The following is a 105,447-nucleotide window of genomic DNA, read 5'->3' as shown; positions in this document are numbered from 1 at the left end:
TCTGGTCTGAGCACCAAAGAATCATAAAATTTATGGTATGTTATTGCCTTCTCTTTTTTTAATTGAAAATTTTATTGAGATAATTGTAGATTCACAGGCAACTATAAGAAATAACACAGAGAGATTCCACTTGCCCTTTATGCAGTTTCTCCCAGTGGTAACATCTTATAAAATATAGTACAACATTGCAATCAGGATATTGACATTGATACAGCCCATCTACTTTATTCAGGTTTTCCCAGTTTCACTTGTACTCATTTGTCTGTGTTTGGTCACTCAGCTGTATTGTATTAGGTTGTATAAGATGTGTAAGTATTATGAATTGATATATTGATTGATATATTGATATAATTAATTGCATTAATTATATTCTGTATAATTTTATAAGTTGTGTAGGTTTTTGTGTGCATTACAGTTTTTTCCTAAAAGTTTTATTTTTTAAATTTTTTTTAAGCTTTGATTATAATGTAATTTATTTAATTATTACCTTCTATAATTTAATTTTTTATACCAAAGTCTGTGATACATTTTGATTCAATTTTTGTCTAATGTGTGAGGATTAGGTCAAGGTTTAGTTTTTTCCCCTATAGATGTCCATTTGCTCCACTGAATTGCTTCATCTTCAAAAAATCCTTTAAAAAATCTGTTTGGCATATTTGTGTGGTCCTATTCTCTGTTCTGTTTCAATTATTTATATATTTATTCCTCTGGCAATAACATACTATTGTAATTACTGTAACTATTTAATTAACCTTAATATTGGGTAAAGGAATTCTTTATCCAATATAAACATTGATAGGAATTACATTAAACCTGTAGGTAAATTTGGGAAGGGTTGCTGTCTTTACCATTTGAGTCTTTCTATCCATGAACATGGTATGTCTCCATTTATTCTGGTCTTTGATTTCTTTCATCAAATTGTTATATCAAATGTGTTATATGTAAATATAAAAATGGCATATACTAATAAATGATATATAAAAATATAATTTCGTGGTAAAATTATAGTCATGTGCTGCATAACGACAGACTAAAACAGCAGACTACATATATGACATACTGAGGTAAGTTCCATAAGGTTATAGTACCATATTTAAACTCTACCTTTTCTATGTTCAGATATGTTTAGAAACACAAATACTTAAATTATGTTACAATTACCTACAGTATTCCATACAGTCACATGCTGTACATGTTTGTAGCCTAGAAGCAACAGGCTGTAACATACAGCCTAGATGTGTGGTAGGCTCCACCTTCTAGTTCTGTGTAAGTGCGCTCTAGGATCTTCACACAATAAGGAGGTTGCCTAATGACAGATTTCTCAGAATGGATTCCTATTGTTCAGCGATGTGCAATTGTTCAGCAAGTTCTCACTTAGCATCATCGATAGGTTCTTGGAAACTGTGGCTTTAAGTAGAACAACATGTAACAAAACTAATTTTACCATAGGCTAATTGATATAAATAAAAGTTAAGTTTTGATGGCATATTTCTGGTCACAAAAACATCACCAAACGTCTAAATAAAGACCCCAAACCCTTATAATATTAAACATTGAAATAAATGTGAGCTGTACATGCTTTGAAGAAAGATGAATAAAGACAAGCAAGATAATTATTTACCCAATTATTTAAGTTCAGGGTTTTAGGAGGTCAGATTCCATCCCAGCAGCTCAGTGTGCAAGGCAGGAACCAGCTTTGGACAGGATGCCATTCCATCACAGTGCACACTCACACACACCGACACTCACCCAGACTGGGACCATTTAGACATGCCAAGGAACCTAACCTACACAGCTATGGGATGTGGGGGGAAGCTGGAATACGTGAAAACCCATGCAGACGTGGAAAGAACATGCAAACTCCACAAGGACAGTGGCCCCAGCCAGGCATCAATTTTTTTTTTTTCTCATCAATATTACAATGAAATGTCATTGAATAAAATGACATTATTTGTGGACCAGTGTAGTTTGAGAAATAGTGGGTTAAACAAAGCTCAGTAAACTTCTTTGCTGTTGAACTTACCAGAGCTTTTAATGTGCTGTGTTGAGTGATTTCTGTGTCTACAAAATGGGAATAAAATGTGTAGAATTTCCTACTCCTGTTCATCCACATAATGAACATTTTCCAAGATGTCAGTGGCAATTGGAGGGTGCACTTTGGGAATCATTGCCTTAGGGAGTCAGTTGGTTAATTTACATTTCTGACTCAAGGGGTATCTTCAAAGGAATCACTTACCCACAGAACTGTAGCTGACTTCCTAACTGCTGTGATGCTCATTTTATTATGTGTTGAGTGGGGGGAAGATAACTCCCATGGGTGGGCTGTGGGGTGTTGAGGTTAAAAGCGTGGGTCTAGTCAGATATCTGGGTTGAAATCCTCGCTTTGCTACCTAGAGGGTGAGGGAGGACATTGGGAAAATTACTTAACCACTCGGTGCCTCAGTTTCCTCAAATGTAGCATGAAAATAGCAATTCCTCCTCTCTAATATTTTAAAAACAGTTAAATGAATGAAACGTATAAAGCATTAGAGGGTGTCAGACACATAGCAACCATCCAACAGTCACAACCTGGCGTGTGAATCATCAGAGCATTAAGCATCAATACTGTTATTCTGAAAGCATTCTTTCAGAAGGTGGACCTGAGGGAAAGCTGTTGTAGGATGAGTTAGGAGAAGGTGAATCTCTGGCTCCATAATGGATTCTTTGGGAGCTGGGAATGGTGAGAATGGAGGTGGAGAGGCAGAGGTCACTCTTACAAATATTTTCATGGAGACTCTTCAGGACTTGGTGGTTGAAGATGAAGCGTAAAAAGGACAAGCCAAAGATGGCATCAAGGTGGAGCCTCTGTGCTGGGGGAGTGGCTTCCATGAATGATATGTGTCCTGGATATCAATGTGTAAGACAAGATTTTAGTTTTCTAGTTAAAAATGATAGATATTTCAATTTCTGGTTTTAATAAATGCAGGAAAATTAAGAGTTTCAGCTCATTTATGCGCACGTCTGAAACCTGATCAATGTTGGTGAAGGAACGATCTGATTACACAGATGGACTACAAGGAAAATTATGCCCGTGATGCAACTTTGAACTTTGAGGACATCGCAGCTTTTTATTGAGGGCACTGAAGTGGAGGAATGGCTCCTGTGAGAGGAAATTAAGCAAGAAAAAGGCATGCTGGTGCTCAGAATGAAGAAGAGAAATAATACGAGAAGGAAGAATTGAAAAGGTCCCTAGAGAAATCAATATGCATAAATTAAAGAATGGGAGAAGAAGAAATGTGATCGCAATAGCAGAGAAAATTTAAGTAAATGGGATCTTGGTAAAATGACTTAAAATAAGTCAAAGGTATAAAATATAACTCACTCTGCATACGTAATCATGGACTTTAACCCAACTTTGTTTTCATCTTATTTCTCATTTTCTTGTATAGTGCCTGTGGATCCTAACATTTGGAAACCCATGGAAGCCCAGAATACCATTATTAGAAAGGAAAAAGTCCAAAGGCATTTGAATAAAAAATATTTTAATGAATTGGTATCTTTAGTTGATAACATACTAAATGTGTGTATATTGTTTAACTTTACTTGAATATTTTTTCTTCTATCTTTATTTTTCATGATCTTTTCCTTCAAAGTGTCTTTCCAGCAGTCCTCAAACCACAGCAGTGAACACCTTGAATAAGTGGATTTTCCCAGATAATTCTGCTTATTTCTGTGCCAAGCGCTAGGGCTTTGAATAAGTCTGAGTCAGTGCTTTGGGGAAGAAGAAAGGAAATTAATTTGTATCTGGCTGGTGTGGTAGGCAGAATAATGACCCTCCCAAGAATATCCATATCCTAATCCCTGGAACCTGTAAATATATGACTTTTCATGACAAAAAGAACTTTGCACATGTGACTAAGGTTAAGGACCTTGAGGTGGAGAGATTAGTTTAGCCTGGATTATTCCAGTTTGCCTAGTGTAATCCCAGAGTCTTTAAAGTGGATGAGAGAGGCAGAGTGGAGTCAGCAGGAGATCTGAAGAGGGAAGAAGGTTCAGGCCAGTGCCATGCTGTGGACTTAGAGATGGAGTGGGGCCACGAGCCAAGGAAAGCAGCTGCTTCCAGAAGCTGGCAGAGGCACGGAGCAGGTTCCCTCTCGCCTGGAGCCTTCAGAAGGGCACAGAGCCCTGCTGCTACTTCCATTTGAGCTCTGTGAGACCCACACTGGACTCCTGACCTGACTTTTTTTTAATTTAAGCTACTAAACTTATGGTAATACAGCAGCTCTTAATACCTAAATTATGCCAGACAGAGAGAGAGAGAGGGAACACAGAAAACAGGAGAGAGGAGAGAAACCCAGGAACTGCTAGATAAGACAGAGACAGAGAAAGAGATAAGAGCAGCAGAGATAAGAAAAAGATAAGAACTGCCCAGATAGCTGCCCTGCAGAATTATGAACCGCTTTTGTTTAAGCCAGTGGTCCCCAGCCCCCACACAGTTGGCTGATACCAGTCTGTGGCCTGTTAGGAACCAGGCCGCATAGCAGGATGTGAGCGGCAGGGGAGCAAGTGAAGCTGCGTCTGTATTTACAGCTGCTTGCTGTTGCTCACATCACCACCTGAGCTCAGCCTCCTGTCAGATCAGCAGCAGCATTAGATTCTCATAGGAGCACGAACCCTGTTGTGAACTATGCATGTGAGGAATCTAGGCTGCAGGCTCCTTATGAGAATCTAATGCCTGATGATCGGTCACTGTCTCCCGTCACCCACAGATGGGATTATCTGGTTGCAGGAAAACAAGCTCAGGGCTCCCACTGATTCTACATGATTGTGAGTTGTATAATTATTTCATTATATATTACAATGTAATAATAATAGAAATAAAGTGCACAATAAAGGTAATATGTTTGAATCATCCCAAAACCATCCCCTGTCCCTGGTCCGTGGAAAAATCGTCTTCCACGAAATCGGTCCCTGGTGCCAAAAAGGTTGGGGACCACTAGGAGGCTACTAAACTTTGGAGTAGTTTGTGATTTTGTGATAGGTAAAATAGATATAAATGAGCTCAGTTCTGGCCAAGGAGGCATGAAAGCATCTGCAGTGAAAGGTTTTCCTTGCTGGTGAAGGAGCCTCACAGGAAGGAGCGGGTAGTGCTTTTCTGCCTCTGGACCTTTCCCAGGATGCTGTCAGAGCCGTGGCACCGTCCTGGAGGGGCAGGGAAAGAGGATATGCTGTACTGTGTGCCTGCAGTGGGCAGAGGAGCTGTGGGCGGGAACCCCAGGCAGTGGCCGCATTCACCTTGGTTTCCCTTTCAACAAGGCTGACTGACATTTCCCTCACTAGCAATGTATTAGACCCGAGGTAGCAGTTAAAGGCTAGTCAGGAAGAGGGAAAAAAATCTAGACATTTATGCAGAATAGCAATTAAAACAGAGGGTGAGGGAGTTGCGAATCCTGAAGTCCTGCATGCACAGGCTTGAAGGAGCCTCCTGAGTTCAGACTGACTTGGAGGTTTCAACAAGTCAGAAGTGCCAGCACTGGAAGAATCCACTGGCCCATCTACAGCTGTCTCCAGCTCGGGTGCAGGGTGTAGGGAGTTTCTGGGAAGATCCCAGAAAGGAGGCTGCTTCAAGTCTCCTCTGTGCAAAGCCCTCACATCTACTCACCACAGCTAAAGAAGAACAACAAGCATACATTTCCACAAGTGGAATTGTGACAATTGTGACTGTCAGTTTGACAGAAATGAAATCCTACTTCTCTTCTGATTTCCAGACCTCATGCCAGTGCCTTTGGTTGACAGAATCTCATTTGGAATCTGGCTGCCAGGGATTCTGGCAGGTGCGGCATCCAGTCTTCCAGCCCCTCGATACAGGGCTCTTAGGGTGGCCATGGAATTTGTCATCCAAATCAAGACACTTTTGAAAATGAAATGCAAGCTTGGTAATCAATACAACAAGGTGAATATTGGACTGGTTTCAGGGAGCCCAAGCGAAGTGATGCAGAAAGCATAGAGAGGATGGTGCTGCTTGGCAGGAGGCAGGCTGGTGCATCTGGTCAACCATGTCATCCTGTCTCCTTGTGGGATGGAGTGAGGGCCCAGCGGGAGAAAGCTTTTTAAGTTCTCCCTTTGAGCTAGCACTTGTATTTATTAAGATCCTAATGGGCATTTTGGCACTTCCTTCCCATCTTCAAATTCTAAGAACAAAACTGCAAGATAACAATCAAGATCATAGCCGGGCAGCAATTGTTTCGTGAACTCTTACTATCTACTGGGCACTGCTCTTGGCACTGGGGATGCAGCTAGGATGATCAGCTGTCTGGGTTTGCCTGGGGCTGTCCTGGAGTCAGCACGTCAAAGTCTTGAGAAACTACCTGGTACCAGGCAAACACAGACACTTGGTCGGTTTGCTACAGCAGTGAACAAGGCAGTCTTCACACCAACGAACACACATTCAAGTTGGAGGGTCCAGAGACCAACACAAAACACAAACATAAGACAAAGGGCACAACTTTATGTGGAGTGTGCCAGCAGGTTAGAAAGAATTTAAAGTATTTATTTGTATATTGGTGCATCTGTTTATTTTATAAGATGAGCTGTCTTCTCTCTCCAGTGGATGAAAGAGCTGGTTCCCTCAGCACACTGTTTGCTTTTCGGAACCACCGTTGACCACCTCAAGCAGGAGCCGGTAAGGGTGAATAAACGCCCTTGCCTGGGGTAGGGCTATGGAAGGACCTTTTCCGGCTGATGCAGCCTGCCCTTCCTGAAGCCGTGTAGTCTTCAGGGACAAGGAGGCAACTTTTCAAATAGGCCACATGTCCTAGGAAGAGGAGGGTGAGACTCTGGCCCTGCCCCCTTTGATAGCCAGAATTGTTAGACGCTTTCTGATGGCTGAGGGCAATCCTAACTGAGACCTGGGTAGAAGACATACCCCAGCCCCTCAAGCGAGCTGGCCATGAGGGAAGGTGGGCTGGACACAGGGGGTCCTGGTCCCTGCTATATCAAGGATGACTCACTGTCCTGGTTTTCCTGGAACCGAGGGGTTTCCTTCAAACCCACAGCCCCGTTCGTGGCTCTTAGGGTGACCATAGAGTTTGTCACCCAAATCAAGACACTTGGAGAGTGAAATGCAAGGTTGTTAATAAATTCAACAAGGTGTATATTGGACTGGATTCAGGGAGCCTGAGAGATATGATCTCAACCACGTTAGATAACATCGTAGCAGATTCAGATTCCAAGGAGGGGCGGCCCAAGGTGTGGCTGAGACTGGAGACCCTCCCTCATTCAGGCACCTTGCTAAGGTGGTGGGTTTTGGGGACAGTGACTGTTCTGTAGATGCTAACTAAGCAGTTCAGATATAAGCTACATTGTCCAATTGCAGATGAAAATGTTATCAGTAAAAAATTCTTGAAAGAATATATCTTAATTTAAGCAATATGGGTTTTCTGCCATTTTGGAAAATGAAATTTTCTTTAAATAATCTGAGACACAGCAGTATTGAGAGTTCAGGAGGCAAAACAACCTTTTTAACATGGAGAGTGTCAAAACGCCCTCAGTGGACCCTGACAAGAGTGGAGCCCACTGGGCCATGGGTAACATGAGGTGGGGGCTGCCTTCCTGGGTGACCGGCCATGGCCTAGCCGGGATCTGTGCTGCCATCAGTGCGCTGAGGACTGGAGGTCCCACAGCTAGCCAGGCATGGAACAGGATTTGAACCCAAGTCTCTCTGCAAAGCTCACACTCTTACTTACAGGATGGCAACTCTCACCCACTTTACTAAGTAGCCATAATGCAGTGTGCAATGTTATCAAATAGTTGCAGCAGAAAGGGATGTGGAATGCAGAGGAGAAAGGCATGAGCTTTGTCAGGGGACTGGAACTGGGGGAAAGAGATAGTGGGTATCTGCAAGTCCTGTTTGTCCACATAGCTGTGCTGGCTGCTGCTTCCTGGTGTCATTTAGAAAAATTCCCAAAGAAGAACTTAGCACGTACCCGGGCCTGATACTTGAGGTCTGGAGTGCTTAAGATGTTTGGGTAAGTACTTATTTCCTTGAAACCTTGAGACCCTCAAGAGAGGGGGACTAAAAACAGTGGAGGAAGAAAAGAACAGTGGCCGAAGGAGTCGTAGGTGAAGTTTGCTGGGCCCTTGGCAATGCTAAAACCAGGTAAGAACCAGGGTATGGATTTCTGCTCCTGGGAGCACTTTTCACAGCAGTTCATCCATTGCTTACTTTTATTGGGATGTGTGTGTTGCAAAAGGTCTTCAGTGATTGATTGTGCAAACATATAACATTTCTGCAATATACTAAGTGAAGACCTTTTTACAGAGTGCTGTCAATAAGTGCCTCATGAATAGCTGTTCATAGCCTGACCTGCTTAATAATGTAAAAGAGTATAAAATTCCAGGTAACTAAAAAAAATATTTTGGATGCATTCTCAACATTGTGTCTTGCCATAGAGAAGCATAGGGCATGCCTACATTTATTCAAGACTTCTTTTATTTCCTTTGATAAATTAGCAAATTTCTTTGTTTAAATCCTATAAATTATTGAGATACATTCAAATCTATTCACACGGGCACACATTTATGCCTGCATATACATATGCATGTGTAAATTTTGCTGTTCTTTTGGTATGATATACAATAAAGCAACTAAGTCTTATAAAATCATTTTGCTAGGCAGCTTATTAAATTCTTTTATGTTTTATTTGACCGTGTTCTCTAGGTGGATCACCTACAAATCATACATTTTAAAAAATGTTCAAGGTTTACAGCTCCTATTCCTTTTTAAAATCTATTACATTGGCCGGGCGCGGTGGCTCAAGCCTGTAATCCTAGCACTTTGGGAGGCCGAGATGGGCGGTTCACGAGGTCAGGAGATCGAGACCATCCTGGCTAAGACGGTGAAACCCCGTCTCTACTAAAAAACACAAAAAACTAGCTGGGCGAGGTGGTGGGCGCCTGTAGTCCCAGCTACTGGGGAGGCTGAGGCAGGAGAATGGTGTGAACTCGGGAGGCGGAGCTTGCAGTGAGCTGAGATCCAGCCACTGCACTCCAGCCTGGGCGACAGAGCAAGACTCCGTCTCAAAAAAAAAAAAAAAAGAAAAAGAAAAATCTATTACATTTAGTTAAAACCTCTGGAATATGTTAAATATTGACAGTGATTGTGACCATTCTTGTCTTATTTCAAAATTGAATTGAGATTTCTCTAGTGTCTATCAAGGTTGCTGTTAGTTTCTCATAAATTTTCTTTATCATGCTGATGAAATTACAAAATTGCTATGAGTCTTTCCCAGGAAAGGATATTTAAAATTATCAAGTATCTGGCCAGGCACAGTGGCTCATGCCTGTAATTCGAGCACTTTGGGAGGCTGAGGCAGGAGGATCACCAGAGGTCAGGAATTCTAGACCAGCCTGGCCAACAAGGCGAAACCCTGTTCTACTAAAATTACAAAAATTAGCCATGCGTGTTGGTGCATGCCTGTAATCCCAGCTACTGGGGAGGCTAAGGCAGGAGAATCACTTGAACCCAGATAGTGGAGGTTGCAGTGAGCCAAGATCGTTTCACTGCACTCCAGCCTGGGCAATAGAGCAAGACTCCGTTTCCAAAAAAAAAAAAAAAGTCAAGTATCTTTTTGGCATTTACTGGTTGTGTTCATCATAATTGCCTTTTGTTGCCGGAGGAAACTGGGACGTTTGTTCTGCAGTAGCTTCTGCTTTCTATGTTCAGTTTGTTGCTTCCTTGTGGTCTCTTAGTGTCTTTTAACTCAGTCTTTTATTGCCTGTATTTTCTTTTTCTTTTCTTCTTTTTTTAGATGGAGTCTCGCTCTGTCACCCAGATTGGAGTGCAGTGGCGCGATCTTGGCTCACTACAACCACTGCTTCCCAGGTTCAAGTGATTCTTGTGCCTCAGCCTCCCAGTAGCTGGGATTACAGATGTGCACCACCACAACCGGCTAATTTTTGTATTTTTAGTAGAGACGGGGTTTCACCATATTGGCTAGGCTGGTCTCAGACTCCAGAGTGATCCGCCTGCCTCAGTCTCCCAAAGTGCTGGGATTACAGGTGTGAACCACCGCGCCCAGCTATTGCCTGTATTTTCTATGCACTGCCGGTTACTTCTAGAGGCTTGGCTGCATTCAGGCTCAGCTACTTAGGGAAGAGGACTTCCTAGGTGGCGCTGCTTTCTTCCTGCTGCATCTTGTCCGGAGCCCCCTCATGCCTGACTGTGCCATATTTAGCGAGATTATGGTTCATCCGAGGGCTCAGGTATTGTCAATCAGCAGCACCTTTCATTATAAGGTTCCCCATTAACCTTCCACCTCATGGTTTTAGCATCTATTAACAATTGTCTCCATCTGTTATTTTAATAGGGTTGCAAAATGGTGACGAAAAATAACTATGATTGTTTTTTCCACTCAGTAGCTGAATTTTTCTATAAAGAGAAACTCGGGTCACCTTGAATTATAAATTGTACGGGAAAGGCAGGGTAAATGCTTGGTTCTTTCTTTCCTTACCCTTTGTTAGAACAGCGAGTTAGTGCCTTGGTAACCTTAGAAAAAAAGAGGAAGGAGGGAGCTGATGCGATGCTGCAACTAGGGATGTGATGGCTTCTGCTGTTTCCTGCTTCTGTCAACAACTGGTAAGGTTAAAGAGTACTTTTGCTTAAATTGTTCAAAAAGCCTTTTGTAAGGGTCATGAAAAAATGTTGGAGAAAGGGCTCTGTTCATCTCTGAGTGGTAATCTTCATTCTATCTCACTACTTTCCCTCTTTACGCCCATTTGTTCCGCTGGTTAGAACATTTAGGACATCTGTTCTCTGGAGGGATAGGGCAATTTCATTTGTCTCAGGTTATTTTTATTGTTTGTTTTGTAATTTATTATTGATCATGTGATGTTTCAACATTTCCCCTATTTGCCAAGTAAAATTTTGTAGTTCCATGTTGGGGGATCAATGTTGCATCCTTGGGGCCAAGATCTTGGGATGCTTGTATTTCTCTGGAAATGATTCAAAGCTAAGTCTTGGGTTCTTTGTATTTATTACAAGATTTCGAGAGCCTCCAAGAAGAAGCTAAATAAACCAGAGAGGATAGACCTCTACAGAAAAACAACAAAAGATATCTCCATTGTCCTTCCCTTAAAAATAGCAATAGCTAAATAATAAAAAATAAAAATAAAAAACAAAATAGCAGTAGCTTATTTATGGGATGTGGGTGATAAGAAGGAGAAGGATGTGTGTGTGTGTGTGTGTGTGTATTTGCCTGTGAACACTGAATTAGGGAGTGACCATGAAAAAGTAATTTGGGAAAACCCCCTAGCCTCTAGCGATCTGGATTTTGTGAGTCAGGGAGTAAGCAAAAGATTAAAAGATACTTTCAAGCCAGTTCCCTGTAGGTATAAGCAGTCATGATAGATAGGATTTGCATTCACCCTATTGTGAACCACGTGGGTAGACGGTGACTGTTTCAGATGATGTGTGAGGTTCACTTCAGGGCCCATTGAATAATTTTGAAGAAGAGTTTTGACTCAAAAGAAAACTTGTCTTGGGGTCTGTCCTGCAAAAATCAGTGGGTGTTTTGGGTCAAGGCTGTTTTTGTCTTTTTCCTTGAGAAAAATCGAAAGTTGAGGCAAAAAAAAAAAAAAAAAAAAAAAAAAAAAAAAAAACCCAGCCCCAACGATGGCAGATTGGAAAGAAGATGGAATTGGGATTGTGACCACAATATGGAAGCCATACAGATGGAAGTGATTGCATGGCTTCGTCCTCATTCTACGAGTGCTGATTGAGCACCTGGTGTGGGCAAGGGCCCTGTGCAAGGATGTGATAGAGCAGGGATGAGATTTTACCTGGGCCTGGAAGTGTCTATAAGACTCTAGTAAAAAATGCAGAGGGTGAATAGGCATCACAATAGGATGTGGTAAGAGTTTCAGTGAGGACGTATTTGGGGTTCTCAGGAAACTCACTGGACAGATGCAGGTCCCAGGGAGAGTATCTTATAAGATACATTTGAGCTGAGACTTGCTGGATGGGAGAGGGATAAGAGAAGGTGAGGAAACTGCATGTGAGAACACCCTGCCCCATCAGCGCTTTGTCCTCAAATTACACAATGTAAGGTGGATGAGCAGTAAAGACTAGGGGTGAGCAGAAGAATTATAAGAAGAACTATAAGACATAACACCGGGAAAATGGCAGCGATCAATGACACAGGCCTTGCAAGTCAGTAAGACATTTGGATATTCTCTTGAGGACAGTGAGGCACTGAAGGGAGTGACGAGAGTCAGGCAGGTGTTTGAGAAGGCTACCTCTGGCTACCTTTGGCCCACGATAAGGCTCAGTAAACACTTGTGTCATTACAGGCAGTATTGCACTTTCTTCTCCCTTGCTTTCGGACATGCAGTGGTCCAGCAGAAGAGACCAGTCCTGCACCTGTGAGGCGTAATTAAATGTGCAGGGTAGGGCAGCCCCATGAGTGCCTTCTCACCTGTCAAATGTGGTCCTTCCTAGTCTTTCTGTGAATTTTACACACTAAAGCCTCAGCCACAATCCTTCACGGTGGTTTAACCAGGAGGGAACCTCCATAACCTAATAAATCAAAGGAATCAATAAAACTAAGTTTGCCATGACCTGGTGCTGCTAAAAAGCTAGCTAAACATGCACGGTTAGTTCTCAGGAAACACCAACTTGTGTACTTTTTCTGTCGGAGCATGGGAGGCAAAGAAAAAAAAAAGAGAGTATCTAGAAAGTAAGACTGAAACATACTTAGATATGGGCAGAGATAAGAAAGCTTCTTTACTTAAAGAGACAGCTGAATCTAACGTGCTTTGATTGGCAGAAAAAGAAAACGGGGAAGAAAAGGCAAAGAAACAAACTCTGATTTCGGCGGGGAGTGTAGTTTCTATTTAGAGCTAGAACAAAGGAGAAGTGCGTCCTTTCAAATTGTAGATTCTTTGGGGAAAAGAGGGACAGAACTTTATCTGAGTTTGAAATGAGTCTGGGTAGCTGCAATGGTAAAGCTGCTTCCAGAAACAGGTAAACCTGACTTCAAAAAACCCCGCTTCATGAAATATTAGTGCTTCACTTCAGTTGCTATCTGAAGAAGTTCTGGTAGAGAGAAGAGCTCAGGGGCACAGGCAGAGTCAGCTCCCCAGTGGGCTGAAAGCTCCCTGCGGCTCCTGCAGTGCTAATTAAGGGAGGGAGCAGCAGGGAGCTTGCAGTGACCAAGAGGGGGTTGAGGCTAAGAGGCCGCGATAAACAGGATGATAAACAGGATACGATAAAAGCCCTTAACCAAGACACAGATGGGAAGAAGAGTTAGAGCGAGCAGCACTCACATCTCAAGGTTAGTAACCTTCTCAGAAAAAAGATTGGATGTGTCTGAGCTCAACTTTTTAAATCAATTGTGTGCGAAAGGGTGGGGGCTGCCAGTGAAACCATGACAAGTTGATGCAGCAGGAAAAGAGCTGCCAGAAAAAGCTGGAGTAAGTTAAGTGCTCGGTGTTGTGTAAACTGTTAGTTTAATGAGGGGTGCAGTTTGTAGTAAAAGGGTGCCATTTAAGTACTTTTTGTCAGTCTGTCTCTAGAATTGTGTTTATAATAGATCTGATAGTAAAGTTCTCGAGAATAAGAAAACTGAGCTAATTTTACCAGCATCTGGTCTATCAAGCTAAATCTTCCTTCTCTCCAGCAAGACTGAAAAAGGATGAACTTAAATAATAAATGTCCATGATCCAAAGATTTATTATCCTACTCAAGGGTTGGGAAGCTTTTTTTGTAAAGGGCCAGATAGTTAATATTTACAGCTTTGTAGGCCACGTGGTGTCTGTCAGTTGTCACCTAACACCTCTTGGTTCCAGCATCGTAGCACAAAAACAGTGGTAGATGGTATGTAACCAAATGAGCATGACTGTCTCCGACCAAACTGTTTATGGAAATCAGACAGTGGGCTGCATGCAGCCCTCAGGCCATAGTTTCAGAGCCCTGTCCTAGAGGATCCCTGCTGAACCCCAGCGGGAGTCTGCGTTGACTGGAAGTGGGGTTCTACTGGTCACTCAGTAGTAGCCTCACTCCTGGGGACATGTGTACGACTTGCCAAGGTTCTAAGGGCATCATGGTCTAGAGTAGACCATGCGGCCCACATTGAAAAGATTCTCTTAATGGGATTATTTGAGGAAGGGAGCAGAAACCCAGGCTATTGTGTTCCTATGGAAATCTTACTGGAAGCAGGAGTGTCTTAACAGCTGGGGCATCCCAGCAGAAGGCAGGCAGACAAACCCTCACATCTGAGAAAGAGCGGAGGGAGCAAAGGACCTCACACTGTTATCTTCCCAGCCCCAGTCACTTGTTCTGAGTTGAGCTAGATTTTCTGTTAGCAGTCCTCTGCTTTGCAGCATGTGAATTGTTTTCCAAGCAAGTGTCGAAAGATATCAGAGCACATTCTCCATCACACACATCAGGTGTCTTTGCATCAACTGGGGAAGGTGGGGTCATTGAGTAGACACCAGGAGACTCCTCCCAATGCCCAGAAACCGAAGAGACATCTGGGGAAGCAGGACATATTGTAAGTAGCAGAAACAACGAAACTGAGGTGACAGGGAAGGTTCTGCCTGCGTGGACAGCCTACGGGAAGATGAACAGTGTGGCCGAAGAGTGTTCCCTGTCCCCACCCTGCCAGGACACCTAGGAGTCTGCATTCAGAGGCAAGCTTGTGAGATGAATTCATGCTCTTGTGGTTAGCTGAGATATTTTTAATAGTAGAGAAATCCAGTAATATTTTGATTAATGACTTCCTTGAGGACAAAGCTCTTTTATACAGATAGCTCTATTAGAAAAAAACCTCAAGCCAAAATCCCTTCATAAATCATGCAAAAAATGGCTGCTGACGCAACAAAAATAGCTCAAGTGCCATCTCTATTTGTCTTTGGTTAGATGTTGATAAATCGGGCTCATCTCTAGCAAAGTCGTAACAGCTGAACTTTGTCTTCAGCTGCAAGTCTTTCTGCCCCTTTCATTCGAATCCGTGACTTCTAGGGCCCTCGATTCCAGGGTGCAAATACACTTAAGTTTTCTTTGTCTCTTGACTAGTTGGCTTTAGATGCCTTGGGAATAAGGAGTTCCTACAAGTTATTACCAGTTAGTACCCTTTTCCAGTCCTCCTCCCACGCACCTCGTTTCTTCATCCTGAGTGAGGAAGTTCGCTTTGGGCTTGATCGTAGAAGCCACCGAGAGTGGATGATGCTATGTTTTATCTCATTTGTCTGAGGATGCAAGGCAGCACAGTGTTGCAAATGCCTGCTTGGCCCTCCACCCTTCTACCTCTCTACCTGCCCCTCTACCCCGCTTTACCCAACCCTGACCCCTCCCTCAGAAAATATATATGTTTTGGCATTTGTTGAATAAGCACATAATGATTTTTAAAAATATATCATTTATCTGGCAACCTCGACTATCATGATTCTTTGCATTATTTACTTCCAGCTGTTATCACAAAGTTGTGACACAGAGTGTGTCCATGGACTCTATGCTTAGACTATACTATGATAATGTACTGTGTTCTTAGAATGTACTTGGCATCTTTGGACCGGGGTGGTCGGAGGATCAACTGAAATAGATAAATACGTGGCCAACAGCAAGATGGGGTGGCGTCATCCATTGGTAAGACCTGGGGTGAATGTGAACTCTTGTTATTCACTAGCAATAATTTTTAAAAATTGAGGTGAAATTCATGTGACATTGTTCTCCTAAGATTTATTCAACATAACATTAAACTTTTTTTTTTTTTTTTTGAAATGGAGTCTTGCTCTGTTGACCAGGCTGGAGTGCAGTGGCACGATCTCGGCTCACTGCAACCTATGCCTCCTGGGTTCAAGCGATTCTCCTGTCTCAGCCTCCCAAGTAGCGGGGATTACAGTTGCACACCACCATGCACAGCTAATTTTTGTAGTTTTGGTAGAGATGCGGTTTCACCATGTTGGCCAGGCTGATCTTGAACTCCTGACCTAAAGTGATTCACCTGCCTTGGCCTCCCAAAGTACTGGGATTACAGGTGTGAGCCACCACACCCGGCCAAGATTAAACATTTTAAAGTGTACAGTTCGGTGGCATTTAGTACATCTACAATGTTCTGCGACTACCACTTTTATCAGATTCCAAAACATTTTCATCATTTTCAAAGAAAACCCCATACCTTAAACAGTCCCTCCCTATTCCCTCCTTCCAACAGTCCCTGGCAGTCACCAATCTGCTCTCCATCTCCATGGATTTAACTATCTGGATATTTCATATAAATGGATTCTTACAAAATGTGGCCTTTTGTTTCTGCATTGTTTGACTTAGCATAATGTTGTCAAGGCTTATTCATGTTGTAGCATGCATCAGCCCTTCATTCCTTTTCATGGCTGAGTAATATTCCATTGTATGGATTTGATCACAATTTGTTCATTCATTCGCCCATTGACAGACCTTTGGGTTGTTACCACCTTCTGGCTTTTGTGAATAATGCTGCTATAAACATTGGTCTGCAAGTATTGGTTTGAGTATATTCTTTTGAGTATATACCTAGGAGTAAAACTGCTGCATCATATAGTAATCCTGTTGAACTTTTTGAAGAATCTCTAAACTGTTTTTCACAGCAGCTGCATTATTTTACATTTCTTTACAACCTTTGTGCAGCAGTACACAAGGGTTCCAATTTCTCCACATTTTCCCTAACATACTTATTTTTCTCTTTTTGGTTATAGCCATCCTAGTGGATATAAAGTGAGTTCTCATTGTGGTTTGTATTTGTGTTTCCTTGCTGACTGATAATGTTGAGCATGTTTTGGAGAAAATGTCTATTCAAGTACTTTGTCCATTTGAAAATTGGGTTGTTTCTTTTATGTTAAAGTGTGAGAGTTCCTTCTATGTTATGGATCTTAGACCATCGTCAGATAGATTATTTGCAAATATGTGCCTGCATTCTGTAGGGTGACTTTTCACTTTCTTGAAAATGTCCTTTGATGCGCAAAAGTTTTTAATTTTGGTAAGCCCAATTTATTTTTTGTCTTTTGTTGCCCATAGGTTTGGTGTCATATCTAGGAATCCATTGCCAACTTCCAGGTCTTGAAAATTTACCCCTGTGCTTTATTCTAAGATTTCTACAGTCTAAGGTCTTATATTTAGGTCAACCCATTTTGAGTTAGTTTTTGTGTTTCATGGGAGGTGGGGATCCAGTTTCGTGCTTTGGCATGTGGCTATCCAGTTGCCCCAGGATCATCTATTGAAGAAGCTGTTCTTTCCCCATTCAGTGGGGTTGGCACCTTGTTGAATATCAATTGTTCATAGATGTATGGGCTTATTATTATTTTTATTTGTATAAATTCAAGGGGTACAAGGGCAGTTTTGTACAAGGGCAGTTTTATGTAGTGGTGAAGTCTGGACTTTTAATATAACCATCACCTGAATAATATATATTGTACGCATTAAGTAATTTCTATCCCTCACCCCTTCCTACTCTCCCATTCTTTCAAGTCTCTGATGTCCATTATTGCATACTATATGTCCATGGGTACACATTATTTTGCTCCCATTTATGAGTGAGAACATGTGGTATTTGAGTTTCTGTGTCTGAGCTGTTTCGTTTAATATAATGGCTTCCCAGTCTATCTATGTTGCTGCAAAAGACTTCCTTCTTTTTATGGCTGTGTAGTACTCCACTGTGTGTATGTACCACAGTTTCTTTATCCTTCACTGATAGACACTCAGGTTGATTCCATATCTTGGTTATTGTGAATAGTGCTGCAATAAACATACAAGGACAGGTATATTTTTGATATATTGATTTCCTTTGGGTAGACACCCTGTAGTGGGACTGCTGGATCTAATGGTAATTCTATTTTTAGTTCTTTGAGGAATCGCCAAACTATTTTCCATAGGCGTTGTACTAATTTACCTTCTCACAAACAGTGTATAAATGTTCTCTTTTCTCCGCATCCTGCCTAACGTCTGTTTTGATCATTTCAGTTTCCTTGGTCTATTTGTCTATGTATATGCCAATAGTCACACTGTTTTGATTACTGTAGCTGTGTACTACAGTTTTGAAATTGGGAAATATTAGTCTTTCAGCATTTTCTTCTTTTTCAATACCATTCTGGCTATTCAGGGCCCCTTGTAATTCTATATAATATGTTCAGACTTCAGAGTTGGTGGATTCAGTAGCTCAGTAACGCCATCTGAGCCCCATGTTCGTTCTGTCTCTCTCTACCACCCTGTTTGTCCTTCGATGTGGCTGCCGGTGGTAAACAGGACAGCATTCTTGTTCATGCATAATGAGAGGAGATAAAAATAGAAACAGGGATGGAGAGAAGAGAAACTGTTCATATTCTGTGCTGTTTTTCTGGTATGGAATGTGAATAACTTCCTTCACTCTGATGGGCCAACTTAGGCCATAGTTGGCTTCTCTGACCCCTCAAATCAATCATAGTTTTCGGGCTGGGCGTGGTAGATCATGCCTGTACTCCTAACCCACAAAGTCTCTGACTTTGTGCACCTGCTCTCCTATCCACCTGGACTACTCGTCCTCACACCTGGCCACACCCTGCATGTGGCTACAGCCTCCTGCTTCTGCAGATTCCAGAACACACTTCACTGCCCGAGAGCCTTTCCTGACCACCAACCTGACACAGCCTCTGCTGGGCTGCAGCCCCAGCCGTTCTCTCCCATGCCTGTGTGTGTTGCTTCCTTTTCATAACGTGACATGCGCTTCATAACTGTGCATTTATTTGTATGTTCGTCTGATGTCTGTCTTTCCAACTAGACCGGGGGTATGAAAAACTTTTTCTGTGAAAGAGCAGGTAGTACTTTCGACTTTGGCCATACACTCTGTTTTGAGATCACTCCAGGTGCAGTGTGTGTGTGTGTGTGTGTGTGTGTGAGAGCGAGACACAGAATGTGTGAGTGTGTGCAAATGTGTGTGAGCATGTGTAAGTGCATGCATGTGCGTGTGTGTGCGTGTGAGTATATGCATGTATGAGTGTGTTTGAGAGTATGTGTGCACATGCATGTGATTGTGTGAGATTGTGCGTCAGTGTGCATATGTGAGCATGTGTGAGGACATGTATAAGTGCATGCCTGTGAGTGCATGTGTGTGAGTGCATGCATATGTGAGTGTTTGAGTATGTGTGCACATGCATGTGATTGTGAGATTGTGAGAAAGTGTGAGTGTGCACATGTGAGTGTGACAGCATGTGTAAGTGCGTGTATGGATGTGTAAGAGTATGTGTGCACATGCATGTGATTGTGTGAGACAGTGTGCATATGTGAGTGTGATAATATGTAAGTGCATGGATGTGTGTGAGTGTGCGTGAATGTGAGAGTATGTATGTACATGCATGTGATTGAGACTGAGCGTGTGTGTGAGTGTATATGTATATGCGTGCATGCTGTGTGTGTGACTGTGGTAGAGCTTGTGTGAGTGCATGCGTGAGACTGCATGTGTGTGTGTGAGTGCGTGCATGTGTGGGAGAGAGCATGTGTGGGTTCATGCGTTTGAGTGTGTGAGTGTGTCAATGTGTGCGTGTATCGATGTGTGTGTTCGTGTGCGAAGGGACGCAGTTCTGAGGCAGAAGATATGAATGCTGGAGGGGTACTTAGGGGGACCCTGTCCTGAGGACCTCAGGAATTCTCTGGACTTGGTTTAGCCCGGGATTTGTAGTTTTATTTTTGCCTGTGCCTGTCAGGAGAAAATCTTGTCATTAGGACATAATAGATGAAATTAATTTTTCCAACTCTGATGGAAGTCTTCCATGTCCTTGCCACTCCTGTTTGTTCTGTACAGTGACCAAGATTATCTTTCCAAAACACGAAGTTGTGTGCACCCCTTCCTCCATCAGCTCCTGGGCGGCTCCATGTTCCTCTCAGGGATGTGTTGACATCACAGGCGTTACTGTGAGCCTGCTTTGCCTGGGGAATTGTGCTGGGTGCTGGAGTTACAGACATCAGCATGACGCCACGGTTTCTGATTGCCACGTTTCAGTTCCTTTATGTGTGTCACTCACGTCACCTTTCAATCCAGACTCAGTCTCACTTTCGGTCCCTTCCCCACCCGCAAGACTGTAGTCACACCATTTCCTGAAATATCCCCATTGTCACGCCTCTGTCTTTCTCCCACTTTTTCTATAAAGCCTTTTCCACAATCTATTAGAATGATTTGTCCTCTCTCTGGCTGTCATAAAACTTAGCAGATGACTTTGTGTAGAGATGATCACGTTTTGCTGTGATAAATTGCCTTTAAAATTGATATGAGCCACTATCTTATGCATAACCTGAGAGCAGAGATGTGTCCTCTTTATGATTGTATTTCCAAGGGACTAAGCAGGGGACTCAGTAAAATTTGGAGGAATTGTTGGATTGACTTATTTGCAAAACAGAGATAACAGATACCTCTTTTGACTACATCACAAAACAACTAGAGGCACAAATAATATCACAGATGTGAAAGCTTTTAGAAAATATGCCATATAAATACAAAGTAACACCATGCTTGATTATATGCACACATTACAATTTGTTCTGATTATCATTACATTGTTGATTTTCTATTCCCTGAGAAAGTTCCCACATTAGATACTCATGCTGAGTAGTGGACACTTGCTGATACATTTTGAGACTGAGTCACAAAGTTCAGGGTTGGCCTTAGATAAAATTGTCTTCAGTGGTTTCTGCTCCTACTTTTCCCAATTTTTACTCATCTCCTATTTTGACACTCTTACCAGGGTCAAATGCATTTATACAATTCCTCTTTTTATAGGGGTATACTTTTTACACTGACGTGCTAATATATTCCTAACAAGTTCTTAAGAATTAGAACTTTAGGCCGGGCTTGGTGGCTCACACCTGTAATTCCAGCACTTTGGGAGGCCAAGGCGGGCGGATCACGAGGTCAGGAGATCGAGACCATCCTGGCTAACACGGTGAAACCCCGTCTCTACTAAAAAATACAAAAAAACTAGCCGGGCGAGGTGGCGGGCGCCTGTAGTCCCAACTACTCGGGAGGCTGAGGCAGGAGAATGGCGTGAACCCGGGAGGCAGAGCTTGCAGTGAGCCGAGTTCACGCCACTGCACTCCAGCCTGGGCGGCAGAGCGAGACCCCATCTCAAAAAAAAAAAAAAAAAAAAAAAAAAAAAAAAATTGGAACTTGTATTTTATAAAAGAAGAGAGCAATGATGACCCTGAAAAATGAATCCTGTTTTGATATTGTACTATAATTATGTAAGATATGGCCCTGGAAGAACCTGGGAGCAGGGACCTCTCTGTACTCTGTACTCTGTACTCTGTACTCTCTTTGTGACTTCTTCTGACTCCTATTATTTCAAAATCAAAAGTTAAATCTTGCATAATGGTAGATCTGCATGTGCTCTGGGCCACCATACTTTTGTATCTGATGAACTTTTGATTTGTTTTTTGGTCCTCACCAACGCAAATGCCTGAGATCAGGAAGGAGGAAGAGGTGAAAGGAAGGCCACAGGATGGGCTGTCAGTACTGGGCATTGGCTCCCTCCACCCACTCCAGCCTCTGCCTCATTTTATGCTCTCACTGAGGACTTCCCTGCTCCATGCATGCACCACCTTTCACTTATTATTTATATTTTTACATCTTTATTTTAGTGTCTGCCTCTTCCCCATAGAATGTAAGTTCTAATAGTTTTTTTTTTGTATTAGGCAGGCAGAGTTAAGCACAGAGAATGCATGCAGCACATGTTTGTTGAATGAATGACTCCTTGTAGAACATGAAAGCTTGAAAATAAGCCGACTGGTTCCCCGAGAGAGAAGTAACTCAAATCTGCCCATCCTCATACGAAAGCAAACCTGTGTCTTTTAAGCTAAGGCCTTTTTCCTGTGTTCTTACTCTAGAAAAAGAAGACACGACTGATAACATCTGAGAGGAAGGAAACTGCATTGTGCTGGGATCTGCATGTCACATTATAAAAAACAATTTTTAAAAATAGACCAGTCTTTTAAACAGCTTCCAGAGATGGATTATCTTACTTTACTTTTGGCTCTTCTTCATGTATACAGAGGTAAAGATGATCTTTATATCTTCATTTAAAATTTTTGCTCCTGTTTTTGTTCTTACAGGGTGGCATATTCAGAATTTACAATGCTCTTTAGTTGGCTAGGATAATTTCTCACTTGTTCAGAAAACCTAAAAGTTACATTTTCCAATTATCAGTAGGACACCTTTTTAGATGAAGGCAGAAACTGTCATCCTTTACTGTGATCTCAATGCACTGTCCTGCTAGGGCTTCAAAAGTGTAAGATATTGATTTGGTGTTTTCATCATCAAGGCTAACAGAATTAATGTGATGTTGTATATTTCAGCTCTATGTGAAGAGGTGCTTTGGCATACATCAGTTCCCTTTGCTGAGAATATGTCTCTAGAATGTGTATATCCATCAGTGGGCATCTTAACACAGGTGGAGTGGTTCAAGATCGGGACCGAGAAGGATTCCATAGCCATTTTCAGCCCTACTCATGGCATGGTCATAAGGAAGCCCTATGCTGAGAGGGTTTACTTTTTGAATTCAACGATGGCTTCCAACAACATGACTCTTTTCTTTCGGAATGCCTCTGAAGATGATGTTGGCTACTATTCCTGCTCTCTTTACATTTACCCACAGGGAACTTGGCAGAAGGTGATACAGGTGGTACAGTCAGGTAAGGGCAAGTTTTTTTTTTAATCCTTTTTTATCCACCTACAACATTTGTTTCTATAAAGCCCAAGTAGAAGCTATAGAATGCTTTCTCGTATTTCTGTGGCATTCTCCAATTCCGTTTCTAGATGCTTTGATGTTACGACTTTGAAGGAGCAATCTTGGGAGTCTGTTTCATTTTTCTGACTGTGCTGTTTTGTCCGAGTAGAAATGCCTTTCAAATTTGAATGTAGTAGGAGAAAGTGCAGGTTTTATGTTGTCTTAATGATAACCTAAGCCTTGATTAAACTGATGCTGGCAACACATGGGTTCAGGATCCTGATGCCTTCCTTTCAGGGCTTTTATCACAGCGACGTAGCACCATTGCCTTCTGCTGGACACTCAGCACTCACTTCAACCTCTGGATGTTCAAGGTTCTTCCTGCAGTACCAAATCTAAGTTAGTTAGTTTGTTTCTTTCTTTCTCTCTCTCTCTTTCCCCTTCCTTCCTTCCTTCCTTCCTTCCTTCCTTCCTTCCTTCCTTCCTTCCTTCCTTCCTTCCTTCCTTCCTTCCTTATTTTTTCTTTTCTTTTTTTTGAGAAAGTCTCACTTTGTCACCCAGGCTAGAGTACAGTAGCATGATCTTGGCTCACTGCAACCTCCAGCTTCTGGGCTCAAGTGATTCTCCTACCTCAGCCCCGCAAGTAGCTGGGGCTGCAGGTGTGCATTACCACGTGATATGGTTTGGCTGTGTCCCCACCCAAATCTCATCTTGAATTCCCATGTGTTGTGGGAAGGACGGGGTGGGAGGTAATTGAATCATGGGGGCAAGTCTTTCCCATGCTGTTCTCATGATAGTGAATAAGTCTCACGAGATTTGATGGTTTAAAAAAGAGGAGTTCCCCTGCACAAGCTCTCTCTGTGCCTGCTGCCATCCATGTAAGACGAGACTTGCTCCTCCTTGCCTTCCACCTGGAGTGTGAGGCTTCCCCAGCCATGTGGAGCTGTAAGTCCAGTTAAACCTCTTTCTCTTGTAAATTGCCCAATCTTGGGAATATCTTCATCAGCAGCGTGAAAATGGACTAATACATCACGCCAGGCTAATTGTTGTTTTTATTTTATTATTTTTTGTAGAGATGAGGTTTCAACATGTTGCCCAGGCTGGTCTTGGACTCCTGAGCTCAAGGGATCCAACTGCCTTGGCCTCCCAAAGTGCCAGGGTTACAGGCATGAGCCACCATGCTTGGCCCTGGCTCCATCTTTCACCTCCTCCAGGTTTAGCTAGAGAGGACACATTCTTCATAAATTTGAGCTGTGGTGGCAGAAAGAACCCAATGATCCCTTGGAGTGTTTTTTGCTTTACTTACCAGAGATTGTGATTTTGTCTTTCTAGTGATGACCACATGAACTGGTTGTAGTATATTGGAAACACTTGAGTTTATAGTCATCACTTTCCATCAACCTTGTGTTAGTTGCTCCATTCCTCTAAATCTCAGGTTCCTGAACAGGAAATTGGGTTGGTAGTACCATTCTATTTGTTGAATGGCTGAGGGATGATATATTTAAAGAACTTGGCCCATGGTAGTCAGAGAATGATACATCTTATAATTATTTCCTATGCTTGTGATCCAAAAGGACGAATAATGAAATTTTCAGATATTAGTGACAATCTAAAGAAGGGAATATTTTTGGAGCTGTGTGTTTCTTGTGTGGTGTCTCTCAAATTATACCCCATGGCTGTATAGAGAAGAACATTATATGACATCTGACATAATAGTGCTTTATTTTTAAGGGGTCTATGTGCTAAAAGAACAATTACAGAATTATATGAGGAATATCAAATAGTCAGGAGGTAAGAAACATCTTCATGTATTTAGTTTTCCCTTTCTCTTTAGGTGTGGCTAGGGTGAAGACTAATTTTGTGTATATAGGTGAGGCTTATAGAGTGTCAATCTGCAATGTTTCTTTAGTTAAATGTTTATTAAAGACTCCATTTCACCATACAAGTCCTCATTTGCTGTTGTATGTAGACACCTGTTAAATTCTGCTTGGAAGTTTTTACTGTGTAGTAAATCAGGCAGGTGAAGTAGCAGATTGGCAAAGCTTTTAACATAGAGTGAGCCATTGGAAACAAGGCCTGAGCCACCAAAACTAGAACAGGATGCACTCCCCACTGCTGCCTTGTGTGGTGTGACTTTAAAGTTTGGGTTCCAAATTAGCTGTTTTGGTTTCTGTCACAGGACAACCAACTGAAAATAGCTCGACCTTTCAGGATAGAGGATGGGGCTAACCTGTAAAGAACTAAATGATGGTTATTATGCAAAGGTAGGATTTTTAGCATCACATATGAATGGTCTTAGGAATATTTCCTGTTGTTTTCATCCAGATTTGTCATTACTGCTATTTTTTGAGGCTAGGAAAAGAGAGCTCTCCCCTTCATGGGGCTTAAAAAAATACAATGTGGAGATTTTCAGTCAGTTATCAGTCAGAGGAAGGGGTACCAGCTGTCCATCTAGTTTGAATTCTTCATGATGGTATCCTTAGCCATGATCCATTGCTCTTGTTTTGATCATTTATATTTTAAAGAGCAGATTGATGCAATGGGCTAGTGAAGGCATTCTACCCAATTTTGAGAGTTTGAGAGCTTCACTTTTTTAAACTAAGAATGATAGTGAGTTTAAAAAATACTACTTGTATTTCAAAATTAACCTTAGGTGTGCTTACAATTTTCTTATGTACTTTAGTAACAACATACTGGGATTGCAAATACTGTAAAGGGGGAGTTGAAAATACATTAAATAGTAAAAAGAAATCAGACTTGGAATCTAGAAATCCTAGTTTATATAATAGATTTGTAAGAACTTCAGAAGGATGAAGGAGTTGGGCCTTATGCTCTGTAAATATGTTGATTTTTGCTATTTACTGATAACTTATTATGTGTGGAATTTTACATAGTCTGGATCTTCATAGACTTCCTCCTTGAATCTCCTGTGTGCACTTGAACGTTTGTATTGCCTGATCTTACAGGTGATGACATTGAAGTGCAGTGAAGTCTAGTGGTCTTTCCAAGGCCCCAAGTTTCGCATATGTCCCAGCAGATAAAGTTGCAAACTGATGCAACTGTCAGCCTGGGGGACATGGGAACCCACCAGGGCCCTCAAAGAAGGAGACCTTGGCCATTGTACCTCCTATCAATGCTACTCCCCTCCAGCTTTCAGCCTAGAGTTTAAGAGCAAATGGGACATCTTATTCTGAATAAATGGTACTACTAATATGAAGTTATTTGAAAATATGTGTTCTTTCCAGAACAGGCATTTCTTTATTAACAGTTGATTTAGAGACTCTAATGGTAAGAATAAATGCATTTGTTTTTACCTAGTTTGTGAGAAAATATGCAGAGATGACTTGGGGGACAACATTTTCAAGGTAGCCCTTTCTGGCAGAGTTTGTGGGGTCATGGAGAAAATTACTGTCACCTACGTGTCTCTGGCTTTATTAGCCAGTTAAAGCAAATATAGTTGCATTTACAGAAATACCCCCCAAATGAGTGACCCACTCAGAATGTTCTGCCACCTAGTGTTTACCGGGTGCCTGCTCTGTAGGATGCAACTGAGTGTCAGTTCATTTAATCCTTATGAAGTACCATGGGGAGGTAATGTGTTCCTGTGATACAACACTGAGGTTCAGGGTGGTAAACTCACTTGTCCAAGGTTCTCAAGCTGCTAAATGACACCACCAGAGTGATCCCAGTTGATTTTTCTGAAGAGTCAGAGACCTTAACTCCAGCAGAATGAACCATGGAGGGTCACAGTAGAGAAAAGTCATGCTGGACTTTGAAGAATTGGAAGGAATATTTTAATTACAGAGGCTGGGGTCTGGGGAAGAGAGAAGACAGAGAGGGAAGGGTGTCCTGGGGGTACTGATGGCTTAAAGAAGGGCACAGTGGAAGTGTAAAGTTCATGCAGGAGGCAGAGCCTGGCCCTCTCTGACTAGGGCACTGGGTGTGTATAAGATGTGGTTTTTACCCTGGGCTCTGAGGCCATCTATACCCGTAGAGGTGGCCTGAGAGGCAGCCTTACAGGAAAGGAAGACACTGTGAGGGTGAGACTCTCTCCCTGCCTGCACCAGCAAAGAGGCTCAGCTTATGATACTTTAGAGTCTCAGGAAAAGCTTTAGTACAGTAGATTCTATGATTAAAAAAGGAGTTGCAGCTCACCAGGGCAGCAGAATGTCAGAAATAAATCTGAAAAGTTATTGATGTGCCTAATGGAATTTTGACTTCCATCTGTAATGCAGACCAGGGGACATATCTGAATAGTTTTTAGAGAGAGACACAACATAAAACCAGATTTTTCTTTCACCACCTGGAAGATTACACTAGCTGCAGCCTTGTAGGAGAGTAAGACTTGCAGGCAAGGTAAGCAAATAGGCATCTATAGATTGGAACCCTTACATACTGCTAGCAGGAGGGTTAATTAGTATACCTATTGTTTTAGTCAGGCTTCTCCAGAGAAAGAGAACCAATGTGTAATACATGGAGGTTTATTATAAGAAATTGGCTTACATGATGTATTAGTCTATTCTCACACTGCTAGGAAGAAATACTTAAGACTAGGTAATTTATAAGGGAAAGAGGTTTAATTGACTCACAGTTCAGTATGGCTGGGGAGGCCTCAGGAAACTTACCATCATGGTGAAAAGGGAAGCAAGCATGTCCTTCTTCACATGGTGGCAGGAAGGAGAAGTGCAGATTGAGCTGGGGGGAAAGCCCCTTACAAAACCATGAGATTTCACCCCAACAGCATGAGGGTAACTGGCCCCATGATTCAACTACCTCCCACTGGGTTCCTCCCACAATACATGGGGATTATGGGAACTACAATTCAAGATGAGATTGGGATGGGGAAACAGACAAACTATATCATTTTGCCCTGGCCCCTCCCAAATCTTACATCCTCACATTTCAAAATACAACCATACCCTTCCAACAGTCCCCTAAAGTCTTAACTCATTCCAGCATTAACTCAAAGTCCACAGTCCAAAGTCTCATCTGAGACAAGGCAAGTACCTTCCACCTATGAGCCTGTAAAATCAAAAGCAAGTTAGTTACTTCCTAGATACAAGGGGGCTACAGGCATTTGATAAATACACCCATTCCAAATGAGGGAAATTGGCCAAAACAAAGGGGCTACTAGCTCCATGCAAGTCTGAAATCCTGTAGGGCAGTCATTAAAACTTCAAGTTCCAAAATGATCTCCTTTGATTCCATGTCCCACATCCTGGGCATGCTGATGCAAGAGGTGGACACCCATGGTCTTGGGCAGCTCCACCCCTCTGGCTTTCCAGGGTACAGCCTCCCCTCTTGGCTGCTTTCATAGGCTGGTGTTGAGTGTCTGTGGCTTCTCCAGGTGCATGGTACAAGCTGTCTGTGGATCAGATTCAGATTGTGGGATCTGAAGGATGGTGGCCCTCTTCTCACAGCTCTACTAGGCAGTGCCCCAGTGGGGATTCTGTGTGGGGGCTCCAATCCTACATTTCCCTGCTGCAGTGCCCTAGCAGAGGTCTTCCATGAGGGCTCTGCCCTTGCAGCAGCTTCTGAATGGACATCCAGGTGTTGCCATACATCTTCTGAAATCTAGGCGGAGGGTCTCAAACCACAGTTCTTGACTTCTGTGCACCCGCAGGCCCAACACCACATGTAAGCTGTCAAGACTTGGAGCTTGCACTCTCTGGAGCAACAGCCTGAGCTGTATGTTGTCCCCTTTTAGCCATGGCTGGGATATATGGCACCATATGCAGTCCTGAGGCTGCATAGAGCAGGGGGTCTTAGGCTTGGCCCAGAAAATCACATTTCCCTTCTAGGCCTCTGGGCCTATGATGGAAGGGGCTGCCATGAAGGTCTTTGACATGCCTTGGAGACATTTTCCCCATTGTCTTGGTGATTTACATTTGGCTCCTCATTACTTATGCAAATTTCTGCAGCTGGCTGGAATTTCTTACCAGAAAATGAGGTTTTCTTTTCTGTCGCATGGTCAGGCTGCAAATTTTCCAAACTTTTATGCTCTGCTTCCTCTTGAACCCTTTGCCTCTTAGAAGTTTCTTCTGCCAGATGCCCTAAATCATCTCTCTCAAGTTCAAAGTTCCACAGATCTCTGCGGCAGGGGCAAAATGCCACCAAACTCTTCGCATAGCAAGAGTAACCTTTACTCCACTTCCCAACAAGTTCTTTATCTCCATCTGAGACCACCTCAGCTTGGATTTCATTGTTTATATCACTATCAGCATTTTGGTCAATGTTGTTCAACAAATTTCTAGGAAGTTCCCAAATTTCCTACATTTTCCTGTCTTCTTCTGAGCCATCAAAACTGTTCCAACCTCTACCTGTTACCCAGTTCCAAAGTTGCTTTCACATTTGTGGGTATCTTTACAGCAACCCTCCATTCTCTGCTGTACTAATTTACTGTATTACTCAATTTTCATACCACTAATAAAGACATACCTGAGACTGGGTAATTTATAAAGGAAAGGGGTTTAATTGATTCACATTTCAGCATGAGTGGAGAGGCCTCAGGAAACTTACAATCATGGTGGAAGGGGAAACAAATATGTCCTTCACATGGCAGCAGGGAGAAGAATGAGTGCCCAGAGAAGGGGGAAGCCCCTTATAAAACTATCAGATCTCATGATAACTAACTCACTGTCATGAGAACGGGATGGGGGAAACCACACCCATGATTCCATTATCTCCACCTGGTTCCTCCCACTACACGTGAGGGTTACGGGGAACTACAACTCAAGATGAGATTTGGGTGGGCACACAACCAAATTATATCATATGATTATGGAGACTGATAAACCCAAATTTGCAGCATGGGCTTGCAGGCTGCAGCCCCAGGAGAGCTGATGGTACAGATGAAACCCAGGTCATCTGCTGCAGAATCCCTCTTGCTTGGGGAGGCTGGTCTTTTTGTTGAATGAGGCCCACCTACATTATGGAGAGCAAACTGCTTACTCAAAATTCACCAATTTAAATGTTAATCTCATCCCAGAGCACCCTTCAAATGACACATAAAATTAACCATCATACCTGTTTTAGAAAATGATATGGCATTAGCTAGTTAAAAACCCCAAATCCTATGATCCAATAATTCTACTCTGTTTGGTATCTCTCTTTTCTCTTCTCTTCTCTTCTCTTCTCTTCTCTTCTCTTCTCTTCTCTTCTCTTCTCTTCTCTTCTTTTCTTTTCTTCTTGACAGAGTCTTACTCTGTTGCCCAGGCTGGAGTGCAGTGGCACGATCTCGGCTCATTGCAACCTCCGCCTGCTAGGTTCAAGGTGATTCTTCTGCCTCAGCCTCCTGAGTAACTGGGATTACAGGTCCATATCACCACACCCAGCTAATTTTTGTAGAGACGGGGGTTTTGCCATGTTGGCCAGGCTGATCTCAAACTCTTGACCTCAGGTGATCCACCCCACCTTGGCCTCCCAAAGTGCTGGGATTACGGGCGTGGGCCACCTCGCCTGGCCAAATCTACTGATTTCTAATGATGAAAAGAGATGCAATTGTAATTTTTAGAGCAGTTCAAAGGTCTAAGGTAAGGATGAAATCTTCATTCTGATATGGTCTAGGGGTCAGGTAGAAGTAAGTTTCAGCAATGATTTCAATTTTTATGATCCAAGGACTAAAAGATGATGATTTTAGTGAAAAAGATGTGAAATGAAGAGATCAACTTGGCTAGGAAGAGTGGAAATAAGTCTGTTTCAGATGTATTAAATTGTAAAGTAGCCTTTGACTAGCTGACAATTGAAATTATGGAGCAACAAACCAGGATTGAAAATACCCAATTTGAAGTCATCTGAATGATCATCCAGCACATGTGAACAAGAGGGTTAACTAAGAAAGTACCAAAGGATGGGGGCAGAAGTCTAAGGTCATAGTTTGTGGCTTGGAGGATGGTCACATTGTAGTGTGTTAAAGAAGGTATTCATGGTAAAGAATGTAGAGGGCATAGAGAAAAGACGGGGAGAGTCAGGAGAGGGAGACGAAAGCGAACAGGTGAATTATTGCTGAGAGAGCAGAAGACACATAGAACTCACATTTATAGTAGAGGGTTAGATTTTCTTGCTCCAGACATGTAGGTACTTTGTGTTGGCTGTATCGTACGTTTTGCTGAGTCTATGATCTCCCATATTCCAGTCCATTTATCTCAAAGTGGGCACAGAGATGTTCCTCCCTGTTTCCCTTTAAGAGTCTCATTCTCTCCCAGGTTGGATGAGGCTCCTTATATACCATCCATGCTCTTTCTTAGAAGGCTCTCATCTCTACACCCTTCAAGGCCAAGTGTTCTCTGTTCAGATTCCTAGCAGCTGACATAGCAGCCAAAGTTTTCATTCATTCTTGTGTGTATCAGTTGGTTAGTGGCACTGAAGAGATTCCTTTAATATTAAGGGCCCCAGGATTGATGACAGTTCTGAGGAATCCTATGATGAAAGGGATTCTAAAGATCATGCTGGCCTATATATTAGTTGAGGCCAGCATGGCCAGCATTTTTCTAATGCTGGGGTATAATCTCAGCCTTTAAATTTGATTTAAAGCTGGGGAGAGGGAAGTCTCATATCTGGCTTTTACAAATGGGTGTGCTGATTTGCAGCAGTTGAACCCACTTACCCATTAATTCACTTATCAAGTCTTTCCTGAGAATCTACAATGTGCAATGTAATTTTCGGTGGTTTGGAAGATAGAAAGACATGGATCTTAGCTCTAAATAGGATGCAGAATACTGGGGGAGAGAAAAGTTGTATATCACAAATGATTATTTGAGGCAAAAAAATAAGTCCTATTGTAGTCTAGAGTATAGAATTTTATTTTACCTTGGAAATTCAGGGCAGAGTGGAAGAGTGGAATTTGAACTTAACCTTGAAGGAGGCAAGTCAGAAAATTTGGAGGTTGAGATTAGTGAGCACTATTCCAGGAGAATTGTTTTAGAAAATTATCTAGAAATTAGATAGCTCTGGCTCCAGTGTAACCAACTTTGGAAGATAATTTTCATTGTTCAAAAAAGACTCCAACAACAAAACAACAAAAACCTCTAAAATTGAACCAACACATAGAATTGATCAACAAATTAATGCAATTTATTCTGGTTTACAATTCATGGCTTGGTTGACATGTTGACTTGCTGCTTCAAAAGGCAAGGGAAGCCAGAGGCATTATACAATTGTATTTTACAGTCTATATTAAGCTATTTGCACACTTTCATTTTGGCCTTTTTTTGGCCTATCCCAAATTCAGAAGGAAAGAAGAAAACATATGAAAATGACACCATATTTATTGATGACAAGTGAAAGTGATGGAGGAGGAGACTTGGTATGAAAGGCTATTGCCTGTCAAAGGAAATTCCAAACAAGGTTAAGAAGGCTACAGAGAAAGTCTTTCTGATTCTCCTGTTATAAGGGTCACCAATTCCTTTTAGCTTGTTTAGTCCTTGTGTAGACTTTTTTTCAGTTTTGTCTATCATATGTATCTCTATCACTTTTAATTTTCTTAAGATGGAGAAATAAGAAAAAAAGTCATTTCAAGTCAACTGATTAGAGAATGAAGCCATAAGCTCTCTTTTTAGGCCCATTCTGGCGAGCTTATAAATAAGTAATAAAGGTTTTAAATGTCCGTGTGTGTATATGCATGTACACACACAAGACTAAAAAGTGTTACATTTTAGCAGTTTTTGGTTTAAAGAAAAAATATTAAATGGTATCTATAAGGAATCCACAAGGGATGAAGCAAACATTTTAAAGGCCTAGAAATCTCCATAATGAAATAAAATAGTGTATAAAGAAGGCAGATGATAAAAAGCATTTTAAGAGTCACGGAAAGCAAGGTTATGGTCACTGCATTTCTCAAGGGTGAAGCAAATGGGAAACTGAAAGTGGATAGTTACCAGAACGTGTGCCAAGGTTGTTTTTATCGACATGCTTTCCCTGTGCCAAGCCCAGGAAGGAGCAGGCGCAAGAATGCACGTCTCTGTGGGAATCAACCCTCAGGCTTTCGGGTAAAGCTCTGTAATCAAAAATCAAAAAAAAAAGAGAAAGTTTAAGAACTCTCTAGAGCAAGATAATACTAAATTTATATACACAATTGAATTCAATAATCGAATGGCCAATACAGTGGAATTCACATACAGGCACGGGCACGTGCTTGGGTTTTTGGAGAGTAATATTGTCTGTCTGTCTGTCTCGATGCTTGGGATTCTGTCTACTTCCTTCACCTCCTTTATGCCCCATGAGACACCCCAGTCTTTGACACGTCTAAGTTGTAGTAAAATCCAGAGGAAACTTTTACTTTGCGCTTGTTGTCAAATGCACTCAAGAAAGCCACAGCAGGGAGTGGAATTGGCTGCCATCTTTGCGTGTAGCCATTTTGCTTACTTATACTACCAATGTAAACATGAAACTGTACCCTTCTTATCGTAGATATTTATATTTTCAAGATGGTTGTGGAGTAGGGGTATGCTTGGCTGAATTGACAGAGAATGGGCTACAGCTGAAGCTTTGGACGGTGATTCTCCTGTTACCTCTGAACATTCTGTGAGTATAGCTGGAAACCACAGAGTTCTTGGTTTTTCCTCCTTCAACTCTCAGTGATTAAGACAACTCACACCTTTACCACAGCAGCTCTTTACCCAGCACTGAAAGCGGCTGCCAACCACAACATGAGGAATATATTTCCTCTTTAGAATGGGTATTGGTGGTGTGTGGGTGCCAGTGCAGCGTGGGGACTGTGGTCTCATGCATGAGTAAGAGCTGGTGTCCTATAGTCTTCAGTGCCTGTCAAATAACTGTGGAACATGTGCAGCCCACACACATTGAGACTCCTCCTCGGACCATCTCTGCTTCTGTGATCTTGTAAAAAATTCCTCACTTCAAAGGTTGAGAGCTGCAGGTAGTGGGCATTGTTCTCCAGCACGTGATCTGGGAAACTTCCTTATAGGATTAGCGAGTAGGTGTGAGTGACCTTCAAAAAGGCCTTATAGGAATTTACCCATTGACAGATCACATTATTAACTGAAAGTAAGACTATAAATTGCATTTTATAAAATAAAAAATGTGAGATTTGAGATATTCAAAAGCAAACAAAAAGAAAATAAGTAACCGAAGAAAGTCCGAAAGCTCTTGGCTTGTAAAGCTCTCAGTTTTTACTGATGCTTGGAGCTCCTCTGTGACTTTCTCTTTGAGTTAATGCTGTCCTCTGATGGTTTAGGTAGCATCGATAAAAAGATCTGGTTTCTAAGTTATGGTTTTTGTTGCTAGTTTTTGTTCTTGTTTGATTTTATAGGGAGAGGAGGTTGCAGGCAGAATGGCTTTTTCTTTCCTTGGAGAAAATGGTAGGAGACTATTCTGAAGACATTTAAGATTTTGAAACTGTTAAGAATTTCAAGACCATCAAGTCAATCCTTCAGGGATCAGTGTGAAATTATTCCCTCAGGCAACATCTCCTCTACTTACTCCTGAGCAGTTTTAATTAAATAACTCAGTTGATAGGGCTTCTGGCACTTCCCTTGAGAGATTATTCACAATCCAATAACTCTCAATGTGAGAAAATTTTTCCTGACTTCAGCTATTTAATCAACTTACACTTTTAAAAAAGTCTTCTCTGTAATCTGCCTTAAGAGAAAGAGCTATGTTTCATAGAATACTGATAGAAGACTTCCAAGGATGGAGGTATAATACACGATATTCTTACTTACTAGTATTGTAAATAGCTATGTGCATCATATCTGCACACAGTGGTGACTGTGGCAAAACAGAATGAAATCTGGGCATTAATTCTGGGAGCATTTAGGTGCAGCATTTAATGAGCAGAAACCTAAGAAACTTAGCATTCTCATTTTAGCAGATAGGCTCTTAAGAACACGTTTGTTCCAATTCTTGGCCAGCTACATAAAATTCTATATGCTACCAACACTGGTATTTCCAGAATTGCTTCATGAAGGGGTGTGTGTGTGTGTGTGTGTGTGTCCGTGTCCTCTGTGTGGAGAGGATCATTTCCTTCATGATATATAAAGAACCCGAGACTATAGCAAATTTTAGGTCATTTACCTAATTCATTTCACTAATAGAATACATTTATTTCTCTTTGCAAACTGGAAGCTATAGTTAAATGTATACCATTTTCGTCTGAGAAACAGCCAAATAATTCAATTGTTGTATTGGTAATGTTAGTATATGTCCCCAAAAGAGACCCTTTGTAAAGTCCCATTAACTCCTGACGTCAGATTTCTCAAAATATCTCATTATTTTTTAAGAAACATAGTTGCTCATTTAAGTGAAATAAAGAATACTTAACATGGGGCTTGTACCTTCTTCCTTTTATTCTCTTTAAATCCTACAAATGTTTCTGGAAAGAACAAACATTTAATAAGATGAAAAGGCCAGGCGCGGTGGCTCAAGCCTGTAATCCCAGCACTTTGGGAGGCCGAGACGGGCAGATCACAAGTTCAGGAGATCGAGACCATCCTGGCTAACACGGTGAAACCCCGTCTCTACTAAAAAATGCAAAAAACTAGCCAGGCGAGTTGGCGGGCGCCTGTAGTCCCAGCTACTTGGGAGGTTGAGGCAGGAGAATGGCGTAAACCCGGGAGGCGGAGCTTACAGTGAGCTGAGATTCGGCCACTGCACTCCAGCCTGGGCGACAGAGCGAGACTCCGTCTCAAAAAAAAAAAAAAAAAAAAAAAAAAAAAGATGATGAAAATATTTTATTTTCAACTATTCGCATTGTATTTCTTTGTGCTGACACAGTGTTTGAATTTTCATTCTTAATGTGGTCCGATTATTCTGTTTTCAGTGAAAATAGCAGAATTGAACCAAAGGGAAAATGGCTAAACCTTGTTGCTGAAATGACACAGAGGTATTTGAATCCTCTTTATTGGATGAAGGATGATAACAATAATGAAAAAATCTGCGTAAATCTCATCTAAATCTGTTGATAGATATTATTGTTTGCTGTGAGGAAAAGAAAGAATGTATGCCTATATGTCATGTAAACATGTGGGCCATGTAAATGTGTGGGCCAAGTGACAGTAATACAGGGTGGAATTTGGAAAGTAGCTTAAAGCAAGGTTTGGAGAGTTGGGAGGTGACAGAGGTTACTTCTGGTTTGGGGAAACCATGGCCTGGAAATCTAGGTGTAATTTGGATGAGTGGAGACAAGGGCTGGCAGGAAGAGGGAGGAAGTTCAAACAGGAAAGTGCATCACAAGAAACATCACATACCATGGAGATGCTCTTTGTGCTTGAGGCACATGAAAAACGAATTTGGCCAGAGGCTCAGGGGAAGGCCGGAGGGTGGAAGGTCCAGATTTTGGACTTCATTTGGTTGTTAGTAAAGTTTTCAAATAGTGAAAGTCTCATGTTGGCCATGATTTGGAGCCATGACCCTACCAACGGCATGGAGGATGATGTAGAGGTAGGAAGGCAGAAAGATAGGAGGCACAAAAGCAGGCAAGAAAACGGGAGGCCTGAGGCCCTGCAGTGAGGGAGGACACCGCCCCCACAGTGCAGCCCACCAGAGCAGTCTTCCCAAATTACACACCAAGAAAGCTCCCGTGCTGCAAGTTTCTCCTTCCCATTTCCTCCCCTCTTGAATTCTATAAATGTTTATTGAATATCTGTCATATGCTGGGCCTGTGTGAGGTTGGAGGCACGTAGGAGAAATGTCCCAGTCCCTCATCTCAAGCTCAAGGCTCTGTGCGACTTGATGCTTGCATTGTTTGGATGCAGAGGACGGGAACTGGTGGAGCTAGAAGTGGGTAGTGACAGTAAATGTGTGTGCATGTGGGAAGGAGGGTTGTGGAGTGAGGGAAGGGGTCGTTCAAAGAGCTTCAGAGATCAGAAGACACTAGAGCTTACTGATGAGGGAAGAAGAGAATGGATTGAAGAGTGGTCGTGCTGTTAGCCGGATGGCATTCCTGCTGGAGTGAAATCATGCTAATGGTGCAAAAGCAAAATAAGGCTGGTGTGCTTGGGAATTGCGGGATGGATCATAAAGCCTGAGTAAAGGCTAATTTAAGTGGGTAGTGGTGCCAGGTGGTGAAATTGGAGGAGTGGAGAGTGGTGATAAAGAAATTGGATGTGTGATCAGCAGGAGCTCCAGATTTTTGCTTAGAAGAGGGGCCTTCAGAACCCTTGATTTGGAACTGCATTTCACAGCAAACCCACATGCTTACTCAGATGCATTTTCTTTGCAGTGGGATGGGAGTCGAGCTTCACTTCCCTCCAGTTACATTGTTGTGTCACAAATGTAAACTATTCTAAGATATTTGGACTTTAGGTTTCAGGCAAGGGATTTCGATTAGTCTGCAGTTTAGAAAGAGCACGCAGACAGGGTTTAGAAGAGAGATTGGAAGCAAGAGAGAATAGATGAAAGACAAGTCAGAAGAATTTTGTCCCCCGGTTTATTTGCTGAAGTCATAACTCCTAATATCTCAGAAGGTGACTGTATTTGGAAATGGGGTTTTTACAGAGGTAATTACGTTAAAGTGAGGTCATTAGGGTGGGATCTGATCCAATACGACTGGTTTCCAAATAAGAAGAGGAGATTAGGACACAGAGGGTCATCTGGAAACCAAGGAGAGGGGCCTCAAAAGGAATCAACCCTGCTGGCACCTGAATTTTGGGTTTCTAGCCTCCAGAATTGTGATAAAATAAGTTTCTGTTGTTTAAGCCATCCAATCTGTGGTACTTTTTTATGGCAGCCCTAGCAAACTAATGCAGAGGTGATGAGAATAAGTCAGACAAGAGATGAAAAAGAATTAAACTAAGGCAGCTTAAGTGGGGATAAAGCAGATGGGGCATATTCAGGATGAATTTTCTGCCGAGTGCATTCTTCATTATTCTGATTTCTTCCCCTCTTGAAGATTCAGGACTTACATTTTAAAAAACTACTACAACTGCCAGAGCTTTGGTTCAGAAATTGCTGGAACACTGCTCCCCACCTACTTGCTTTGTCAAAGTTTCACTCCTGGTTCTCTGTCTCTCTACCTTAATTTGTGTTTCACAGCGCACACACCTCCATCTTTCCTGGAATTGGTACACTTAGTTCTTTTGTAATCTATGTCTGACGGTGTAATATTACAGTAGTTCTGTCTCTACTGTCTTTTTTTTTTCTTTTTTACTCAGTTTTTTTTTCTTCCTGTCATTGCTTTATTTTCTTATGTTCGTGGTTATTTTTCACTGTGTGCTGCCCATAGTCCTTCATAAAGCCTGCTGGGGATTCTCTGAAGTCTAAAATGAAGGGGCCTTTATTCTCAGAGGAGTCAAAAGGATTGCTTTCAGCCTGAGCTTTACAGAGCACCCATGCCATGGGAATTTAGGCTATAAATCCATATGAGGACTGATTTGTGCTTAGAAATACTTAAGGATTTTCTTTCTTTCCCTTATTCACCTGGGGGTGCAGGTGAGGGCATGCTTATTTCCAGGTCATTGTTACCATGAAGGAATATCCCTCAGAGGTCCCGACAAGAGGAAGGTCTTCTTTTTACTTCTCACTTCAGGTAGGTCCTGGGTTTTGACACCTATTTCATTTGTGTTGTATGAGGTTCAAAAATCAGAATTCACGTTTGCTTAGACTGGTCAGGTGTGCTCAGGGCAGAAGTGGCCTCCATGTCCCTATGTCTCCAGTTTTTCACTTCTACCTGGATTTTTCCGGTGGTCCCTGTGTTGTCAGAGATTTGATGATTTATTTTTTTTTTAAAATGAATCCTGCATATTTAGTTGTTTTTAATAGGAATTTTGGTGATAATCATGGAGCCTGATATTTCATGGGAAATAGAAATATCCCTATTTCTAAAACATACATTTGCTCCTTTCACAAATCTGTCCTGCTCCCAGTCTTTCTCATTTGAGTCAATATTCCCACATCTTAAAAACATAGAAGTCATCTTTTATGCTTCGTTTTGCCTCATTTTTCACATCTAAGTGTCTAGACTCGCAAAATATACACCTCATATCCATTTAGCTCAAACTAGATTGCAACAGCCTTCATTCAAAGCACTCATCTTTTACCTCTTTGTATTTTTTAAAAAGTATTTGTCATCTAGATGGTTTTACCTGAAAGTCTGATCTGAATAATGCAGCCCATCATCTTCCCAGAAACGATGTATCCAATACCCCAGCTTTTGGGCTCTTCATCTTCTCAGAAACGATGTATCCAATACCCCAGCTTTTGGGCTCTTCATCTTCTCAGAAACGATGTATCCAATACCCCAGCTTTTGGGCTCTTCTCCAGTCCCGGTAGGATTTTGTTTCTAGTTGCCTATGCTCATGGTGCAGAGGAGAGATGCCCGACCTCCTTCGTTCTCAATCACCTCCAGAGATGGCATGCGGCCTGTGGAATTTCTGTATTTGTGGGAATGAGCTCAGACAATAGGCTAGAGAGAGAGAGAAATTGAGAAATGACAGATTTCATAATATAGTCAGTGTTGGGTGTGAAATAGAAAAGGGATTCAAGAGTGGCACCAGGTTTTACTTGGGATCCTGAAGAGATGGTGTTGTCATTGACTGCATCAAGGAGAATGAGATGAGAAGCTTCAGAGTGGGGTTGAATGGTTTAGGTTTAGACACCCAAGTGAAGCTCTCTAGTAGGCAGGAGGATTTTTAAATCAGAACCCAAGAGAGAACTTGGGTTGGAGATGCAAATGTGGTAAAGTCACGGGTGTGTACAAGTGTGCACAGACAGCTTTGGCTAGTCTTCCTTCACATTCATAACCACCGTTCACTGAATGTTTATTATGTCGCAACCCTGGGCAGGGCTCTAAAGGATTTACATTGATTATTTCATTTAATCCTCACACTGTCCCTATGAGGGAGATAGTAATATTAATACATAATTTAAAAGTCGAAATTTAAAAAGTGAAGATAGACTATGGAGCGTGTAGGGATGAAAAGGACCTAGCATGTGAGAATGACTTGATAAAATGATGTTACAAGTACATGAAGAAATCAAGATGGAAGGGATGTTACTAGATCCAGAGTGTCCTCACGATCCACAGCAGAGTTTGCGAACAAGTGGCCTGTAACACCCATTTCATTTGACCAACACATTTTTGGAAGATCAGAAACGCTCATATACACATCTGGATGGACTGTTAATACTGCCATAAGTGTTCTGCTTGGCAGCATTTTCTAGGCTGGGTAGCAGCAACTTTTTTGTAAATAATATATTCCTGAGTCACCCACAATCCCCACTCTTCCCTATTGTAATACCTTTGGCTCCGGTCATTTCCATGATCTTCTTGGACCCTCTGGGAATTTGTCTTTGCAACCCTCACCTATGTGGTTATTCTTTATTCTTAAAAGTGCTGTTCAAGGTCTTCTAAGGCTTGGTCCCTGCATACCTTCCAAAGTCACCTTTGGGTGCCTTTTTTTTCAGCCGAACATGGTTAAGTGCAAATTCCCTAGGCATCCTCTGCATTTCTGAACTGTAGACGTTTTTGCTTCTGCCTTTTCTTTCCCTGAAATACTCTTTCACTCTGTATACTACAGACCGAATATCCCATATCAAAACATCTGAAATCCGAAATGCTCCAAAATCCGAAACTCCTTGAATGCTAACATGATGCTCAAAGGAAATGCTCATTGGCGCATTTTAGATTTCAGATTTTTGGATTTGGGATGTTCAGCTGCTATGATGTAAACATTCCAAATCTAAAATAATCCCAAATCTGAAACACGTATGGTCCCAAGTATTTTGGATAAGGAATACTCAACCTGTACTCATCCTTCAGCTAAGGAAACATTGTCCCACCCCTAAAACGGGAATCCATGTTTTCTGCATTCCTCGGATGTTGTTTGTGGCCACCTTTTTATTGAAGGTATTTTCTTTTCCTTGCATTCCATTTAGTGATTACCATTCCCATCTCCCTCACTGCCTCCTCTCCTGAATGAGGGCAGGCCACATCCCATTTCCCTCTTTGTGAGCCCAGTGATGTTGGCGACAGAGCTTTGCCCTTAGGAGACATGCTCAATAAAACAGCAAAAGAGTTGGGGTGAAGCGGGGGGAGTGATAGAAAATCACCAGCACCAATGGCTGATCTGTACGTAGGAAAGGTATCAATTCCATATGTAATTAAGTAGAATAGAACAACTGCCTGTGGGTACTTTCCGGGAATTGAAAAGTATTCCCCTGGGTGGTAACAAAGGTTTATAGCTCATCATATGTGAAACATGGTTTGAAGTGTATTTGGATGTGAATTTCTCTTTCTAGATGGTTTGAAACTTATCTACCGCTTTTCTGCATATTTCATAACTTAAGGAGATTCTTCAGTAATTCACCCACTAGTTTGTTATTTTACTGCTCAGAATGGTTTAGTGTCATTTGCAAGTTTTTGATAGGGATATTTATTAGCACATTATTTGTAAACATACTATGTGAACTTAGTACACTCATGTTCATAACAGCATTATTCACAACAGCTAAAAAGAAGCAGCAACCCAAATGTCTATGGAGGAATAAATGACCAAACAAAATGCAGAGTATCTACAGTGTATGTCTATTATGTATAGATGTATATAAAATGTATGTAACATGCGGAATATGTACGGTGGAGTATTCTTCATTCTTAAAAATGAAGCATATTTCAACACATGCTACAACATGGATGAACCCTGAGGACATTATTCCAAATGAACAAAGTCAGTCACAAGACAACAAATACTTTATGATTCCACTTATATGAGGTACACAGAGTAGTCAAATTCATTGATTCAGAAAGTGGAATGGTAGTTGTCTGGGGTGGGGAATGGGAGAACAGGGAGCTGTTTAACGGGTAGTGTTTCGATTCTGCAAGATAAAAGAGTTATGGAAATTGGGTTTACAACAATATGAATATACTTAACACTACTGAACTGTACATTTTAAAAGGGCCAAGTTGGTAAACGTGTGTGTGTGTATAGTGTCTTAGTCTGTTCAGGCTGCTAGAGCAAAATACCTTAGATGAGTAATTTATAAATAATTGAGTTGTATTTCTCACCATTCTAGAGGTCAGAAAGTCCAAGACCAAGGCATGAGCAAATTTATTACCACTTGCCAGGCATTCCATCAGGAGCTAGAAATATTAGGATGAGTGAGATATTATAGCTCCTGCCCTCCTCCCTATCATATGTAAGTAGACCTTACATGACGATATGAAAAATGCTCTTATGGGGATAATGCCATAAAGGGGACTCTCAGAGTCCTTAAGATGACTGTTGTCATTCCTCATTGTTCAACTTGGATGGAAATCACGTCTGACAGCTAAAGAAGTAGGAGTTAGCCAAAGAAAGGGCAGGGTGTCCTCTGCAGTAGGAACAGCAAGTGCAAAGGTCCAGAGAATAAAGACAAAACAGGAGATATAAGAAGCTGGAAAAGCAGCCCATCATCCTGAAACATAATGTATGAGGTGGGAACAGGATAGATACAAGCAGAGAGGACCTGATACTAAGTGGTTCTTTTTTGTTGTTGTGGTGGTGGTTTTTTTTGAGATGGAGTCTCGCTCTCTTGCCCAGTCTGGAGTGCAGTGGCACGATCTTGGCTCACTACAACTGCCACCTCCCGGGTTCCAGTGATTCTCCTTCCTCAGCCTCCCAAGTAGCTGGGACTGCAGTTGTGTGCCCCTACACCTAACCACTTTTTGTATTTTTGGTAGAGACAGGGTATCATCATGTTGGCCAGGCTGGTCTTGAACTCCTGACTTCAGGTGGTCTGCCCGCCTTGGCCTCCCAAAGTTCTGGGATTACAGGCGTGATCCATTGTGCCCCGCCTGCTAAGTGATTCTATGTGCTGTGGTGAGAAATGCATACTCGCCACAAGGGGACTGAGAGTTTATTGAAGGGTTTTAATGTCTTGAGACAGAAATCAGATTGATCGTATGGTGGACAGTCATTCATATTGGAGCAAGACTGGAGTGAAGGAGGCTGGGCAGGGGTCTATTTTAGTAATATAGTAGGGATGGACCAGGATAGGGCAATTTGGATAGAGAGCGTAGGGCCCATGTTTGAGAGATGTTTAAAAGGTAGAGTTGACGGGATCCAGCAACTGATTGGATGAGTGAGAAAGGGAAGAGGTGTTAAGAAGGATACCCAGTTTCTGAACAGTGGGGAGAGTAAAAAGGAGCTAGTTTGGAAAGGGGAATATGGTTTTGGAATATCTGTGAATAGAAAGTGGAAAAAAAATGTGAAAATCTAAATGAGTTTTTTTAGATTTTAGATCATTTAGTGAAAATCTAAATGCGTTTTTTCTTTTGTTTCTCCTTTGACTCGTGATTTATCTACTCAGGAAATTCTCGGAGATGAATCTGCATTCTTTTTCTTTGCAGGGATCATTCTGCATTTCTGATCCTAGTTTGTATTTGGTTATGCACCAAGTGCTTGTCCCAGCACATTCTCCCAGTTTTCTAGATGTAGCAGTGAGACTCGCTGGCTTTAATTTCATGACCTACCTAGAGTTCCCCTTTTGGATGGCACCCATTGAAAACACTCATTCTGAAGCATGGTGGCCATTTGCAAGTATCAGAAGTGCATTTTGTCCAACAGGTTGTCTTGTAGTACCTGCAAAGCAAGCTGAGTGGAGGATTTTATACCTGGTGAGAACATTTTGTTCAGTTCATGAGTTAGGTCAAAGGTTTATCATTTATTTAAAGTAATATATGTTGCCTATCTGTTCTAATGGAAAATTCAGGAATTCTCTAATAATTTTTTCCATAAAGATGAAACTGAATAATCCCTTTAGTGTCCTTGTTACTCTCTCTTTATTCACTGAAAAACTTTTGCTGTGTATGCTGTTTTCAAATGCCATGCAATTTCTTTCCTTTTCTTTCTCTTTTTGATGTGCTGAAAAACTTTTCAACATTTACTTTGGAGTCTTATGTGAGATAGTTTTCAAATACTCTTCCAGCCTCGCTACTTATATGTACCTCTGGGCTTCGCAATTCTCCCCAGTTGAATGGTGGTTTTTTTTTTTTTTTTTTTTTTTTTTTTGTTAATACCTTCATCCTACTGTTGCCCTTTGACTTTGTCAGTTTAGCCATAAGGGGTTTTATCTGAAGCACTTGGCCTTTTAGATCTGTGGGCATATATATTCCCTGGACTTTCAAAAACACTTTTTTTTTTTTTTTTTTTAGTGAGTCTAGGGATTTCTCTGGGATTTTTACCTTTTCAAGTATACTTTTTTTTAAACCAGAATATTTGCGTTTTATTGTAGTTTTCATTTGTAATTGTGCAAAAATTTCCAATGATCTTTTGACTTTGCCTTTCTAGTCAGAATTACCTTTTGTCATTTGATCATGACTGATGCTTCAAAGTGCACATTGCACGTATCTATTTCATTCCACAATGCGATATAAATTTCCATATGTTTTTATTTCTATAAATTCAGGAACCAGTTATGTGCAATACAAATGTAGTGGGTCTATAGCTTTTTCAGAGGTGGAATTCAAGATATGATGCAGATAATGGAAGTAGTCCATCAGTCCTTCCTAACTGAATTTTTCTGTCTGTCTCATTTTGCATAATATTTTCTTATGTGTTGTTGGCTCAATGGTCTATAGTATAATTCAAGAAGCTCATTTCTCCCATGTAAAGTTTTGAGGTTTCTGTTGGCGGGTGCTATTTAGATATGAGTTTTGTGGAAGCCATCCTCGATACATGATGCTGCATCTGTTTTTATTTTGAAGTCTGAAGGCACAATACTCCATTGATTTTTATTGATTAATCTTTTTCCATCCTAAATCAGATGTGTCATTTCTATCGAGGTTGTCACTTTCTTGCAAGTTTCCCATTAATCCTCTTAACTTTTTTAGGCCTCCAGGATTTCTGGAGATAACGTTATGAATTTCCATTGGTCAGTTCTCAGATAAAGAAGGTGATAGAGGCTTCACTAGAGAACAACAAATGTTTTTTAAAAGGCCAGGGCTGATGGGGCAGGGCAGGGATAAAAAGAGAACACTTTCGAAGTTGGTGTTGAGGAGGGGGCAGGATTCTGATCAGTGAGAACTTCAGCCCCGCATCGATCCCACTCCTGGCCCCCAATCTTGTCTTCCTGTAACATGACACTTGCCCTCCAATATTATGATGCCATGTTTTGCTATTTTGTTATCAGATTTCCTTCCTTCCCTCCCTCCCTCCCTCCCTCCCTCCCTCCCTCCCTCCCTCCCTCCCTCCCTCCCTCCTTCCTTCCTTCCTTCCTTCCTTCCTTCCTTCCTTCCTTCCTTCCTTCCTTTCTTCCTTTCTTCCCTTCCTTCCTTCCTTCCTTCCTTCCTTCCTTCCTTCCTTCCTTCCTTCCTTCCTTCCTTCCTTCCTTCCTTCCTTTCTTTCTTTCTTTTCTTTCTTTTCTTTCTTTCTGACTCTTTTGAGACAGAGTCTCACTGTTGCCCAGGCTGGAGTGTAGTGGTGCAATCTCGGCTCACTGCAACCTCTGCCTCTTGGGTTCAAGTCATTCTCCTGCCTCAGCCTCCTGAGTAGCGGGGATTACAGGTGCCCGCCACCATGCCTGGCGAATTTTTGTATTTTTAGTAGAGACGGGGTTTCACCATGTTGGCCAGGCTGGTCTTGAAATCCTGACCTCAGGTGATCTGCCTGCCTTGGCCTTCCAAAGTGCTGGGATTACAAGGCATGAGCTACCAGGCCTGGCCAGTTATGAGATTTTCTTTTCAAAACTGCTCCCATCCCAGTGTTTATCAGCTCTCACCACTTGAAAGCTGTGTGAGGGTGGAATTGGGTTGACTGCGAAAGGCTCCATTCCCAGGGGTTCGTTTTCGGCACTGTGCATCCTCACAATGGCCTGGTCTATTTTTTGACTAGATAAGATTTTTGGAGAGATGAGTCCTCATTTCTCAAGTTCAGCATTTCCAGATCAGGCCTTGGGCTCTTCAACTTAATTGTTCCATTACAGAAGTCTGTTTTTAGTGTAACACATTATATAAAGCTGGGCACAATGGCTCACGCTTGTAATCACAGAATTTTGGGAAGCTGAGGCAGGAGGATTGCTTGAGCCTAGGAGTTTGAAACCAGCCTGAGTAACATAGTGAGAGTCTGTGTCTATTGAAAATAAAAAATTATCCAGTTGTGGTGGCATGCACCTGTGGTCCCAGCTACTTGGGAGGCTGAGGCAGGAGGGCTGCCTGTGCCCAGGTGGTTGAAGCTGCAGTGAGCTATGATCGCACCACTGGACTCCAGGCTCGGTGCCAGAGCGAGACCCTATCTCAAAAAATAAACAAAAATTATAGACATTCAACAAATACTCAAGGCCTTACTTCTTGACAATGAAATCATTTGCCATTCCTTATATTAGGCCTATATTAATATTTTTAAATAACATTTATGCTTTTTAGATACAACAAATAAAAACATTTGCAATACATTTGCCACATTTCTGATGCTGTTAGAAAAACCTCCTGCATGTTTCTTTTTCCAGCCTTTTGTACACTTTAGTGCTCCATTTAGTAAGTGTCCTTTATCATGGAAATTTCTTATGCTTGGTGTGACTGGTAATAACGAGGTCCCTAAAACAGTGAAGATTCTTGGTACTTCCTCAAGTGGAGTTTTCCAGAGACAAAAATGGAAGCTTGTTTTTAATTTCTACCAAAAGAAACAAACAAAAATTCAAATTAAAAAAAAAATACCTAAAATCCCCAAACAAAGCCCAAACTAAATCAAAACAAAAAACCCAGAGGAAATAAGTCAGTAGAGTAATAAGACTAAGAATAAAGAATATCATGAGGCAAATTATGCCAAAGAGCATTGGATAAAACTTGGAGTGTGTAGATTTGCATCTTTCCTTTTGACTTATAGTTACTTAAATTGACTAACAAGGAGACAAGTGATTTAAGGTAATATTCAAAAGATAAGGCCAGTCCGAGAAGGGCCTCATGAGTCTTCCCACAAGGCAAGTGTGATGTTCTGCCTTGTGGCTCAGCCTGGAGGGAGGACAGTCACCTTAGGAAAGAGATTGGGTAGGGAGGTTAAAAGATGTGGTGCCCTCTTATATGACTAAGAAGTCATTCCTTCTGTGGAGATGCCTACAATCCAATGGCCCAATAAGATGTGTTAACTTCTCACAGAGATGGCCAGAGTGCAGATATGATAGGATGGAAACTGCACCCTCAAAGCTGGTGAAGCTTCCCAGAGGATCCCATGTGAGGAGGCCTTCAGGGTTTGAGGATCTCAGCAGACAGAACAGCCTGCACAAGGGCAAGGAGGCGTGGACAAGAGAGTTGAACACATGAGGGCCTGGAGTGGTGATGATTAATGGTGGTGATTATGGGGGCATAGACAGATGTGGTGAGAGGTGAGGGTAGAGAGAAAGAGGCTTAGAGAGAGGTTATATTTGCATGAGTCTAGGAAGCTTCAGGTATTGAAACTGTGGTTTGCAAACAGAGAGGTCCATGATCAGATTTACATTTGGGAAGAAATGCTCTCCCAGAGGAAAGATCGGGTGTAAGTTTTCTTTGCCTCAGCATGAAAAACTGAGCAATTGCATCCTATGACAGCAGTGACCTGCAGATGGGAGAAAGACAAATACACAGGGCTGAGTTGCGCTGTGTAAGCGAGACGACTTTTTTGTATAAAGGACTCCAGAATTAATAGTTTGTAGTTATCAGTTAAGGGACCATGTTGTGCCAGATGATATACATCTACTATTTGGGTCTTTAGTTTTGTTCTAGTTAAGAGTCTATTATTGTTCATAATGAGTCTTTAGTTTTGTTCTATTAAGAAACTCAGTCAAATTTCTGTGTTCAAATACTGACTCTCCCTTCGCTAGCCATAACCCTTGTTACAATATCTTTAAAATGAGAGTCATAGTAACAGTGCCTCAAATGTAAGGTGAGATTCAATAAACATCCCCTGGAACGTGTTTTTCACACCTCATGCCTCATTATAAATACTTAGTATATATTAAATTTATTATTACGATTAATTGGCCAAAATAACAACATAAAGAAGAATGAAGCAAAGTTGTTGTTCTTTTGAGGAGTAATTATAAGTACTACTGGGTATAAAGAAAAATACAGAGGAACACATTTTCACGTAAGTAAAAAGGAGAAGTGTCAAATTTTCTTAAATAATATAAAAATGAAGAAAGGAATGCATTGGTGAGGCAATAAGTGATTATATATTATAAACTCCATGTAGTGTTGTTTTTATGTTGTATATAAATGGACATCTCGAGGCAGTAGGGGATGGATTTTCTATGGAAAATTCCTGTTTCATAGTGTGAAGAACAAAGAGAACTCTGGTCTTCTTTTTATCAAAACAAACGGAAGTAGAGAAGTAAGTTCATTTATAATATCTTCCCCAGGAAAGCAAACCAGTTTTAAAAATATCTTCAGTTTTGCCTGTTTCTATTTTTGGGTTTGAGCCTGTGTGGAGAGTGACAAGGCCAGGTGTGGTGGCTCACGCCTGTAATCCTGGCACTTTGGGAGGCTGAGGCAGGCAGATCCCTTGATCCTAGAGTTCGAGGTCAGCCTTGGCAACATGGCAAAACCCTGTTGCTACAAAAAAGTATAAAAATTAGCTGAGTGTGGCGGCACATGTCTGTTGTCCCAGCTGCTTAAGAGACTGAGGGGAGGATGGTTTGAGCCTGAAAGGTCAGGGCGGCAGTGACCCGTGATTGCTCATGGGCCATAGAGTGAGACTTTGTCTTTAAAAAAAAAAAAAAAAGTGACAACAAAAGTAGATGAAAGTGAGAGGATAACTCATGTTTCTTATAGCAACGGACTCTTTTTTGAAAGAATTGCATTTTAAAAATCCTCATTTGGTGTTTGGTTCTGTTCAGTAAATCACATCTCTTAGTACTATTATTTATGACTCAGTCATGGTAAACAATTCGCCTTGTCAGACTTAATAACCCTGCCCTGCATTGTTCAGCTAAATAAGATGAAAATGTGTTTTGCCTGGTGCCATTTACTTCACAGACAGATAATATGTTTTGTCTCTTCAGCATTTATTTACTCTTAAAATTTAGATAATCTTCTTGCCTTCAGTTCTTTCAAAAAGTAGAGTTGTTAACTTTCTTTTGATACTAGACATTGTTTGAAGAGTTTTATCTACTTCCTGGATGATCCTTTAAATATTATGGTGAAAATGAAATGGTTTGTCTTATGTGATAAGTTTCCTTGGTTCAAGGCTTCTTTTAACAATATTTTAGATTTTTTTTGTAGCTATGTAAAAGGTCAATGTTTTCCTTCCTATGTTTGAGAAAAGCTCCCTGACAGCGTTTCTGGAATGTTTAAATTACCTGGGTTTCTCCATTATGTTTCCTCAGTTTGAGCATAATGGAAACAGAGAGGCCACAACCAGTTCTTGGTTATCCTCGAGAAACGAAGTGGCAAATTAGCTGAGATAATATCCAATACTCATTGCACGCAGTGCTTGAAGCCTCAGCTGTCCAAACATTTTCTGCTTAAAGTTTTAACCTTTTTCTCAGTTTAACATTTCTTTCCTTTTGGCTCCTTTTTCTTCATTTGGCTGCCAGGTCCTCTGGCAGTGACATTACTTCCTAAATACTTCTTCATCTTTCCTTTTCTAGGCCTTGGGAGGGCCCATGACCCCTGCCCCCTCTGATTGCATCCCACGTCCATATCGGTGCAGCAGCAAACTCAGCTCTTCCTGAAGTGATCACTAGCCTGCCCCACACGTTCGGTCCGCGAAATTACACAGACGCGTATTGGGCAACAGTCCAGGCCTTCCACTTTCCGTCTGTATTTTCCATGACTCCTCTGTTGGCACTGGGGTGTCTCTAAGTGCCCTGGATGCCTGCTGATGGCTGTGGCTCTGCGCCAAGTCAAGACGTTGCTCTTTTGCTCTGGATCCGGCCCCTCTCCTATTGTGCCCCTGCACCGAGCTCATGGTGCGTTTTACGTTGTAATCATCTGTTTAGTTTTATGGCTTCCTTATTAGTTCCTAAGCCCTATGAGGACCGGGACCATGCCTGAGATATTATCCACTCTATCCCTAATAGCTGCTTATTTATTTATTTATTTGTTTATTTATTTATTTATTTATTGAGACAGAGTCCCACTCTGTCACCCAGGCTGGAGTGCAATGGCACAATCTTGGCTCACTGCAACCTCCACCTCCCAAGTTCAACCGATTCTTCTGCCTCAGCCTCCCAGATAGCTGGGATGACAGGTGCCTGCCACCACACCTAGCTAATCTTATTTTTGTATTTTTGGTAGAGATGGGGTTTCCTGATGTTGGCCAGGTTGGTCTTGAACTCCTGACCTCAGGTGATCCACCTGCCTCGGCCTCCCATAGTGCTGGGATTACAGGCATGAGCCACCGTGCCTGGCCCTAATAGTTTCTTTAGTCCTTCTCATGTATTAGCCCCTTACCAAATATTTTTGAACTGAATTTGTAATTGAAGTGACTTTTTGTAAGCTCTTCAGTGACATGACAGGTCTTGTCCCATCAACATTGCCTCACACATTTTTTACAGTAGACCCTTAAGAGTAGATTTGTTTAATTGAGATGAACTCACCTCCATGGTGGAGACTAAATTGGCCGTGCCCTTCTTGCTTGGTGTGGCTGGTGAGGCACGAATTTCATCTAATATGGCCTTGAGTAGGCAGGTTCAGTGGGCAGCTGACTTGTTTTCAAGGTTTTAGAGCCAGGGGCTCTTGGTAATTATAAAGCTCTTTTGCTCCTCTTTGGAGTGAATTCAAACCACTCATTTTCCTTCACCATATCTTCCCTCTGTGATCTCAAAGCATCATCAACAATGGATTAAGTATTAGGAGACTTAATCTTTGATCCTTTTCAATGACTCCCCCCTTGTCCAAGAAGCTGTATGAAGAGTTAAAGATATATTTATACACATAACTCAGGTCACACCTGAAGTTCTCAATGATAGACGAAAGCACCCATTTGGAAAAGTACACTCAAACTAGCAACACTAACAACTAAACTAACAGTGCTAACACACTAAAATCAGGTAGGAGAACATGTAAATTCCTGTGCTTTATTTTTTAAAAAATCAACAGCTGCACAAGAGGCATATCTTAGGAGCAGCACTGTAAATGAAGAGGTACATATAGCCTAACATATGAGCATAAAGTGCATCTGTTGGGGGCGTGTAACCTAGCCTGAGGAGGAGGAGCAACCCAGGAAAGCTCAGTGGAAGAGGCAGAAAGCAGAAGAAGAAGGGAAGGAAAGATGGTGCTGGAGGAGGGAGCGGCTGGTCCACAGTGCAGATGTGAGATGGAGTGTATGTGGTGATTTGGAGGACGTGAGAATGAGCCCAGGGGCAAGGTGAGTGGTGGACCAGAGCTGACACTTGGAGAAACCATGACTACTTCAATTAGGCCTTAGAAGATGTACTGAGAAGTTTGAATTTTACCCTGGAGGCTTTGAGGATACCTAGAATTTTAAGCGAGGGACTAACAGGGCCAGATCTGTTTTACAAAGATTACTCTGGCTGTACTATGTAATATATACAGAGAATTATAACAAGGCCCTTGTCATCACCACCTGGGGAGAGGTGACGATAAGAACCTGTTCAAGTGGGAAAGCAGAGAAGTAGGCAGATGTAAGGCTATTAAGGAGGAGGAAGTGACAGGATTTGGGTGTGAGTGAAATGGGAGGGGTGCGCAAAGGAAGGAGTGAAGCCTGGCTTCAAATCTTGATAGCAGATCATGTGGGGAGATGGTATTAGCCAAGACAGAGATTGTGAGAAAGATACCATGCACAAAGGTTCAGAATTCATATGCAGAAAGTTCTACTGCTCTCTCAACATCCCTTAAAGCAAACTTGATGAGCATATAATGAGTGCCCATTGGGTGCACATATTGAGTATAAAAATCTCATATGTTCCCTTACGTACTAAGTATATAAAAAGGACAGTTCATGCCCCTAGTAGGTTGATACTCTATTGGATGAACCATATATTCAGTATGAAAGATGAAGCTAAGATTTCTAGTCCGATGACTCATTAGAAAATATTGTGTGGTTTGATGCTTGTCTAAACATCGGGAAAACAAATACACTTTTTGTGTTACTTTATGAATCGAACACATCATTGTTTCTTTTTGAGATGATAAATGTTTTGAGTCATGGCTTTCTGGAGAATATTTTATTTGGTACAGATTAGTCTGACAGCCTATATTTTATCTTTTGTTTTTTAAGATGTAATTCATTTTCAGCATCCGTCCTATATTTTGGGAGAGGAAATGGAGGGATGGTTAGATGGTCAGTGTCATACTAAATTATTCCTTAGGGCTAGAGCATTCTTAAATTCTATTATTTAAAATTGGTTTTGTCTTGTTACTCTTACATGATTTTATAAGTAACCACACACCAAATTAATCTTTTCCTGAAATATACATTGAAGTTTTTAGTTTTGTTGGTGGTGTATTACAAATAAATCACAAATCAGTATCTGCGTGTTTATCTCTGGTTGCTCAAATCATCAGTGATTTATTTATGTGCATCACTTAGATGTCTAATTTAAACCTGCGAGTAAATTATTTTTACTGTAAAACGCAATTGAATCTATTGACGGGCAAAAAATATGCTTTGTTCTCTTAACTGTTATTCTACAGTAATACACCTCTGAAATGAAATAGCGTAACGGCAATAAACCTCACATTAGGGTATATCTGTAATCACTACCACTGGCTCTGGCACATCCTGTGATTTGATTCTGATCCCCAAATTTTATGGCTTTTTTGTTTTGTATTGCTTTTAAAAGACAAACCTATAAATGTGAAAAATATAATTCCAAGATAATAGAGTTAGGGAAGCCATTACTGAAGGCAATTCTAGAGGAAAATTGAGAGTGTAAAATGATAACTTTAAAATATTTAAAATTATGGAGGCGGAAATTAAATTGCAGACTTTGGGGGAAAGCGTGTACTATGCAGGGGAAATGGAAGTCACCCCTAACTTCGAGAAAGAGTTTACAGTGAGGCAAAAGAGCCAAGGAGAATGGCAAACACTGAGCTTAAATATTTCAAAGTAACTATTTCAATTAGTTTCTGCATTTAAAAAATGGCATGTAGCAATAGGATCTACCAATTCATAGGAGGCATATTTATCTAAGTTCTTTCTGACCTAGCTCCCAATGGTATATTTGAGAACCAACTGTAATCTGGAAAAGAATTGTTTTCTCCATTTCATTTTTGCTTCCAGGGTTTTCAATTTTAATGGGGCTCTTAGATGAATTCTGGCAAATGGAAAACCATGGCATGATAAAAAGTACGTAGGGACCTTTGGTTAGTTACATTAACACGGAATTCATTTATTAGATTAAAAATATATCATATGGACTCTGATCATTTGCTAAAGTGTATATGCATTTCAGTATATTTTTACTTATTCTGCTACTAATAAAGCAAATAGCAATGATTATCAACCCTATCAGATCCAATATTCTCTTTTGTAATAAATACTTTATAAGTCTCCTTAACCATTTTGAAATCGTATTCTTAGATCATGAAAACTACACACATAATTTCACAAGAATAAATATATGCTCTAAATGTAATATAAGGAAGAAATGACATGAAACTAAGTTATAATAAGATAGTATGTATTTAATATATAAGTGTCCAGGTGCTATTGTGTGAGAGGGATAAAATGAAGTGGTGAAATGTGCTCACCTCCATTTAGAATCACCGTGAACTATGACGAGAAGACGTGATTATCCTGAATGGCATTGTCAATCATTAATGATACTGTTTCCAAAATGAACAGCGCTGGTAAAGCTCTAACACTTCAAAGTAAAATCTTCCCTCACTTTAGACTGAGCAGGAGTAGAAGTTCTAGAAAATCAGAGTATGCTAAGATAGGAAAAAAATACTTTTTGGATGTTTTCTTGTGCCAATTTACTCTCAGGCGAGTCAGGACCTATTGCATTATTAATTTTAATTCCTTTGCCTTTCCTTTGCAATTTATTTGAGGTTTGGCTCATAGTTTAGGACATTGTCTTAAATATAGTAGGTCCTCAGTTGATGGTTATTTGTGTGTTAGTTACTTTACAGCATGAACATTTCTATTTTATTGGGAGTAACAGAATGACAGCTGAATGCAACTGAAATGGTTGTGGTTGTCATTCTCAGTCAGAAGGAGGGCCAAAAGTCTGGTCTATCTTGCCTTTTCTTCTTTTTCCAATTTACTTCAGTAGAAATGCTTTTCTAAAGGAGCAACATAGAGGACCTGGCACAAATACTGAGCTCTGTAACCCTTCAGTGAGAAAATTGGAAATTGGCAGAACTATCGCAACGAAGTGCTAACCACAAAACTTGAAAAGAAATATTCTCCTCTTGGTCCATGAACACAATGGAATAATTGATATATGGTGTTCACTGTGAGTTTCTTTTCTGGTAGTGCTAATCAACTTGAACTAAGCTCCTCTTTGTCTTCCTCGAATTGCCAATGGCACTGATATGAGGTGATTGACTTGAAGCAGTCAAAGAAGATCTCATCAAACTCATCAAAAATGTCCAGGTCATAGAGCAGTTTTGCAGATGTTATATGAAATAGTATATAGAAAGAACAACTTCTCAAAGAATTTCAGAGCCAGAGATTTTTCACATTCTGACATAATACATACAAACCAAATTCATAGACAGTGTTACAAATACTGGACATTTTAGATTATTGCTCCAAAACCATGCTATGAAAATATGATCACAGTGAGACGGCTTTCCTAATTTTGGAAATCTCTCTAATAGAAGTAGTGCATTTCCCCCAACTCATTTTGTTTCCAGAAACCTCATTATAAGATCAATAAAATGATAGAGAAGCTGTGGGATGCCATTTTTTCCCTTCATGCTTTAATAAGAAACATCTTTCTTTTTCTCCCTTTCCAGTGAGGTTGTCCATAATTCTCCAACTCTTTTAGCCCATCTGAAGCCCATCTTTCGGAGGGCTGGTCCCTTGCTCCATAACACGCAGGCTGAGCACTTCATTACGACACTTGAGCCCTGCAGAAAGGGTTCTCTACCAAGTGACTCCTGCCTGCTCATGAGGTCCATCCTGCAGAGACTTCTCCTTCCTCCTTCCCAGCTACTCTAAGCACCGACTTACCCCATGCTTGTAATTTAAATGGTAATTTACAAAGGTTGTTACTCTAAGAGTATGGCGTATGTTTACCGAGTTTGCTGTAAGATGATCTATTTTTTAAAAATAATATTCACACTTAATGCATAAACATAGATTAATAAAATTCTAGAGTTGCTTTAGGCAGTTTTTCATTGAGAAAAAAAGCATATTTAGAAAATAAAAAGTTTATTTTATTTTCTAATTATGACCAGACCAGTCCTTTTCTCACTCTGAGAAATAAAAAACTTGAATAATGCCATCTTTGATCTGTGGTCTGTGATAATAACAAATTATTACAAATTATAAATAATAACAAATATAATAAATTATATTTATTGTTGATAATAACAAATTATAAACAAAGGATGATAATAACATCCTTTAGGCACATTGATCTCTTCAATAAAGGACTTTTTTGGTTTTCAGAGCTCTGGCGGTCTATTTTCTAAAATGTTTCCACATTCATTTTTCTTTCTATGATATCCTTGGTATTCTTGTGATGTCTCTCTCTCTTCTCCACTGCTATTGGGAAAGGTCAGAGGGTGGAGATAGGGAAGATGGCTGTGGTTGCTGGGCTGGCAGGTATGATGGCACATCCCAGAGCCCGTTTATCCCACCATCTGGTGCTGGTGCTAGAGGAATCTGCCCATCAGAAGTGATCTTTTCTACTGTCCCTATGCATAATAAGCAGAGTGTCATTTAGATCTGGGAGTACCATATTCTAGTTATAAGAAACCAGTGAGTCAAACTGTTTGTCGCAATCAGTTCCTGAAATGCTCTTTATCTGCTAATTCCTGGTTGTGCTGTGTTGTTCCTCTCCTAAAGCTGAGGAGAGAGAGAGAAACAGATTCCATTTGTTACAAGTGATTAGATCCAAAGACTGATTCTTCTCTCTACTTCTCTACCCTGAATTTCATCATCTCTAAAATGATACAATAATACATACTTCACTGAATTGTAAATGTGAAAATGAAATAATACTGCATATGCAAAGCATTGAGTATAGTCACAAGCAGATAATAAGTCCTCAAACTGTAGCTATTATTATTATTAGGTCAGACCTAAAGACTAGATTATTATCATCTTTCTTAATAAAGATCATGAAATATAGCCAAATCCCTGAGCAAATCAGAGGTGACATTTGTTCTAGCCCTCAGTAGAGAGGAATTTTGTGTCCAAAAATGTAAAGAATTCTGTAGTCTAGACATCTCAATCTCAAAATTTACAGAGCTTTGTATACCCTTTCTTAGAATTCAGGAAGGAAAAGATATGTGGATATAAACAAACAAAAACATAGAATGGGCATCATTTTAAAAACAGCCACTCACTTTATGACAACATTGCTGATTTTGACGTCTCCTGGGTTTGCACAAATTTCTTCCCATAAGAAGGCTCAACCATTTTATGTTTAAATGAAGAAATGAAAGAAACACTTTGAGTAGATATAAGAAAATGAAGAATTTACTGTATTCAGTTGAACAAAAAGTTAAGTCCACAGTCAAGAAATATGATTAAGAGATATATTTTTTGTGGGAAAGACTCTTGGTTCAGTATACTCATTAGTAATACACACACATACGCGCGCACACACACACGTAAAATGAGCATATTCTATTTTGAGAAAAGAATAAAAATCACAGTTAAAAATGTATACCAAAGTATTTACGTCTTTATTTTAATCAAGTGATTAGAAAATACATGAAGGCCGGGCGCAGTGGCTCAAGCCTGTAATCCCAGCACTTTGGGAGGCCGAGACGGGCGGATCATGAGGTCAGGAGTTCAAGACCATCCTGGCTAACACGGTGAAACCCCGTCTCTACTAAAACATACAAAAAGCTAGCCGGGCGAGGTGGCGGGCGCCTGTAGTCCCAGCTACTCGGGAGGCTGAGGCAGGAGAATGGCATAAACCCGGGAGGCGGAGCTTGCAGTGAGCTGAGATCCGGCCACTGCACTCCAGCCTGGGCGACAGAGCAAGACTCCGTCCCCACCCCCCCCAAAAAAGAAAATACATGAAAAAGGAATGTATGGGGTAAACAAGTGTGGGGAAAAGAGAGTTGCTTTGGATTAGAGTTGAGAATTCTGGCCTCATTTTGAGTGAATTGCGTAATCTTCCAAACTTATATGAGTGTTAGTGTTCCCATGTGTGTGAGGATTGCCGACCTGCAGGGGTGGGGGAAGTCGAGTGCCTGGCCGCATCAGCTGTGCTCCACTCTGTGAACATGCACTTTAAGGTCGCTCTTCACATGTGGTTTGTAGCGATATCTATTTAGGGTTTATTTTCAATTTGTTTTGGTCCCAACTTCTAAAAATGAAGAAGGCCATTCCCAGGGCTTGCTAGGCTAATAGACTTTTAATAACTCAATATTCTAGTTGGATAAATGTCAGCATTTGGAGAAAGGATGCTGGTGTCCAGTTGCTTTTTGCTAATCCACTCTATTACCTTTCCTCAAGGGAAAGATGGGGCTCTGTGGCAATCTCCAGCACCCCAAACCTATTCCACTGAAACCTTCTCTGAATTTTTTGACATTACTCACTTTAAAAAATAAGAGTAACTCACATGTGCCAACACGGACCTATCTCAAAGAAGACAGAGAAATTTAGACTTTTTAGCTAGCAAAATGCTGGACCATTTCAATTAACATTGTTTCTTGTGCACCAGTATGTTGAGCTAACTCACTTCGCCAACACCCAGTTTGCTATTTATGGCCTTGGTTCCACCCGTGAAAACTCATTATTACTCCTCTTTCCTAACCAACCGCAGTGTAGTCCCTATGCCTCCTGGTGTTTACTCAGTTGCCTTGTACCACTCAAGATGGTGTTGCAAAAACATTCCTTCTGCTCTTACCATCTGTCTTGTCTTTCTTTTCTTTTATAGACTCCCAAATGTGGCCCTCTTACCCTTCTAATAATCTTTAATTTTAGAATATTTTTAGATTTACAGAAAAGTGGGAATACTAGTACAGATAGTTTCCATATACCCCTTATCCAGTCTCCCCCATTGTTAACATCTCACATTATTGTGATGTATTTGTTAAAACAAAGAAACTGAAACTGGAATACTACCGTTAACTCAGCTCTACACTTTATTTGGATCCAAAGTGTTTATGTTTTGTCCTCTTTCCGTTCCCGGGTCCCCTCCAACAGGCCACCAAATTGCATTGCGTTGCCACTTCTCCCGAGTTTCGTCTGGTCTGTGACAGTTTGTATCTCTCCTTGCTTTTCACGACCCTGGGGGTCCTGAGGAACTAGCCCAGTATCCTGCAGAGCATCTCCCAGTTAGGGTTTGTCTGATGTATCACTCATGATTAGACTGGGAATATGGAATTTTGGAAAGAATACCATAGTCACGAACCCCTTCTCATCACATCATATCAAGGGGTACCTGATATCCACGCAGCGTCACTGGGATGTTGGTCTCCATCATGTGGTTACGGTGTGTTCGCCACGTTTTTCCACTGTGAAGTGAAGTTCCTATTTTTCCTTTCTGTGTTCTAGTCTTTGGACTCAAGTCTCCAAGGTATGCCCATCCTCACAGGGCTGCCTCCTTCTTTAGAAAACTACTAACACAATGCACCAAGAGTATCAAAACAACATTTACAGGAATTTTAAAATGCATAAAAGAAATAAATGAAAAAAGTTCAGGCTGCCATTCTTCTGTTTCCTCTTCCCATTTCCTGTTCAACTCTCATTCAGAGCGCACACGTTTTGACTGTTAGCAAAGTGTACACACATGTCGTTGGTTTTTTTCTGTACATTATGTCATAAGCATTTCCAATACTGATGGACTGATCTTTGCTTTTCATAGTTTGCTTCACCTTATTAAGTTTCTGGACATTTAGATTCCAATATTCACTATTTCAACTAATGCTTGGTAGTCATCTTCACATATATAATGCTTTAAAAAACCATTGGTGCCTAGGATTAATTTCGGACATTTCCTCTGATGTATAAAGAACACAAATTAAATGCTGAATACATGTATTATTATCTCCTTTAACTCCCAAATTTCATTGCGAATCCAAAATAAATAACATGGACACTCTTGTTTCCCTCTTGCTGTTAGTTTTTTTCTCTCTCTTTTCTGGACTACTTGCTTTTCTGAATTGATCCGATGATTACAACTATCTCTGCTAATAGCTGTATTCACACTGGTTTTTAAATATTGTTATATTTTCCATTTTAACTTCATTATGGTTTGAACGAAATAATTTCAGCCTCAGGGGGGTGTGAGAAATACTGTTGATCTTTCTGTGGTTTGAAAAGCACCTGGAGCTCTTTGGAGAGAAGGTATTAAAACCATAAATTTGCAGTACTGGCTGATACTCAGGGGAGTGTGGCACCAGGAGAGAAAGCTCCTGTGTAGGTTTCCATTTGGCAAACGTGGGAATGGAGACCCAAACCCATGTAGGGCCTGGACTGGAAAATATTGCTCTGAGTTCCTGTTGTCATTCACTAAATTTACAACACATCGTCTTTGGGATATTTTCTTGTCCATTTAGTCCCCCCAGAATTATTGGGTGACTTAATGTGCCTGGCATTTTGCTAAGATTAGACATATTGAAGGCACAATGTCTTTAAGGAGTGGATAGTCTCTTAGGGCAGGAAGAAATGACAACAAATAAAAAAAACCACAATAGAAAGTAGAGGTAAAACAGAGGAGGGAGTACTTAGCCTGTTTTGAAATGAGTAAGAAAATATTTCCTTGAAGTAGGTGATGTCACAGAGTAAGTGATATCACAGGATAAGGTGGCATCACAGGATACATTTTGTAGGATAAATAGCAGTTGTCTTGGAATGAAGTGGAAGGATTACATGAAGGCGTTCCAGGAGAAGAGATAGCTGATGCAGAATCATAAAGGTGAATCATGTTCTTGGGGAAACTGGAGTATATGTCAGATGCTAGTAGGAGATGAGACTGGAGACGAAGGCAGGAATAAAATCATAAAGGATTTTGCTAAAGAACATGTGCTCTGTCCTGTAGTAGGAACAGGAAACATCTGAACGTTTTAAAGTACAGCCGTAGCCTGATAAGATTTATGTTAGTTATGCAGTCTTTGATGCAATATGGATTGGAGGGAAAAGGGGCTACAATTAGAGTTCATTTTGACAACTATTTTAATAGTTCAGTTGAAAAAATGTAGGGAAGCCTCTAATAACCATATCTGAAATTTTCATTCCATTTGGTTAAGAACCCTGTTCATCATCTTTCGGTTAATAGTCATTCTTGCTGTTGTGCAGATTTCTTTGAGATGGTGCTTAACTCCTACAGACGTAGTAAATGAATTCTCAAGTATTTATTAATCATCCAATATGTACAAGCTATTATGTAAGTTTTTTCCTGAGACTAGAAGGAGTACAATTCACCCTACAATTAATTACCTGGCAAGCTTATGAAACATGGTAGAGTAACAAGAAACAAACAAATATTTTAGAAATTATTTTTGCCTCCAAGGAGCTTGGCATAATTGAGAAAAGCAAGACATAGCCACAGAAATAGAAAACACGACAGTTTATGTTTTGCAAGTGCAGTACTTTGTTATATCCAATTATACAAAAGCGTGGAAAGAGAGAGCCGTAGGATTCAGTGGCTGAGAGATTACTCTGGGTAAGTCCTGGGAGACAGATAGGTCAAGCTGGGACTTGAGAGAGTGATAGAGCCAAACAGAGAGTCAAAGACAGAGTCGTTTTGGTTTTGCTATTAATTTTTAAATTGTAAATTGACAATTTATAATTCTATAAATGTATAGGGTACAAACTGAGGTTATAACTTATAATGTGTAATAATTAAATCAAGCTAGTTCATGTATCCATCCTCTAAAATACTTAACTTTTTTATGGTGAGAATATTTGAAATTCACTCTCCAGAAATTTTGAAATGGGCAATACTGTATTATTTATATTCATCAAGCTGTGTGACGGAGCTCAAAAAAAGGAAGAATTCTATGTCTTCTGTCTGACTGAGGTTTTGTACCTTCTTAACCATTATCTACTCATTCCCCCAATCCCCAGCCACTGTACGCACCATTCTACCCTCTGCTTCTATGAGAGAGATTTTCATTGACTCAGGCCATATTATCAAGAAGACATTCGAGGGCCAGGCGCGGTGGCTCACACCTGTAATCCCAGCACTTTGGGAGGCTGAGGTGGGCGGATCAATCACCAGGTGTTTGAGACCAGCCTGGCCAACATGGCGAAACCCTATCTCTACTAAAAATACAAAAAACTTTAGCTGGGCATGGTGGTGCGTGCCTGTAATCCCAGCTACTCAGGAGGCTGAGGCAGGAGAATTGCTTGAAGCCAGGAGGTGCCGAGTCGAGATTCCACCACTGCACTCTAGCCTGGGCAACAGAGTGAGCCTCCATTCGAAAAAAAAAAAAAAAGACATTTAGGAATCTGGCTCCAGGCACACTGATGGAAATTTAGATTCTAGGCTCCAAGTATGATTTGGTAAAGTTCTACAGTTGTGCCTACCTTAGATTACTTTCACCAGAAGCAGTCCCTGAGAAGAGGATAAATGTGGAAAGGACCCATTAGGAAGTATTCCCAGGGAAACCCGTCAGGGAATCTGGATTGGAAAGGGAAGGAGAGATCCAGCAAGGGCGCAGGATCCAGTGAAGTCTAGGGAAGCTGCCTGGTCGGGAAAAGCAGATTCTACCAGGATCAGTCACTGAATCGGCTTCCCTTGATCCGTGCGTGCATTCTCAGGCAAGGCAGGCTCCAGCTGCCCTGGGCAGTGCTCCAACCTAGAGGGGCAGGTGCTGGCTGTTAGGGGAGAAGAGAGCACAGAAGCTGGGGTGCTTCAAGAAGGCAAAAAGGTCCCGGGGGATGTCTGTGGAGCTTGAGAGGATCTGCTCACTGTCCAAGTCAAGCCCGGCCCCTGCTCCACTTTGATGGAGTTCCCTGCATTGCAGGATGTTTGGAACTTACTGCTTAGAGAAACCCAAGCAAGGATCTCATCTTCCCATTCATCATTTGCCATTTTCCCTTACAACAAGCATGAATATTGTCTGAAACTTGAAGTCCTCCAAGAAATCCTCACCTTTCTTGACTGCGGCCAGTTACAGCATGAAATATTTTGCTAGGCAAAATAGGGCTCATATTCAAACTATCAGGAGAGAGCTGTAAGGGTGAATTTTTAGCTTGTTTTTCGTTAAGTCCTGTTGCTATTCCTGACTGGAGATTTTTGCAGTGCTGAGCAAGACCAGAGGACCTTGTGTTCCCCTTTCCCTAGAGAAAATGTCTTCTATTTCATAGGTCATGTCTTATGCCTGCAGATATCTGCAGAAATTATCTTCCAATTTTCAGAGCAATTTTAATTGGATAGGAATCACACTGTTCGCAATGGTGAATCTCTGATTTTCTGAGCAGTGTGTTTTAAAACTTAGTTTTGTCATTAACTTAATTTTATTACTTTTTTTTTTAGTGGAAGTCAAAATATGTAAGTTCACATATAGGTGTATGTAGTATGTGTAGAGTACATTGTGAGAGTGTGCATGTACTGTTTCATGGTTTCCCGTTTCTAACATTATATCAATGGGTTGTTAGTCATTTTTCATACGTCATGCATCACAAATGCTACTTATTTGTTCTCCACAAAGCCATCTGGAAATACCAAAGAAACGTAATGAAGTAGATACTCAAATAAATAGTGACATGGTCAGAAAATGTGAGAAGAGGAAGGAAATTGAACCTGGAGTAGATGCTCTAAAGGCATCAACCTTATGCAATTGAACCGCTTAAGTTTGGAGTCCTAAATAGATTTTCTTATGGCAAATACCCTTGTGTTTGGTGAGAGAATCTTTGACAGACCTTGTGAGCACTATCGGGCAATAGCTGCTTCTGAAACTCACAGCTCCATCTCTTTCGTTCTCTACAGATGCCATCAGGGCCTCAATGGGGAATTTCTAAAGGCTCTGTTTGTGTTTTCATCACTTTGTTCTTTGGAGGACTCGTTGTCTTTTCATGGCAATTACCTGCTTGTGTGTCTCTCCCCTAACCCAGTCTGTTTCATTTATACCCAGTAATCCTTGTGGATGAAGAAATGAATGTCTAAGGAATAAAGGAAGGAAAAATAAATGAGGCAAAATTTCACTGCCTCTGGTTTGCGGTCCATCTTGCTGCGCGAGTCTTCCACCAATCCGGCACTTCCACTCACTCTCCTTGTCTGCCCTCTGCCCCGCGGTGCACTCACCTTGGCAGGGACAAGGCTAGTTCTGGGCTTTCCTCTCTCTCCTTTGCCACAGCAGGTCTACTGCTGGCCACTCTCTTGTGGGAAACATCTTCCTTGCTTTTTACTTGGAAAACAATCTAATGGACAATTTCACACTAATGTGCTGGTGCCTGCCAGGAATTGAAAACGTTATATGCATTTTAACAAGGACAAGTACAGAAATTGATTTCTAATTATAAGAGTTAAGGCATCCGAAAACAAGCTATCTAGGAGCAGAGGCGTCCTTGGAGCTGTTTGTGTCTCTGAGATCCTGCCCCATTGCAGGGTGGAAAAGAAAACTCTGACTCTCACTGGAGTCCCTTCTCAGGGCGGGTTTGAGAGTAGCTCCCTAGACCCCCTGCCTGGGCGAGTGTCCTGCCATTCGCAGCTGGGTGACTTATCTGCGGGGACTAAATGCGCTAGTTTATGTAATGCATTTAATGCTGGCACTTAGTAAGGACTCGTTCAAGGCTTATTATTTTACTTTTAAAATATACTGAAAATATTTTTAACTATATGGGACAAAATGCTTAATGTTGTCTCTAGGGACCATCACTAACAGTCCATTCTCTAGTAGAGAATCATTAGAGATAGTGTTCATCTCTTGATATCTTTTTCTGTTAAAACCCTGCCATGCAGAAGATCTACATTAAATCGTCTAACCTGGGGGGCCAATGCTCTTGGGCTGTATTATCAATTTTTTGTTGTTGTTGTTTATATCCCATTAGTCAGTCATTTTTCTGGTTGAGAGAAACTACAGAATGGCTCAAAAGGTTGACGTTTCGACGTGCTTCAGCAAACTTTATGATACTGACTATAATAAAAAGCATCGTTCTCATTGTACCATGGTGGAGAGATTGAAAGTTACTTTTTAACAATTAGAACCTGAACAAACATTACACCATGGTTACCTTTCAGGTAGCCAATCTCAAGTTTCTGGAGCTCCTTGAGGCTGCCCCTGGGGGCAGCCTGGACTCTGAAGCTGGGGAGGCTGGTGGCCTCAGCAGCGGCTTTGACTCCTGGGTAATTTGAATCACAAACCTGCCGGGGCCTGCATTGCAAGTCCTTTGCTGCTCAGTGCTGAGACAGGGGAATCGCTGTTTGGACATACTGCAAATCTTCTCTTACTATGGATTTTCTGGACTGAATGCTGATTTGCCATGCAGGACATGCAGCCTGAATCTAGTCCCTTTATTTTTTTTATTTCAACAAATGGCCTTGCCTGGCTTTCCTTCGTGATGGCTTTGTCGGGTTGAGTTTTTATCTCTTTATTGTAACTCGTTCTTCCCACTTTATCTGTGCTTTTCAGGTAAGCAATCTTTTAGCTTATTTATTTATTTATTTATTTATTTATTTATTTATTTATTTATTTATTTTTGACGGAGTCTCGCCCTGTCGCCCAGGCCGGAGTGCAGTGGCCGGATCTCAGCTCACTGCAAGCTCCGCCCCCCGGGTTCCCGCCATTCTCCTGCCTCAGCCTCCCGAGTAGCTGGGACTACAGGCGCCCGCCACCTCGCCCGGCTAGTTTTTTGTATTTTTTAGTAGAGATGGGGTTTCACCAGGTTAGCCAGGATGGTCTCGATCTCCTGACCTCGTGATCCGCCCGTCTCGGCCTCCCAAAGTCTGGGATTACAGGCTTGAGCCACCGCGCCCGGCCTCTTTTAGCTTATTTTTTATCTTGTTTGGTCCTTTACCTTTTATCTACACTTTAGTTGAAAGACAGAAAATGGCAATGCATGGGAAGTGGTGTTGCGAAGATGGCAGATTTCCCCAACAGGGTGGACTTGCTGCTTCTGATGGGCGCTGGTGAGGCCCAGACTGTACCCAAGATGTCGTCCTGATGGTCCTTACTCCGCATTAGTGTCCTAGAGCTGCTGGCACGCGATACCAAAAGCTGGGTGACTTAACAGAAATGTGTTGTCTTGCAGTTTGAAGTCCGAAGTGAAGGTGTCAGCAGGGTTGGTTCCTCTGGGGGTTGCAAGGAGCGGTCTCGCCTAACTTCTGGCAGTTTCTGGCAATCTTTGGCCTTCCTTGGTCCGTGGAAGCATTAACTCAGTCTGTGCCTTCATCTTCACATGGCGTTCTGCTTGCATTCATCCCTGTGTCAGAATTTCCCCTTTTTATAAGGACACAGTTATATTGGATTAGAGGCCACCCTATTCCAGGACAACTTCACGTCAACTAATTGCATCTCCAGCAGCCCTATTTCAGATTAGGTTGTAACCTCTCAGATTAGGTTGTAACCTCTCAGATTAGGTTGTAAGGTACTGGAGGTTAGGACTTCACCACAGGAATTCTGGGGGACACAGTTCCACCCGTAACATCCCCGAACTTGGCCATCTGGGAACATTGCAGCTTTTTAGAGAAATGCCGTCCAATACTGTCATTGCTGTCTATGTTTGAAATGAATGCACACAGGGAGGCTACAGTGTAGGCAGGAGCATGCATGGTGCCTCTTTCTGGGAATGCTGATGCGTTCTAGGTAAGAGGCTTCTGTTTCTATTCTGCTTGAAGCTGCCTGACAGCTCAGTTCAGTGTCCACCGCGACTGTCTTTTTCATGTTTTAGCTGTCACAGCCAGAACTATGAGGGAAGCAAAGGCATCCTTGGGAAATTCTGCCTTTTCTGTCTGTGTTTCTCCTTCTGTCTTCAGTACGTCCTCCCACACCGCATGCCCTGTGAGCTTCAAAAGTGCCATTTTTCCACTTTCTGGACTTTGTTGCTTGCTTGTAACTGGGAATGTGTGTTTCTATTTCTTTTGCTTGCTTGTTTTTGAGAGCTTTATCTCAGGCACTTTAGGAGACCGCCGTAGTCATCATGCAGTCAACATTTCATTTTGCATTTATTTGGGTGACTATTAAGAGTTTGTAGAAAAGTTCTTAATTGAGCATATTCATAGTCTAGGCACAGTTGGGAATACGTGAAGCTACTGGAGCTACTACTATCATCATTTCTAATTAGCTGGTGTAATAATAGTGCTCCTGCAGATGGCTTAGGGCAATGCTGGGATGTTTAATTTTTAGTCTATTTGAAGCATCGTAAGAACAAGTTATTGTCTCGTGCTTTAGAAACCCTGGGGAGAGGTCTGACTGAGCAGGCACTATTGACTTGCACTTGATCTGAACCTAAGAGATGGTTGAACAAGGAGAGTAGATAGGCTCACTCAGCGACGGGGAGTAGACAGGGAAAGGTAGTGGACTCCTGGGGGCACAACGCACATTTTTTTTTAAGGACAAGCAGAAGAAGAGAAAGCATGAAGGAGGTAGTGGAGGGAGATCAGAAAGGAGAGAGGAGAAGCAGGCAAGTGCAATGTCACAGAAGCCAAGGAGTAGAGTATTTCCAGGAGGGCTGGACATCCAGCATTCAGGTCAAGAACACTGATGGCATTTGCAGTCTTGGTAGAAGAGTGGAAATGGATGCTTGGTTGTGTCGAAGCACACATCGGAAAGGAGGAGGCCGAGCAGGATGGGAACCCACTCCTGGAATTTTGAATGAATAGGGAAGAAGAAACACGGACTGGATGGCACCAAAAGGTCCAAAGTGGGTTTTCAGGAGTGGGAGAAAGATCCTGTTTAGAGGTGTGAGAGAGAGGAGTCCATTTAGAATTGGAGGTTAAAGATACAGGAGAGAGTTTAGAGTTTGTGGTGTTCTGGCATGAAAAATGTATGAGCTTTAAAATCAAATGAGTTTGTTGCATTTCTGATTCTGCCCTTTGCCACCTCAGCTCTTTGGGAAAGCTACTTCAATATATATATATTTTTCCAACTGTGAAACAGGCACATTAATACTGATTGGATATTATTGTTAGGATTAGCGATTTGGTGTGTGAAGTACATTTCACAAGCAGGGACTTCAGTTTAGGTTCGTTCTCTTGCTTCTCAAATCTTGTACAAACGAATACTTTTAAAGCTTTTTTAATGGAAGTTTCAAACATATACAAAAATAGAAAGAATAGTATAATCAGTTCCCATGTGACCACTATACAGCTTCACCGACTATCAAGTTTGGGTCAGTGTTATTGTTCTCTATTTCTCACACTCTCTCTTTCCCTTGATTAATTTGAAGCAAATTCCAGCTCTTAAGTCATCTCATCTATAAATACTTTAGCCTGAATCTCAAAAGATGAGTCTTCTTTTTAACATAAACATGATACCATCATTACCTTCACACCTCACAAAACAGCAGTAATTTCTTAAAACTATTGAATGTTTACTTTGGATTTCTCCAGTTCTATGAATTTTTCCTTTTCAAGTTCCATACATTGTTACTGTGTAATATGTCTCTTACTTCCCTTTTAACCTGTAGGTTTCTTCCTCTCCACCTTTCATTTTTTTGTTGTTGTCACCTTGAGTTTTTCATATTCCCAGGGGCTGCTTTCCCATGGTGGCATTTAACACATTTCTCTGTTCTTTGTAGTTCTGTAAGTTGGTGGTTAGATTTGGAGGCTTGACTAGCATCAGGTTTGATTATTTTGACAAGGCTATGACTTCCAAGGTGGTATTGTGGAAACATAAATGGCATTTGTGAATTTGCAGACACTGAGGATTGTTGCCTACACCTATCAATTCGTTTAGGCATGATTAACACTATTTTAAATATGTTTCTTAATATTAGGGTTATTATAGACATAAATCTCCCCCAAAATCAATAAAAATACATTGCACATTTGAGTGCAAAGTGAATTGCAAATTAGTTTTTTCAAGTATTTAAAGTTAAAAATACAGTTTTATTTTATTTTATTTAAAAATTTTTTTTAAACTTTTATTTTAGATTTGTGGGTACATGTGAAGGTTTGTTGCAGGGGTAAATACGTGTCACAGGGGTTCATTGTACACATTATTTCATCACCCAGGTATTAAGCTTAGTACCCAATAGTTACCTTTTCTGCTTCTCTCCCTCCTCCCACCCTTCACTCCCAAGTAGACCCCAGTGTCTGTTGTTTCCTTCTTTATGTTCGTAAGTTCTTAGCATTTAGCTCCCATTTAAAAGTGAGAACATGTGGTATTTGATTTTCAATTCCTGCATTAGTTTGCTGAGGATAACAGCCTCCAGCTGCATCCATGTTCCCACAAAAGATAAAATCTCATTCTTTTATATGGCTGCATAGTATTCCATGATGAATATGTAACACATTTTCTTTATCTCATCTGTCATTGGTGGACATTTAGGCTGATTCCATGTCTTTGCTATTGTGATTAGTGCTGCAGTGAACATTCATATACATGTGTGTCTTTATAGTGGGATGATTTCTATTCCTCTGGGTATATGCCCAGGAATGGGATTGCTGGGTCAAATGGTAGTTCTGCTTTTATCTCTTTGAGGAATTGCCATACTGCTTTCCACAACGGTTGACCTAATTTACACTCCCACCAACAGTGTGTAAGTGTTCCCTTCTCTCTGCAACCTCACTGGCATCTGTAATTTTTTGCCTTTTTAGTAATAGCCATTCTGACTGATATGAGACGGTGTCTCATTGTGGTTTTGGTTTGCCTTTCTCTAATGATGAGTGATATTGAGCTTTTTGTCATATGCTTGTTGGCCATATATATGCCTTCTTTTGAGAAGTGTCTGTTCATGTCCTTTACCCACTTGTTAATGGGGTTGTTTTCCTCTTGTAAATTTGTTTAAATTCCTTATAGATGCTGGATATTAGACCTCTGTCAGATGCATAGTTTGCAAATATTTCCTCCCATTCTTTAGGTTGGCAAATTTTTTATCCAAAAAATATTGATTGACTTCTCTACTTTATGCCAAGCATGGTCTAGGTGCTAAGTACAGAGTAGTGTAAAAAGGTCTAGCTTTACAAAGGCTTGGGTTTATGAAGTTGATGGTAAAAGACTCAGGGTTTTGTGAAGTTGGTGCGGGATTTTGCAGAGCTGCTCAAACTGCATGCAGAGCTGTTGACCAGTGAGGATGGTGAGGAGGACAGGTCAGTAGCCCAGGAGATGCTGGTGGGCAGGGGCAGTGGCATGATGTGAAGATGTACCCAGCAATGTTTGGGGTACCCAGGGTATGAGCGGTGGTTGGAAAAGTGATGAAGCACTGAAATAATTTCCAAGGATGATTTGTGGTCAAGCCAGAGAAGCCACAGAGAAAATAGAGAATATTTCATCATGATATCCTGCAACAAAAATCGTGGAAAAACAACACAGTCTATTCAATGTTTATTCTAAATGTGAATACATAGCTACATATAAGTATAAACTGGTTTTCATTATTTTTATTTGTTTAATTGAAATCAAACTTTTTTCTTCCCAATTAACTACAACATCTTGGTCTCTGTTTTATGTGAATCCACTTTCCAATTCCAAGTTCCTCAGGATCCCAGGGTTCTCTTGTTTGTGTGGGCTCTTCCGGGCAGTTCTTTTCAAGGTCAGTCTGAGCTGCCTTCCACTGAGCTGTGTAGGAGGAGCCTGTGGTCTGAGAAGTCACAAGCAAAATCTGAGGCAAGGCAGGTTCGGCCGACCTCGTATAGGTCTTGATTTTCATCTAACACCAACCAATGACTCTGTTTGTCAGGAAAGGTTAATCAGGGGCTACTCTGAGCTTCTGAACCACCTGGCTCTAGGGTTGGGAACCGCTTCTTTCAGCTCTAGGCTGAGTCTATTGAGAGGCAGGTCTGGGTCCTCATGTGGAGCCTCTGCTGTAACCTCCTTGCATTTTGCTCCCCAAAGACAGCTGCATCCCTTCTAGAACTCTCCCCATTGCTTCCTGCATTGTTCTTTGTGAAAATGCAGATACAGCTATGAGAAGACCCCTGTTTCTACCCAAGTCAGCAGGTTCACAGGGGCCTGAGAGCGTGGTTATGGTTAGATGGGCAGACAAAGGAAGCTCTTGAGATTGGGCGGGGCAGCACCCAGAGAGGAGAAGAAGAAGAAAAACACAAAACAGTGTGCGTGTGAGCACTGAGGACACGCATCCACACTGCCTTTTACTTCCCAGGGGCCAGAAGGGCTCACGTGAAAGTGGATTTCTCCTTCTTTTTTTCATTTCTTTTATGTTCCCTCATTTCTCCATATAGCGTGCTAGCGTCTGATTTTATGTTGTCACTCATTTCTTTCTTTTCTCACATCTTCCTTTCCCCGTTTTAATTTTAAATTTTCCTTTTATTTCTTTTAAGCTTTTATTTCCTTTTTTCCCTTTTCTTAATGAATTTTCTTCCTTTCCTTCTCTTTCTTCCCCTTTTCTTATGTTGCTTTATTACTTAGAGATGAAATGTTTTCTGGGTGCATATTATGTGGGTAAAGTGCTACCTTTGGTAAGTGGTTGTACAGTGGAGAAAACTGGAGTGCTGTGGTTTTCTCTTTACAACATTTTGACACATGGAACTGCATGCTGAAGATGAGAAGCTACTTTTTGGTGCAGCTGAACTATCGTAGATGAACATGATATTCTAGTTCAATAGACAGCAAATATGACTGCACTTCAGACTTGCTTTCATCCTCTCTGTTGAAATGTGACAGCTCTTTTTTTGATTTTCTGTCTCCTTCCTTTCTTTTTTCTTCCTCCCTCCTTTTTTCTTTTTCTCTCCCCTCTCTTTTTCTCCTTCCCTCATGCCTTTCTCTCTTTCTCTATTTCTTTATTCTTTTATTTGTATGCCAAGACAATGGCTCCTGGGCCAGCCCTGAGTGAAACTGTCACATTGTTGAAGTGACAGATGACTTTCCACTTTTTGCATTTCTCTCTTAGTGCCAAAGAGCATTGTGACATCATTACTGCCCAGGCCTCCCTCTGTACTGAAACAGCAGGTCAGAATTTGTTGGCATTAGTGATGCTATCAGATGAAAGAAGGTGTTCATCACTAATAAATAGATCCGCTTGTTACCTTGCTGGGTTGTCTTAAATTTTGAGAAATAATTACCGCAGTTTATTCTTTAGATCAGGTTCCCAAACTTTTTGGTCTCAAGACCCCTTTATGCTCCTTTAAAAATTATTAAAGGCCCTCAGGGAGTGTTTGTTTATGTAGGTCATATCTGTCATGTTTACTGTATTAGAAATTAATATTGAACAAAATTTAAAACATTTCAAGCACACATACCACTAGCTGGCAGAGCTTCTGGAAATATCTGCTGTATACCTGTGATAGAACTGGAGTGAAGAGGGGGAATTTCATCTTAGATATCACTAGGAAAATAGATTAGACCTTGCATATCCCCTAAAGGGCCACAGAGATGCCCAGGACCCCCAAACACACTCTCAGGACAACTGACTTAGATATTTGGGGACAATTACTGAGTACTCTGTGCTAGGAGTTCCAGAAATGGTGTCAGGAAGGTGGGAGGAAACTGAGGGACTTTCATGGTATCAAGAATTGATACCACATGGGGGGCCCTACTCTACCCACGTGTAAGACAAACTTGTATATCTGAAGAGTGAGATCATGTGTGTATTCAGTGAGAATGATTGGGTATCTTTTCTGTGACTGTCAAAATCTGAGCCAGAATGATTATAACCTGAACATTTGATACTCTAGCTCAGTGTCAGAGATGCCAGCCCAGCATTATTGCATAACAGTCTCTTTGTCAAATTCAGCCTCTTGATATGATCACTACCAAGAAAAGCACCAGGGGTTTTGGCTATGTTTCTCACTACATGGGTAACCGAGTAACACTTACAGAGCTATGTGTGAACAGTCATATCCTCTTTTCTATTTATCTCCCGGACTTAAAAAAAAAATGCTTTCTCTTATAAAAGTGTGGTATAAATAGGTCATTCACAATGGAGGAAACTGTGTTAGGTAACGTCACCAATCATTTTCATGATTAGGTTTGGGTGTCCCAAAAATTGACAACCTGGATCTAATCATTTACTTCTTCTTTTCAGATGGTTTTGAGGCAGCTGTGCCACCAAATAGCCACATTGTCTCGGAACCTGGAAAGAATATCACACTCACCTGTCAGCCTCAGATGACGTGGCCTGTGCAGGAAGTGAGGTGGGAAAAGATCCAGCCCCGTCAGATTGACCTCTTAACTTACTGCGACTTGGTCCACGGCAGAAATTTCACCTCCAAGTTCCCACGACAAATAGTGAGCAACTGCAGCCACGGAAGGTGGAGTTTCATTGTCATCCCCGATGTCACAGCCTCAGACTCGGGGCTTTACCGCTGCTACTTGCAGGCCAGCGCAGGAGAAAACGAAACCTTCGTGATGAGATTGACCGTAGCCGAGGGTGAGTAAGCACCAGACATCTTCCAGTGTCAAACATGGAAAAAGCCAACCCTGTGGGCTGGTCTCTGTTTTTATTTATGGTAAACATGTTCATTTAATGTGCATATTCAACATTTTTTTAAATGGCTGGATTTAGGTGAACTGGCCATTATTCTAGTATTTAGTATTTATTTATCCTGTGAATCCATCAATCTCAGATCCAGCATTAAAATCTTCCCAGTTTTCTTATCTGTCACCATCCTGAAACTTAAAAAGAAATAGGCAAAGGGCTGAAAAACATATGGTGTTGCCAGCCTTCATGTTGCAGCTGTAGAACTCCTATCTTCCCAATTACGTGAACATTTTTGATGGTGGTGAGAAGGTATTAGAATCCCCATGTACCCCAGTAATAACAAGACAGTGCTGGGTCGATGTGGCTGAATCAGGGCTGCGTTGAGTGCAATTCAACAGGTGTTTGAGAATGCGGTTGCCAGTTTGCCAGACTGGGGCCTTTTTTTTCTCTCAGTCTTTTTCAGATGTGGATGCAGAAACAGACAGATGTTGCATCTTAATATTACTAGGAAAATAGGTTTGACCTTGCAGATCCCTGAAAAGGACATGGGGATCCTCAGGGACCCCCAGACACACTCTAAGAACACTGACTTTGATATTTGGCAACCATTACTGAGTATAATCTTTGTGCTGGTGAAATTGGCCTTTGGGACTTCCGCCTGAGCAGGCCTCCTCCAAGGCACCCCACTATTTGTGTAGTAGGCATTTGTCTTTTTTGTCACAATGAAGCCCTGCATTGTGTTTCAGGACCTGCAAAACCTAGATCCACTTTGCATGAATATGAGAAAAAGTAATTTCTTTCACTTACAGAAGTGCTAATATAGAGAGGCCCATATAGAGGTCTGTGTAGAGGCCTGTATTACAGTTGAGAGGGAGGAAGGCTGTCCCAGGCTCTCCCAGCTCTTCCCTGGGCCAGCTTCCTCACTGTCGGGACAAGGAAGAGAAAATAATTTATTTTTACCTTTTACTTTGTTCTCCCTTCTTCGTTTCCTTCCTCCCTCCCCTCCCTTCCTCTCTTCCCTTCATCTTCCCCTCCCCTCCCCTCCCCTCCTCTCCTCTCCCCCTCTCTTCCTCCCCCCTCCTGCCTTTCCTCCCTCCCACCGACCCACCCACCCACCTGAGCAGGCCCCTTTCCAAGTCACTGCACTATTTGTATATTAGGCATTTGTCTCTTTTGTCACAATGAAGCTCTAAATTGTGTAAGATTCCGGCCCCCACAACACCTAGATCCACTTTGTATGATTGTGAGAAAAAGTGTTTTTTTGTTTTTTTCATTTACAGAAGTACAAATATAGAGGTCCATACAGAGTTCTGTGTAGAGGCCTGTATTACAGTTTCCTGCCTTTCTCCCTCCCTCTCTTCCATCTTTCCTGCCCTTCCTTCCTTCCTTTCACTCTGTCCCCTTCCCTTTTCTTTTCTCCCCTCCCTCCTCCCTTCCACATGCTTTCAGCCAGTTCCTTTACCTTTGGCTTATGTTAGACTTGTAGAGCCAACGCTTGCCAGGCTTTGGCTGTTCCTTTATAGACTCTGCTCATATTGTAAACTGATACTTCTTCCTGTGTTGAAAATGAAGAAGAAAAGGTTTTGTATAAACAGAAGCCTCCACTATAGCTCTGTGTATAATAAAGAGAGCATTTTCAGGGGATAGCATCTTTTCATACACAATCACCCTGGACCACATCAAGCCTCCCTTGTTCCTCTTAAAGGGGTAGGAACTGTGGTGAGACATATTGAACTAAGAATTTAATGAAAATGATGAGTGGTTGGTGAAATATTTGGGGGAGGAAAAATTAGCAGAGACTCCTCATTTTAAATGTTGACTCTGTTCCTTCAGTCACAGACAAAAAATATTTCTTACCTAAAAAACCCTTGCATTACAGAAGTATGTTTTGAAACTCTCAGGAAAAGGAAACAGTGAAAAAAGAGACTGACCTTTTTTTTTTTGGAGACCAAGGCAAGAAAATGTTTTATTCAGAAAAATGTCATAAAGAATCATTTTCAAACACGTATAAGATCTTGTCCATTATATGCTGAAAAAGTAATTGTAAACATCTTAAATTATAAAGAAAATGAAGGTAACAGATTTTTAGGAGATATGGTTATTTAACTCTTACTAATTAGTAAAAAATGTCATTCATCTGTCCAAAGATGACTAAGTTTCTTGCACAAAACTATTTCTTTGTATGTAAATTATAAACAGTGTCAAAATCTGCCAATGAAATGCAGATGACTAAATGTCATGGCCAGTATTGTTAGTGTCCATGCGTTTTGAACAGTTACAAATGGCTTTTTGACATTCAGTTGACAGATTGAAAGAATGTCAACTGGACCTTGTATCCATTAGTCAAAAGTTATCATTGACAGAAGATGACAGCCATTGACTGTATGTTTCTGTTTAATTCCTTTCTTCAATTTTTATAAGTGAAAGATGGAATATAAAAACTTAGATGCAAAGCAAAACAGATCATTTGTGTTTTCTCTGGTGCAATTTGATTCTTTCAAGTCTTGAGGCTCTTTGGTCAAAAATCAATGTGGAGATTAAAGCAGAGAGACAGATATAAGATGTGGAACAGATTTAATTTATTTCAACTGCCAAGGGAAAGGTGATTGTCGCAGATTTTATAAATTGCTGTACATACTTTTGTTAGTTCTCAACAACTTCTTTTATAGCACATAGCATTGGATCTAAAAGAGAGATTTTTAGGACTCTTATATTCATACACACACACACACACACACACACACACACACACAGACACTCAGGGACACAACACACAGAGAGGGGCTCTTCCCGTGACTCCTACCTGCCTACATTCATCTTCAGACAAGTACCAGCTCACTCAACAGAGGACCTCTGCCAACCAGCAGGTCAGGTGTCCAGGCCTTGATTGGTTTTGAACAGAGGAGAAAATAGCAGAAGCAAGAACTGAACTCAAATTTACCATCGACTTTCTTTGCTGAATGAAAAGAAATAGGTTTCTCTTGTCCTTTGCACTTATGACCTGAAATGTAGAATGAAATAGTTCCAGACTGACTTTTCTGAATTTGAAACTTGCAGGGACCGAAGGGCAAGGAAAGTGGGGCAGGGAGAGTGCAGGGGAATGTGTGTTTATTGACAGTGACTACAGTTATTTTTGTCCCTTAATATCCTCCGGATTTTCATCTGTCGTAAGAGAAGTATTTTAGGTGCCACTAAAATAATTTGTCAAATCTTTTAATATTAGCTAAATGATGTGTAGACTACTATTGTTTAAACTGACCTTACTGATTATAAAAAGAATGAAGACAAAAGAAATAAAATCAGGTCTTGCAGAAAGTTTCTGGAGGAGGCTCATATTGAACAAACTTCTGTTTGCCGTTGATAAGTATAATTATTCATGTCCTTGTACAGTCGTCTTCCACCAATGAGACCACTCAGGTGGGACCATCAAGGTTCAAATGAGGCATTGGTGATTAGAGCTGAAGAATGAGGTGAAACAGGTTATGAAGAGTAACTCCAAATATGCAGGAGGAATGGGGAGATGGTGCATGGGAGACTGTAGTCAAATGACTAGTTTGGTACGGAGAGTCTAAATTATATATTAATATAGAACTAGGTAGGCTAAATTAAGTGATGACAGTGAAAACCTTCATTTCATATAATTGTCTAGCAAAGCCACCATTAGTTCTTGAGCAAAGATGGCAAAACAATAATCAAGAAAGAATAAGTTGCTCTATAATTTTCAGTGTGCAAGTCTTTAACATTTTTGGTTAAGTTTATTGCTTTTTTTTTTTTTTTTTTTTGAGACGGAGTCTCGCCCTGTCGCCCAGGCCGGAGTGCAGTGGCCGGATCTCAGCTCACTGCAAGCTCCGCCTCCCGGGTTTACGCCATTCTCCTGCCTCAGCCTCCCGAGTAGCTGGGACTACAGGCGCCGCCACCACGCCTGGCTAATTTTTTGTATTTTTAGTAAGAGACGGGGTTTCACTGTGTTAGCCAGGATGGTCTCGATCTCCTGACCTCATGATCCACCCGCCTCGGCCTCCCAAATTGCTAAGATTACAGGCGTGAGCCACGGCGCCCGGCCCTGATATTTACATGTTGAGTTTGTGTCCTGCCTCTTAATTCATTTATTAGTTTTTTTGTGCCATTTTTAGGGCTTTATGCATATATGATTATGTCATCTGCAAACAGAGATAATATTACTTCTTCCTTTCTGATTCGAATGCCTTTTGTTTTCTTTTTCTTGTTTAATGGCTCTGATTAAGACTTCCTGTATTATGTTGAGCAGAGGTGTTGAAAGTGGCCACCTTGCTCTTGTTCGTGATGTTAGAGCAAAAGTTCTCAGTTTTACATGACTCAGTATGATGTTAGCTGTGGGCTTTTCATAGATGGCTTTATTGTGTTGGGGTAAATTCCTTCTGTACCTAATTTGTTGAGAGTTTTTATCACACGAAGATGTTGAATTTGTCAAATGCTTTCTCTGCTCTATTGTAATGATCACGTGGCCTTTTTATATCATTTTGTTAATGTGGTGTATTACATTGATTGATTTACGTATGTTGAACCATCTTGGCATCCCAGGGATAAATCAGACTTGATTAGAATATACAGTCCATTTAATGTGATAGTGAATTGAGTTTGCTAGTATTTTGTTGAGGATTTTTTCATCTGTGTTCATTAGGGATGCCAGGTCAGCCTGTAGGAGTTTTTTATTTTTTTTTATTATTTTTTTTTTGTGGTGTCTTTATCTGGTTTTAGTATTAGGGTGATGCTGGTCTCATACATTGAGTTTAGAACTGTCTCTCTTTTTTTTTTTTTCAAGAGAATGAAATCATTTATTGATTACACATGATAATGTAGAACCGTTTCTAAACCGAGGATTGGCATTAATTCCTAGAAAGTTTGGTAGAATTCATCTGTGGAGCCCCCGGTCCTGGCATCGGTGATAGATCATGGGCCCCCGATCCACCTAGGCTGGGCACAAAGGTGTCCCACACAAGGGAGAGAGATTCTGTCAGCATGATTTGGATCTCAGTTTGTGCGTTCCACTGCCTCAAAACACTCACACTTTCCTACTTTCTCCTTTTTCTAACCGACCGATTAAGTTTCCACCACATTTGCTTTCTTTCCTATAGAGTTTCAGCCAGGTCTCAATGTCTTTATGTTTTTTCCACATCAGACCAAACTGCTTCCCCGTCATTGAAATATTAAGCATCTGGAATTTCTCAAACTTTTGTAGTCTGAAAATTGCTACCCTCGAGTGACTTAATAACTGCATCTATTGGTATTTATCTATTTACTTTTTGAGACTGGGTTATGAGACTGGCTAATTTTTGTATTTTTGGTATTTTGTATTTTTGGGTTTCACGGATGGTCCTGAGCTCAAGAAATCCCCCTGCCTCAGCCTCCTAAAGTGCTGGGATTGGTGGTGTGAACTACCATGCCTGGCCTGCATCTATTTGTAATGTTCCAAACTCTTGTTATCAGAAATTAATTGAGATGAAGGATTATGGCATATCCTTAAAGTTGTCAAAGCATCTTTTCAGAATATGCCCAGTAAGTGTTCTTGACTGATTATGTTAATGTTTCTATTCATTCTAGTAGGTTCTGTGTCCATTTTAATTTTAAGCTTTCCACCTCTTTTCTTTCCAGATTTTTTTCTTCAACATTTAACCTTTCAGGTTTACTGATTGTTGATCAAAGACACTGAACTTTCAAAAGATCAGCTGCAATGTTTGGAGAAAAAAACTTTCATGAACTCTTGTTTACATATTTAACTTTCAGATGGGGCTATTTACTTTTTTAACTTTCATTTTCTTCTTTTGAATTTTTAGTGTAAGTGCCACATAATTGCTGGTCATCTGAATAGAAGAATGGGATTGGTAAATTAAGATTACAAAGTGTTCACTAGGAAATCATAGTGCCAAAGCTAAGAGAATCTTCCTAGGTATTTCTTCTGGGAAGATGTGAGGTATAAGATTGACAAGGAGGAAGGATGGGGGAATAGAGTGCTGTAAGTCATAAATACATCCTATGTAGATGATACATCTTATTTACACAGATTATAAATCTTGCCTGTAGATGCCTTCGGGAAGGTTACTGACTTCGAGACTCTGTGCTCCTGAGTTGGATTATAACATTATTGAAGAAAGGAAATAAATTTTGATTATTTCCTTGGCCTTTTATTTCTGTCAAAAACCAACCAGTTTGCTCCCAGTCCATTTGGATTCCAGAAGAGTTTCAGGTTGTAGACAAGACAGTTTTTGTTTGTTTGTTTTTTGTTTTATAAGGATTCCATTAATCCAGAACCTTCTATCCCACTCCTATGAATTTAGAATAGATATGAAGCTTGTAGACATGAGGACTGTCTGAGCTGGTGTGCACTGGGCTGACAGATATGTCCCTTTCCATGACATTGTGTGGTGAACCTCAGCCTTTTATTATCTTTACCTACATGGAAAGTAAAATGTCCATGACAGTTAATTTGTATGATGGAGCCACACGACCAGAATCCCAGAGCACTGTGTCACTGCTCACAAGCTAAAATAGCCTCTACTGAAACAGATCAACCACAATTTTCAGCCCAATTTAGTTTTCTCGGTGAAACTGGGTATCCAGATGAAACATAGTTTCCAGCATCACAAGTGAGTTGATTACTCAATCATGGCTATTATGTCGTTGCATCTTTACTTTATCATTACCTCTGCCCAGATCATTTTTAAAATGATATACTGTATTCAAAAAAATGCAACCGGTCAGTTAATTTGTTTTGTAAGCCCTACTATTAATCTATTCATTTTTTGAACACACAAAAACCTAGAATGTTTGCCTGCAGTCATTTTTGATACATACTATATTTGTATAGATAAGTAAGATATTGAATTGAATAATAGTGATAAGTTATTGTCAGAGGGAATGAAACTCTAAAAGGTCACACGCTGAATTTATTTGGTGATGCTATTATATGAAGAACATTGTTGACTGTATATTGCTACCTCATGTACATAAAGCAAGTTCTAACAGAACGCCACTATAAACAATGGAAGTTTGTAGAATTAGAAAGCAGTTGACCCTAGGAACTGCTGTTCTACAGGTGGACCTTTATCCTCAGATTGAATTTTCAACTCTTTTCATAAAGTTTTTCTCTACCTGGGAACGTAGATTACAAGTAGAGATTCAAAATTAGACAAATGTACTGATTTTCTTCCCACTTAAAATTCACACATGGTGCTTTGGGAGGCTGAGGCAGTAGAATCCCTTGAGCTCAAGAATTAGTGGCTGTAGTGAGCTATGACTGCACCATTGCACTGCAGCCTGGGCAATAGAGCCAGACCTGTCTCAAAAAAAAAAAAAAAAAAAAAAAAAAGGGAAAAAAATAGTCAATGCATGGCCACGTTTATTTGAGACTTTCAAATGACTCTGACTGTGAAATAACCATTTATACTTTATTGTCACATATGGAATTTACATTCTAAAACCACCTGGAAATTGTGAACAGCTTGAGGTTGTCTCTTAGAGCCTTATTAGAAACTGAACATAAATGATTGTGCAAAGATTTCTCCAAAGGCAAGTAGAAAATTACTTAAAATGTAAAAAAATTTCTTATAAGATTAATAGTATTTCATTCTTAATAGAAATTCTGATTTAAGTATTACAACTTAATTAATCAGTTGATCACTTTGAACTTCATCTGAAGTATTTCAAACATTACTGACAAGGCTCCTGATAAATATTCAAAGGCGATGTACTAGGTTTGTGGAGGACTATGTTGTTTAAGAGGATGGAAAATGAAGAATAAACACAGATCTGTCCTAAGTAGAGGTATATCTTTGAACCCCAATTTGTATCTTTAAGTTATTATTTATACTAAAATGATGCAGGGATTTTAAAAATGAATTTATTCAACAGAGGAATATAAGTTTTCTTGGTACAACTTTTATAAAATAAATATTTTGCAATCTTCATTGAGCACTCTCAAATTCATATCCAGGATTAATTCAATGTTTTTAACTTTGGTAGAACTCAAAGGTAGGCCATGGTGTTCACAATCCTTTAGATACGAGTGGCAGTTTAATTAATTAACTCTCAGGGAGAGATGATTTCACAAGTATCAAGTTGAAATGTCAATACTCTCAGTTGGATTGGTGGAAAGTGAAAATGGCTTTAGCTATGTTGGACAGTGAGTGATGATTATTGTGATTGTTGTGATGATGATGGACACGGGCAAAATGAAAAGTAGATGTTGAGTTGAGAAGATTTCATTAACAAAGGGTGGGGTATTTTCTGTGGGATGTAATGTGTAAATGAACCCATGGGAAGGAAGTGAATACATAAAAATATGGGCTCACCAAGTATAGTTATCCTGATGTCATTGGGTCTTCAGTTTTTCACATCGTATGGGGAGCATTAGCATTGATTATTCACTCTTTTAATGTGTGTGTGTGTGTGTATGTGTGTGTAGGTGTATGAACTGAGATATCTATGAATATTTGTTAGGAGGAGTAACAAGTTTATTTTTCAACCTGCCATATGGTAAACACTCAACAAATACACATGATTGTATGGGTAATTTTATAACCACACTTACCATATGCACATATGCCAAATCCCAAATATGTTAATCCAAACAAATCATTTTGCTTTTATACTGGCTGTTTTCTCTTCCTAATCCAGCAAATAAAGGTATCAGTTTTGAAATCTAATCATGTAATTCCTTTTTAAATTATTGGCTCTTTTTAAAAAAGAGAGATGAGATGGGTAATTAAACTCTAGAGTGTAAAGCGGTAGATTTTGAAATTATTCCTAGAGTTATTATTTCTTATAGCCAGGCACAGGCTTTCATGTTTTGTAGAGTACTTAGTGAATTTTTTTCATAAAATGGTTTAAAATTGAATAGACTATTTGGAGGTAAATATTCAGCCTAATGCTTGCTGAATTTCATATTCTGAAAAGGTATCACCTTTAGATATAGGTCTTTGTAAATGCTATATAGTTTGCATTTTCAAGTTTCCTTTTTTAAAAAAATCATTTTTATTTTATTTTATTTTTTTTTGAGACAGGTCTCACTCTGCTGCCCAGGCTGGCAGCACGAGCTCGGCTCACTGTAACCTCCTTCTCCCAGGTTCAAGCGATTCTTCTGCCTCAGCCTCCCGAGCGGCTGGGATTATAGGCACCTGCCACCATGCCCAGCTAACTTTTGTATTTTTAGTAGAGAGGGAGTTTCATCACATTGGTCAGGCTGGTCTCGAACTCCTGACCTCAGGTGATCCGCCCACCTCAGCCTCCTAAAGTGCTGGGATTGCAGGCGTGCGCCACCACACCTGGTCACATTTTGAAGTTTTCTAAGGACCCAGAGAAAAAGTTATAGGTAACTGTTCTCAAAATTACGTGTCACAGGGCTTTGTCTTGGCCGCTATATGATAAAAACACATACCGTGTCTCTATGTGTGCCAGTGGCTGTTCTGAGAATTTACTCGTAATTACTGATTCACTTGTCACAGCAGCCTGACTGCCCACATTTGACGTCTGTGGAGAGCGAGGCGTGGCGAGTTGACGAGACTTATCTCAGGCTTGGTAGCTAATAAGCAGAGGGGCAGGAATTCAGATCCAGGGTGATTGGCTTCAGAGTTCCTATTCGTGGCCCCAGCACTACTTTTCTGCTCAAAGTGGAAGAGAAAAACTACTCTCATCAGGAGACTCGTCACAGCAGAAGCTGGTGACAGTGGAGCTGCAGAGCGTCCTTCTTCAAGAGGTTTATACAAGTGATAGGTTTTCAGGCTGAACCAACTTCTAGAGCAAGTTTAGGCAAAGAAGTGGGTGGGGGGTGTGGTCTCCCACTATTTTATTTCAGCTCGGGGTCCTTTGGCTGACTCCAGTGCTATGGGGGATGTTCTCCTCTACCTTCCTGTCTTCCTTCCAGGGGCTTGTGCACGTCATGGAGTCACGGTGAGGTAGGCTGTTCACACAATGCCATGAGAGATGGGCACAATCAGGTAGCAGGTGTGAAGGCCTGGAGTGGAGGTGCTGATTGCTGGTGAAGTCAAATCCACACCAGGAACAGATTCGGGGAACTTTAGGAGTAGCCTCTGGGCAAAGGAGACCTGGTGATGGCTCAGGTCTCACAGGCACAGCTTCTGGCCACTGCAAAGCACGTGTCCTCATGGCCTCACCACATCCACCCACTGGACTCCTCCTGTGTGGTAAAGCCCACTCCCTTGAACAACTTTCCAGGAATCTGCTAAAAGTTCCCAAGCACACCCTTCCTTCCTCCTTCTGAGGCTTCTCTCTTCTTCTCTTCCTCTCAAATCCTGTTCTCTTATCTTGTACTCAGACCATAATGGCTTCTTGAAACCAGAGCTGGAGTAATCAGAATACTAGCCCCTCCTTCCTTAGCGACAGTGAGGGCTTCACCTCTAAAATCTTCCCCCCGGAAACAAAAGTTTATTTTCCATATTAAAACATTCCGAACACATATGTTCTCTCATGTTTATGTAGTTTATATTGTACAGCTAAATGCATAAGGTATTTAAATGGTATGGTATGCCTATTGTGTGTCTTGTTGCAACCTGCAGACACCAGGCTGTTCATCTTGATTTCACTACAGCATTTGGAAGATTTTCTATTTCCTGAGGATAAGCATAATGGTAACACTGTAATGTAGAGTTATACCTGATTAAACAACAGTAATAATAAAAATCTGCTGGAGAAATATAATTAGAAACAAAATCTCCCTACCCAGAAAACTGCTCCACAAAGGTAGAAAACAAATTAATTTTGTTATTGAATAAGCACTAAATCAGAATGTGATGCACGTTGCAGGCAACCTCCTAAGAGACTGCAAAGACAAAGAAATCTCACTCTCTCATACAGCCAGGTAGATACAACCCATTACATACATGCTCTAAAGATGAATGATAACTAGTCTTCGAGGAAGAGGGCTTGTCAAACATTTGTCACACATGCTTCGTCCTAGATTCAACTGGTAATTGGGGGTGACTGTATGTGTTAGCTAACAATTGGCTTTATCCAAAGGAAAAACAAACTTCTCACATCTTTATGACGGGAGGTACTTTTGCACCTTGAGTGAGGTGCTTGTGGTAGTTAGTTTTCTACCCTCTCAGAGATTGTGAGGGTAGAGATTGGGAGCTGTCTTCCTTGATGGTTACATTTCAAAGGGATGGCTCCCAGGTCCTTGAGAAAGACATTTCTCCATCAAAAGCTGACAATAGACTTATCTGGCTGTTAAAAAGATGTGCATGTCTTTCAAAGAGACAGAGACAGAACGGCCAATTACAAGTTTTCTAAAGTCAATACCCCAAGAAAGGAGGGAGGAGAAATCCACAGGCAGGCTGGGGCTCGGCTGCTGGAGCTCCCCTGGAAGGTGCTTCCTAGAGTAGAGCAGTGTTTCTCAATGCCATTCTGTGGAACACCAACATCAGGATCATCTGGTGTGCTTGCTTCTCAATGCCATTCTGTGGAACACCAACATCAGGATCATCTGGTGTGCTTGCTTCTCAATGCCATTCTGTGGAACACCAACATCAGGATCATGTGGTGTGCTTGCTGAAAGACATGGATTCCTGGGACATGTCCCCAGGACTAGGAATCAGGGTGATATTCCACAAGGCTCACATGTGGTCATTTGTATTGTTTTGTTTTAGAGACAGGGGCTTGCTCTGTCATCCAGGCCTAGGACTACAGTCCTTAGGCCGGCTGGCCTGAAAGGTTGGCTCTCTGTGGGCACGAGGGAACTTGGATTTTTGGAGGCTTTCCACCATTCTCTAACTGATGAGGTGGCTTATTCTGTCTAAACTCGTTATACAATCCATGTGGTTTATGCTAAACACCTGCCTTTCTTCGGGGATATCAGCCAGTCCTTCTGACTTTGCTCAGGCAGCTTATCCCTTTGCTGATTTGCTTCGGATCCTTAAGCTGTGGGCGAGGCTGAGCTGTGGGCGTGGCTGCAGGCTGAGTGCTGTGTGTCCTTCCAGCAAATCCCAGATCCTGGGGAGGAGGCAGCCTGAACACAGCTGTGAAATAGCGTGTTGGCTGCCTTTTAATTTTGATGGCTCATTTTAAGATGATATTTCTATTATATTGTTATAAGAACATACGCATTCTCATACTTGTTTTATTTGAAACACAGTTTACATACACAATAGGCCTTATTTCTGTGGGCAATAAGTAATGAGATATTTTATATACATGAATCTTCTAAGTTTAGTAACGCTTATTCCTTTTATGTATCAAGCTTTAAAATTATCATTTTTAGATGGAAAGAATTAGAAGCTGGATAGCATATTTCTTTGCCTTGCTAAACAGAGGATAGTAGATATAACCATCGTGTGGCTGTCCTGGTGTCCGCTGAGCACCCAGTCTTGTACTTTGCTCTATGTGGTGGGCTATAATGAGGAACAAGATGGTTCATCCCCACTTTAAATTACCTTGTGCCATTATACTCTTGTACGTTTGTTTGAATTTGGTCCCCTCACTCACCACAAAGCATCACCTACCTCATTTGTTTCCCTCAAGTATTCCATAGTCTATTGTTTTTGCCATTTTTCTAGTATTTTATTGTTATAAAAAACTGTTTTAAAGTAAAATAACTTCTGTTATAACAGGAAGCCGGATTCCCAAGAGACACTTTCTGAGCCAAAGGTGACAGTATCTACATGAAAGTCTCACTGCTATGCTTATACGAGCAGAGAACTTGTTGCATCTCCTTCATTTTCTTTTTTATGGACTTGGTATTTAATTTCTAATTCTTGATTTCAATCAAGACATGTTCACAAACATGAATACAAGAGCACTAGAAATAAAACCAAACAGAAACAGTCTTGGCTCGGCTTTGACTCGGCTTTGACTCGGAGTCAAGTGTCCATAGTAATCCCTTGGAGCCAGGCGTGGCTCCTGCCTGTAATCCCAATGCTTTGGGAGGCCAAGGCAGGAGGGTTGCTTGAGGTCTAGAGTTCAACAACAGCCTGAGCAACATAGCGAGATCTTGTCTTTACAAAACATTAAAAAAAAAAAAATTAACTGGGCATGGTGGCATGTGCCTGTGGTCCCAGCTACTTGGGAGGCTCAGGCAGGAGGATTACTTAGAATCCAGGCCTGCTACATGAACTCTTTTCTGCACACTAATTCACTAAGACAGTGAGCAAGATATGTGCGACTCTTGACAGTCTGACCTTTGATGCATCTGTATAGTCTCCCTTAAATAATGTCTTCATAAAAATTGAGGTAAATGTGGTAAATGTGCAAGAAGTATAAGACTCAGAAATATTTGGGTAAAAATATGAGACATCTAATACAAAAGAGTCAGCCATAACATTTTTCTCAATAAATGTGTCAATTTGATGTTCCCATCTCTTTGTTCTCATGTGCTGACTTAAATACCCTTGCCATACACCAGTCACTGTAGAGAACTTATGGCCCACAGTACTGAATTATGGTACATTCTGGTGCCAGAAAAAGTAGCTAATGTAGTCATCCTATATTGTGTAGGTAAAATGTACACACAAGCTATCTTAGGGCATATGTTTCTCAACTGACATAAACCTTTAAAGTGTTGGGACTATTTTGGACAAGTATTTTCAATATAAAGAAAGTTTCCCACCTGATATACAATGTTTGCTATCATTAGCCATCAAGAGAGGCAAATTGAGGCAAAATTTGTACATCAGGTGGGAAACTTGCTTCCCTCATTGGTTTGCTCTATAATGACAGGAAAATCATTTCGATTCTCTGGGCCCTATATTTCTTAGCTAAAACCTGATAATACTTTTATTTTGAGGAAGAGTGGTTGCTATTTACTCAGAAGAAGGATTAGACGTTGAAACCATGACCCTTTAATTCTGTGAAAATGATTTACACTCCAGGACTTTCTTGCCATAAAACAGGGAAAGGTTTCTGAAATACGGAGTATAAAACTGATTTATCTGGACAAAGAAAGTTGACCTTTGAAAACCTGGAATAATATTACCATACCAACATCCACGTGATGCATATTTCAGGCATACAGGAAAGTTCAACACACTTTGGGCTGTTGTTATTTCCGGTGGTCTGCCAAGGCAACAGTTATTGTGTAGATGTTTATCAACAGTACCTGTGCCTCCCCAGGAAGGTGAGTCCAGCTGCAGGAGCAAGCATGCTTTGCTGTGCAGGACTACTTCAATGTGACATCTCAACATGAAAAAAATAGAAACAAGTTATCTGTTTAACCCTCATTTGGAATGTGTCTACATAAAATATAAATGCATATATAATATGCACGATTAAAAACTTAAGTTGTTTGGCGCTTAAAACGTTGAAAGCACCTCTACTTGCTTGATTTAAATCTCATAGCTACCCTTGTGGTTAATTTTATCATTATTATGCAGTTGCCAAAAAAACTGTTTGAAACATTAAGTGTCCTATGTGAGGTCTTCCAGGGAAAATAATTAGAAGACAGGACTAGGCCCCAAGGCTTTTCTCCTTAATCTCTGTGTTTTCAATAAACCAGTGTCTAAAGAGGGACAAAGGTTGAATATTTGTCTACATTATATAGAAAGTCAAAACTTGGAATGACCTAATAATGCAGAATCTGTCAGCTCACCCACATCTGCTCTGTGTGAACTCACTCACTATTTATGGTCCATCTATACACAAAACAAGGTCTAATATTTCAGTTTCTTTTTTTTTTAAATCTAAAAAAGAAAATTAAATCAATATTATTTTTAGTTGACAAATAATATTTGTGTATTTTTTGGGGTACACTGTGATATTTTGATATGTGTGTACAATGTGGGGTGATTAAATCAAGCCAATTAACATATCCATCACCTCATTTACCTATGATTTCTACGGTGAGACATTTGAAATTTACTCTCGTTTATTTTTAAGTATACATTATTATTCACTGTAGTCACTCTGCTATATGATAAATCTCAAAACTTGTCCGGGCGCGGTGGCTCACGACTGTAATTCCAGCACTTTGGGAGGCCGAGGCGGGTGGATCACCTGAAGTCAAGCGTTTGAGACCAGCCTGGCCAACATAGTGAAACCCCATCTCTACTAAAATACAAAAATTTGCTGGGTGTCATGGCAGGTGCCTGCAGTGCCAGCTACTGAGGCTGAGGCAGGAGAATTGCTTGAACCCGGGAGGCAGAGGATGCAGTGAGCCGAGATTGTGCCACCACACTCCAACCTGGGTGATGGAGTGAGACTCTGTCTCAAAAAAAAAAAAAAAAAAAAAAAAAAAATCTTAAAACTTACTCCCTTTGTATATCTGAAATTTTGTACTCTGTGACCAACAGCTCGCATTATCTCCCTCTCCATCCTCCTGTACAGCCTCTGGTAACCATCATTCTACTTTCTACTTCTAAGACGTTAATTTTTTTAGGTTCCATATTTAAGTGAGATTATGTTGTATTTGTTGTCTTTCAACAGTATGCAAGGGTTCTCTCTTCTCCATACCCTTGCCAACTCTCTTCCCCTTCCTTCCTTCCTTCCTTCCTTCCTTCCTTCCTTCCTTCCTTCCTTTCTCTCTCTCTTTCTCTTTCCTTACTTCCTTTCTCTTTCCCCTCCCTCCCTCCCTCCCTCCCTCCCTCCCTCCCTCCCTCCCTCCCTCCCTCCCTTCCTTCCTTCCTTCCTTCCTTCCTTCCTTCCTTCCTTCCTTCCTTCCTTCCTTCTTTCCTCCCTTTTCCTCTCCTTTCTTCTCTCTCTCTATCCTTTCTTTTCCTTTCTTTCCCTTCTTTACTTTTTCTTTCTGAAACAAAAGTTCTCACATATTTATTACTGAACCTACCTACTAGTGCAGAGCATATAAACAAAGATAAAAAACATATTCCCAATAAAACATGTTCGACTGTCCAGACAGTAGTGACATTTACAGCTCGATATGGTGACATGATCATGACCTTGACACAGCATAAACCTGCGTGCCATCTCACGTACAATTCCGTATAAACCTGGCTTGGTTCTTCTTCAGTGGCTCCATTTTGGACCTGTACCTGGTTTTATTACCAGCTTTCATCTGAGTCCACTGGGGAACGGGATGATTTTGCTTTTGTTTCTTTTGAGCCCGAAAGTCTTGTGAGAAGACATGGCGAGGAATGGAGTCAACCACACACACCATGATGGCAGAGAAAACCACTTGTTATCTTTCATCTTTTTGAGAAAAGCCTCGGGTGTGAGGTAGTTTCTCATTGCGGTTTTAATTTGCATTTTCCAGCATAATGCTGGATGTTGGAGAGTCAGGATCTGTGGGTTTTCCCTGGCGTGTTCTTTGGCCCAGTTATTTAGGTTCTAAGTGACTTGGTTTCTTCACTCCCTAACTCCACCCCAGCCCTAATAGAGGATAAACTATAGACTTTAATGGCCGCTCTTGCCTGCCGAACTCTGAGGGAAGGGACTGGCAATATTTCTATCATGAGCCTTTTCTAAGAGTTTATAACTCAGCCGTAAATACTTGTCATTGCCAGAAACGTAGCCTAGAGGGTCACAATCCTGGAGTAAATTATTCATTTATATATTTCACTGACTTGCTTTAGATTGTTTTAACGGTATTTATCTTTCGTGATGGAAGGAAAAATAATGGTTTTATGGTTCAAGACGCTTTTGTCCTCCTATGAATCAACACAGCATTGAGATATAACTGAAAAAAAGTTAGCAGAGAAATGGCTTCTGGAAATAATTCTTCTTTTTTAAGGAGAAGGGCTTCAGGGTTAACATTACTCTATCTGAGATCTATTAGCAAAACTTAAAAAAGTAAATGTTAGGGACTATTGATTAACTCCTGAAGCATCCGTACCCATTTGCTTGTCCTTTTTATTTTCCGCAGCCATACAGGGCCCAGCAAGGTGCAAGTTTACCCCAGCCGTGTTCTAAGCTGGTGGTCATTCATGTGGAAGCGGCAGGCAGGGCAGGGAGTGGAGTGAGAAGCCATGTCAGCTACAGCCTGGGCCACTTTAGATTGGAATGTCTCTGGATTGAATCTCTACCTGACCCCGTGCTTTATTTCACCTTTATTTCTTAGGAAAAAATCCTTTTTCCCAAACTCTTTTTAAATTGTCTAGGAGTTTTCGAAGCAATATATGTTCCACTAAATCAGGTATTGTGGTATTAGGATATGCAGATCTGTAAGTTTTCATCCACGGGTCCTGGCTCAAAACTCCCATGGTCCTTGTTATAATGTTGGGACACTTTAGGCCTCAGGAAACAGAAACTCTCTCTGACCTTCTCCCATCCTTTCTCCTGACCAAGGTAAGACTAATCTGAATATGGGTCAAAAGACCCTCATTCCAGAGACTATCCCACTCCATACCTAAAGTCTGGACAGGCCTTGTTGGGTTTAGATGATATGCTTTTTGCCCAATCCCATTTCTACAAGGTTGTCAGTCATACCTATGTAATGAAGCCTCCGTAAAAACCCAAGAGGATGGGGTTTGGAGAGTTTCTGGATAGCTGAACACGTGGAGCCTCCTACAGGGCAGCGTGGACAGGGAGGGCATGGGAGCTCTGTGCCCCTTTACACGTGCCTCACCCTACCAATCTCTTCATCTGTATCCCTTGCAATATCCTTGATATTAAACTGGCAAATGTGTTTTCTTGAGCTCTGTAAGTGGCTCCACCACGTTAACCAAACCTGAAAAAGGGGTCTTGGGAACCCCAGCTTGAAGCCCATCGGTCAGAAGTTCTAGAGGCCTGGGGCTGGGTGCGGTGGCTCACACCTCTAATCCCAGCACTTTGGGAGGCTGAGGAGGGTGGATCACCTTAGGTGAGGAGTTCGAGACCAGTCTAACTAACATGGTGAAACCCCGTCTCTACTAAAAATACAAAAATTAGCTGAACATAGTGGCAGGCACCTGTAATCTCAGCTACTTGGGAGGCTGAGGCAGAATCACTTGAACCTGGGAGGCGGAGATTGCAGTGAGCTGAGATCCTGCCATTGCACTCCAGCCTGGGTGACAGAGTGAGACTCTGTCTCAAAAAAAAAAAAAAAAAAAAATTCTAGAGGCCTGGACTCGCAATTGGTGTCTGAAGGGCGGGGTTGGCAATGGGGGTGGGGGGGTGATGTCTTTGGGACTGAGCCCTGAACCTGTGGGATCTGATACCATCCTTAGGTAGATCGTGTCAGATTTGAATTGGCGGACACTCAGCTGGTGTCCGTTACTTGGTGTGTGGGGAAAACCGGAAAACCACCCACATCTTTGGTCACAGAAATCTGTTGATGATTTCTGTGGTAGTGTGAGAGCAGAGGAAAAACACAATTTGAGAGTTTTTTTCTACACAGGTGTCAAGTTTGTTTTTACCTACCACTTTGTCTATAGTACCAGGCATACAGTACACCGTGAAATACTTTGTGTTTAAAGACCGAGTGAATAAATGGATATAATCCAAGAGGTCAAACATTACTACAAAGAGGTTACAAATAGGTAACATATTTCCTATGAAACAATGCATCTGAAATTTGGATTTATAATTGAACAGTGTCTGACAAGGGGTGGTACTTTCAAGCAGATTATACTGTTAAATGCATATAAATTAGACCTTAATAAAGAAAGACATCTTAATTGTTAAGTATTCTGAATCTTTCTTTCTTCTTCCTTCCTTCCTTCCTTCCTTCCTTCCTTCCTTCCTTCCTTCCTTCCTTCCTTCCTTCCTTCCTTCCTTCCTTCCTTCCTTCCTTCCTTCCTTCCTTTCTTTCTTTCTTTCTTTCTTTCTTTCTTTCTTTCCTTTTTTTTTTTTTTTGACGGAATCTGGCTCTGTCGCCCAGGCTGGAGTGCAGTGGCCGGATCTCAGCCCACTGCAAGCTCCGCCTTCCGGGTTTACGCCATTCTCCTGCCTCAGCCTCCCGAGCAGCTGGGACTACAGGCACCCGCCACCTCACCCGGCTAGTTTGTTGTATTTTTTAGTAGAGATGGGGTTTCACCGTGTTAGCCAGGATGGTCTCCATCTCCTGACCTCATGATCCGCCCATCTCGGCCTCCCAAAGTGCTGGGAGGCCAGGCTTGAGCCACCGCGCCCGGCCCTGAATCTATTTCTTAAAGAAAGATTTCTACATCCTGTACTTTAACCACTAAGATTTGATAAAATATTCTTTTTTAAGCATGCAGATCTTTAATTGTTTTGTACTGTAATGCCCGATCACAAAAGGAACACATCATCTAGAAAATCTGGAAAATATAAAAAAGCCCAAAGAAAACAATTGCTTTAAATTTTTTTTAAAAATAATTAACTGTCAAATAAAGATTGAATATATTCAGGGCATGCAATGTGATTATTTGATGTGTATAAACATGGTGCGATAATTACCACAATTAATTAACTCATGTATCATCATCCATACTCTACAGTAGGTTCCCATTATAACCACAAGTTGGTACCCTTTTAACCAACGTCTCCCTATTTTCTGCACCTCTACCTCCTAGGAACCACTGCTCTATTCCCTGCTTCTATAAATTTGACTTTTTTAGATTCCACATACAGGTGAGATTATACAGTATTTGTCCTTCTATGTCTGGCTTATTTCACTTAGCATAATGTCCTCCAAATTCATCCATGCTGTCACAAATGGCAGGATTTCATAGCAAAAGAACAACCCAAGTTAAAAGTGGGCAAAAATAGACGTTTTTCCAAAGCCATAACACTGACCAATAGGTATATGGAAAGGTGCTCAACATTACTAGTCATCAGGGACATGCAAATCAAAACCACAGTGAGCTCTCACCTCACCCCTGTTAGAATGGCTGTTATCAAAAAGACAAGAGATAGCAAGTGTTGGTGAGGATGTGGAGGAACGGGAATCTTTGTACACTGTTGGCGGGAATGTAAATGGGTACAGCCATTATTGGTACAGGTTGTAGGTTCCTCAAGAAATTAAAAATAGGCTGGGTGCGGTGACTCATGCCTGTAATTCCAGCATTTTGGGAGGCCAAGACAGGTGGATCACCTGAGGTCAGGAGTTTGAGACCAGCCTGGCCAACATGGTGAAATCTCATCTCTATAAAAATAGAAAAATTAGCTGGGCTTGGTGGCAGACTCCTGTAATCCCAGCTACTCAGAGGCGGAGGCGCAAGAATCGCTTGAACCTGCAAGGAGGAGCTTGCAGTGAGCCAAGATTGCGCCACTGCATTCCAGCCGGGGTAACAAGAACGAAATTCCATCTCAAAAAATATTAAAAATAAACTCATATGAACCAACAGTCCTTCTGATGGGTATTACATACAAAGGAAAAAAAGAAAACGAAATCAGTATCTTGAAGGAATACCTGCACTGTGTATGTATTGCATCATTGTCTACAATAGTCAAGATGTGGATGCAACCTAGGTGTCCATCAACAGATGAATGGATAAAGAAAATGTGGTACATAGACACAGTGGAGTACTATTAACCCTTTGAAACACAAGGAAATCCTGTCATGTGTGACAAGGTGGATAAACCTTGAGGACATTCTGCTAAGTGAAATAAGCCAGACACAAAAAGAAAAAATTTTGCATGACTTCACTTATTTGTGGAATCTAGGTTTAAAAAGTTTTAAAAAAAAATGTTCGCTTATTTGTCTTAGTTTCCCTTTGCAGTAAAGTTTGTAAAAGAATAAGTGGGTCTATACTTTGAGTTCTTATGAAAAAAATGCAGCTAAGTAGTGGATAAAGTGAGAAGAAATTATCTGGGGAAAAGATGGGGAAGAATTGGTTGACAGGTGTGGTTTTCAGGATGCAGTAGGATTCCAGACAGCCTGGGTGTCACAGTACAAACATTCAAGCTTTGATTTCAGGAGGAAGGAAAATTGTGCTGCTGTTTCAGAGCCTGGCCCCATCCTAACGGTGGGGTGATTGACAGGTTCGCTTTCCCGAAGAGAGACAGCAACAAAGACCACTGGGTTTCAATTCAATCGCATTCCCAGCAGCAGGTGTTGATGGGATTCTTCTCTGTGGGAGGCGCTCACAACATGCTCTGTGGGTTGCGGGGTGAGAGGTGTGTTGTGGGCAGAAGGATATAACAAAAAGATAACATGTTCTCCGCCCTCACTGGCCTCACACTCCAGAGGGGACATTTCTCTAATCGCAGTTGATTGTTCTTGTGAATATTGACTCATCAGAGTCTCATCGCAATTCTGTGATGTAATTAGGGCTGCTGCCATTGCTGTCAGTTGACAGATGAAAGACACATACATAGTAAGGAATTTGCTGGAGTCGGTCAGTTGAATTGTGCAAGATTTAGGATGAGAATTTCAGATTACTGGGCCATGGTAAATTTTCAGACATTGAGTTGGAGTAACATTGATTTTTTTTTTCCTCATTACCAAATTGAATAGAAAATATCTATTTTTAAAATTATGCTTATAAACATCAAAGTTATATTCTGTTGTATGTTGAATGTACTTAATATATCAGGCATAAAAGAGAATCTTTGTGTATTTACTATTTTATTTATGTTTAGACAGGGTCTCTCTCTGTTGCCCAGGCTGGAGTGCAGTGGCGTGATCTCAGCTCACTGCAACCCTGCCTCCAGGGTTCAAATGAGTCTTGTGCCTCAGCCTACTGAGTAGCTGGGATTATAGGTATGTGCCACCACACTGGGATAATTTTTTGTGTTTTTAGTAGAGACGGGGTTTCACCATATTGCCCATGCTGGTCTCGAACTCCTGGCCTCAAGTGATCCGCTGTCCCAAACCTCTGCAATTACAGGCCTGAGCCACTACACCTGGCCTATTTACTATTTTAATAGTTATTTTTTCTACAAAAGATTTTGTGTATATGACTGGCAGCTTATTTGAATGAGGTCTTTGGCAAACGCGTGCTCTTTATATTTTTGTTCTTCTTAAGGTGTAAAACTCAGCTTAATCAAGAAACAAATACAAATCTATTAGGAGTTAGAAATATTTAGGAGACTCTAAAAGAAAAATTCTCTTTTTCCTGTAGCTCATTCTATTTTTTTTTGTTGGATTCTTTGTCTTTGTTACTCAATAATTAATGTCTCTTTTCTTTATTTTCCTGCCTTACTTTTTACTGCCTTTGGCTGAATTCCTAATTCCTACAATATATATATATTTTTTCTCCTAGGTAAAACCGATAACCAATATACCCGCTTTGTGGCTGGAGGGACAGTTTTATTGTTGTTGTTTGTTATCTCAATTACCACCATCATTGTCATTTTCCTTAACAGGTGAGTAGTGCAACTTATCCTGAATATTACTCAGTATGAGTAATTCCAATGTTAGAGGTTCTCTATTAATAACCCAGTAATTTGTCAAGCTGTCTCAGCAATCACATACATATTTCTGTGAGCACTGTTCTAACATAAAGGAGGAGAAGTAGCTGTGGTAATGTTACAGGGAGAGCTGGAATAGTTCATCTGAGAGTTAGTAGAAGCTGGTGGTCTGCCCCTTTTATTTTCTGCTTGATACCTCTGCTCTTTGTCCTGCCCTGTCTTCCTCCTCCTCCAAGGAAAAAGCTGTCAGTGAGGGGGTGGCGTGTGTGTGCATGGATGACACAGCGTGAGGTGGATACAGATTCTGAGAAGGGGAAGAACAAGGTTTAACAGTGATAAAGCCTTCATTTATTCATTTATCAAATATTTATTGTGCACAGCAGTGAACAAGACATAATGAAACTCACATCCCAATAAGCAAACAGCATAATTTCAAATAGTTGTATATTCTCAGAACCAAGAAACCTAAGTGCTTAAAAATTACTGAGAAGAAGGAATTGGAAGGCACTGCCTTAGAGAGAGCAGGGAGCCATTTGGCCTATACTAAATTTCTTTTTATTTTTTTTTTGACTGGTCACAGTGATATATGCCTGAAGTTCCAGCTACTCAGGAGGCTGAGGCTGGAGGATTGCTTGAGCCCAAGAGTTCAAGTCCAGCCTAGGCAACATAGCAAGACCCTGTCAATAACAAAAGTTAAAAATTAAAAAAAAATCTTTTACTGTGTTGTAGCACAGTTGGGCATTTTCTAGGATATTCTTGGCTGAGTTTTTCTTCCCCTTCTAGCTCTTTTGTGCTTATCAACTCACTTGTGTAGGTATTTGTTACATATCTTTGCTGTAATCATAGCAAAGAAATTATTCCTTATAATGTATTACAGCTAAAGTGTTATCTTAAGGGAGGAAGGGACCACACTTTTGATGTCTCTATTTTGCATGTCTGGCATATCAAGACACTTAATATATGTTTGCTGGGTAAGTGAATATGTCCATCTGCACTCCTCTCCTTCAGTAATGTTACCAAATACACCACACACACACACACACACACACACACACACACACACACGCACGCACGCTTTGTTAATAGGATTTCCAGTAGGCCTCTCCATCTTGTCTCTTCATCCTTGACCTCTGGTTCTTTAGCAGCTGTCATCACTGCTCTCTGATTTTGGTAATGTCTCCAACCTGCTCTCAGCTATAGCCTCTTTCTCTAACCCATCCAGTTTCCCTGGTTCTTCTTCTGAAAGCTGGGTTGGCATGTCATCTTCCTGTTCAATATCTTTGATTATCTTCCCACTGCTACCAGAATAATGTTAAAACTCATTAACCCTGTCATTGAAGTTGCCCTACATTCTGACTGAAGTCTAATTTTTATTCACACTTTCTACTTTATTTATTCTCCCTGATGTTGATAAATTTTGTGAAAACTGAAGCACACCCAACGCTCTCCCCATCTGGTTTGCTACCAAAATGCTGTTTCCCCACATTTGGCTGCTTTCCCGTGTATCATTCAAGGTGTGAAACACCTGTCCCCTCTGTGGGCTCTGCACTGTTCTCCGTCCCTGCAGATAGACATGATGTCACCATCTGGAGTCATCGTGTACGTCTCTGCTACTCCTCACATCCTGCTTTGTATTTTAATCACTTTCATGCTTGCCATCCCTTCATAATGGCAGAGTGTGTGTTTTATTCATTTCTTAGCATTTGATAGCATTTAGCACTAATCTGTCCAAATAATGAATGCTCAATAAACATTTGTCTAATTAAACTGAAACAGGAGATCAGGTCATTTTACCTTTTTCCCCACCATAGACTGCCCTTAAGTCTTTCCCTGAACAGAAATTAGCAAATTGAGGTAAGGAATGGAGGTGTTAGTAGCACCACGGACTCCTCCACTGTTTCACCTTGGCAATGGGAAACATCCTGGGGGCAGAGATGGCAGAGGGAGCACCTGGGAACTGGGCAATGTGACTAAGAGACAGCGAGTGGTGACAAACCTCCACAGGGACACAGATGTTGGACGTGATAGATTTTGCTTCATGAAAATGCATCACTTTTACATGAATAGCTAAATTGAACGGTAGAATATATTGTCCCACTTGGTTAAATGTGATAAAAGGAGATTAGTGGACTTGAATTTGTAATCATAGATGCACACCACAAGGGAAAGCACTTGTTCTTTCTACCTTGTCACTAGCATCAGTTTGTGGTTGTGACTTCCAATGGAAATGCTTTGAAAGATGACCCAAGGGCTCCAACAATGACCTTCTGAACTCTGTTTTACTGACTGTTTTAAAAAATCCTGCAGCTTCAGATGTATCGACTTGGATAGAAGCCAACATAAATCAGACAGTGTCTCTGAACAAAACTGAATTCTTCACACTCAGCGCCTGGTAGCCTGTGTGCTGGAGGAATTGGCAGCAGTTTCTCTGCTCCTGGTGTGTGCTGTTTTCATGCGGAGATAGCAACAGTAACACAACTAAGTGAACATGGCTAGGGAAAGCGCCTCCCATTGGCAAGTGTGAAAGGAGACAAAATACGGCCAGGCGTGGTGGCTCACGCCTGTAATCCCAGCACTTTGGGAGGATGAGGTGGGTGGATAATTTGAGATCAGGAGTTTGAGACCAGCCTGGCCCAAATGGTGAAACCCCAGCTCTACTAAAACTACAAAAATTAGCTGGGCGTGGTTGTGGTTGTCTGTAGTCTCAGCTACTCAGGAGGCTGAGGCAGGAGAATCACTTGAACCCGGGAGGTGGAGGCTGCCTTGAGCCAAGATTGCACCACTGTACTCCAGCCTAGGTAACAGAGTAAGACTCTGTCTCAAACAAACAAACAAAAAGGAGCCAAAGTATGTTCTATAGATGTGTACCAGATTGTGGGAAGAAATTTAATATTTAGGGAGAAAAATGTTAGATACTTATTTTTACATTCCTTGTGAACATTGGCATTAACAAATAGGGAGCCTTTGTTTTCGGGGCTCTCTGGGTTTTGGCATTGAAAATCTCTCATCTTGGGAAACTCCTTAGTCCCAGGCAAACCAGAATGGCTGGTCAACATAAATCTAATTGTGATATGTTTACTCTCTTTATTTTTTTATTTTCATTTTTATTTTCTTAACATTTATTTTAAGTTCAGGGATACACGTGCAGGATGTGCAGGTTTGTTAGCTAGGTAAACATGTGTCATGGGGTTTGTTGTATAGATTATTTCATCACCCAGGTATTAAGCCTCATACCCAATAGTTATTTTCCTCTCCCTCCTCCCACCCTCCACCCTCCAGTAGGCTCCAGTGTGTGTTGTTCCCCTCTGTGTGTCCACGTGTTCTCATCATTCAGCTCCTACTTATAGGTAAGAACATGTGGTATTTGGTTTTCTCTTCCTGCATTGGTTTGCTAAGGATAATGGCCTCCAGCTCTATCCATGTCCCTGCAAAGGACATGGCCTCATTTCTTTTTATAGCGTGTTTGAAATAATATTGGTGCTGGAATATCATATCTTTATATCCTTTATTGAATATGCATTCCAGAAGGAGAAGGAGAGAAAGAAGCGATCTATATACAGAGTCCTGGGATACACAGAAGGTAAGTTTATACGAAACTGTCATTATATCTTTTGTAATTTACAAATGCAAAGTCAGTCTCTTTTGCAGTTAGCAATCTTATATTTTACTGTCCTTTCAGTAACCTGACCATGCAGTTGCCTGTAATTTAAATATCAGCTATTTGGAGAAAGTTATTTTCTGAACTATTCTATTTTTAATACCCTTTGAAACTAAGTTTTTTATATGAATATAAATAAAGGAGCAATTACCCTGGCGTAATAACAATCAGCACTATGCCTTCCCTAAATCTTTGTTCCTTTTCTAGGGCTGCTGTGACAAATTACCAAAACTGGGTGGCTTAAAACATTATGGAAGAAATCTATTCTTCCATAATTCTGGAGGGTTGATGTACGAAAAACAGTGTCAGAAGGACTGGTTGCTTCGTGGGATGAGAATCCATCCCATGCTTCTGTCCAGCTGCTAGTGGAGCTGTCGGTCCTTGGCTGGCAGACCAATTGCTTCAATCTCTGCCCCTCTCATCACTGTTCTCACCTGTGTGTTTGTGTCTGCCTTCCTTCTTTTCTTATGAAGACCCCAGTCATCTTGGACTTAAAGGCCCACCCTTCTCCAGCACAGTGTTATTTGAGCTTAGCTAATTACAAGGATCCTATTTTCAAATGAGGTCACATTATGAGGTTCTGAGGAGGACATGAATTTGTGGGGGACACTATCTAACCCAGGAGAGGACATAGTATTTTTATGTCATAAGGTTATTGTGATGGTTAAATTGCATAAAAGAACCAGAAATATAGCAAGCATATAGAAGAGCATAATGATATTCATTATTATTATTATCTTTGGAGTTAAGTTATTAATTAGTATGTACTTACGTTATACAGCCAAATAACTTTTTTATTTCCTTATGGGCTGCAGGAGTTTGATGAGCTGTGAAAGTTTCTTCCTTATTCTGCCTTGCTCCTGCCCCTGGTTGTTTAACTAAAAGACGAGAAACTTCCTTCTGGGTTTGCAGATAAGAGGAATATGTATTTTCATGATCATTATCCCCACTATACTTCAAATCTATCCTGTTTATGAAATTTCACAAAGAAAGTTGCTATGTATTGAACATTTGTGTCTTCCCAAAATTCATATGTTGAAATCCTAACCCCCAATGTGATGATATTAGGAGGTGGAGACTTTGGGATGTAATTAGATCATCAGAGTGGAATCTTCACAAATGGGATTAGTGCCTTTTTAAGGACAGAAGTGCTTGCTTCCTCTTTCTGTTCTTTGCAATGTGAGGATACTGAGAAGACAGTTATCTGCATACCAAGAAACAGGCCCTCAGGCCCTCACCAGACTCTCTCTCTCTCTTTTTTTTTTTTTTGCTCAAGTTAAGAGGATATTTTCTTAATCTTGGACTTCCCAGCCTCCAGAACTGTGAGGAATAAGTGTTTGTGGTTTAAGCAGCCCAGTCTACGGTATTTTGTTACAGCAGCCCAAACTAAGACAAAAATTTTCCCAAATCCTATCCAAAAGTATATACATTTCTTTTCATTTTAATTATTTGCAATTGAATTCTAGATGGCCAAAAACCAAGTGCTAAAAAGGTTCTGACAGTCCAACATGTGTTCGTAAGACGCCTTCACAATTGATCAGTTTAACTTTTTAAAAAATTAAATAGTTACTTTTGCAAAAATATTTTTTTGGTTGTTGGCAAAAACATAGATTGCTTCTTGATGCCAACTGTAGAATCAAGAAACCTTGCTTTGTTTCATCAGCCACTCCAGCAAGCAATAAATTGGTGCTCTGTCATATACAATTGTGGGATTACCTTCTTCATCCTTAGCACTCCGTCTACTCATGCCAATCCAGTCACATTTATTGTTGTGAATTTGGGGAATGAAAAGGAGCTTTGCAACTGTCTATATTAGGTATCCAACTTTTTCAGGCTTTTGTAGAATAATATTTTGAAGGATTATTAAAGAGTTAATAGGTCGGACTGTCAAAAAAGACGTTAGAACTCTTCATTCTCTTTTTAAAAGGACAACCTGCATAAGTAATCATGGCACTTGAATTTTCATTTTGCTTTCCTCTTAAAAACACTAAGATCTGGCTGGGCATGGTGGCTCATCCTTGTAATCCCAGCACTTTGGGAGGCTCAGGCTGGCAGATCCTCTGAGGTCAGGAGTTCGAGACCACCCTGGCCAACATGGTGAAACTCCATCTCTATTAAAAATACAAAAACTAGCTGGGTGTGATGGTGCATGCCTGTAATCCCAGCTACTCGGGAGGCTGAGGCAGGAGAATTGTTTGAACCTGGGAGGTGGAGGTTGCAGTGAGCCGAAATTGTGCCACTGCACTCCAGCTTGGGCAACAGAGAGAGACTCTGACTCAGAAAAAAACAAACAAACAAAAAAAAACAACACTGAGGTCAATCTAAATTTTTAAATTACTCATCAAAAGATCTTTCTCTAGTCTCTTTTGTCTCTCAATTTGTCTTTCTTTTTTCACACCTGCATAGTTTCTGTTACATACATACATATGTGGTCAAAGTGACTTGATTACAGTAGAGAAGATTAATGATTATACAATATCATCTTGAAAGTGAATGTCAGTTTGTTGTTTTGTTAACTTTTTATATGTTAAGTTGCTTATTTTTTAAGGTTCAGACATGATGTTAGAATTTCCATATAAAACTGATAATAATTGTTCTTATCAAAATAGCTTAACATTGGGAGAGAGAGTTCCACATTGAAACAGGTAATTCATAGCACAATACAGCAAGTATTAATGTAGACTAGGTTTCTGTTGCATCTCAGTCAAGAATGTGATTTCTAACAGAAGTTCAATACAGTGAGAAGAATGTTTTATCAAATTAATTATAATGGAAATTTGTCCCATATCATGCCTGCATTTCTGAGAGGTATGTTTTGAATGTCTTCATTAGTTGTTGAAATGCAGTGAATTATTGACATTCTCTGATGTTTGTCTTTCTAGGCACCCAAGAACTATAGAAGCCCCATCTCTGCCAGTCAACCTACCAATCAATCCATGGATGATACAAGAGAGGATATTTATGTCAACTATCCAACCTTCTCTCGTAGACCAAAGACTAGAGTTTAAGCTTATTCTTGACATGAGTGCATTAATAATGACTCTTATGTACTCATGCATGGATTGTTATGCAATTTTTTTCCACTACCCATGGTCTACCTTAGATACTAGTTGTCTCATTGAGTTCATTTGGTAGGAAACGTACTTCATTACCTAAAAAACATTTTTCATGGAACTGTTTCAGAAAACCTGACTCCAACTTGTTTATATACAAAAGAAAATTTACTGAATCATGTAACAGAATGATCCAGGGGAGATTAAGCTTTTGGCAAGGACTATTTACCAGGGCTTAAATGTGTCTAGAATTAAGTATGGGCATAAACTGGCTTCTGAATCCCTTTCCACAGTGTTGGATCCATTTCCTTGGTCTTGGCCTCACTCTCATGCAGGTTTTCCTCTTGTGTTGGCAAGATGGCTGCCAACTCTTGGCAATTCATACATCCTTGTTTCTGTCTGGTAGAGAGTTTGCTTCTCTAATAGAACCAACACATTTGGTTACTTTTTCATTGTTAAATAGGCATCATGATCAGAAACGATGGAATGGCTTAAGAAAACTAAGGGCTCACTTCTAGAGCTGAGAGCAGGGTCAAAGCACAATACTAGGCAATTCAGAGCATGGTTAGAAGAGGGAACAGGAGTCTCAAAGCTGGGGAGTTTACCAACAAATATTGACTGCAGTGACTAACCAAGATATTCTTGGTTAACTAAAAAGTGAAATATGGGATGGATTCTAGAAATGGGGTATCTCTCTCCATACTTCTAGAATCCACGCTATCAGCATAGTCCAGAAGAGTACCTGGCAATAGAAGAAATGAATAATCAAGAGGAAGATAAATATGAGAGGGCAATCCCTTGCTATTCTCATATATATTTATCTCTCATTCTGTATAGAATTCTTGCCACCATCCCACGTCTAGCCTTAGGAGCAAATGTAGTAGATAGTCCAATAATAAATAACTTAATGTTTTGGACATTGTTTTTCTTTTCTACTTTTGAGAATTATTTTTAATATGTAAATTCTCTCAAAAGGGTCAGGCACCTAGTTGTTATTTTTTAATGATTATGTGAAACTTGAATATAATATACCACTAAAAGTGACAGCCGGAAGTGGTGGCATAGGATGATAGGGTAGAAATTTGAGAGGGAAAAAAGAAATTGGGAGGGTACAGGCAACAGGAGAAAGGAATCAAACCACAGAAAAATACAAAGGGAAACTTCTGCTTCACAATTTGGACAAAGACAGCCCTAATGACTTCACCAACAGTCAAAGCAATTAGAGGCCATACCTGATATTGTTTGAATTCTAGATGTAGGCAAACAATGAAAAGTATTGGCCAAACTGAATAAAACTGTCATGGTTACCTTGAAAGGACAATGGTCATTATTAAATATAGTGATCATTCATGTCTAAAAGATTCATTATTTGTCTCTAAAGATTTCTAAAGACCACCATCTAGAGAAGATTCATTATGAAGACTGTATTTAAATATCAAAGTTGTGGACTTCATGATAATCTTAAATGAAGCAAGTCCAAATTCTCCTGTTGCCTAGACAGATTCTAAGATGTAATTTACACTTTTAAGCTAATTAGTGAGTGTTTTATGATTTTAGCCTTAAACACCATGTATGCCAAATAGTGCAATTATTTTGTGAATTACAGAAATGGTAAGTGCCCACATTTCTGTGAATTATAAAATTTGTGAGGTTTTTTAAAACCCTTTTCAGGAGTGAAAAAATTAAAATGACCATTTCCTAGTTGTACTTAAGTAAATGCAAGAAGAGTAAACTCTCATTTTTATTATGTTTGCATAAATATATTTTCATACCTGGATTCATGAAATATTTCCACAAATATATTAGCGTAACAAACTTGAAAGGTAGTTTACAAGAAAACCCTCTATCAGATCAATCAAAGATTCCATGAGATAATTTATTGGTTTGCATGGTGAAGCAAGCTTAGCATCAATTAAAAGGTAAATAATTGCTTTTCTGAATGGTGAAGACAATCAAAATATTACTTTGTGGAAAACTCCAATAACCAAATTCTCAATGATTAGTGTATGTGATCAGGAAAACATTTTTACAATTGTAGTATGGGGAAATATAAATCCAATTTTAAGAGAGAAAATGATGACTGGGTGTGGAAGGGAGAGCACAGTCAGATACCATTGTCATGGTGGTTTTTACTGGGAACTTCGTGGAAGACGTTTGTAGCAAACCACTGAAGTGTTGCAAAGCCTCCAGAGCATTTGGGACTTGTCTCTTTTTTCTTGCGTGTTTTCGTGTTTTTGGTCTCTCATTCAAAATATTGATGAGAACTATTTACTCTGTCATTTCTTCTCTATATATTCTTCCTCTACAGAGTGTAGGATTTTTTTCAGGAATTTGGAGCCATCCTAAGTTCTCCCAAAAATTTTCTGACCTCCTCTGATGCTCCTGTTATACCCTCAGGGTTAATGCTTGTGAAATTCCATTCATTCATTTCTTTCCCTGGACGTCTTTACTTACCAAAGGACTTTCATTGTAATCTTTTTAACATCATCCCTAATTCGTGATAGTTTTGGAACTCTCCGTAGTGTATGTTTCTCTACCTCTACTGTTTTGCACCTATGATTCTGATTGTTACTACGAAATCAGATCAAAACAGATCCACAGAATAAAAGATCAGAATTCCAGTAAATTATGTTATAAATACAGATTTTTTTTTTTACAAGTTGCTGCTTTGGAAGCAAAATGCTCCTCAAGTTTTATATATGTATACACATGTATATAATTTATATTGATGGATAATACAACATTAAATAAGAATCTATGCTTCCTTCGAATGCCATTAACATTTACATTAAAGTAACCAATTAAAGGAAATTACTTTGTGATAATAAGGTAGGTAGATTTGTTCAATGTCATTGTGGAGTACCCAGTTTTGTCAGGGAAAGAACACATCTTATTGAACTATGATGACTATGAATTGACTATATTATTATAAGAGATACCTTCAACCTTTATTTTAAAAACTTTATGTAGAATATGTTGAGAAAATAAAATAGAAATTTCATTTACCCCGATCATGCTTAAAATGGGAGGCAGGTAGCTGAGTATATAATTTTTAATTAGTAAAAACTCAAATTTATGTTTTAAGTAATTTAGTTTATTATTAAAGTACTATATATATAAACTTAAAATACATGGGTTATCAATTTAAAAGACAGTAATTAAAAATACTTTTAGTAGGCATTCTTTTATTGTGAGCATACAAGTTATATTGGTTTATATAGAATGGCATTAAGTAAAAATTACAGTTGTATGACAGTAATTTTCTAAATTGGGAGAGTCCGCGTTGTAAGTAGAGATCACTGTGACCAAATTGCTTCTCCTTGATTTATAATGATATACTGTATTTTGTACTGCTTATATGAAATTTCAGCAAGATTGATGATATTATAAAGATGCTTATAAAGTGCAAGTGGAGATGCTAAATTGTGAGTACAAAGAGGTTTCTTTTCACAACAGTGATAAGAAAATTCTTTAAAAAAAATAAGACAACATAAACATGTCACCATTAGTTTAGCTACTATTAAAATGTAACATCTAGAAAGTATTGACCTTCACCTTCAGACTTCTGTGTAAGTTAGTATATTTTTTCACTGATCTGTTCATTAGAATTCTTCTAGCCAAGACTCTGGGCTCTTAAAACATTTATCTGAAAACTAAAAACAAGTTTAGTTTTTAAAAAGCTTCTCTATTTCTAGTGATTCAATAGGTAGAAAAACAGCTTCTAGAATTAACTGCAATGCTTTCTAAGGAAATTTTATAAATCCTCAAGGTCGGTTTACATATATTTTTCCAGATTCAAAGCACTAACTATGTTGTAAGATGTTGTAAGAAAAGGTCTATTTGGAAGTATGGGCGATAAATGCATGGGATAATTCTGGTTTATTTTCTGTTATCCTTGTTAGAATAAGTTATATGGTCAACCTGTCTAGAATACTTTTTCCAGTGTTAGTGTGTACTTTTGAATTTTTGGTTCTTGTAGTGTATAGAAATATTTTCCTAGATGTAGTGTATTCTGTTGTTTTGAATGAATAAAACGCAATGTTTCTCGATCACTAGCTTCATTTGCCATCAAGAAATAGCAGGGAAAATTTTCTACAGAATAAAATCAACGTGATGAATTACATGCAGAAAAATTCAAATCAATGATGCATTGTAACTTTTATCTCAATGCAATATTCCTATTATTATTATTATTATTATTATTATTATTTTGAGACGGAGTTTCGCTTTCGTTGCCCAGACTGGAGTGCAATGGCGCGATCACGGCTCACCACAACCTCCGCCTCCCGGATTCAAGTGATTCTCCCACCTCAGCTTCCTGAGTAGCTGGGATTACAGGCATGTGCCACCACACCTGGCTAACTTTTTATTTTTAGTAGAGACGGGGTTTCTCCATGTTGGTCAGGCTGATCTCGAACGCCGGACCTCAGGTGATCTG

The 105,447-nt window shown here is 40.6% G+C and overlaps 1 protein-coding gene and 1 long non-coding RNA gene across 6 annotated transcripts; one reads left to right on the top strand and one right to left on the bottom strand.

Annotated features, from left to right (window-relative positions):
- The first annotated feature begins 7,952 nt into the window (after positions 1 to 7,952).
- Positions 7,953 to 105,056, top strand: CD226 (CD226 molecule). Of its 5 annotated transcripts, none has more exons than XM_030925726.1 (7): positions 12,799 to 13,310; positions 15,528 to 15,622; positions 21,857 to 22,023; positions 22,325 to 22,660; positions 71,733 to 72,077; positions 97,824 to 97,878; positions 100,839 to 105,056. In XM_030925726.1, the coding sequence occupies exons 3-7, from the start codon at positions 21,918 to 21,920 to the stop codon at positions 101,089 to 101,091; spliced, it is 1,095 nt and encodes a 364-aa protein (XP_030781586.1). In that variant the 5' UTR covers positions 12,799 to 13,310; positions 15,528 to 15,622; positions 21,857 to 21,917; the 3' UTR covers positions 101,092 to 105,056. The 5 variants fall into 5 exon arrangements, with proteins under 5 accessions (XP_030781587.1, XP_030781586.1, XP_030781584.1 ...); XM_030925728.1 differs by lacking the exon at positions 15,528 to 15,622 and adding an exon at positions 94,151 to 94,253 and having other exon boundaries at positions 12,803 to 13,310; XM_030925727.1 differs by lacking the exons at positions 12,799 to 13,310; positions 15,528 to 15,622 and adding an exon at positions 7,953 to 8,137.
- Positions 71,985 to 73,626, bottom strand: LOC115895457. The gene is made up of 3 exons (XR_004055625.1): positions 73,591 to 73,626; positions 72,936 to 73,051; positions 71,985 to 72,322 (listed from the first exon to the last, which is right to left on the bottom strand). It is a non-coding gene; the product is annotated as an uncharacterized LOC115895457 (long non-coding RNA).
- Positions 105,057 to 105,447: the final 391 nt, after the last annotated feature.

The sequence above is a fragment of the Rhinopithecus roxellana genome, chromosome 21, assembly GCF_007565055.1.
Source record: "Rhinopithecus roxellana isolate Shanxi Qingling chromosome 21, ASM756505v1, whole genome shotgun sequence".
NCBI classification, from domain to species: Eukaryota; Metazoa; Chordata; class Mammalia; order Primates; family Cercopithecidae; genus Rhinopithecus; species Rhinopithecus roxellana.
This window is presented reverse-complemented; position numbering and strand designations above follow the sequence as displayed.

Coding starts and splice junctions, on each gene's coding strand:
- CD226 (XM_030925727.1), top strand. CDS start 21,918: ATGTCACATTATAAAAAACAATTTTTAAAAATAGACCAGTCTTTTAAA. Junction 22,024..22,324: donor TCTTCTTCATGTATACAGAG/GTAAAGATGATC, acceptor TGTATATTTCAG/CTCTATGTGAAGAGGTGCTT. Junction 97,879..100,838: donor AGTCCTGGGATACACAGAAG/GTAAGTTTATAC, acceptor TTGTCTTTCTAG/GCACCCAAGAACTATAGAAG.